This window comes from Tachysurus fulvidraco, chromosome 4 (assembly GCF_022655615.1).
Source record: "Tachysurus fulvidraco isolate hzauxx_2018 chromosome 4, HZAU_PFXX_2.0, whole genome shotgun sequence".
Taxonomy (NCBI): domain Eukaryota; kingdom Metazoa; phylum Chordata; class Actinopteri; order Siluriformes; family Bagridae; genus Tachysurus; species Tachysurus fulvidraco.
This window is the reverse complement of record NC_062521.1, coordinates 7703006-7847184: the sequence shown is the minus strand read 5'-3', so window position 1 is coordinate 7847184 and position 144179 is coordinate 7703006. Positions and strand designations below refer to the sequence as shown.

At 37.8% G+C, this 144179-nt stretch overlaps 6 protein-coding genes and 4 long non-coding RNA genes across 22 annotated transcripts in view; 7 read left to right on the top strand and 3 right to left on the bottom strand.

Moving 5' to 3' along the window:
• The window catches only part of dnajc12 (DnaJ (Hsp40) homolog, subfamily C, member 12), a 12590-nt gene extending 4035 nt beyond the window's left edge, over window positions 1–8555 (bottom strand). The window contains exons 1-2 of one of the 2 annotated variants that reach the window (XM_027165894.2): window positions 8409–8555; window positions 8151–8254 (exon numbers count right to left, since the gene is read on the bottom strand). In XM_027165894.2, coding sequence (XP_027021695.1) covers window positions 8151–8228 — 78 coding nt within the window. In that variant the 5' untranslated portion in view covers window positions 8229–8254; window positions 8409–8555. Of the gene's footprint in view, window positions 1–8150; window positions 8255–8408 lie in introns of those variants that run through there. The other variant, XM_027165895.2, reaches the window with a different exon arrangement.
• Window positions 8556–14418: 5863 nt separating this feature from the next.
• Window positions 14419–26150, top strand: sirt1 (sirtuin 1). 2 transcript variants are annotated; one of them, XM_027165852.2, is made up of 9 exons: window positions 14419–14769; window positions 15413–15532; window positions 15653–15891; window positions 17511–17663; window positions 17742–17889; window positions 19876–19955; window positions 22203–22386; window positions 24632–25309; window positions 25523–26150. In XM_027165852.2, exons 1-9 carry the CDS (start codon window positions 14478–14480, stop codon window positions 25807–25809), a joined length of 2181 nt encoding a protein of 726 aa, XP_027021653.2. In that variant the 5' UTR covers window positions 14419–14477; the 3' UTR covers window positions 25810–26150. The 2 variants fall into 2 exon arrangements, with proteins under 2 accessions (XP_027021653.2, XP_027021654.2); XM_027165853.2 differs by having other exon boundaries at window positions 14422–14769; window positions 15470–15532.
• Window positions 26151–40638: 14488 nt separating this feature from the next.
• Window positions 40639–47530, bottom strand: LOC113655265. The gene is made up of 3 exons (XR_003443663.2): window positions 46795–47530; window positions 46107–46256; window positions 40639–41342 (listed from the first exon to the last, which is right to left on the bottom strand). It is a non-coding gene; the product is annotated as an uncharacterized LOC113655265 (long non-coding RNA).
• Window positions 42286–44712, top strand: LOC113655266. The gene is made up of 2 exons (XR_003443664.2): window positions 42286–42632; window positions 43845–44712. It is a non-coding gene; the product is annotated as an uncharacterized LOC113655266 (long non-coding RNA).
• A 7980-nt stretch (window positions 47531–55510) lies between the features above and the next one.
• fbxo11a (F-box protein 11a) lies at window positions 55511–77297 on the top strand. 4 transcript variants are annotated; one of them, XR_003443679.2, is made up of 24 exons: window positions 55512–55887; window positions 58083–58153; window positions 63924–64045; window positions 64502–64583; window positions 64690–64834; window positions 65083–65212; window positions 65514–65597; window positions 65761–65893; window positions 65986–66092; window positions 66318–66429; window positions 66517–66623; window positions 66753–66890; window positions 67193–67410; window positions 68438–68618; window positions 69596–69718; window positions 73177–73262; window positions 73408–73484; window positions 73671–73814; window positions 75416–75526; window positions 75613–75720; window positions 75807–75915; window positions 76030–76128; window positions 76287–76545; window positions 76887–77297. XR_003443679.2 is itself a non-coding variant. In XM_027165801.2 (23 exons), the coding sequence occupies exons 3-23, from the start codon at window positions 63944–63946 to the stop codon at window positions 76414–76416; spliced, it is 2526 nt and encodes an 841-aa protein (XP_027021602.1). In that variant the 5' UTR covers window positions 55512–55887; window positions 58083–58153; window positions 63924–63943; the 3' UTR covers window positions 76417–77297. The 4 variants fall into 4 exon arrangements, 2 of the variants coding, with proteins under 2 accessions (XP_027021602.1, XP_047668218.1); XM_027165801.2 differs by having other exon boundaries at window positions 76287–77297; XM_047812262.1 differs by lacking the exon at window positions 58083–58153 and having other exon boundaries at window positions 76287–77297.
• Window positions 77298–77741: 444 nt separating this feature from the next.
• msh6 (mutS homolog 6 (E. coli)) lies at window positions 77742–88961 on the bottom strand. 2 transcript variants are annotated; one of them, XM_027165800.2, is made up of 10 exons: window positions 88631–88961; window positions 88067–88269; window positions 87797–87972; window positions 80491–83035; window positions 79573–79862; window positions 79078–79195; window positions 78873–78962; window positions 78610–78764; window positions 78025–78227; window positions 77742–77919 (listed from the first exon to the last, which is right to left on the bottom strand). In XM_027165800.2, the coding sequence occupies exons 1-10, from the start codon at window positions 88870–88872 to the stop codon at window positions 77835–77837; spliced, it is 4107 nt and encodes a 1368-aa protein (XP_027021601.2). In that variant the 5' UTR covers window positions 88873–88961; the 3' UTR covers window positions 77742–77834. The 2 variants fall into 2 exon arrangements, with proteins under 2 accessions (XP_027021601.2, XP_047668217.1); XM_047812261.1 differs by having other exon boundaries at window positions 88688–88961.
• An 8057-nt stretch (window positions 88962–97018) lies between these two features.
• kcnk12 (potassium channel, subfamily K, member 12) lies at window positions 97019–105456 on the top strand. Its single transcript, XM_027165896.2, has 2 exons — window positions 97019–97912; window positions 103306–105456. Exons 1-2 carry the CDS (start codon window positions 97564–97566, stop codon window positions 104196–104198), a joined length of 1242 nt encoding a protein of 413 aa, XP_027021697.1. The 5' UTR covers window positions 97019–97563; the 3' UTR covers window positions 104199–105456.
• Window positions 105457–112524: 7068 nt separating this feature from the next.
• On the top strand, window positions 112525–115234 carry LOC125141101. Its single transcript, XR_007140465.1, has 3 exons — window positions 112525–112583; window positions 113519–113693; window positions 115175–115234. It is a non-coding gene; the product is annotated as an uncharacterized LOC125141101 (long non-coding RNA).
• A 3000-nt stretch (window positions 115235–118234) lies between these two features.
• Window positions 118235–122053, top strand: LOC113655268. Of its 3 annotated transcripts, XR_003443666.2 has the most exons (5): window positions 118235–118357; window positions 119922–120060; window positions 120148–120309; window positions 121115–121303; window positions 121394–122053. It is a non-coding gene; the product is annotated as an uncharacterized LOC113655268 (long non-coding RNA). The 3 variants fall into 3 exon arrangements; XR_003443669.2 differs by having other exon boundaries at window positions 120151–120309; window positions 121115–122053; XR_003443665.2 differs by having other exon boundaries at window positions 121115–122053.
• A 725-nt stretch (window positions 122054–122778) lies between these two features.
• golga4 (golgin A4) overlaps window positions 122779–144179 on the top strand; it is a 28225-nt gene continuing 6824 nt past the window's right edge. Inside the window, exons 1-20 of one of the 5 annotated variants that reach the window (XM_047812141.1) lie at window positions 122779–123024; window positions 125006–125080; window positions 129201–129302; window positions 131802–131870; window positions 132080–132403; window positions 132617–132664; window positions 132851–132907; window positions 133121–133219; window positions 133317–133461; window positions 133771–133964; window positions 135448–135531; window positions 136251–136398; window positions 136495–136673; window positions 137792–137890; window positions 137994–138149; window positions 138299–142296; window positions 142374–142495; window positions 142696–142826; window positions 143204–143290; window positions 144018–144035. In XM_047812141.1, coding sequence (XP_047668097.1) covers window positions 122947–123024; window positions 125006–125080; window positions 129201–129302; window positions 131802–131870; window positions 132080–132403; window positions 132617–132664; window positions 132851–132907; window positions 133121–133219; window positions 133317–133461; window positions 133771–133964; window positions 135448–135531; window positions 136251–136398; window positions 136495–136673; window positions 137792–137890; window positions 137994–138149; window positions 138299–142296; window positions 142374–142495; window positions 142696–142826; window positions 143204–143290; window positions 144018–144035 — 6213 coding nt within the window. In that variant the 5' untranslated portion in view covers window positions 122779–122946. Of the gene's footprint in view, window positions 123025–125005; window positions 125081–129200; window positions 129303–131801; window positions 131871–132079; window positions 132404–132616; window positions 132665–132850; window positions 132908–133120; window positions 133220–133316; window positions 133462–133752; window positions 133965–135447; window positions 135532–136250; window positions 136399–136494; window positions 136674–137791; window positions 137891–137993; window positions 138150–138298; window positions 142297–142373; window positions 142496–142695; window positions 142827–143203; window positions 143291–144017; window positions 144036–144179 lie in introns of all 5 variants that reach the window. The other 4 variants (XM_047812139.1, XM_047812140.1, XM_027165691.2 and 1 more) reach the window with 4 other exon arrangements.

Genomic DNA, 144179 nt, shown 5'->3' with positions numbered 1-144179 from the left:
CTTGGCTTTCAGATGTGCTGCGCAACAATCGAGGAGAGCTAAGATCATCAGAGAGAAAGTGGAAGAAATCACAACTTGATGCAGATCTTGATTTTTACCGAACACTTCTTGTCAAGTTCTCCTCAGATGTGACTTCTGCCAAGACTTCCTTCTACAAGGAAAAGCTTGAAGCTTCCTCACATGATCCTCGGAAATTCCACAACATCATCTCTTCTCTGCTCAACCGCACGGCTCCACCTTCTTCATCCTCCCTGACTGCAGAAGACTTTGCTTCTTTCTACCAGGAGAAGATTGAGGAAATCTGCCGGACCTTCACTTCAGCCCCGACTGCACTTACATCTCAGAGTATGGATTCCCCTACACTTTCGTTGTCCCATTTCTCAACTGTGGCAGCAGAAGAGATTTTACAACTCATCCAGTCCTGCAATCCTACCACCTGCCCATTGGATCCGATCCCTACCATTATGCTCCAGACCATCTCGCAAGACATTTTGCCCTTCATTTCCACTATCGTCAATAGATCCATAGCATCTGGTCAGGTACCAACTACTTTCAAGAGAGCAAGGGTTATTCCCATCCTAAAGAAACCTGCTCTGGATCCATCAGACATCAGTAACTACAGACCGGTATCACTTCTCTCATTTCTTTCAAAAATTCTTGAATGTATTGTCTATAATCAACTGTCTGTCTATCTCTCACAGAACAACCTCCAAGACCCCAACCTGTCTGGCTTTAAAGCAGCACACTCTACAGAGACAGCCCTTTTGGATGTCTCTGAGAAGCTACATGCTGCTAGAACAGCCAAACTGTCATCCATCCTTATCCTCCTTGACCTTTCAGCAGCGTTTGATACGGTCAACTACAAGACTCTCTTATCCACCCTCAAGAGTCTTGGGATTTGCAGATCAGCTTGGAAATGGTTTGCCTCCTACCTGGAAGGACGCTCATATCAGGTAACATGGAGGGGAGTGACATCTGCTCCACGCAGACTCTCTACTGGTGTCCCACAGGACTCAGTACTTGGTCCTCTTCTTTTCTCCCTGTATACTCACTCTCTTGGTGAAGTTATTTCATCACATGGGTTCTCTTACCACTGCTATGCTGATGATACACAACTTACTTTCTCTTTCCCACCCTCAGATGCCACAGCTTCTGACCGGATCTCAGCATGTCTGGCAGAAATTTCATCATGGATGACTGCTCATCAGTTAAAGCTCAATCCTAGAAAAACTGAACTGCTGTTCATCCCAGGTGATTCATCCCCAGGTCATGATTTTGCTATATCCTTGCACAACGATCTGATCTTCCCTTCAGCCACAGCTCGCAACCTTGGGGTAAACATGGACAATCAACTATCCTTTTCCTCTCATGTTGCTAATGTGACTCGCTCATGTCGGTTTCTTCTCTACAACATTAGAAGGATTCGGCCATTTTTGTCCACACAGACTGCTCAGGTACTTGTTCAGTCTCTTGTCATTTCTAGACTGGATTACTGCAATGCACTGCTGGTAGGTCTACCTATGAACGCAATCCGTCCTCTGCAAATGAACCAAAATGCAGCTGCCCGGCTTGTTTCCAACCTGCCAAAGTTCTCTCATACCACCCCGCTGCTGCGATCCATCCGATCCAAAAAAAAACCTTTTGACACTTTTTCATTGTAACTTTGAACAAATGTTTTAAACTCATGGTATCTTAAGTATGTAACCTAGTGAACCAGCATTAATGTATTCAATGTTAGAGATTTAAGCACTTATGTACGTCGCTCTGGATAAGGGCGTCTGCCAAATGCTGTAAATGTAAATGTAAATGGAGGCAGTAATTAAAGCAAAAGGAGCCCCAACCAGGTATTGAGTACATATACAGTAAATTAACATACTTTCCAGAAGGCCAACAATTCTCTAAAAATGTTTTTTTATTGGTCTTATGAAGATTTTGAGATTGGTGGGTTTAATTGAATTGGTAGGTTTTTGTTAAATGTGAGTCAAAATCATCACAATTAAAAGTAACAAAGACTTAAACTACTTCAGTATGTGTGTAGTGAATTTATATAATACACAAGTTTCACTGAGTTGAAATTATGAAATAAATTAACTTTTCCACAACATTCTATTTTATTGAGATGCACCTGTATATTTTTATAACCATTTGGTCTCGTTGCTGGGCCTCATCGCCAACAACGATGAGGCAAATAACTGGAGCGAGGTGAGCTAACTGGTCCAGTGGTGTAATGACAATAATCTCTTCCTCAATGGTGCTACAGTGAAGAGGGTGAGCAGCACAAAGTTCCATATCTCCGAGGACCTCTCCTGAATGGCAAACACCACATCGCTGGCCAAGAAAGCTCAGTCACGCCTCTAATTCCTCCACAAACTGAGGAAAGCACAAGTCCCACCTTGCATCATGTGCTCCTTCTCCCGGGGCACCATTGAGAGCATCCTCACCAGCTGCATCTCTGTGTTGTACGGAGGCTGCACTGCCTACTTTTGAAAGACTCTGCAGCGCATAGTGAATGCAGCCAGCAAGCTCATCGGTATCGCTCTCCTTACCCACCTGTGAAACATCTTCTACAGCTAGCTGCCTTCAGGGAAAAGGTACCAGAGGCTCCAGGCTTGCTCCACAAGACTTTCAAACAGCTCACCCCACACTTCTTTATTGCACATAAGACACTTTATACTCTCTGCAAACATGGATTTAGTTACAAACCCCTATTTAAAAAAGTTACATGTACAAATTCTTCAAATCTGACACTGTTGCACTTTCACAAATTACATTCTTTTTGCACTACTGTCATATTGTTGCCACTCTATCTGTCTTGTACCTTACAAATGCCTTTATGCTCAGAACTAATTATGTAGTGATTTTGCAGACAAAATTAAAAAGGAATTGCAAATTATATATGATTTTTTTGCAATTGCATTTCCTACTTGTCATTGTAAAAACTGTGACATAAATCAAATGCAAATGCAAACCGTTTGCATTTCCATTTAAGTCAGGGGTCGGCAACCCGCGGCTCCGGAGCCGCAAGTGGCTCTTTCATCCCTCTGCTGCGGCTCCCTGTAGATTTGGAAAATAAATATTTAATTTAAATTTATTTTATTTTAGTTACTTTTTTAAAAAAAATCAAAACTCTAAGATTATGATGCTCTTGTAACATTAAAATAAGCCATGTTTAATTTTTTTGTTGCTCAAAATATGCATCATAACTGCCGACTTGCAAAATTGAAAATTTCATTCAATTCATTTTGATGTCATGAATACAAAGATTGTTCAAACTGTTCAAAATATTTTTGTTTGCCTGCAGAAATAAAATTTTGTTTACTCGGTAGCAGTTCACTGATTTCATAAATGCAACACACTACAGTTTTTTCTATACTTTCCATAAAGGTAAAAAATGATATATGCAGTGTTATCTTCATTTTAGATGTCAAAAGGGTTTTGTGTTTCCCTGTGTTTTTTTTTTCTGTGGGGAAACGGGTTCAAATGGCTCTTTGAGTGTTTAAGGTTGCCGACCTCTGGTTTAAGTGAAGGCACACAGTCTATGCCAAATATCAAATGGAAAAGCAAAGTACATTTGCAATTGAATTTTCTATCTTTTGAGTTACGACCCTGCCATAGTTTAATCTCAATAGCAATTCCCCATTTGCTACTTCAATACCTATTTTGCATACGGATCCTGCTACAACACAAATGCAATCACAAATACTTTTGCATTTGTGTTTCCAATGTCTGCACGTAAACGTGTCAATCATTGTTGGGAGTGGGATTATATTATGGGGTGTGTTTGTATCTTAAAGTGACGTCGTTCACAGTCGTCCTGAACATAATATGTGCAATCTATTCTGAATTTCAGTCTACATATAGTATTCAAGTGTCTCATAAAGACTATGCTGTGGTTATGGATGCTATTCCCTCTGGTCTAAAGATGCTTCTTAAAAATACCTGTCCTCAGCTTCCTGAGTACTCCTTGAATCCTGCTGATACTGAAATTTGTTGCATTTGTTTCTCCCATTCCCCTATAAAAATCAATAATCACTCTATTCTGGCTCTGTTTTAAAGGGATATTTTCTCCAGCCCTTCCATTATTTCATTTTGGAATGGTTTTATTGCTCACCTTTTGTGGAGAAAAATTTGGAAACTTCCCCATGAATACTTAATCACTAAAAAATTTTCCTATAAGTTCATCTATAAGTATTATCCTTGCAAGTATTATTTTGTAAACAGATTTGATCAGTTTAGACATTTTTGCTTTAGTTATTTGTTATATTTTGCCAAATAAAATTTATAAAATTTATATATTCTTGTTTCTGTATTTCACTTGTTTATTCAGTATACTTCTGACTGATGTTATGATTCTTTAAAATAAAAATAAAAAAAAACAGTGTAATGACAAACCAATCTCCCAGCTGCTGTGAGAGGCTGCTGCAACTCTGGAACAGACATCACAAAATACAGACAGAAAGGCTTTTATTCACTTTACTGAGTTTGGTGAAAACAACTTTTTTAATGTTGCTATTTGTTAAGGTCACAAACTCACTTATTTTCAGTATGAGTAGTCTTCAGTAGTCTTTGGCCTGTTGTGTGAGTATCATGAATGTCCTCAACAACTTCACCAATCACATCAATCGTAAAAGTCAGTTTTGCATTTGCATTTGAATTATGTCACGGTTTTTACGTAGGAAACAAATTATTAATTTTTCTTTACAAAATCACTCCATACAGAATATTTACATATATTTACAATATTTATGTATATTTGCACCTTACAAATTGTTGACATATATTTGGAGATATAATTGTATATTAACAAATTTACTGTTTACATTTAATCAGATGTATATTCATTCAGATTTAATTGATATATTTACTTGGTATATATATATATGTATATTTATTACAAGTACACTACTGTTATCTCTATACAAATCTGTTTCTATATTGTGCTAACTGCTGATATTCTTATACAAACATTCAATACTCAATAACTCATTTGGTTTTATCCACGTTTCTGTTAAACAGCAAACACTTAACTTCTGATCAGCAATCATAATCAATAAGTGCTTTAGGTGCAAAAGATCTTATATTTAACAGTCCTAGCTTTAGATCAAAGGTGCTGGCTGTGCATTCACCTCATATAAATGGTGAGTATTTATAGAATTTTGTTTAGCTCAGGAAACAGACACAGTCTCTATATTGTGAATTTATTGCCGCTAGCAGTCAGATTAGCCTTCTTGTCTGCTCCTATAGATTGTCACTGATTAACTAGGCCGGTTCTTAAGTTGCATGAGAGCAGCACCTTTTCAAATGGGATGGACACCTTCCAGAGTGGGATTGACACCTTCCTGTGCACCATCCTTTCCCTCAAAAGTGCTACAATTATCTATGAAGACCACATTGTTTTCAAAGCACTATTCTATCTCCACCTAAGACATCATGATTATACCCTACAGAAACTACACTACTCTCGCTATCGCTAACCCTAACTAGCGTTTGGACGCACACCTCAAAAGCTAAAATCTTCCCCATCAGAGAGCTAACTACCATACACTTATCAAAATAAAATGAATGCTAAGGACGAAGGAAGAAATGCTAAACATCTTGCAGCTTACACTGGACAAGCTGAATGTTTAATGATTACGTACCTTTGACTTGAATATGATTGGAATATTAAAAAGACCCTAAGAAGGTTCCCTCCACTAGCTATTTGAAGACCAGAAACAAAAAGTCTCTCCCAAATAATAATAATAAAAGTAACTGTGATAGGAAAGTAAAAACTTCAACAAATGAAAGCGACAGCACAAAATATTGAGGAAAATGAGAAAACTAAAACAGTATAATTTAAACGTGGAGATGTATAAATGACAAGATTCTTTGCAAAAGAAGGAGCATATTCATACACAGAGGGTGGAGGTAATTTCCGACAAAATAAAGTTTTTTAAAACTGTGGCATATCTCATGTTAATATACAAGTGGATTTGATGATGACCTAAAAAACATGGCCACCATCTCCCAATCAGAATTCAGCAGCCATTTGTAACAGTTTACATTGAGCTATCCTCATAAAACTCGAATCGAAGGTTCCGGTAGGGACCTACTAGTACCTAATAGAATCGAACATGAACTGGCCGACAGGGAGCACTGTTAGTTTTGTTTATTGCTTGCTTAATTCTGTTGCTTCTGTTATATTCACCACTTTTCAACAAGGTGGTATTGGAGATGGCTGTACAATAATTTTATACTGTTTCACTATCTCTACTTTATGAATTGCTGTTGAAGTTCATCATCTAAAACTTTGTTATATTTACATTTACATTTACAGCATTTGGCAGATGGTCCACACTGTGCACAATAAGCACTGCCAAGCAGGCTGTTTTTTTTAAAAGCATATACACTATTTTGTATTCCTTTATTCAAATGAGTGTGACCAAATGGGCATTATTATGTTCCTGTGGCCCGAAGCCTTGACCATCTGAAAATTTTTCATTTCCAGATTTTTTGTATTATAAAACTACTATAAAATGTACCTTTTATTTACCTTGTATTGACCTGTCAGTAACATATGTACAGTAATGAATTATTCCTTGCACTGACTTACCAGTATAAAATGTTGCATTGCTATAGGAAAATAACCCATGATATTTCTTGACATAAACAGTGTGCAGAAACAATGACTACTGTACACAAGCAGCATTGTTCACACCATACTAAGATCTCACATGCATGTACCTGATATCCAGTACATTCAATAGATGGCACACCAGAGCCAAAACATCCCTGTTCATCAGCTCTGCAAGTCGAAATATAGGTTCAACACACTTGTTAAAGTTGTGCTTGATTGTCTCATCCATGACAAGAGCTACACCTTCAATCAAAACCAGGGAAGAAGGGGAAATTTGTCCATTTTAATCACTGCACTAATTCATTCTGTGTGACTACAAATAAATTATCATTCCTCAACCATGCTTGATAGTTGGCAGGAGGTGAGTCTGCCTTACATGGTGCTGTGAATGATGATCATACATGTATTCCTTTTTCTTGAAATACGGTAAAATATTATAAAATCCTGACATAAAAAAAGAAAAAAATTTAACTTAAAGTTAGTAATATTTTGAAAATACCAATAATGCTATTGTAAAATTATTAACCAAACAAATCTTAAAAACAAATTTTAAAACAAGAATGTGTTAAAATAATCACATTTATTTTTAGATTTTTCAGATTTTCTTTAGTAATCTGAAAACAGAGAAAATTGAAATAATAATAATAGGTTTTAATGATATATATGAAGGAAGCATTAAAAAGCAGGCTGTGTGTCTGTTTAGTAGACATAAAATATGAACCAAATTTTGCTGGTGATGAAATTGCATAGATTTTATCAGTTCTTTATTTTAACATTTTTTTGTAATTGTAAATCAATTGGCATTTGTCACATGAGAACTTTCTGTTTTTGGGGGGGGGGGGGGTTTCATTATAATGTAATTTGGTATTATTTATAATGTCTTTAGAAAATTTAAAATGTACAATTATAATTATTTCCGATAAAACTAACAACTGCAGTTGAAGTACAATTATGAGCTGTGCTTCGTCTAGTTGAGAGTAAAGTTGAGAGCAAATTTCTCTTGATCACCAGAGCAGCAATTTAGGCCAAATTCATGGGTCGAGTGTTCGCTCATTCTACAACTAGTATGTTGGAGTACAATGGAGTTGTGCATAAAGTCATGAAATTTGGTCTGTTCACAATATGCAACGTGACCAACAGCTGTTTCTTGCACGCACGCACACACACACACACACACACACACACACACACACACACACACACACACACACACACACACACCCGTATATTATATTTATATAATTACAATTATATAGAATGTATCATTACAGCTTTGCTATAATAGTGTAAAACGAGAATAAATAATATGTTATTTTGTAATAGATGCCATGCAACGTGAAATTCTAGGTCTTAACCAGATGACGCAGATAACCGTAGCCTATTGTTATTTGGATACAACAATAATACCGATATTTAAGACACCGGTGTTTAGTTTTCCTCGATAATCAACCCTGCGTAATCAGTCGAGTGTAATGATAGGGCACAGATTATTATACTCAGGCTTTATCTATGTTGACAAAAACAGAAATCTTACCGTTGACAGCTCATCGCACCCAAGTAAGCCGTAATAATCTTCCAGATGTTCTGTTTTACAATTTATTATAGTTTCCATTTTTTGTGGAATCAGCCTCAGCGGTCCTTTCATAACACAAAAACAACATAGATTTATCTCCAGTAGGTTTGCAGCAGAGCATTATCATTATTTTTTTATATGTACGTAGTGGAAATATAAACGGGTCTGTATAAAGCAAGCTATCGTCAATTAGCTAATTAACTCGTTTATCTTGCTCACCTCACAACTGGTACTGGTCAAAGCTGTTACTGCGGTCTCGGGATCAGAACTCAGAACTTTCTGGGTTGTCGTTTGACTCTGAGGCGGAGCAGCGACTATGGAAAGACTAAAGGGTCATATACTGTAGCTGTACACTCAATTTTTTTGTTTTTTGTTTTGTTGTGCTTTTGTTTGGTTTTTGTTTCCTGTTTTTTTTTCTTTGATGAAATTAAGACAGAGAGAATATGGGGCTGATGGTGTAGTAGATTTATACATTGTGGCAGTCATTTATTTAATGTTTATTAAATAGTTTATTAACGTGAACATGAATGTGTGTAGGTGAACTAAACGAGGTCACCTAGTAATTAAATAAAATGACACAGGACATTATCATTTTAATCCATATTTCATGGCGAACAATGGAGTGACATCATAAATATCATAGGAAACAACATTTATATAGTTCTATATTGCCTGAACATTGACATACTGAGATAAGCTGGTGTGCATAAGAGACCTTTTGGATTACATACACAAACATACATATTTTGATTTATATACACAATCTTATTCATAAAATGTTCATAAATGTAACCCTTAAATATGCATTGATTAGAATTAGCATTTATCCATATATTATTGCAAATTATTATAAGATGATATCTTGACTACAGTTTTCAGTGTGATAAAGCTGCTGTCGTAATGTGTAGGGGCTGTTATGGCATAATTCTGTGTCGGTGGTCATTGTAACAAGCATTCACAGGTTGGTGGCCGTCTTGGGTTAGTACTTCTGGGTCAGATTCTATTTTATGTGCTTGAGCACTATTGAAGGACACTGCCGATGCATGCTCATATGTTCTTTTCTGTTTGCCTCAATCTCAGTAAGTCAGCCCACCATTTTCTGTTTGTTATTCTGCCCAATTTGACCCAGAAGCAAAAATCTGACTCTAAATGTGGAGAAAAAAAAGATTGTTGTTGACTTCACAAGAGCACAGAGCAACCATTCTCTGCTAAACATCTTTGGAGATCGCCAAGTGCACAAGTTCCTTCATGTTCACCTTGTGGAGAACCTCACCTGGTAACTCAACATCAGCTCCATCACCATGCCCAGAAACATCTTTAATTTCCACAAAGGCTGAAGTAAATTCATCTCCCACACAGACTCAGGGCTCTCAAGTTTTGAAGACAGGGAAGCGGGACATCTCCATCTCTCTCTCTCTCTCTCTCTCTCTCTCTCTCTCTCTCTCTCTCTCTCTCTCTCTCTCTCTCTCAGAAAGAGAAACAAAAGCCACAACATACCTTCGTACATTTCCCTGTTGTTGAACACTTGTGGGGCGGGAACAAGCTCTTTGGTCTGATAATGATGAAGCCTGACAACTTTTGCTCTCAGTTTGCCATTGGTAGTAAGCTTTGTATTGCAGTGTGCCCAATCAACATGTACTGTCTTTTAGAAATGCTGTTCTCCCAAAAGCTTTGGAAGCAGCCTTTTAACAAAACAATCTGGATATTTTGGAAATGAGATTAAGACCCAGATCAAACTTAACATACATTTGTGATCAGTCCTTAGTTAAGTTTGAACACATTTACTAGTTACTTCATTCAAAAAGTAACTAAATTACTTTGTTGATTACTTACAACAAAAAATAACGCAAAAAATGTAATTGTTTTTGTTCCCTAAAGCTATATGACTGCCTCAAAGGTGATCCTGCCTTCACTGAGTCTCCAAAAATAAGCACGATAACTGAGATCAGGGGGATTCAGAAAACCTATCATGGACATGCTTGAGAGAATTACCAAATACATGGCTAACAGGTGGAATTTCACCATCTCCTCTCAGAAGCATTTACACTGGCAAAAAAGGCATTTTGAGATAATTAAGGAGCAAATTAAGCCTTTCAGAGACTCAAAAATGCAGCTGAGAGAGTGAGATTGTCTTCCAGAGCATATCAAACAGAGCAGCAACAGCAGCACCACCACCACAAGAAACACAAGAAAGCTTAGTGTAAGGTGATTTTGATGATCAAGTTGTAGGTCTTGTAACAAAATGTAGTTCTTCATTAGAGGCTTGTAACAACTGCTCGGGCGGTTAAACACTGGCGATGGCGCAGTCCCAAATGTGCCATTCCACTGTGCTTGGATGCTCTTATTACAAAACTTTGATTATCTAACTACACGGATCATAACATACATGACACTGTGACTAACATGGCAATCTTGGCAAACACGGTAACCATAAAACACACATGACTAACATGACATAACTATAGCTATCCTGGTAACATGAATATGAAGGGCACATGACATACAAACATGCAAACAACAATGTCTCAACCAACTCTTCAGACCTGGACAGACATATATAACAAACCTAATCAAACAAACAAGACACACGAGGCAACACATGAAACAGGGAGACCTGTCAGCCTACCATCTATTGACTAACCCAAAAAAAAGGCTATTTTGGAAATTTGTTCATATTCAGCACCTACTAGCAAGGTTCTCCAACCCACTACTCTGTTGGCAAAACCAGCAAAACAAAGACTGTACCAATTTAAATTTCAGCAAGATGGGACAGATAATCTCTGGAAAAAAAAGCAGAATCAGGTGGTGTTGAATGGATGTATAGTTGAAGAGTGTGTATTTGGTGTAGGTCAGTGCAGTCCATACAGTTGATTGTGTGTGTGTATTGTGCTCGGCACAGTTCAGTTCAGTTATTGAGGAGTCTGTGAGGTTTTGTGAAAATAACCTGTTACACAGTCTGGTCGTGAGGGACCAAATGCTTCGGTACTTTTTCCAGGCTGCAGGAGGGTGAAGAGTGTGTGAGGGGTGTGTGGGGTCATCCACAATGCTGTTGGCTTTGTGGATGCAGCATATGGTGTAAATGTCTGTGATAGAGGGAAGAGAGGCTCCAACGATCTTCTCAGCTCTCCTTACTATCCGTTGCAGGGTATTGCGATCTGAGATGGTGCAGTTCCCAAACCAGACAGTGATGCAGCTGCTCAGAATGCTCTCAATGAATGGTCCCTCTGTAAAACGTAGTCAGGGTGGGGGAGGGAGATATGCTCTCCTGAAGTCAACAACCATCTATCTAGTTTTATCAACATTCAGAGACATTCAGGTTGTTGGCTCTACACCAGGCAGTTAGCTGTTGCATCTCCTCTCTGTATGCTGACTCGTCGTTCTTGCTGATGAGACCCACCACGGTCATATCATTGCTGAACATGATGATATGGTGCGATCTGTGCATTGCTACAAAGTCGTGGGTCAGCAAGGTGAACAGCAGTGGGCTGAGGGGCTCCAGAGATAAGTGTGGTGGTGCTGGAGATGCTGCTTCCGATCCTGACTGACTGGGGTCTCCCAGTCAGGAAGTCCAGGATTCAGTTGCAGAGGGAGGTGTTCAATCCCAGCAGGCTCAGCTTCTCAATCAGGTGCTGAGGGATGATTGTGTTGAATGCTGAACTAAAGTTTATAAACAGCATTCATACGTAAGCATCTTTATTGTCCAGGTGGGTGAGGGCTAAAATGAAGGGCCATGCCAATGGCATCGTCCGTGGAGCGGTTTAGATGATACGCGATATGTAGGGGGTCCAGTGAGGGTGGATACTGCGTCTTGATGTGCCTCATTACGAGCTTTACGAGATTACAATGGGTGTGAGTGTGACGGGACGATAGTCACTAATGCAGGATACTGTAGACCTATTTGGCACAAGGATGATGGTGGTTGTCTTGAGGTAGGAACAACAGCGCTGCTCAGGGAAATGTTGAAGATGTCAGTGAAGACATCCGCTTGCTGTTCTGCACATTTCCTGAGCACCCTGCAAGGAATGTAGTCTGGTCCAGCAGACTTCTGTGGGTTAACTCTGCATATAACACTGTTCTCTTCACACCAGCAGTGGATAGACAGAGTACATGATCATCGGGGTGGGGTGGGGGTGTTTCTTGACGCTACGTTATTCTGCACCTCAAACAAAGCGTAGAAGTTAATCAGCGCATTTGGAAAGGAGGAATTACTAGGTGAAGCTGTCTTGCAATTCATGATCACCTGTATACCCTGCCACATGTGCCCGGGTATCTGTAAAACAAACAAAAACTGTAAAACAAACAAAAATTGTTTTAAAAAAAAAAGAATTGGTTTGGACTTATTTACGTCAGCAACTAGCATTCCAGTTCAGCCTACTGAAAGGATACGCCCATCACTAACCGAGTCACTTTGACTTTGGCATTAAGAAATTAGTGTTGGGTCAATGGTGAACAGAGTTTGCGCTGACCCTTTAGTTCCTCATGAGCTTTTTAGAAATTACATTATTTTAATTTACATTATTTACTTCCCAGTGTCAATCAAATGAGGATGTGTTTCCTTCTGAGTCTGGTATCGGGTAGATTGGTCATTTATCATGTGAGTCAATCTCACTCAGCAATCAGCAGAAAGGGGACGCAAAGCGCAAATATAGGTACTGTGTACATATGCTTGTTTATACAGTATATTCATATTTAACATACAGAACATAAATCCACACTTAACATAATCCCAGATTTGAATGTATAAATATCTGACAGATCAATTAAAATGTTAATTATGCAAAATAAATACTTGTGATGAGTTTTTTGTAACAAGTAAAAACATTCCTTGACTTAAGACATAACACATAAGACACGCTTTTTCACCACATGCTGGCGTATTTATGTAATATGAAGAAATATTCAGCTTGGAGCAAAACAATCGGATTCTCTTTTTATTATCCCTGGAGACTTTAACAGTGCAATACTAACACTTGAATTTCCAAAATACAGACAGCATATTAACTGTCCCACAAGAGACAAAAATACACTGGATCATTGCTACACAATTCTTTAGGACACATATCTCTCTGTACCTGGGGCAAAACTCTGGGGGGAGCACTGCTTGGTTCATCTTATTCCAACATACAGGCAGAAACTAAAATCTGCTAAGCCTGTAGTAAAAACAGTGAAGAGATGGACCAGTGAGGCAAAGCGGGAACTACAAGACTGTTTTGACTGCACTGTTTTGACTGCAACAGCCCCCCAGAACCCGGGGAGGAAAAATCACTACTGACCCATCGCACCCTGGACACAACCTCTTTCAGCTCCTCCCTTCTGGCACAGGAACAGGAATGGTTTCTTTCCCCAGGCAATCACCCTCATTAACAACTCACCGTAATTATATTCCCTGCTTCATATCTATAAGTACTGCATTATCAGAACTGTCAGTCATCACACCATCCGTATACAATACATACTATTGCTGCTGTACATTGTATAAAAAGCATAATATTGCACAGTACTGTTATTTACTCTCACTCTTTATGTGCATAACTGATCAGTCATATTTTCTGTATTCATGTTTAATATTAGTACTGTCTATATTGTATAACATTGTCTTGTTTTGTATAGTCCAAACTAAATGTATGGTATAGTGATCTTTATGTATGTACTTTTGAGTCACCAACAGCTGGAACCAAATTCGTTGTGTCTGTGAACGCACTTGGCCATGATTCTGAAATGATCATTGAACGAATCAGTAAACGAATCTGAACGAATCATTTTGATATCAGAAGAGTCAAAATTTCCAACACAAGTGTTTAGCAGCTGTTAAGCAAGATGATGAATGAAATGTGAGGGGTGAGAGCCCCCTGTTGGAAGAGCCATATACAACATATACAACACTAACATATAACATGTGTTTAATAAACACATTTTTACATTTTTTTACGTTAAAAAAAAACTCTTATTATTCTATACCTATTAGCACTAGCTTGCAATTACTCATATTACATCAGTAATATTTTCTAATTTCAGTAAAAAAGTAAACATAAAATATACATATTATGACGCGTATTTTTTTTTCTTTTTCTATTTGACGTCCTGTGGCTAAAAAAAAACAAACAAACAAAGGATTTAAACTGTTTGTTTAAACCTTTCGATCTATAAAAAATGTCTTCTAAGGTATGAAATGTCTTTAAACAAAATTACGTCACTTCCTGTGCTTAGTTTCTGCGGGAGGATGAGGAAATCGGAGGCGCTATAGGGGACGTGGGGAGGGGCGACGCGGCCTAAACGCATATTTAAAAGATGGCGGACACGGAACATAAATCGGTCGACGTTATAGCTAACTGTGATCGGACAAGTGAGCCGGTCTCTAAGAAACCACGGAGTAGTTTTCTTCAGCACTGTGTAGCAGACGTAGTTCACGGAGAGCAAATAACAAGTGGAGACGCGACGGGCAGGAGTTCATCACGGGCAGGAGATGCGGAGCCGGGGACGGGGAAGGGGGTGGTGGGGACGGGGGGTGTTCAAGAAAACAACAATGAGCCCGTGATCGCAGATAACACTCTAATGTCTGGACCTGAACGTGAAGCGTTAGGTACAAGCGACAAACTTTGTTTTGTTTGGCGGTTTCTACATTCTGATGTGTTCCACTTTACCACAATGCTAACGTTAGCATTAGAATTAAGCCATGGGTCTAGCTAGTCTAGTTACCTAATAAAGCGTCAAGTATTTTATAAACAATATATTTACAGCAGACGCCCTTATCCAGAGAGACTTATATTTTTATACAGCTGAGCAATTGAGAGTTAAGGGGCCTTTACTCAGGGCCCAGAAATGGAAGATTGGTGGACTTGGGAATCGAACTCACAACCTTACAATTGGTAGCCCAGCACCTTAACCACTAGGCTAAAGGCTACCACATCCCTATATATACCAATATTATAAGACATAGGCACCTTTGTAGCTTTTATAAGTCGAAGAATATGCAACAACATTCCATAATTTCTTTTTTCTTCAGGAGAACAAAGCATAACCGGCAGCTAAACATTTTCTAAGATAAACATACATACTTTTTTTTTAAACCCCCCCCCCCCTTTATACAGGCCAGTTATCTGCAACAAGCTTCGATGAGTTTTTAATGTTATAATTGATATCATTAGCCATTGCAGCACTCCAGGCATTTTAATTAAATTGAATCAATGCTTTGCATCACATGCTTTTTTTTATTATTATTTCAGAAACGGGTTATTTGGATGATGATGTTGACCACAATGGATTTTATTCACCTGAATTAGGTGGTGATGACGACTGTTCCTCTCATGCCAGTTCTAGTGACTGGACTCCCCAGCCACGTTTTGGTATGTCTAGGTGGTGGTGGTGGTGTTTATATTTAACAGTAATCAGTTTATTTAGAGCTCTGAATGATACCAAATTGTGGTGTAAAGTTTTAATTCAACAGTTGAAAATGTTTTTGTTAGGGTCTTACCGCTTCATTCAACAACAGATAATGAGAGAGACAGATCCACGGACTATTCTAAATGACCTGCTTCCAGAAACTGTCATTCCACCTGATCTTGATGACATGACACTGTGGCAGATTGTCCTCAACATCTCAGAGCCTCCTAAAAGAAAGAAACGCAAAGATATTAACACCATAGAGGATGTCACCAGACTGCTTAATGATTGCAAAAAGATACTTGTCCTGACTGGTGCTGGGGTATGTTTCAGTTGGAATTCTTAAGACATTTTCTATGTTCTATACTGGCTGCAAAGAGTGATTAGAAATAATATTCTAAATAATCACACATTTGCTAAAATTACTGGGATGAGTTTAGACCGTTTTGTATATTATCCTGAGTGGTCACCATAATAGTTTTGCAAACTTTTCAAATGTCATGACCAATTTTTAGCTTAATTTGCAGACATTACCATTTTATCATATTATTTATCATTGCCATAAAATTGCAGAGATTATCATCAGTTTAGGAAATAATTGATTTGCCTCTTGAAAATGCACATTTTTCTTTCAGTAAGCAGTCATATTCAGATACTTGGCCAATAAAACTCAGATACTTGGCCAATAAACCCATTTCTGATTCTGTGATCCTTTACTGGTCAGATGGTCAGGAGCTCAGTTCCCAAGCAGAGCCAGATTGCCAATGTTGGTCTATTGAGCCACCCTGTCATGTGAAAACAATTTTACTATGCTTCAATGCATATGTGACAGGCCAATAATCAACTAAAGATGAAAACATTGCAGAGATCTATGTCAAAAACTTTGAGTAATTTAAAAACAAAACATCAGAATAAGGAAAAGTTTGATTGCTTTGACTTTAAATGTGGCATGAATATTGGTGCGAGGTGGGTTGATTATATTTCAGAAACTGTTGCTCTTCTAGAATGGGGCAAAAAAAAAAAATATATATATATATATATATATATATATATATATATATATATATATATATTATATTGAATGAGCAACAGTTCTGTGTGTGGAAACAGTAAAGCTTTTTATAAGAGTTTAGAGAATAATGGCTAGATTTGTTTGAATGCTCGAAAAGGATATATTAACTCACATAAGCACTATTTATAACCATGGTGTGCAGAAAGGTGCAGGCAAAAAATAATAACCTGCCCTTTCCCCACTCTTTAACTGTCCAGTTTTGGTGAGGGTATGTTGATATGGTCTTCTGCTGTTCCACCTCATGTGATGTGTTTTTTGATTGCTTATCATTTGGTCATTCCCTATGATCTGTTATCAACTACTTTCATCTTCCATTTTCTAAAGGTTTTTTGGTTTTCCACACCATAGAATACTAATAAAATACGGACTTCCTGTGATTTTCACAATCAACGGAAAACCGTACTTTATTAAACACTCAAAGCAGCCCATCCAGTATAGCACCGTTGGTCACAGAGATTCATGCAATTGTTGGTCCCAGAGATCACATCACATTTTTCTCAATTTTGATGGGGAGCTGAAGCTCTTGACCTTGTATCTGCATTGTGGTGATTGACTTTTTGGATAAGGTCTTCCTATTAAAGTGACCGAACATATGCATTAATGAATGTGTGTGTGTATAAAGTATGTGCTCATGTATAAGAGCTTTTTAATAATATTGTTACGAAAAGGAGTATTGCCATTTTGATTAGTTTTAAAAATATTTTTAATATTAAAAAAAAATGTCCTGACCTGTGTTTTTTAAAATTTAAAGTATACATGTGATTGTGTCTGGTCACTTGAAATTATTTGAACGTTAACACTCCTTCTCTCTCTCTCTCTCTCTCTCTCTCTCTCTCTCTCTCTCTCTCTCTCTCTCTCTCCCCCCCCAGGTTTCTGTTTCCTGTGGAATACCTGATTTTAGGTCAAGAGATGGGATTTATGCTCGACTTGCTGTAGATTTTCCAGACCTTCCAGATCCTCAAGCAATGTTTGATATTGAGTACTTCAAAAGGGATCCAAGACCATTTTTTAAATTTGCAAAGGTCTGTATACTGTTTTATTGTCTTGTATTATAGACTATTATGTTTTAAACCAACAGTGTTTTTCCCCCTTTATTGTAGGAAATCTATCCTGGACAGTTTCGTCCATCACTTTGTCATAGATTTATCGCTTTGCTGGATAAGAGAGAAAAAATTCTCAGGAACTACACTCAGAACATTGACACTCTGGAGCAGGTTGCAGGAGTCCAAAGGGTCATGCAGTGTCATGGTATGTTGATTTCAATACTAAAGTTGTAAATGTTACTTTAGAGCAGACACCAATGCATGGATTACGATTTACAGGTTAAACCTGCAAGCCTTATTTGTTTATTGTCTAACAATAATTTATTCAGGACAATCAGTTTGATGCTGTTGTGAAAAGTAAATCTTTGGTTTGGTTTATTGATAGGTGGCATGTTTATACGTGATGTGACGTATAGCTAAGTATGGTGACCCATACTTAGAATTCGTTCTCTGCATTTAACCCATCCAAAGTGCACACACACACAAAGCAGTGAACATACACACACCCGGAGCAGTGGGCAGCCATTTATGCTGGGTGCTCGGGGAGCAGTTGTGGGGGTTGGTGCACTGCTCAAGGGCACCTCAGTCGTGGTATTGCCGGCCCGAGACTCGAACCCACAACCTTAAGGTTAGCAGTCAAACTCTCTAACCATTAGGCCACAACTTCCCCCATTTATAAAAAGTGTTTTGGGTTGCTAATAAAATGGGCAACAATTTTTGATTAATTTTCGCACTAAACAAATCCATTAATACACATGCTTCAGTGTCATTTGACTTAGCTCCTACCTTGCTTAGAACAGAAAAGGCAGCTAGCTTGCTGGAAGCTCTCCTACAAGAAGCAAACTATAGCTTCAGAAACCATAGGAGCTGAAGGCTGCATTAAAGCTAAGCAGTCTTTGTTTAATTAGCTTGCTGCCAAAAACTGTGGTGAATGGCTACTGAAGCATCATCTCATGTCAGCCACTTCATTACTATTCATTTAAAGATTAAATTTATCTAGGAAGCAATAAGCTTGAATGCCAAGAGGATATCATAACTGCATTAAAAATATCAAACTATGTTAATTTGGTCTGGTAAGGCTTATTTTTTGAAGACCGGTTTAAGCAGGTTTTGATCTAGTTTGATCTAGATTTGTGAATAGTTCTCATTGCAGTTGGATGAATGATTGGACATCACAGACACTGCATAGCTAATGATCTTTTTTTTCTACCTCTACCCATAACGGGTGTGAGACTATATTTAACAAGTCAACACTTGCTTAAGAGAAAAAAGTTCACCTCAGGAATCTGGTTGCTGTTACAAGAGATGGGGTGCCAATCATGCGAGGTGCATAGACAAGCAAATTTCAATAATTATTATTTTACCATTGTTATTCACCAGCAAGCGCTAGCTGCAAAAGAATTGAATTTTTCTTGTCTTGGCTCATGATGTCAAAACTGTGAATACTTCACTGTCAGTTGTTTAAATTTTTTGCTTAATAAACTTGATTCTGCATGCTGACGTATGTCCCAGTTAAGACAGTAAAATTGTTGCAGGTTTATGGGCTGCTGCTGCAACCTGAAATCATATCATTCAAGCCTTGAAGCCTACTTACAAATAATTGTTTAAATTCAAGTTGAAGCACCACCATTTTATTAAAAAAAAAACAATAATAAAAGGTGCACTTTCAAATATTATACCTTGCTGAATACATACGGCTTTGTTTTTGAACCATTTTCTGGATAAGCAATAAACATTATTGACTAAACTATCTCCATTTAAGGATCAGGTGGAGGAATTAGAAGATGGATATGGAGAAGAACTGAAGATAGTGTTCTAGACTTTTGAATAATATTCTAATAGGTGTAAATATGTTTTTGTTATAAATCATCCATTTAGCAGCATGCAATAACTCATGATACAGTTGAAATGTGAAATCCTTTTGAACTCAAAACGAGATGCCATTTTGTGCCATATATTGAGTGTTCAAATATGATTGACACATTTTTGGAATTTTCTATAAGTTATTTGTGTATCAGAGTAATGTTTTATCATAAATGACTACATTAAAACACTACCAGTGTTGCCAGACTTTGCAATTATTCTTGAATTACTTTAAAAACCTTAATAGAAAACACTAATTTACTTGCAGTTAATTAATTGCAAATGTAATTGACTAATTTGTTTATGGCAATATATTTTTTTTTTCCAGGTTCCTTTGCAACTGCATCCTGCCTTGTGTGTAAACACAAAGTTGATTGTGAGGCCATAAGGGAAGATATATTCAGACAGGTATAACTATCATTATAAATAACAAAAAGTTACAATTTCAAATTTTAAAAAAATGCAAATTCCAATGCTAAGTGTATAATTTAATAAATAACTCTAGGCTCTAGACAAATATACACTGAACCGTGAGCCACAATTAAAGTAAGAACTTTTTCAGTTGTTATTGGATAGAAAACCAGGTCATGCACATCCCTCTACATACAAATTCTACATTGTATTTCAGAGACCGTCAATCGTCTGAGCTGATATAAAAACATTCCACCGCCTCTCATTTTCCCTCATTTTCTCTGTGATGCTTTTTGCTCTAAACAGCTGGAATCCCATTAGATGTAGAGCACAGTTTGGGATGGCTCCATCCAGCCAGGTTTCCATGAAGCAGAGAGCAGCAGAGTTTAAAAAAGTCCTTATTTGTGCGGGTGAAGATTTGTAGTTTGTCTGATTTATTTGAAAGGGAGTGGAGATTCACCAGATGAATGCATGGCAGCAAGGTCTTAAAACCGTGCTGTCAAAGTTTCATGAGCGCACCAGCACGCTTGTGTCACCTGGAGCGCTTGTATAGGATCACAGCTCCTACGACTTAAATGTCCAGTAAAACATCTGACTGCTCAAACATCTGCAAAAGTTAGTTTGTTGTACTATTTCTGATGTCTAAGAGTTTTTTTTTTTTTAGATAAACTGTTTATGCTAATAATTCTTTTAAAAAGGTTCTTAATATTAGAGTTTTTACTAGTGTTTGCTGCTGGTTTTAGCTTGTTGCTGATGCTATACATGTTGTCCCATTTTTGCTATACTACAAATTTAGTCCAAAATACTGCATGGATGTTTATAATAGTATAACCGTAGTCAATCAGTAACTGTGTACATGCAAAAAGTACAAAGGTGGGCATGCAGGTAAACCCAGAAGCAGAGCGGATCTTAGCAGAGCTCATGGCTCGTGTTTATTTTGTCCTTTCTAAAACAGAAACGGATCCACGCTGGACTCTGAGCCTTTACTCTGGGAATTTGTGTGTGTGTCAAGTTTTGCCAGAGTCCCATGCAAACATCGACAATCCAGGCCATCATTTCCTGCTGTTTACAAACAGCCACACAATACACTAATTTTACATCCAGATCTATGTCCAGAGCTTTGTGTTTTGTTAAATGTAAAATTGTAAATGTGATATACAAATAATATTGAGTGGAACATTTGAAATTTACCCTGTGCTAAATGTTACACGTTTCAGTGATCAGCAGCACAAATGTGTTCTTTGACAATCAGACCTTGTAAAGGTTTAGGGGCCAGATAGTTTTGGGATGTAGTCTAGAAATGAGAACTTTGGCTATTTAAAAAAAAAAAAAGATTACAAAATCAACCGATGCATTTTATTTATTAATATGTAGTTATTAAATTGTCCGGTTCTGGCTTTTTAGTGCATGCTGGCTAGCTTCAGAGAGCTTTAAATGATTAGAATGGCCCTGAAATCAAAATGGGTGTTAAGCGTTTTGTTCTGTTGAAAAGCTAATTCTTTTGTTTTCACTATACACAGAAATCACTTGGGTTTGAGGAAAAAACAAAAATGAGATGATTGGTCAGAGTTTCAGTTTTCATTTCATTTTTCAAACAACTTAGAACCTGTCTTATGTTTGTTTGAACCGGCCATTTTATTGGATGTTGGTATCTCCTGTTGCTTGTATTAATTTGAATAACATTTGAAATAATTGTAAACATTCTATTTAAATTGCAGTTAATTTTAGCCATTAGTCAGTGATGCCTGACACCTTTTGAACACCATTCTGAGTTTTGATTCATCACTGTTTATTGACCAAGACTATCTAAAATATTAAACAAAAAATAATGATCATTCTTTAGCCCAAAAGGCTACCATTCAGAGAATTCAAATGGCTGCTGGTGATGAACCTACAGCTGCCAGTCACCTTTAATGTTACAGAAACATATGGCTTAACTCCAGCGATCTTAGAGTCCAGGAAATTGTTCTCTTTTGTGAAGATTGTTGTTGATGTATAAAAAAATGTTCTCCGTATTAGTCTAGGTTGCTAGATTACTGTGAAGTTTGTTTTGATTTAGTGGGGGGTGGGGCATATTTTAAATAGCTGATGTGTAATCAGTTAAGCCATTTCATGGAGATTACCTACATGATGGAGGACTTGAAAACAAGTTCATTAAAAATAACACCCCTATTACTTTTCTTGCAAATACTGTGACAGAATAAAAACAGCTATTGTTGCTATAAAAAAATCTTTTCTTTACAGGTTGTTCCCCATTGTCCAAGGTGCCCTAATATCCCTTTTGCTATTATGAAACCAGACATTGTCTTTTTTGGAGAGAACCTTCCTGAAGCTTTTCATAGGGCCATGAAGAAGGACAAGGATGAGGTGGATCTCCTCATTGTTATTGGATCATCTTTGAAAGTGCGGCCAGTGGCTCTTATCCCAAGTATGCATTATACGTTTTGTTACTTGTTTGTAATTGAATAGTTTCTACATTTATGTGGCTATATAATTAAGCAGTCATGTGGCAGCAGTGAAAACATTTTATTCAGATACAGGTATAGAGCTTCAGTTAATGTTCACATCAGACATTTAGAATGAAGAAAGTGTGATCTGTGACTTTGATAATTAAAAAAAGTGACATGACATACGGCATATGTCATATGGTGACCATACTCAGAATTTGTTCTCTGCGTTTAACCCATTTAAAAGTGCACACACACACAGCAGTGAACACACACGCACACACCCGGAGCAGTGGACAGCCATTTATGCTGCGGCGCTCAGTTTGGGGGGTGGGTTGGTGGGTGGGGGTTTCAGTGCCTTGCTCAAGGGCACCTCAGTCGTGGCCGGCCCGAGACTCGAACCACAACCTTAGGGTTAGAAGTCAGACACTCTAACCATTAGGCCATGACTTCACATGAATATTGCTACCAGAAGGGTTAGATTGAATATTTCGTAAAGTGCTGAACTCTGGGCTCTACAAAGTTCATCAGAATCAGGTTTATTGGCCAAGTGTGTTGACACAAGGAATTTGGTTCCAGCAGTTGGTGACTCTCAAAAGTACAGACATAAATAACACTATACATTTAGCTTGGACTATACAAGACAAAAGCAGACAAGACAAAACAGACTATATGAGACAATGTGAGGCAATATAGACAGTATGAGTATTAAATAGGAATACAGAGTATGACAGATCAGTAATGGACATAAAGTGTGAGTGCACAGTAGTGCAAATAACAGTATTGTGCGTCAAGTATGATCGAGTTTACTTTTGTACAATGTACAGCAGCAATAGTGTATAGCATATACAGATGATATGACTGACAGTTTTGATAATGCAGTACTTATAGATATGAAGCAGGGAATATAATTATGTTGAGTTGAATCAGGGTGATTGAAATGGGTGACTCCCATTTCAGGTCTTGACAAATGGTAGCGCTCAGATACTTGATAGTCTCCACAGATGACACAGGGCTGTTGGATATTGTGAGGGGGAGTAATGTTGAGGGGTCTTTCCTAAAGTCCACTATCATCTCCATATTTTTGAGTGTTTAACTCTAGGCTATTCTGACTTCACCATGGCACCAGCCACTTCACCTCCTGCTTATATGCAGACTAGTCGCCATCTTGGATGACTCAGATGAGCGTAGTACTATCTGCACATTTCAGGATTTTAACAGTTGGGTCCCTTGATGTGCAGTCATTAGCATAGAGGGAGAGTAGCAATGGGGAGTGGACACATCCCAGAGGAGGACTGTCCAAATACTGGAGGTAATGTCTCCCAGTCTTACCTGTTGTTTCCTGCCTGTCAGGAAGCTAGTGATCTACTGACAGATGGCAGGGGGTATAGTGCTCTTTAGGAGTTTGGAGTGGAAAATTTCTATAATTATTGTAATTAAAAGGCGAACTGAAGTCGACAAACAGAATCTGGGCAGTTGTCCCTGGGAAGTCAAGGTGTTGCAGAATGTAGTGCACCCCAATGTTGACTGTGTCATTGACTGATCTGTTTGCTCGGTAGTCAAACTGTAGGGGATCCAGCAGCTGTTCTGTTACAGTCTTTAGGTGGGCCAATACCAGCTGCTCAGTCTTCACGACGACAGATGTCCGAGCGACAGGCTTGTAGTCATTCAGTCCAGAGTACTAATAATCTCTTAGTAATATTGAATCTTAAAATGTATGGGTTACAAGGTATTGTGGAAGCACTTTCATACTCAGTTCAGCTGAATCATAGATCAGACTTTGTAGTTCAATAAACAGCTTGAACTTTTTCATATTCCTCAAACCATTCACAATAGTGAAGGTGTAGAAAGTCCTTTTAACCCAATGAAACTGGACAGCTGATAACCAGAAAAAGAACAGCTGCAATTCTCTCTGTCTCTGTCTCTGTCTGTCTGTCTGTGTGAATTTCTGTGTTAACTCTAGAAACGATTGTGTGGAATTTCCAGTTCAGCATATTCTAAAATACTGTAATTGTGCTGCTGCCACATGTTTACATAACAGCATGAATTTGAATGAGGAATGTATGTACATAAAAATGGTGGGCATCAGTAATGTATTTAACACTGTATATGATTGTCAGAAGACAGATTGCATTTAAGCTATTTTTGTTGTTTATAATTACTGTTTATAATGTATCCGATAAGTGAATTATGGTCTGATTGTATTGTTTGTGTATTTGTATTAAGGCTCTGTTCCCCCTGAAGTGCCTCAAGTTTTGATCAACCGTGAGCCCCTGCTTCACATGAATTTTGACGTGGAATTGCTAGGAGACTGTGATGTCATCGTTAACGAATTATGTCATCGACTGGGTGGTGACTTTACGCAGCTTTGCTGCAACCTTTCTCAACTAAATGAGATCACAGACATACCTCCTCCTCTGCCATCTGCTCTATCTGAACAGGAATGTAACAAAGTTCAAACATCTGAAGTTCAAAATACAGGACACTTTTTCACAGAAAACAATGAGACAGTTGCAGAAACATCAGAGACAGTAACAGTTATAGACTCTTGTCCAAATGCCCAGTTCCTGAATGATGGGGGTTTAAACACCTCTCAATCAGCCAAGGAAACAAAACCCTTGTCAGAGTTGGAAAATAGATCAAGCTTACAAAAACGTTCAACCCAAGAAAATGAGGGGTGTCTTAATGCTCAGCCAGGCCCGTGCCGAGAGTGTCCAAATGTTCATCAAAATGCATCGTTGGATGCTGTTGAACATAGTCCAAGTACACAAAAAGAAAGAGAAAGGATAAGGGAGTTGCAGGACATTCAAAGCGAAGAAAAGCATGCAAATCAAAGAGATGATGTTCGCAAACAATCCTGGTTGAAACAAACCTGTCGCAGTCCAATCAGTAATCGCCTTGGAAGTAAGATTCCTTTTTTTGTAATACATTGGACACACATTAAGACATTTGATTGAATTTTATCATTATTTAATGTCAAGTTAAGTGTTAAATCGGTGCATAAAAGCTACTGTTGAGTAGTTATGTGCTTGATTAATAGGCTTGCTACTTTCAGGTTCTCTGATACTTAGTAATAACTGTTTTTTTTTTTTTTGTTTGTTTGTTTACATTTTCCAGGTTCTCAATTCTTATTTCAGGCTCCAAATCGTTACATTTTCCATGGGGCTGAAGTGTACTCCTGCTCAGATGATGAGACCTCTAGTTCCTCTGACAATGACGGTTCCTGCTGCAGTGGCAGTGGTTTGGAGGAACAAGAAAGCGATACAGATGAGGAATGCATACCTGAAAATGGTCCAGGACATGGGGAGGGTGGTGTTGGAGAGACAGAGAATGAAAATAAATGCATGTCAAATATTGACACAGACAGTATAATGAAGAATCGTGACACCATGACAGATGTTTAAAATATTAATATTGGTTTCTCAGCTTCTCTAGAAGTAATAATGTGTCTGTCTTGTGCTTTTTTTTTTTTCTTGTTTGAGAATATATTTTTATACTCTTCTCCCTCCAGGCCCACCCTTTTGCTGTTACTGCCTGCTCCAAATCTATTTGGACGGGGAAGTCATGATAGAGTTTTTTGTTTGTTCATTCTTGATTAGAGATGCAAGACTGATGGATTGAAAGTAATGGCTACTTTTATATTTGGGTATTTTACTATTTTATATGTGCTCCATAATTTTGTTCATATAGCTCTTGTGTCTTCATTTGATGAAAATATGTTTTGGATAAATTATATTAATCTTGATTTGTTGATTTTCTGTACATATCCAGTTTAACTATGCACAAGACTGTAGATAAAAAAAAATAATTAAATCACAAAGCAAATTACAAGAATTATCTTTGTAAAAGAAAAATATAGTATGGTGGGCAGTAAGATTCAAAAACATCTTGCAGGCATTTTCAACAAATTAAGAAGTACGTTGCAAAGCAAAAATTGATGCTGGTGGCTTAAGATTACTGAGTTAACTACCTCATGGGGGGGGGGGGGGGGTACGCTGTATGTCCTGTTGAAATTAGTTGCATATACATTTGTTTGTCTGGTTCAAATAATTCCAGGTATTATTCTGAATTGAAATTGAGCGATATGTAATTTTACTGCAGTTATTAACCTGAAAAGATAATAAGGCAACTTTGTAATTATTTGGGGTCATTATTTTTTCCTTCTCTAAGTAGTATAATTTATCCATTCATTAACAAAAATTTCACCTAAAGGTTCCTGTTGAGGCTTTAAGATTTCTGTTCAAAGTGGTTATTAAATTGGCACCTTGCTACCTTAAATTGACCATGCCACAGACAGTAGCCATATATATATATATATATATATGTATGAATATGTACTCCTGCTGCTGTGCATTTTGAACATCCTATTCCATATTTAGATTAAGGCCTTCTTGTTCCACTGAAAAGAAAGTGTAATGCTAAAGCGTACAAGGATACCCCATGCATTTGTGTGCTTATAGCTTTATGGCACCAGCCTGGGAAGGCCCATATAAGGGTATGATGGTCATGTGTACAACACTTTGCCGGTATACACTAACTGTCAAATTTATTAGAAACACCTGTCCAGCTGCAGTCCAATCATGTGGCAGTAGAACAATGTGTAAATCATGCAGATACAGGTCGAGCTTTGGTTAATGTTCTCATGAAACATCAGAAAATTGAAAAATAGTGATATCTGAGACTTTGTGGCATGTTTGTTAGTACCATATAGGCTAGATTGAGTATTACAGAAAGTGTTGACCTGTGAGTGTCATACACAACAGTCTTAGAATTTGCACAGAATAAAACACAAAAAACATCCTGAGAGTAGAAAGTCTACAGGTTGAAACATCTTGTTAATAGAGCAGAGGAGAAAGACCAGACTGAACTGATCTGACAGGAAGTCCTTGTTAGCAGAAAAGCAGCCAAGAACAACTATCTGAGGACATCATGTGGACAGATTCTATTTTTGTCAACCTCCTCATCTATTGTCTAGTGCCCTTGATTCAGATTTCTGTTCTTGACTGACAAAAGTGAATTCCAGTGTTTTCTGCTGTTGTACCACATCCACAATAATTGTTTTTGTGCATGCTGAGATGCTTTTCTGCCCCCACTGTTGTATAGAGTGACTGTTTTTATTATTACCTTTTTGACAGCTTGAAACCAAATTGGCGATTTTTTTTGTCTAACCTCTCTTATCATCAAGCATGTCCAGCCACAGAACTGTTGCTCAAAATATGTTTTTTTTTTTTTTGCACAGTTATCTGGACAGTGGTGTATTCTGATCCCACATGATGGGCTGATTCGATAACTGTATGAATGTACAGGTGTTCCAAATAAAGTGGACGGTGGGTGTTGTATTATTAAATATCTCAAACATGATCCTTCAGCAATCCGCAAAAAAATTTAAATCTTGCAAACAAATTATGATTAAATTGTGGTACTTTTCTCATTTTTGTGTCCACTTACCAGTATCAAACATTACCAGTTAGTGACAGCTATGCAATAGGACAAAGTTAGTGTTGCTGTTACCTAAGGTATGTCTAGTGGTCAGTATGATAACACTCTTCATATTGTGTGGTGTAACCAAAGTTTCTGTGCTGTTTCTTTTCAAGCTGTAAGTTTGCTCATATTTTACCACAGCTAAACTACTACAAAATTACCCTTTTAAAAATTAGCTAGCTACATTCCAGGCTACTAACACAATGTGAGGGTGATATGATCTAGTACTGAGTGGAACAGTCAATCCTGACTGAATATCTGAGATCGGGGTCATGGCTTCCAAATATCATAGTTTACCAGTACTCTCAATGACTGTGGACCCTCCATGTTTGGAAATCTTACTCAAAATAAAGCTGTTAACAAAGGCTTAACTGATCAATTGAGGGTTTTCCCCAAATATATGATTGAATTAGTGTCCAACACTTGATGGAAAGCTGTTCCATAACTGGCATTTTGCCCTCTGCTGTGTAGGTTTTGGTGTTTTAGTACCAAAGCCTGCAACTTTTGTTCAAAGCAGATCATAAATGTTTGCTAAGGTACTGCAGCAAAAGGCTATTTTTATTATGTATAATTTGTAGTATTTTGTAATCAGTTCAATATTTTACTGGGAGCCAATTCATTGTGCATAAGATGGGTATGATTATTTCTTCTTTTGGCTTTTCCCATTAGGGTTGCCACAGCAAATCATCTGTTTCCACCTAAACTATCCTCTGCATCCTCTACTCTCGTGCCAATTACCTCCATATCCTCTTTCAACACATCCATATATCTCCTCTTTGGCCTTCCTCTTTACTTCTTACCTGGCAGTTCCATCTCCAACATCCTTCTACCAATATAACCATCTCCCTCCTCTGCACATATCCAAACCATCTCAATCTAGCCTCAGTGACCTTGTCCCCAAAACATTCAACCTGAGCTGTCCCTCTGATGGGCTCATTCCTAATCCTGTACGTCTTCGTCACTCCTAAAGTGAACCTCAACATCCTTACCTCTGCTACCTCCATCTCTGCCTCACGGCTTTTCCTCACTGATACGGTCACTAACCCATGCAGCATAGTTGGATTCATTACTGTATTATACACCTTTCCTTTGATTTATGCTGACACTCTTCTCTCACACAACACTCCTGACACTTTTCTCCACTCACGCCAACCTGCCTGCACTTGCCTCTTCACCTCTTTTCCACACTCCCTGTCCCACTGGGGGGTTGACTCCAAATACTTGAACTTTTACACCCTCTTGACTTCAGCCCCCGGTAACGTTACTGTTCTACTATGTTCTCTCTTGTTCATACACGTGTTCTGTCTTACTATGACTGACTTTCATTCCTCTTCTTTCCAAAGCAGACTCCCTACTCTCATTACAGATCACAATGTCATTTGCAAACCTCATTGTCCATGGAGATTCCTGTCTGACTTCATCTGTGGACTCAAAGCTGATCCTTGATGTAGCCCCACCTCCACCTTTAACTCCTCTGTCTGACCAACAGCACATCTCACTGCTGTCATACTCCTCTCATAAATATATACAGTAAATATAGGGTGATGTGCACTTCTCCTTCAGTCCTCAGGCATCTTCTCACGCTATAAAATCCTGTTGAACAATCTAGATTGCCATATAGTTTGAAACTCCGCTGCTGTCTCTCCTAGACACTTCCACACCTCCACAGGTATGTCATCTGGACCAGCAGCCTTTCCAATCTTCTTTTCTCCTTCCAGATGACACACCTACCAACCACCTACCTGTCTCGCTGATCACTTATTCTCCAAAAAATAATCAGTACTTGTTTTAGTACTGTCTAAGTGCCTAAATCTTTTAATCAAGCAGTTAAAAAACCAACATTAACCCCTGTTATCTGTTCAACTGTCTGCCCTCTGATCAGGGTCTTCTGTTGGGTCTTCTTGCTGGTGTTTTCCAGCTGTTGTGAACATTGATCCTAATTTTCTTTTTTAAAATGTTGGAATAAATAAGTCTTCTCCTCTCCCAGGTCTTATTTGACTGATTGTTTTCAGTTTGTAGATGTAAATTGTGACTATGCATACTAAGGTAGAGGTGTTCTGCAAGATTCTGTTTAAGTCCCACCGACTTTTTTGTTGACTTTTGTCTTATATATGCTACCTCTGTAAATTTTTCAATATAATTTATTTGTATTCATATTGTCTCAAAGCAGCTTTACAGAAGTACGGAAGAGCAAGAGAAAAAAGAAATAAATATATAAGACGAAGAAGAAAAAATAAGAATAAAAATAAGTAAATGAATATATACAATTTAAGTTTGAAAATTAATGTTAAAAATATTAACTTAAAATTTAAAATACTATATATCTATCCCTATCTCTAATGAGCAAGCCGGAGGCGACGGCTGCAAGCAAAAACTCCCTGAGATGTTATGAGGAAGAAACTTTGAGAGGAACCAGGCTAAGAAGGGAACTCATCCTCATTTAAGTGACACTGGATGGTAAATAATGTAAATGTAAATAATGTCATTTCTACAACAGTTAATAATAATGCAACCAAGAGCTCCTGAGGAACTAATGGGTCATCGTAAACTCTGAGTTCAGCACAAATGCTGATTAAGACCAGACTATACAGCTGACTGACACAACATTGGTTCAAAGAAGGCATGACAGTCTCCGGGCGGCTCCATCCACAATAATCCCATGAGACACTAAATGAATCTCCTGTTTACATAATTGCACTTGTGCAATTATAGAAAGGAAATTCTTTTTTTTTATCATAGTGATATCCAGTGTTAAAATGTGAACGAGTTCCATTGCTTTCATAAATTAATTTATAGACTCATTTATTCATACACGTTAACAATTTCACCCGAAAAATTATTTTATTGCATTTATGGTCTTCAGAGTACAATTTGTATGTTTTCTTACATGAAACAATCAGGAACATCTCTGGAAAATTGTTTGTAGTGTGTGAGTGTTTGAGTGAATGAGAGTGTGTGTGCCCTGCGATGGGTTGGCACTCCGTCCAGAGTGTATCCTGCCTTGATGCCCAAAGACGCCTGAGATAGGCACAGACCCGAGAAGTTCGGATAAAGCGGTAGAAAATGAGTGAATGAATGAACAATCAGGAAATGGTTGCGAACACTGGTCCAAATACACCTATTCAACCTTTTTACCACAAGATGCCCCTGGTGTGCCCTTTGGTGAAAAGTGTGGGTGAAGTCTAGGCTTGAGAACAAAGGAGTGCTGGTGGCTGTTGGGAGTGTAATGTTTGGTGTCATCGAGCTATTGGGAGCAGCATAGATGTGCTCAGTGACACTATGCAAGTCACTGTTGTATTTGATACTTTGGCATTTTACTTGTTGAAGTGAGATTTTTTTAACATACTTGAAATGATACAATTAAAATCTCATCCTAAAAGTTTCTTTTTGATTTGGAAATAAACTATTGTTAAACTATTGTATTAGATGAGCATCAGCATGTTTTGCTGGAACATTATCAAAGACAGATTATTATCAACAATATCTTGTATCATGTTGTGGATAGAAGAAAAAAATCTTTATTGGCCTTTAGGTAACCTTATCAGTTAATATACAATGATAGCTCTACAGCTTTACAATTCAAATAGTACTTGCACTTCTCTGAAGGGTAGTTAAGAATGTTGGGCCACACATTGATTTCTTTGTTAGAGAAGAACAGGTGAAATATATTAATTAAAGATTGGCAAACAAATAACTAAATACAGGCAAGAGGAAATCATCTAAGACAGTGCTCTTTTCAAGCACAAGATCAAGGTCAAAGTGTAAGGTAATAATAGAATAATAATAGAAATTTAAAAAACATCAAGTGTAATGCCATTTTACTTTATCAACATTAAAGCAGTTCATCTAACAGTACAGAATTCGGTAATCACAGTGACAGTAATACAGCTGGATAGATATAAGTAGAAACAGAATCATGTTTAAACAATTCATACATTTTAACCCAGAGCTAGTTTAGGACACAACGCTTCTCGTGTAGCATGAGCGCTCTGAGAAACTTAGAGACTGCCTTGGGGAGGATAAAATTCGATGCTCAGGGATTCAACATAGAAATGTTCCACTTCTCAGTCCCCTTCCTATTCCTCACATTTCTGAGTTGCCTCCTCTACCTGTTTTTGTTTTTTTCCTCCTTGAAAACCTTTGTGATAAATAACTATAGAATTCTTCCTTGTTGAATAAAAATGCACGTCTTGACCACGGCAAGGGTGAAGGGGGTGGATGCATCCAGTTTCTGGTTAGAGAACAGTAGAGGCTTTTATCCCTAGGCAGCTTGGAAGGGAGAGAGACCTGTAGCAGATGAAGACTTCATTATCCAAGGCCTGGAAGACCGCCAGCACATTCATAATGTCCTATCAGGGTATTAAAAGCAGTTTTCCACTCATCTTCCTCTCGAATACATATAAGATCGTAGGCATTACATAGGTCCAGTTTTGAGAGGATAGTCTCCTTGAAGGTGTTCAAAGCAGAGGACAATAGAGGCAGGGGATACCGGTTCTTGATAGTGATAGCATTAAGTCCTTGGTAATTAATACCAATACATCCTTCATCCCCAAAAAGAAAAACCCTACCTCAGCTGTGGAGGAAGAGGGGCAAATGATATCCTGGAATCCTGAATGTACTGCGCCATGGCTTCTCTCTCGGGTCCAGTCAGGTGGTAGAAGTGTCCACGGGGAGTAGTCACTCCCAGCAGGAGGTCTAAGGTGAAGTTGTAAGGCTGATGAGGAGGAAGGGAGGAGGCTCTGGTCCTGCTACAGTGAACCCCAAGCCATGGTGGTCAGGGGCCCAAAACTGAGATCAGAGATTGAGATTATATTAAAAAGATCAGATTTGCATTCAACCTTTATGTACATCACCAATTATTGAAATTGCTAAAAGATCTACTCAACATCTCAGATGTATATGAAGATGAGTAAATAACCTAATGAGATGCCTTTAAGATTAAAATCTAGATCTTGAGAATGTGCATGTGCATATACTGTAGGGAGTGCCTATCTAATACAAATACAAATACAAATAACAAAAAATGAATTCACATATATTAGTTTGAAAATCCACATATATCTATTGTGAATTAAGTGCACTGAACTTTAGCTTTTTTCTCAATATTCATAGATTCACATTCTAAAATTCAGTTCTAAATTAAATTTTAAATATTCTAAAAAGAATTCAAAGCACTGTTTTATTTCTTCCAATAGCAACTTGTTGCAATTTGGATATGACACAAAATGATGCGATTGATTTAATTGTATGTATTAGTGGAGTTGACTGTACATTGTGTTAAGACTGATGTGGACATTTTTTATGCTTGTGCTTTGAGTTTCCATAAGTAAATTTATTATATTAAGTTATAATAATGATGTTGGTATTATATTAATGATGTTGGTTGAAAGTTGTTTTGAGAGTGGGGAATTTGACAGCTGTCTTGGTTGACAGGTGGAGCAAGCAAAGCACTGTAAAAACTTCTGTGTAAGGCAGGGTCAGCTTCAAGATCTGGTGCTGTGATTAGCTCATTTTAAAACAGCACTGCAGCTGGTGTCAGTAAGAGTGAGACAACTGTGAAACTGTCTTTTGGACATAGCAGTTGCCCCTGTATTTGTTTCTGCATGATCAACCCCATCATGCATGTTCATTACTGGCATCATTACTGCTGTCTTTCCTCTTATATTCGTATATAACACTTTTATACATGTTTAATTGCAGGTTTATACAAATGCAGAATGCCTTATAGTGTTTCCTCAAGTGATTGCAATTTTAATTTAATACTTTTAATTTAATTTCTTTTTTTTCTTTTTTTCTTTTTTTCTTTTTTTTAATTAAATCAGCTTTGAGCAAAATAAAATTGTTAAATTAAAATTTTTATTCATTTGAATGGTGGCATATGTAGTGGCATATCCAGTGGCAGCTGGTGATGATAAGCACTGGTCTGTTTAAGTCTCAGTCTCTCAGGACAAGTAAACATATTAGAAGACTTTTCCAAAATCAGCTTGACAGTCTAGCTAGTCCAGTTTCAATGAAGACAGCAGGCAAACTTACTTGTACTAGGACTACATGCAGCTAGAAGTAAGATTTCTTAATATGTAGTAACTTTGAATGGCCTTTCTGTCATGTTCTTTCATGTCATGTGTGATTATTGACTCCAGTCTTTCATCTGAAGCTCAAGTAGATAATATCTCTAGGATAGTCTACTTTAATCTCGGAAATATTGCTAAGAAATTTAATGTCACTACACAATGCAAAAAAAACTATTTTATGCTTTTAATACCTATAGGTTGAATTATTGCAATGCCTTTGGGTGTTCCTGAAGGTGCATAAGCAAACATTCCAGCAAACATTTGTTTAATTTGTGATCTGCAATAACTACTTCTGTCAGTAGTTGCAGACTAATTGTCGGTAAATTGATTAATGGAGAGTTTGTGATTAGCTTAGTCAAGCTTTTGTAAAAAGTTTTTTCTTAGGTTTATTGATGGTGAAGTGGTCACTTTATGGAATCCTTGCTTGCATTCTGTCCTTAACAATTTTCTGACAAGCAGCATACATAATAATTTCAATCTCTCTCTCTCTCTCTCTCTCTCTCTCTCTCTCTCTCTCTCTCTCTCTCTCTCTCTCATTCATTCATTCATTCATTCATTCAATTATGCTCTCTGGACCTACCAGATCCATCCTGGTTGCCTTCTTCTGATTGGAGTTCTCATCACTTGGAAACTACTCACTGCTACTAAGGATGGCCCCACATATACAGCCTAAAGATATATTAAATCATTATGGAGAGTACCTCTTAGAAACCATAAAGATGGAATTGGTCTGCAATTAATACAAAACAGTTTTGCAATTTTGGTTACAAGGACAGTTGCTATGATAGCTTTAGAACTGCAAATGCCACAAACAGTTGTGCAGTCAAGTGTTCATCAGTGAACAGCTGATAACTTCAACAAAATAGACTTCATGATGAAACTACTGTAGGCTGAGTTTAAAATAGCCTCATACCAACTGTGAAACATGGAGGTGAAAGAGTTATGGTTTGGGGATGTTTTTAGTTTGGGGTTTTTTTAATACTGTGGTGGCCTCCACAAATCTTTACTCCATAGTCTGCTGGGTGGGAGACAGTAAAGAGTGGGACAGGAAGAGACTAAACAAGCTGGTTAGGAGAACCACCTCTGTCCTAGGATGCCCATTGGACTCCTTGGAGGAGGTGGGTGAGACAAGTATGTTAGCCAAGCTGACATCTATTATGAACAACACCTCTCACCCCCTGTATGAGACTGTGGAAACCCTGTGTAGCACTTTCAGCAGCAGACTGCTACACCCCCAGTATAGGAAGGAGCACTACCACGAGTCTCTTATCTTATCTTATTTTATCTTATCTTATCTTATCTTATCTTATCTTATCTTATCCTTTGCTGCAAAAGGACCTTTGTATCAGAACCATTGTATCAGAAGGTCCTTGATGAACATGTATGACCATCAGTTTTGTAGCAGAGTGCAAGGGTGCAACATTGGGTAGGGAAGTGTTGCCTGGGCAATCTAGATCAGCCATGTGTCAGCAAGTTATAGAGGGTGAGGAGAGTCAATCAGAGTGGTGGAAAAAACTCCTCACCCTTACTGGGAATACCCTGGGTTTCTGTGTGTATGCGTTCAGCCTATAATAATCAATACTGAATATCCCTTTGTTAGCTATCAGCTGTTCATCTATAGGCTAATATCAAACCTCCCCTTTACCTCTACATGTCCCAAGCCAAAGTTTGGTATTCTATTTAAGGTACACTGAAAGTTTTTTCTCTTTATATGTGCTACGTCTTAGTAAACTTCACTTCACAAACATCATATTCATTTCCACTGCTATGCTGATGACAAAGAGTTGTTTCAAAAAGCCAGATGAGAGGCACCATCTTAATAAAAGGTGATGAATGTGTAAATGACATTATGCTTATTAACTTTCTCCAATTTAATTTCCAATAAAAATATACTAGGACCACATACAGCTAGAAGTAAGATTTCTGATTACATTGTAGCTCTAGACTTTATTTCACATTTCTTTCAAAAGACCTTTTGTAATGTTCTTCATTTTTTTATTTCATGTAACTTTTGTAAGCAACTTTAGAGGAAAAAGCAAAATATTGATTCCCTTGAGTTGTCTTAAGACTGTGTCACATCTCCTCATCTCTGGTCAAATTGGACTAATGAATTAAAATTTGCATGATTTGCTAATCCTGCACTGTATATGCTTCTGTCATTTTTCTGTGACTACCAAGACTAACACAAAAATTTTTCATATTTCTCAGTTTGTGTCAAAGTCTAAGTCTTTCTCATTTTAGATGAAGTATAAGATTAAAGTTATTTTTTATTCATTTCAGACTAATAATTGCATTTTGTATTAAAATGGTAGCAGTACTAACTGTTGCAAGATGCATCATCCCCACAAGTTTATTAAAAAGTTATACACCGGTGTTTACTGAGATATTCAACATCTCATTGGGACAGTCTGTTGTCCCCTCACGCTTCAAACAGTCCACCATTGTTCCTGTCCCAAAGAAACCCCAGCCCGCCTGCCTCAAATTTTACCACACTGTAGCCCTGACCTCAGTAGTGATGAAGTGCTTCGAAAGACTGGTCAGAGACTTCATTACTGCATCACTACCAGACACACTGGATCCACTACAGTTCGTGTACCGCTAGAACTGATGAGGACGCCATTGCTCATCTTCTCCACACTATGATGAGCCACCTGGACTGCAGAAAAGGGAATTATGCAAAAATGCTGTTTGTGGACTGCAGTTCAGCATTTAACACCATAATTCCCTCTATGCTTGCCTCTAAGTTGGAGTTCCTGGGACTCAGTGTGCCACTGTGTCAATGGATCTCCAACTTCCTGACAGACAGAGCACAAGCCGTACGGGTGGGTAAACAAACCTTATCCATCCTCACCCTCGGCACTGGAGCTCAATAGGGTTGTGTTCTGAGCCCCCTGCTGTACTCACTGTACACATACAGTATGACTGTGTAACCACTTCCAAATCCACCACCATCATCAAGTTTGCTAACGATACTGTTGTGGTGGGCCTGATCTCCAATAACGACGAGACAGCCTACCAACAGGGGACTAAAAACCTGGAGAGATAGTGCCAGGAGAACAATCTTGTCCTGAACGTCAGCAAGACTAAGGAGTTGATAGTGGACTTCAGCACAAAGCAGAAGTGGTCATACCAACCATTAAACATCAATGGGACTCCAGTAGAGAGAGTGGACAGTTTCTGGTACCTATGTGTTAACATCACACAGGACCTGTCTTGGTCCTGTCACATCAACACCCTGGTGAAGAAGGTCTGGCAGCATCTGTACCATCTGAGACATTTAAAAGACATCAAACTACCCTCTCAGGTGCTAAAGACTTTCTACACCTGCACCACTGAGAGCATTCTAATGGGTAGCATCACTTCCTAGTTCGGGAACAGCACCATGCATGACAGGCGAGCCCTCCAGAGGCTGGTGCTGTCAGCTGAATGTACCATCCACACCGAGCTCCCTGACCTGCAGGACATCTACAGCACGCAGTGCCGGACCAGGGCCAGGAAGATTGTAAAGGATCTCAGCCATCCCAACAATGGACTCTTTTCTTTGTTGCATTCAAGGAAAACAAACACAGAAAGAATGAGAAGAAGTTTCTTCCAAGCTGAGTTTAAACCAGGAAACTAGCCAGGATCTGGATCTAGTATTGGACCTCTCCATCCATCTTCACTGTTTTTCTGCACACCTTTTTTGCACTATGACACTTTAACTCTGGATTGTCACTTTAACTCTAGACTTGCACAGCACAGTGCCACCTTATACACACTTTAAGGACAATAATTAACCCTATACGCATTTATGAATATTTATGTATATGTATATGTATAAATATTTCACTTATATTTTCATATTATATATAGTTGTTTTTATTTATCTACCTGGGGGGCACTGTGCCACTGTGGCTTAGTGGTTAGCACGTTCACCTCACACCTCATGGGTTGAGAGTTCGATTCCCGCCTCCACCTTGTGTGTGTGGAGTTTGCATGTTCTCCCCGTGTACTCCGGTTTCCTCCTCCGGTCCAAAGACATGCATGGTAGGTTGATTGGCATCTCTGGAAAATTGTCCGTAGTGTGTGAGTGTGTGAGTGAATGAGTGTGTGTGCCCTGCGATGGGTTGGCACTCCGTCCAGTGTGTATCCTGCCTTGATGCCCGATGACGCCTGAGATAGGCACAGGCTCCACATGACCTGAGAAGTTCGGATAAGTGGTAGAAAATGAATGAATGAATGAATTTATCTACCTCCTTTTGGTTATATTTTTTATCCCTAATTGCATTCCTTATGTTTGAATACCAGACAGATGTAAAAAGCATTTCACTGCATGTCGTATTCTGTATGTATGTGTGTGACAAATTAAATAAAATTTGATTTGAAAATTTAAATTTGATTTGATATACATTTACAACTGTAATGGAAAAGAATGTTCTTGGTTTTTTTTAGATTTTTAAATAAATGCTGTTACACAATTCATTTTTATATTTTCATATATTGGAATGTACAGTAGTCTAGTTGTGAGTGTTTTGTCCTACTGACCAGGAGGTTGCAAGTTTGAATATTAGGTCCACCAAGCTGACACTGCTAGGCCCCTGAATAAGGTTTCATGTTGGTAATATGTTTGTAGTTGTCACACGGTGACACGGTGTGACAAAAGGCGAGTGAGGATCCAAATGCAGTTTGATGATTTAATGACAAAAACAGGAATCAGACAAGCAGGCGAAACAGGAACAGGCAACATAACATACCAAACACCAACAACGACCAACACCAGGGAAGTGAACAGACAGAGTAAATGTAATAGACAGGAGCCAATCACAAAGCAGAGACAATCAGAGACAAAGGCAAGACACCTGGGGAAGAGATGGAATGTAATTAGTGTCCATGGTGAGCAATGAGTGGGCGGAGCAAACAATTAACATCAGGGAGAGACGGCAGACCGAAACAAGGGGAAAACACAGACAGACACGTTACAGTAGTTCTGTTGTTTTAAATAAATTTGCCAGTTTGTGTTGCTATCCGTGCACTTGGGTCTGTTTTTTTCTGTTTGATTTGTTCTCTTTGTATGCCATTTGGTGTATGACCCTTGTTCTGTACACACTTTATGCCTTGCCCTTGTATGATTATTTGCTCTTTCTTCTACTTCTGCTTGCTACTTCTGGTTACCAAACTCTCTGCCTGTTTACTGATGTTCTATCTTGTTTGTCTGTCATTTTGGAATTGTCTGCCTGTGGAGTTATTATTAAAGCTGTTGACTGCATATGGATTCCACTGATTCTTTGTTACGCAATAAAAGTCTATACATTGTATATCTGCTGTATTTTATGTTTTGTATTCATGACTAAAACTCAACTGATGACTTTTTTACAAATAAACCGTGTGGCGTCAACTCCAGAATTCTGTACAACAGTAAGTAGTAATTGGTAATTAGTTCTCTCTATTGGAAGTTTTATGTGGTTGTACACAATCCCAGAAATATAAATAATGATATAGAATGTACAAGTAATATTGGTGCATATTTTGCAAGTAATTACATGTATGTACATTATTTGTACCACTGGAATTTTTATTCAAATTTCATACTAGATCTGCCCTGTTCAACTGAATGCTATTATTGTGAAATGGAAGCAACCACAGCTCACCCAAGCGTTGTAGTCCATGCAAACTAACAGAGCATGTAATGTAGTATGTAAAATCAACCATCCTCTGTTGCAACAATCATGAATTCCAAACTGCCCCTGTGGGGAACATCAAGACAAGACCTGTATTTTGGGAACTTTATAAAACAGGTTTCCAAAGCTTTGAAGCTTCACATACAGTATGCATCAGTTCACTTAATCCAAGTGTCAACTTGTTACATAGTTTTATTTTTGCACTTGTCTACTTGCCATTCAGTATTAATTCATAGAGCTGTTCTCTGTAAAGGTCAAACAGCAGAATATTTGTTTCAGCATTTGTTCCTCATAAGTCAGCTGGCCACATAACATGTGTTGTACACTGAAAGCTCATATTTCTGATGAGCAAAAGATGTGTGTGCCTGACTTGTAGCAATGGGCCACTGATAGTGTTTCATGTGTTTTCACTCACGCACAAAGTACCTGTGCAAAAAAGTAACTTTTTTACCCATCATATCAATAATGCAGGTATCCTATAAAGGTGTATGCATCTTGCAATGTCAGTGCTGCAGAAATGGAGATGGAGATAATTAAGCTCCAAAATCATACCCTGCTGAAATTTCAGCAACATTCACAATTATAGAGTTTGACAGACCCAGGAACTATTCACTTACCAGACATCAAAGCATTTGACATCAAGAAACAGCATTTTCTGATATGAATGTGATCAAGTCTATTTGTAAGACTGTTAGTCTTACAAATAGAATTGATCACATTCATATCAGAAATGTGGTTGCTTCCACTATTCCTATTATGTTGGCCCATCAGGCAAAATTACTTCAAAATGTAGGCCAACATAATAGGAATATTGGAAGAGCCTGGTGGGTGGGTGCATTTAGTAACTCTACAACAATATTTGTGAGACCCATGAAAGAAACAGTTTAACATATGAAAATATATGCTTTCAACAGTAAATCACAGTCAAACACAGAATATGTTGATCCTATTTAGGCTACTGTACATGCACATTTTGTTCTATTGCATGTTTTTAAAAATGGCTCATTATGACTGTGCATAGATCCATTAAGACTCTTGTATTCTCAAGATCCATTGTGACTCATGGTGAAATGAACTTCCCCTAGATGGCCAAATAGCTGAGTCACTGAGTGTCTTCAAACAGGGGGACCTACCTCTTCCTAAAAAACTAAAAGTAGCACTTTTTTTCCTGTTTGTATAAAAGATTTACTATTTTCTTTCCAACAGAGTGTTGGACTCATGATATCCTTATTCTGTGACCTAGCAAACCAGTATTGATGTATACACTGATAGAGACTTCAAAGCACTTTTGTACGTGACTCTGGATAAGGGCATCTGCCAAATGCCATAAATCTAAATGTAAATCCAAAAGAACTAAACAAATATTTTAAATTGGGACATGAGCATTTGCCAACAAAGTGTCAGGGTTACATGGCATACTCTTTAAAGGCACATGAACACATCACTTCAAATTTATCCACACTATATTAGTTCAAATTTCAGTCAGATTTTGCATTGAATATAATTTTTTTATGATCTACCATGCCCACTTAGATCACAAGTTGGAAGTTGTGCCTCTCCTTCCTCCTGGCACTCCTTTTTGTAGACTTTTAGTTATGCTGGAGTCCTGTCATAGTTGTTCTTGACTGTTTCTGCACACTGGACTACATCATGAACCCCTACTTCTGGATGCACTCTCATCACTTGGAGGCCACTTTCTGCTGATGAGAATGATCCCATATAGTAAGCCTGAAAATACACATGATTATGGACTGCAGTCAGTTTTGCACTCGGATCTGTCATTGAGCATTCAATGGCTTCTGCAAAAAGTAATTTATGTTAAAACTATAATTTAGAAATCTTGCTGCCGTTCATACTCATAAGTTGTTCAAAAGCTGCTGGTTACACAATTGCATTTGAAAATACAGAAAATTCTGAAAGTTTGCATCTACTAAATATTTTTTCACTGTGCTTTAAATTTTTTCGATACACTTGTGACTATTTTCTTTGACTAAAAATTCCACTGTCACATGTGCTCAGTTGTTTGCTCCAATAAGGCCTTCATACTCTCCCCTACCCCCCACACCCAAAGCAGCTGTTACACACACATAAGCCCTGCGTACATTTAAGAACTACAATAGGGAGACGACAGAGAGGTTTCAGACAGCACAGCGAAAAGTCATAGTCAAGTCGTTACTGTCATTGTATACATGACAATTTGATTTAAAGACTGCAAGCAATATATCACTACCACAATTTTTGTCTGTACGGGACCTGTAAGGGAAACGGAAAGTACCTTATATTTATTTTTTCTTTTCATTCTCAGCATAATTAGTGGACAGTTAAGTGAAGCAGCGTATGTCTGAAAGCCGTATTCGAAGGTATCGAGAGGATTGTGCGTCAGTGCTTATCTCCAACACTTTCTTGCTTCACTGTTTCTTTCTCCTACTCTCCCCAGAATGCCAGCCGTTTTCCTCTTGATCCGCTCGGTGCTCCTTCGGTTACTTGGCAGCAGGTTAGCCAGCACAGCAGCACGGTTTTTCAGCAGAAGTGTTTCAACTGCTGCTGCCCATCTGTCCGCCGCGCTGCGCCTTGTCTGGCAGCGTCTTAGCTCGCAGGAGTCCAAAGAAGCCATTCTCGGTTGTGTTCTCTGCATTCTCAATATGCACAAAAAAGTTGACAACTGACTGCACAGGTCATATCGATCAGTACACAGAAAAAGAATAGCCTGAACTTTTAAAAACACGTGCTTCTGTACTTCGGACTTGCCTGTTAAAAAGACTAATCTGAACTTGTACATGTGGATAAAAGGACATGGCGGATGAGATGAATGTAAACCCAGTCTCACGAACCACCGTCTACAAATTGATCCGCAAACTCACCATAAACTTTGCCCCAGAGAACAGCCAAGCCACCTTGAAAAGGTTGAGACCGGATTCAGAACACAAACAATAACAACGACCACAACACAGTAGACACCACACATCCCTCCAGAGCAGCCGTGGATGGCCGTGAAATAAGGCAAGTTACAATTCCAAGGTATTTTCAGGTTCTTGTGTTTTTAACTAATCAGTAATGAACATGTTGACTACAGACTTTCCTTCACTCTTTAATTTATGCAGTTATCCAATCATGTGCAGCATCAAAAATATCTAATCATGCTTATAAAGTCCAAGAGCTTAATCAAACCTAAAAATTGGGAAAAGTGTGATTTTGGTAACTGTGATAAGTGCTAAGTACTTTAACTGTGCAAGGTAGTTTGAGTATTTCAGAAACTGCTGCTCTCTCTCAGAACTTTTTTTCATGATATTTGATGAGTGATTAACTTAAGCCTACTTGGCCTGTATCTATAATTTTTTTTGCATTGCCCTTCTACATGATTGACTGATTAGATAATTGCACAAATGTGCATGTGTACAAATATTCCTAATAAATGAAGGGTACCTACATGGGGTGATTAAGATATATTTGATGCACCCCCATTAAAAACATTATTTTATTATAGTACATATATTAACAATATCAAAACATGATAAAAAAATTATTTTATCGTAAATTGTATTTATAAAAAAAAGACTTGAAAAAACTTTACATTACATTTACATCTAAAGCATTTGGCAGATGAGTACATTAACACTGATTCAGTAGGTCCCAGACTAAGGATACCATTAGACTAAAACTCTGTTGGGAGGAAATATACAAAAAATATACAGTATATAAATATACAATATACAATAACAATTTATATACTTTATACATTATATGATGCATTATTACATATTATTACATCTTATGCATTATGCATAATGCATAATATATGCATAATAAAACTATATGCATCATATATAGTGTAAGATACACTATATATCCAAACATACACCTTATGACATGTAGTGAAATGTGTTTTATGATTGTTCCTTGTAGTGGGAAGAAATACAATAGAAATTAAAATGTAAAATATAAAATGTAGGTGCAATGAAAAGGAATCTGGAGAATAAGAATAAATGCATAAAGTAAGAAGAAACAATAAGGATCTGTACAATATGCAATGAATGGGATGGAATGTGGATAGGTATGTTAAATATAATTTAGATATGTTATATACATGATAATGGCAAAGTATATAAAGTGACTATTGCAACAACAGTTCAAAAAGAGTTCCAAAGTGATGTGTGCATTGTGTAATGTATGCTGTGCAAAAGGGTCCCTTATGGATGTCTCTTAATTGTTTGTATACCTGTCTCTTCACAGGCTTCATGAAGCGAAAGCTGCTCGAGCACTCACGTTATTTGACTGCTATGATGACTCTGACATACAAAAACATACAAGAAGTTGGACTTCGAGACACTAATCACAGATGATGGAACTTGTACTAGGGAAAAGTTCCCAGGACTCAAAGTTTATTTAATATTTGCAAAACTGATTCTAAAATTCAACAAACCTAACTTGATTAATCTATTAGGCTAATGCTAATAACCCGTTAATGTTAATCCATGTTAATACACTAAATGGTCATTGACCTTTTATGACTGACCTTTTGTATCATCTAAGCAAAGAGTATTGTGTGTGAAGAGTTTTAAAATGCAAGATAAAAAGGGGATTCACTTTTTTGACTGTCCCAACACCATAACTATGTTTTAAGTTAAGATATAAAATTTTATATGTAGGTTATGTAAATTTGAATAGACATTTTGTGTAAGATTTAGTAATTTAGAACACTGGGAGCAAAATACAAGTAGTTACTCATTTATTCCTGATATGATGAATTAAAAAAAATCATAAAAAACTAAAAGCAGCTTTACTGAAAATAGAACAAATAAAGTGTTCTGGCACATACTGTAGGAACAGTAACACTCCTCTGGGACATGTTTGGGATTAGATGTCATGACTTTGTTTGGACATTCTCTGCCAGAACGGTCCGGTCGTTGTCACATGTCTCATCTCTACTCACCTGCCCCTAACTGATTTATCATCATGTCTATTTATTTCCCCCACATTGCGTTTAACTTAGTAGAGTCCTCGCCCTTTTTTGTGTGTATTTTACTGGTTCTTGGTTCCAGTGCTCGTGATTTTATCATCTCTGTTTATTTTTGTGGTTAATAAATCGTGTTTTTAGTTATCCCGGGTTTGTTTTTATCTTCGCCGTTTATGACATTGGATGCGTATGAGACGTGTCTGATAATTACTTTTATGAATGGGAGTTTAAAAGTGAAAAATGTAATTAGAATAGAAATATGTAATAGAAAAAGTTGCTTTGTTTATTTATGAACTTGCTGATGCTCATTGCTTTCAGGTACTATAATACCTATGGATAGATTACATGCAGCTAGATTAATTGTAGTTTTAGGAGCAGTTGTTTAACTCACAGTGAAGCTTGGAATATCTTAAAATCTTTTAACATAGAAGGGCAAACTTGTGAAAAAGCTAAAAAATTTTGGTCATTATATGTTTTTGTCGTTCAATTTTCATTTAAAAAAAGGCATTATTCTGTTAATAATCAAAAATAAAATTTCACATTCATGGTATATTGTTTCTTAAATATGGTAATATGAACTTGATGTAAATGAACAGTTACCTCTGCGCTGTTGTCTGTTACTATTATTTATCTCCTACGGGAAAACTGGCATATATAAACAATATACTTGCAAACGATCTCAATTAATTATATTACAATAATATTTGTAATATAATTTTGTCAGTTGATATTTTGTCAGTTGTCAGTTGATATTTTGTCAGTTGATATTTGTCAGTTGATATTTTAAATATAATTTGTCATAAGTGGTCTTAATTATTTTATTTGAGATTTTATTTGTGGGGATGTGGTAACCTAGTGGTTAAGGTATTGGACTACTGATCAGAAGGTCATGAGTTTGAATACCAGGTCCACCAAGCTGCCACTGCTGGGCCCCTAAGCAAAGCCCTTAACCCTCAATTGCTCAGTTGTATAAATTGAAACAGAAATGTAAGTCACTCTGGATAAGGGTGTCTACTAACTGTTAACGTTTAATTCATTGAAGTAGAATCCAGGTAGGTGGCTTGAAATGACTATCCAGTTAATACCTCTCTGAATTCAAGTCGATTCAGTTAACATTGGACATTGTATAAAAGCAGCTTCACAGAAATAAACAAACATTCATAATTAAAATTAAATTTATATTTGTTCGTAAGGAGCAAGCCTGAGCAATCGCAGCAAGGAAAAACTCCCTGAGACAAAATGAGGAAGAATCCCTGAGAGGAAACAGACTCAAAAGGGAACACATCCTCATTTGGATGACACCAGAGAGTATAAATACCGTCCTTTCCACAAGTGGATCTGTGTAACCAGGAGCTTTTAAGCATCTTATAAATCAACATAATGTCTTAAATCATTATAGATTTAACGCTAGTTTGTTCCTGGAGATGCAATTAAACGTTCAATGATAGAAGCCTGAGTATAAAACCGATTACTGCAACAGCAGTTCAAAGCAAGCACCATAGTCTCCAAGTATTTCTATCCACATCAATCCTATATACCTCCTCAGCAGTGGGGGAACCTCCAGGTGATGAGACTCCAACCAGAAGAAGGGCATCAAAATGGATCAAGCAGGTCCGGAGACAAGAAGCAGTTAGGAACACTGGGAGCTCAGGAGTAGCATGTGAGAGGGGGTTCGGGGAACGCACACACTGGACAATAAGACATTATAATAATCCAACTTAAATGCATGAACTAGTATTTCTGCATCATGTGGTGACATTAATTTTTAATTATCTTAGCAATATTGGTTAAATAAAAGAAGGCTACTCTACTGACATTCTCTACATGAGCTTCGAATGAAAGACTGGTGTCAATAATTACATTGTTTTTTTTATTGCTGCACATAATGAAACTGAAATTACATCCAAAGTTACTCTAATCAGAGAGCTCTGCCTTATTAAATCAATGTCAGAATTAAGAAGAAGGAACTTGTCTGATGTCCTTTACACATTCTTCTAAATCATTAAGCTGGTGTTTCTTATCTGGCTTTGCTGTTACATACAGTATACAGTAGCTGTGCGTTATAAGCAAACAGTAGAAGCTAATACCAGATTTACAAATAATAAAGTGACTGTACCATGAGGTAGCAGATATAAGGAGAAAAGCAGTGGGCCTAAAAATAAACCTTAAAAAATAAACCTTAATATAATACAACATTTGAATGCATAGAGAATATTCAACACTTACAGTACATTAACAAGGTGATAGTCAAAAAGTCCTCAGCCAGGAGAGTGCTGTTCTTTTAAAAATGGCAACATTTTCTAGCCTATCAAGAAGAACAGTATAAATGGTATGCCAAAAGCTGCACTAAGGTCAAGCAACACCAGCAATAAGGCACAACCCTGATCGGAGGCCAGAAGCGGACAAATCATCAAAGTCCAAGCTATTCCTGGCACGTCCCACACAGGAGCATGAAAAAGTCCAATACAAACAGAAAAAAGTCCTGCAAAATCCTCCATGGGAAAGCAGGAAGTGAAGTGGCATCCCCCACAGGAACAGGAGTGGAGCGATGTCACAGGGCACAGAGGAAATAATACATCAGAAACCGAACAACCGCAGAAACCGAACTTCCACTGCAGGCAAGAAGTGAAGCAGTGTCACCCACAGGAACAGGTGCAGAGCAAAGTCTACCGAAGAACACTAGATATCTAGGGGAAAGAAAAAAAAATCCCAAAAGGCTAGAAAGAGTAATCCAGAAAAGATTCTCCAAAAATAGTAGGTGCCAGGCATAGTCTGGCTGAGTCCTTGTGTCAGAGAAAGTGGGTGTTTTCATAGGGAGGAATTAGACCAAAATGCAGGAATAACCTAAAAATGGGCCTTATTAAGAAAAATATAAACATATGGAAAAACAAAGGAACTGAGATAACAAAAACAGGAGACATAACAACAAACCAAAAACACAAACACACCACAAACATTGAAACACAAAATCTCAAACTGGTATAAATAAGGAAGGCAATTATTGAAAACACAATGGACAGGTGTGCAGAGGCTGGGCGGATAAGCATAGGGTGGGGCTAACACATGAGAAAAAAAACAAAAGCACATGGAACAAGACAAAACATCTCCCTAGTGTTCCAGCAGAGAAAAAGTCCCAGCTGTTCCTGACAGAAATAACAATCATGAAATTTGTCGGTCAGGATTTAAGTTTCAAGATAGAGCAGAGACAGCACTGATTAAGTATATGTCACAGGATTTATCATTGGTGAAACTTATTGCTGCACGTCTTAAATCTCCAGAGCTAGTGGAAGAAAGTAAAGACAACACTCCCTGATCCTACTGTGCACATTCATGCTCCTGGGCCCTGTCTTGTTTCAATCCTGCCTGGAACTGAATAGCCACACAACACCAAAGACACTTTGCACGCACCTCTGCAACAAATTGTGTAGCGCCTTGCACACATTTGTGCAAGAGCACATTTTCACCACTTCCTGTCTCTGGTGTGTCTGTGGTTCTGTTGTGCGTGAACACAAACTCAAGCACCTGACAGAAATGAGCCTCCAGCAACAGGTGGTGACCCATGAGCTAGAGGAGAGCCTGCACATCACCAACACTGTGCCACACCTCTCCCTGACCCCAGCTGAGATGTCCAGCATCTCTTATCAAACTAAGCTGTCCTACTATGCCCTTGCACCGAAGGGGGCCACCAACTGTCAGGCCTTATAAAATAAAATTGTTATGTGCTAAGGGTGGTGTCCTGCAAATGCAGCGACAGAGTACTACATTTGGATGAGCCTCAAAGGGAGAGGAAGTGCCACATCAGCTGTCCTGCCATGATTGATGGCAAAGATTAAGCCCATGTTTGGGATGCAGCAGGGATGCTAGTGGTTTTGTGTGTTTGAATTGTATCCACAAGCCTCCACTGTATTCACAACATTCAATCTGTGTGTGACATCAGTCAACTACTAGTGCTAACTGGTGTTACCCCCACAGATCCCATTTGAGAGAACCTTGGGACAGCAAAAGGATGATCCCAGTCTGGCACAACATCAAGACTTCACAGAGTTGGTGAACCAGTTTGCAGATGTCTTCTTCTTCACCCCATTAACACATGATATCAAAACCTCTCTGGGAATTATGGTAAGAAAGTGGAGCAAGTGGCCCTAGCAATAAAGTGGGCCCTATAGGAACTCCATCATTACCTGGCTAATTTGAAGTTTGCTACACAACCTTTAGAAAATCCTGTAAATTAATGGAGAATAGAGCCTTCCAGGGTTTGTATAGACAGGACAAATATCCTTGGAAAAGTCTTGAAAAATGCACATTATTAAGAGACAAAGCATAAAAAAGGCAAACAGGCAGTTAAGTGTGAGGATTCTCTTTGTCAAATTATGTCCAGTTTGCATACATGAGTTTCACTGTTCATTTACTGTAGAAAGCCTGTAACAGAAGGAAGAGAGAAACAGAACTAATAAGCACAGAGCCAACTATGTGTGTCTGCCTGTAGCAAAATATTGTCACTGAAAAGCAAATATCATACTGAATATCATCAGAATAGGCAGATACATAAGCTGCATTTAGGCAGAAGATTTTGAACCATGAACCACCGGAATGTTGCTGGGACCCTCAAAAAACAAAAGGGAGAGTTATGAATTGATGAAGTGGAAAATGAAATACAGCGTTCATGGAATAAAGCGTTGAGTAAAAGTGAGCCAAACCTAACTTATTGAGCAGTTTGTCAGTGTGAGGCATTGGGTATGCATAATTAATAACTTTGACACAGAGCTGACATTTTTAGTGTTGACTAGAACCGGACCGACACATCAGATTTGGGACCCAATACCACAGGGCTGGACCCGTGACTGTGCGATTCCAGGATTAACCCAATGGCCATTAGCTCAATGCAGTGTTGCATGTAGCAAAATGAGCAAATTCTACAGTGCTAACAAATAATGGGGTGCATTATCAAATAATGGACTTACAAATAAAAGTGTTTGGTTTAATCGCTTAACAAGGCCATTTGTTTGTTTGAATCGATTTATCACCCAGAAATTCATAAGGCTTGCTTGGTGTTTGTGACATAAACGCTGTGCAGACTGTGTCTGCTCCTGAATACACTGCCGAATGGCCCTTTGTCAATTTGTCAATTTCATCCAGCAACACTGGATAGTGACACTAGACAAACTCCACCATCCCTGCTGGTAGTTGAGTGACGAATGGCTACTTTTAGAATGCACATACACACACACATTCACACACATGGCTCTGTGTGCACAGCTCTCTCTCTCTCTTTCTCTCTCTCTCTCTCTCTGGCTCTTGTCTTGTTATCTCTCACAACTCACTACAACTGTAGACAAATCATTAGAATAATTAGGCACAGGTGTGTGATTATAATAATACATACTACTTGTTAAGCAACCTGATAATCTTTTGCAAAGCCTGCTTGGAAAATTCTGTTAACTGGTATGATGCCTTTTGCAAGGTGAAAGTTTTTCTCATCACTGATGAGAAAAACTTTGTACAACACAACTAATTTGTTTGTTTTCATATGGTGTAACACGGGCAAAGGTAGTTATACTTTAATATTATTTTTAACTCTGTATGCCTTTCGGGTTCGGTTTCGCACTTGTCAGTGCTCTGTGGCACTGTTTAAATGACGCCAGAGTTAAGGAGCTGCTCAAACAAATTAGTTGTGTTGTACATAAAGATAAAAAAACAAACACACAGTGAATCCATCAGACAAATATAATGAGAACCATGCCATTTTTCCTTTTATTAAGTGTGTTGTCTTCTCTCTGACAGAGAGGATTTTAGCTTTAGAGGATTTTAGCTTTAGGACAAAAACCAAATGAGTTAAATGCAGTTTGTCCACCTGGTTATAGTTATATACATCAGTCATGCCTAATAGGCAGGGGAGGAAGTGTCGGAGATATTTATGATGATAAGCTAGGCACCACGGAAAGATCTAGACATCTACACAACTTATCTGAAGTTTTTCATACTAACTTAAAATATGTAGCCAAAAAAAAATTCTATTGAGTAAATTCCACTCATTGTTATTTACAGACATGCGGGGCCATATTCTGAATTTCTCTGCAAATTTGCAGCTTTAATTTCAAACCTAGTTGTTTCTTTGGCCAAACCATTAATTGTGGTAGACTTTAATATTTATTTTGAAATGTTGATTCTCTGAGAACAGCAGCTTTGTCCATTTTAGACCATAATCTCATTGGCCTAAGATTATCCTAATCCAAAAACAGATCACCACTTACCCAAATAAGAAGCCATGGATGAATAAGGATGTATGGCTCTTGTTGCAGACCCATAACACTGCCTACAGATCAAGTGATGCACGGGCCTATAGCACATCCTCTTCTTCCTGAGACGGCTGAGGAAATTTGGAATGAGCCCCAGCATCCTCAGAACATTCTACACCTGCACTATAGAGAGCATCCTGACAGGCTGCATCACTGCTTGGTTTGGAAACAGCACCGCTGGCAACCGTAATGCCCTGAAAAGGGTCGTGCGAACCGCCAGCCACATTGTTGGAGGTGAGCTTCCCTCCCTCCAGGACATCTACACCAGGCGGTGTATAAGAAAAGCTTGGAGGATCACTAATGACTCCAGCCACCCATCCCACAGACTGCTCTCTCTGCTCCCCTCAGGAAGACATCTCCGCAGGATCCGATCCTGCACTAGTCTACTGAGGGATAGCTTTTTCCCTCAGGCCATCAGACTAATTAACAGCCATAACTAACACAGCATACAGCATACTTCCACAACATGGAATGCTACACACTGCACTTCAACAGTTCAACACTCGACTACACACACACACACTGCATTCATACTATATATGTATATATGTGAGCCGCGTTGCTGATGGCAGCACGGATTCATTAATATAGTTATGTGTAGTAATTAGTTATGTTAGTTCCCCGTGTAGTGTGGATTATGTTTGTTTTCCTCATGTATTAAACCCCATTCATTTGAAGCTATCCTGCTAACGGGTCTGTCTCAATCCTTCCGTATCCGGGGTCTGACGGAATGAATCTGCCTTGCATCTTTTCCACATTTTCCACATTTGCACATTTCAACTGGTACTAAGCATTTTGCGCATTTTTTTAACCTGTTTGTAAATTGTTCTAATTTCTGTTTCTTAACCACTGTATGTAAATGGCTCTGCAATTTCTGGAGCTCGCTCCCAAGATTTTCACTCACCATGACACATGTGCTGTGGTGATGTGACAATAAAGGTGACTTGACTTGACTTGACATCCAGAGCAAACCTGAGCAGGGGCATCAAAAAGGCCAAGCACTGCTACATGCCAGACGCATGTGGCAGGGCATCCAGGCCCTGAACGAGCAAAATGACTTAGAGCAAAGGCTGTGTGCATGGACAACACCACAGTGATTGGCTTTATCAATAACAAAGATAAGACAGCCTACAGGGAAAAGGTACAGCATCCCGCCGCATTGTGTAACACCTACAAAACAAAGGAGCTACAGTAACGATCTGCCAGTTGAACATGTCTGGTTCAAGTTCATTGGGGATCCAGATCTCTGAGGACCTGTCCTGGACCAAATGGTCAAGAAAGCACACCAGTGCCTATTCTTCCTTTAAAGAACATTGAAGAGACATCACCTGTCTTCACCATCTTGGTGAAATTTTATTGCTGTGTGATTGAGAGCATCCTGACTAAATGTCACAGTCTGGTATGGGAACTGCACAGCAACAGACCACTGCACTGGCACGCCTCCCAGTGACCACCCACCTCTGTATATTATTTCAATATCACCTGAATATTTGTATATATAGTATATAACGGGCATCACCAAATGGCGGACCGCAGTCCGGATCCGGACCGAGTGACGGGTCTGCCCGGACCCGTTAAAATTCTAATACTATCATATTAAGCATCTCCTTATTATAATCTAATATTATAAGATTATATAAGCTAAAAAGATAAATATTTCATTTATGCGCAGTTAATCTAGTTATTACGACAGGAGCGTTATCAAAAGCCAAGCCAAAAACAGATTGTTTCTGTTCCATACTCCAGAGCAGAAGGTGGCAGTAATGCACCTAATTACACTGGCAGGACAATTAAGATTCAAACTGCTGACAGGACAGTTACATGCCCATTTCTCTCACTAGGAACGGAAGATGGAAAGGGAGTAAGGAGAGGTGGAAAGGAGAGAGGAAAAAGGGAGCTGCTCAAAGCTCTGCACTTTTCTTTTATTCAGTAAATTCTGCCCTGTTCTATTTGACTTGAAATGTTCCTTTGCCTAAGGTTCCTGTGTTATTAATGTAGTTAATGTTTAAAACAGTCTTTTGTTTAATTTTTTTCTTAAAGATTAAAAACACTTTTATTTTATTCAAAAGATTCTGAATGTTTTACATTATTTGAAATATAAGCCCTAAGTTCAGGCTGCTCAAAGCTGTGTTTGCACTTTTTATTTATTTTATTCAGAAGAAATTCAGTGTCTGTTGTCTGTTACTTGACATGTAGTAAAGACAACTACAGGATTGTTTTCCATTCAAGTGCCATACAAGTTCAGACTTTGAAAACACTTGAAATTTAACAATAAATTATATAGAAATGTATGTGCATTATTAATTGTATTAGCATGAGGGTACACTATTTTAAGTGACAATATAAGATTCGGACCTTTGGTGGGAGGAAATTTTAGTAACTGGACCTCTTTGAATTTTAATTGAATACCCCTGGTATATAATATATAACACCTTGTATATTTCATGTCCATACTGTAGCACCCAACCTGTATATCTTGTATATCCATACCTGTACATCCATAGCATATTCCTCTGTATATTATCCTGTTTATACTGTAAATACTGTACTCATATTGTAAATACTGTACATCTTGCACTTGCTGCTTATTGCACTTCAGGTTAGATGCCAAACTGAATTTTGTTGCCTTGTACTTGTACATATGTAATGACAATAAAGTTGAATCTAATCTAGTTTAAAAACGTGCCATGGATATTCATTCATTCATTTTCTACCGCTTACCCAAACTTCTGGAGTCACGGGAAGCCTGTGCCTATCTCAGGCGTCATCAGGCATCAAGGCAGGATACACCCTGGACAGAATGCCAACCCATCGTAGGGCGCATACACACACACACTCATTCATTCATTCACACAACCTGGACAATTTTTCCAGAGATACCAATCAATCTACCATGCATGTCTTTGGACCCGGGGAGGAAACCGGAGTACCCAAAACCCCCGAGGCACGGGGAGAACATGCAAACTCCACACACACAAGGTGGAGGTGGGAATCGAACCCACAACCCTGGAGGTGTGAGGCAAACATACTAACCACTAAGCCTATGATATGATATTAAGATGTGATATTTGCAATTTGCCACGTTTCCGTTTTAAATGAACGTTTACATCTGCTACTGCAAAGAGATTTACCAATAGTCTCCCAGAAATTATCCTCCATGATTGGATCACATCTGACCCCACAGAAGTCGATAAGGTAACTGATTACTTAGAGTCAGTGTTTAACTACACCATAGATATTGTAGCTCCACTTAAAATGAAAAAGAATTAAAGATAAAAAACATGCAGCCTGGTGCAATGACCACACATTAACCTTAAAACAATCAACTAGGAAATTGCTGCTAAATCAGCGTCTCTCTCAACACTAATTGAAGGCAACAAAAATAATCGTAATTCTTTTTATTTAATACTAAATTCTTTATTTAATAAAACTAGGAATAAAAACACTGTAGAAAAGCACACACCATCTATTTGCAGCAGTAACGGCTTTATTAATTATTTCAATGGAAAAATTGTTATCAGGCAGAAAATCCAGACATTTAATTTTATAACAAACAGTTTGATAAATAAAGCTGTAGATAATATTACTGTTTCTGATCAGCACTCAGACTGTTTCATTCCCGTTTGGGAGACCTTATATATATTTATATATATAAAAAAAATTATTCCCCTTAATTTCTTATTCAAAATTATCAAACTGCAGACTGGATCCCTACCCACATGTTTCTTTACTCAGATATTACCAGTGGCTACCGAACCCCTTCTAAAAATAATTAATTCTTCCCTTTTATTCTTTTAAACAAGCTGTTATCAAACCTCTGATTAAAACCCACCCTTGACCCCTGTCAGCCTTTATCTCCAAGATCCTAGAAAAGGTTGTAGCACAGCAGTTATGCTCATACATACATAGGAATATAATTCATATAAAATCTGTCATATGAACCAGAACCAGAAGATTATAAACACACCTATCTTAGCCAAGCCGCATTGGCTCCCAGTCAAATTTCGCATTGATTATAAAATACTATTACTAACCTATAAAACACTGAATTGTCTCGCTCCACCTGAGCGATCTTTTGTTTTGTTTTTTATGATTCGTCATGCCAACTTCATTAAAAGGTGCAGGCTTTTTCTTACAAAGCCCACAGTTATGGAACAACCTTACAATTAGTGTTAGGTACACAGACATGGTCTAGTGTTTGCGGGCTGAAAATACATTTGTTCATGAATAGTTTCTTCTAAGGTCAATAAGCTGATCTGAATGGTTTTTCAACAGGCTGGCTATAGACATCGTTTCCAAATGAAGTAGAAAATGTAAAATAGAAGAAAAAAATAATAATGTGGCTGACAACTTACATTATCTAGTTTTTTAATACAACTGAGGGTTAAGGGCCTTCTTCAAGGGCCCAGCAGATGCAGCTTAGTAGACCTGGGATCGAACCTACAACCTTCCGTTTGGAAACCCAACACCTTAACCACTAGGCTAGACCAGATTAACCACGATTTCGGGTAAATTCAAGATTTATACCCCAAGCAAACGAAGGCGAAACCCGTACACGAGAACAAAAGCCTTCCCATTTGCAGGTTCAGGAAAAGATTTGTGACGTTGGGCAAAATCCTGTCCACGTGATGCCGCTTGTGGTCGTTTGCTCCTGTAAGTCAGTGGCTCCTCCTGCTAAAGAGGGTCAAAAAAGGAACCAGACTAGTCGCAGATTTGTGAAAACAAATTATATCTTGTTAGGATGGAAAGGGGGCACTGGCTGCTTAATAGAGCAATACTGTAGGTTTTTTTGGGTTTCCGATTCTTTTTTTGTTTTGTTTGAGCGCTGTGTTAAATAAGGACGGGTTCTAGTGACATTTGAATAGTAAACACCCCCAGAACTCGGTGAGAGCTGCGAACCCCAGACCAGACCAGACCCAGACCCAGAACAGACCAGACCCAGACCCAGACCCAGAACAGACCAGACCCAGACCAGAGGCGAGGCCGCGCCCGGTGCCGCCGGAAAGAAAAAACGGAGAAAGAGGTAGCTGTATATTTACCTTTAAAGTTAAGCTCAAGCGATCAAGAGTTCTGCAATTCACTTTAATTATTGGTTGCGTTTTTCAGACGTGATTAGGCTTTAAATGAAGACGAAGGTTTTGGCGTATTCTGTAATTCTCAACCATGAAGAAAAACCGTGGCTCTGAAGGCTAAGCTTTGTTTGGTCCCCTTTAATTCTATGATTACACCCTTATTTAAACATACAGTAGCATCTACTACTACTTCTTTTTTGGTGTAACTGAAGTGCGAAAGTAAAGTGTTCATTGTAACAACAGTTGCGTTCCTGAGTTAGTTTGTCGCTAATTTTTAGCTAAGTATAGCGTCCGAAGCCAGAGGGGATTTGGCACCTATTTGGTTACCTGAGATAATGCCGTTATTGCTCTCATATATATATATATATATATATATATATATATATATATATATATATATATATATATATATATATATATATATATAGTTTTCTATAATTAACGGATGGTTAAGACGTTTCGATTTTGTTATTGCTGAGCAGCTAACAAGCAGCTTGACATCTACTTATCTTCATTAAGCTCTGTTTACCCTGAGACTCTGGTTTAGTTTGCAGTGCTTTCTTACAGACACTAAAGGGTTTTATTTTTACACCCAGTGCTACACGGTTTTTATTATATGCACCTTATGGACAGAAAGACACAACCAGAAAGAAAGCATTTTTCTCTTCGAGAGTAATGGTATTGTGGCATGAAGTCAGCCTTAATTCAAATAGAACAGATTTCATGCCTTGAATACATGATGTAGTCACAACACAGATCACACCCATGAAAGGTGGACACAAATTTCTGTAAAACAGACCACAGACTGATGCTTCACATATTTGGCCTAGCTACTGTTAATAGCAGTATCCTAGGTTTGGTTTTAATATTAGTATCCTATGGAACGTGTGATAGCCTAGTGTTTAAGGTGTTGGGCTACCAATCGGAAGGTTGTGGGTTTGATCCTAGGTCCACCAAATTACTATTTTTGGGCCCCAGAGCAAGGCCCTTAACCCTCAATTGATAATGTAAGTTGCTCTGAATAAGGGCTGGAAATGTAAATGTAGAACAGTGGGATTTGGTAAAGTTCAGTCACCCACCTGCACACTAATGTTTAAGGCATAAACATATTAATGCTTCTAATTAATAACAGTAATATTGATCACTGTTATTAATTTAGCTTTTGCATGCATTATTGTTACTGTTTTATTAGATTAGAGTAGAGTAGAGTAGATTCAACTTGAGTGTCGTTACACATGTACAAGTACAAGGCAACAAAATGCAGTTTGGCATCTAACCAGAAGTGCAATTGTGGTGGATCCAGAGACTTCGACTTGAGAAAGAGCTGGGAATACATGCTAAACTGAATCTTAGTGCTTTGCAAGGCCTTACAGTGAACATGCATTCATACACTCATTAAAACTTAAGGTCACATGCAGACATAATGCCATGGTATTAGAAGGTGGAAGGAAACTAGGGAACCTGGAGAAAGACCCAGAATCTCAGTTTCTGAGCCTGCATTTAATTTGGAAAATATACCTAGTAGCAAACTTTTGCTAATTTATGTCCTAGAAAGCACATACAGTCAAGGACAGCAAGTGCCATTTGAAGGGTCATTGTTGAAACTGAAAAAAACTAGCAACCAAAATGGTGAATAATATAAGTAAATAGTAAAGATTTGAAAGGATCATAAATAAATCCATATAAGAGTTTTGCGGGCATCAACAAAAATTTCCATTGTGATGGTCTTATGTTTTGAATGAATGTTGCACCTAGTTGTACATAGGTGCTCTGCTGATGCTTTGCATCAGTATCCTTGTTTATAAAATGTGCTGGATATGTTGTGGGCATTGGAGGAATGGATCTGAACAATCTTCTCTCTAGTATTGCATGTTGCTGTTTTATGATTTATAAGGATCCACTGATCCAATTTTTCCAATTAAAATACAACACTGCTATCAGAACATTTATGTTACCTGATACTGAACTTCACATGGAAAGACCAAATGGAATTTAGCAAGCTACTTGTACATTTAATGAAAAAATATTAGTTCTTATTATGCATTAATGCTGACTCACTTTTCTTTATTGATCATTGCTCCATGCAGCTACAAGGCAGATGGATCAGAACAAGTTCACTTATCTTGTTTGTGTATTTTATTCTCAGGTCTGGCTAAACTAGAGTAAATACACTGCCTTGCCAAAAAAGTCACCACCTGGATTTAACTAAGCAAATAGGTAAGAGCCTTCCATTACTGCAGTGTTTTATTATGTTTCAACTGGGAAATTTTAAAAGGTTTTAACTGATACAGTGGGTAGCTTCTTTCTTTTTTAAGCAACCCTGCTGTAAGATGTGTCCTGTGGTTGTGGAAAAGATCTTCCTGTTTCAGAAGGGTAAATTTATTGGCATTCTTTTAAGCAAAGAAAACAGTAGAACTCTCAGCAATGTTTTATAGTGAATGTAAGAGCATTTCCACTTGCAGAATGTAGAACTGTGTAGCCTTACGAAAACCACTTATTAGTGAGATTGCAATCAGTAATCAGAAAAAAACAGCTTTAGTTTGCAAGGGAACATAAAAGATTGGACTCTATATTGGAGCAATTTTAAAATGTCATGTGAGTCCCTGTGCGAGGGTAAGAAGAGAGCCGTATGAAGTGATACACCCATCAATGCGTGCTGAAAGCAAATCAAAAGTTGGTTTAAAAAAGATTAGCCAATCAAGTTGACTCATGGTACCATTTATTATATAACTATTGCATATCGCAATATTGACCTCAATAATTGCAATATGAAATTTTTTGTGCAGCCCTACACTAATAGTATAATATCTGATTATTCCCTACTTTTTCTGACATTAGCTTTGTTTATTTTTATAGGTGCCCCATGCTCTTTTTCACATTTTGTCTGTCTCCTGATTGACTAGTTGTTCTTGCCTATAACAGTGTAAATGAGTAAATTTAAAGTGTGATGATGCTTGATGTCTAAACTGGTATAGGATGTACGCATACAAATTTCAGCTGATTCCAACTGAGTTACTATAACAAGATTATAATGAAAGCACACAGCAAATTTACTTAAGCAGCTATTTTGACACTTAAAGTTTTGCAAAGACACTTAATTTACATGTAGTTCCTGAATCATTAGGATCAAGTACTTTCAAAAACTAAACCACTGTAAAAACATTGGATTTCTCTATATCTGTTCTCCATATATTGTCTGTTAGGGTTATCATCATGATCAGGTGATTAACTCGCCCCCGAAACAGGTGAAGAAAGCAACAAATTGTGCTGTTGAGCTGAGGGTGTGTGCACTGTTGTTTTTTTAGCTTTGATTTTCCAGTTCAGTTTTAGTTTTATACTGGATCCTTGGTGTATCTGGAGGGAAAGAAAATTAAAATATACTTCATTTCAGCATTTTCATAAAATAATAATGTATAATAAATAGTAAATAATATTTTTACGGGCTACTGAGAGAGACAACAGTTGGTCATTCCATTCCTATGTAGGTCTAACTTTCTATCATTCCATCCGTCTTTCAGTCTGTTAACAACTCCATCACACTGATCCATATACAGTGTAGGCCCAGTGTTTAGAAGTAGTTCATTAAACATTATTAGTTGCTCAAATATAAAAACGTTTGAGTGCCATTACCTGCACAAGAACCAGAATGAGTGATAAAGGTAATGGAGATGGAAAAATCAACAAAAATCTCCTAAAGCCACATTGTTACAAATCCGCTATATAGACCTATAAAAACCTAATAGCTGACATCATGGTGACATTATAGTGACATTTGTGTGACCCATAGGATGTCCCTCTTGCATTTTAACAAATCATTGAGCTTTCTTTTTGAACCACATTAATGCCAAAATGTTAACTGTGCACACATTCCAGTGCCATTTTAGCCTTTATTGTGTTGCAGTGTTACATAACTTGTTAGTCGAAGGTTACACTTCTGTCCACAGCAGCACTAATTTGCCAACAATGCCATAATTCCATACAAGACATTTATTAGAGTGTAGATTGAAATAGTTAAACTGCATCAGTGTTTAATGTATTCTAGTTATTAATGTAAGTAAAGACAATATGTGTACAGACTTGCCCTAAGCCAAAGCTGAACTTTAGTTGGCCTTAAATGCTGTCTGACCAACAATTGTGCAGTATATATGCATTATTATACAGCAGGAATGCATTTCAACACTGTAGTTTGCTACTGAAATAGCACTTGTATTAGTGCTTGAAGTGGCATTCTGGCTCAAAGAGCTTTCACCTCACAGCAAGAAGTACATGGATTCAACTCTAGCCCTGCTATTTTCTGTCTTTCTCTTCCTGGTGTGTGTCTGTGTGTGTGTTCAGTGATGGATTATATTTAGATTTAGATTTATATTTATATTTGCAAATACAAATTAAGGAAAATGGTTGCACAAAGTTTGAATGTAAATGTATACAGTACATAAATATAAAATTAATGACTAAGATGTTTAAATGCAGATATTTATTTTCATTTTACATATATTTGTATTTAATTAAGCAAAAAAATGTACAATTGAAACAAAAAAAAAATATATATATTTTTTTTTAGTGTGCGTAATATAATGTTTTTGTAAGTCCATTACAGGTACCAACTTGAACAAGACACTTGATCTCAGCTATATGGATTTATAATTTTTTCTTTTGTGTTTTCATTATATCAAAATGCTCATTCTATTCTTTTTTTTGTTGTTTTGTTTTGGCCATCCTAAATAATTCAGTTCTGTTTGTGTATAATTCATTTAACAATGGATATTGTCACAAAACAGCTTTTCAGAAATGTATAAATTTTTACATTTATTCTTAATCAAAAGTAGTTATAAAGCTTCCTGATTAGCTTACATTTTTGACTGATAAGCATGCTTTGGGGATATGGGTTCACAAACATTGTGCTCTCAGTATGTTATTACCTTTGTTGCTACTGCTTTGACTTCATTAAAAGAGAGATAATAGCGAATAATAAGTGGAAATATAGCTGCAAGCAGCAATGGCGGGCCCTCGCACGTTTTTTTATCGCTATACGGTGCCTCCCAGAAAACAATGCACGGTGGGCAAGTGCATCATGTGGATAAATATCAGTGGACTATTTTACGTTGTTACTGAACCATTTGGGGACTATGGGTAAATGAAACCCCACATTTTAGACAAACGGGGGCGCTAGTGAGCCACTTAAGAGACACCTTTGTGTCCACACTTAACAGCCGACAAATGTGATGTATGTGTCAAATTTCAAGTTAATCTACGCAGGCCAAAAGCTTTAAATATGCCTGAAATAAAAGTAAACTTTGACACGATTCGAATTAGATTCAGTCGCATGAATCCTCTAGGAGGACTATTTAAAAGTTCATTGCATGCAACTGTTGTGTGACTGAAACACTTCCTGGTGCCTGTTGGTGGCGCTATGTCTGAGATTCACAATAGTCACATCGATGCAATCGGAATCCTTGGCCGAACATACACACCGCGTGTCATCCCAATAAGACATTTTTTGCTTTAGATATTAGACATTTTATGTTTCTCTGAATTCGCCATAAATTAGTCGCCTCGCCATAGCAGCACCGTTCGAGATAGCAAAAATCCCTTTGGAATTTAGCAAGTGCAATGTCTCGGCATCATGTTCACCACGTTTGATGTCAATCGCATGAATTCCCTAGGAGGAGTATTTAAAAGTTCATTGCATTCAACTGTGAAAAAAATCCACCTTTGTGACTGACACACTTCCTGGGGCCTGTTGGTGGCGCTATACCCGGGACTCACAATAAGCACATCGATGCAATCGGAATCCTTGGCCGAACATACACACCGTGTGTCATCACAATAAGACATTTATTGGCTTAGATAGAAGACCATAACTTAGTCGCCTTGCCATGGCAGCACCGTTTGAGATATCAAAAATCCCTTCGCAATTTAGCAAGTGCAATGTCTCGGCATCATGTTCACAACTTTTGGTGTCAATTGCATGAATTCCCTAGGAGGAGTATTTAAAAGTTCACACATGCAACTGTTGTGACTGACACACTTCCTGGCGCTTGTTGGTGGCGCTATGTCCGAGATTCACAATAGGCACATCGATGTGATAGGAATCCTTGGCCGAACATACACACCGCATGTCATCACAATAAGACATTTTTTGCTTTAGATATTAGACATTTCCTGTTTCTCTGAATTCGCCATAACTTCGTCGCCTCGCCATGGCAGCACCGTTTGAGATATCAATAACCCCTTCGGAATTTAGCAAGTGCAATGTCTCGGCATCATGTTGACCACGTTTGATGTCAATCGCATGAATTCCCTAGGAGGACTATTTAAAAGTTCACCGCATGAAATTATGAAATAATCCAAAATGGCCAACTTCCTGTTGGGCGGAGCTCATACTTTAGAGTGCGAAAGTTGTTTGGGTCGATGAGATCTATATGCGTACCAACTCTCGTACATGTGCGTACATAATTGCCCGATCTGTGCACAAATGTTTGTTTTTTTCACTACAGAGCCCCCCTGCCACGCCCGTATTCCAGCCTTTGCCCGAGCCTAGCGTCGTACGACTCTGACATGTGTACCAAATTTCAAGAGTTTTTGAGCATGTTAAGGAACCGCAATTGGCCAATGTGTGCAAAAAAAATAAAAAATAAATAAATAAATAAATAAACCCGAGCAAAAACAATAGGGCTTCGCACCATCGGTGCTCGGGCCATAATTATAAACCCGAGCAAAAACAATAGGGCTTCACACCATCGGTGCTCGGGCCCTAATTATAAACCCGAGCAAAAACAATAGGGCTTCGCACCAGTCAGTGCTCGGGCACTTAATATCTTGTAAATGTCAAGATACCTTCTTGAGGGTGTATTTTAGTATTGCAACATTCTGCAACACAAATAAAGAAATGCTGCTATTTCCTACTTTGCAAACTGAAACCAAACATCATCATTGGACTGGACAGAGAGATACCACTGTAAATAAACCTGGTCTATAAAGTCTTAAATTTAGAGGGAGGTTTCAGATATGCATATAACATCATGCTGAACCTTGGAAATTTAACTTGGAGATTTTGTTCTGAACATTTAGCTATGTAGAGGGAACCAAGTCCTTTCTCCTCAAAATTTTTTTTTTTTTTTCTAGCTAGCTAATGTTAATCTGTTTTAATCGGCTTTTTCTCTAGGCCCTGGACCTTGCATGCGATTAGAACAGCAAGTAAACCTTAAGGTTGTCGAGGCCCAAACAATATCGGGGTGGATCTCTGCTCTTTTCACCTAGTACTCCCAGTCACTAAAACGTACAGTAACACTTTATAGATGACTGAAAGCTCCAGATTATTACATTGTCATGAACATTTTTGTACACATTCCAAACTGCATATGCATTACATATGATGCATGGTGCATGTCAATATAACAGTTGCCATTGGGTACATTGTTAAGTGCATAGCATGTGGTTTGGGATGCAGCCATAAATATGTCTTGAGTATATCTTGACATTTATAGATCAAATTGATCTCACTATTAATTTATGTAAATAGGTGGCCCTTAATATATAGTTAGAAACCCGTAAATGCTGGCATGTCAAAATGTGTAATAATAAATAAATAAATCTCCTTGTTATAGATAATTGATTCATTATAAAAATGTGTGCATTATAAGGAAAGAAATTTAAAATTGCAGCCCATGGTTTTAGAGTTGTTAACTTTAATGTATACTTTATGATGCACTAGATCATTTTCATTTCTGATCTTTTTAAATGTACATCAGCTTGGTGCCTATACTTATAAATCAGCTTGGTGCTTATGCTTATACTTATAAATCAGCTTGGTGCTTATGCTTATACTTATAAATCAGCTTGGTGCTTCCTCAATTGCTCAGTATAAACTGAAGTTAAACAATTTTTAATTCACTCTGTATAAGGGTGTCTGCTAAATTCTATAAATGTAAAAAATAAAATAAAATACTTATTTGGAATTGATATGCTTTTTTTTGTTTTCTCATAGATGAGGAAGTTGCAGGAGAAATGGTTGCTGAACAATCTGGTCCAGAAACTCGTCCTTATCAACTTCGAACAAAGTCTCTTTTACCAAAAAGAGCTATATATCCAGTCAAGACTAACATGGAGGCAAGTAATTCTGTGGTTATATCAGCACAAGGCTGGGAGTTCTTGAAGATGTCTTGAGTTTTACAACCAAGCTCCAAACAGAGAGCAGCCGATGGATAAGAACAACCACAAGCCTATGATTTAAGTAATATACTTTGCTAGATAAAGCTGTGCTAATCGACTGGCCATTTGGAATGATGACATTTGCATAATTGATCATTTAAATTGCTAACTGTAAAACACATGTCTGTCTCTTGTTTTAGCTCAAAGTTTTAAATACAGTGCACTTAGAAAGTATTCAGACCTCCTTCACTATCAATTTTATGTTGATGCCTGATATTACAATCGTTCAAATAATTTTTTTTCTTATTAGTCTAAACACAGTACCCCATAATGATAAACAGAATTCTTGAAATGTTTGCAATATGTTAGTTTTTTTCTCTCTCTTTTTTCTTTCTTCTTCTTCTTTCCTGGTAGTGTGACTTCACATCAACAACAGAAAACTTTGGTCATCGAGCCAAGCGTGCCAGGGTTTCAGGCAAATTACAAGACGTAACCGGTAAAGAAAATTCGTATTATTTCAGTGGTCTAAAAAAAACCTGTATTCTCTTTGTGTCTAATGTTTATGTGATCTGTGGATGTTTAATAATTTATCTTTATCCCAGTTGCTCCAGCAGAACAGTACCTGCAAGTGAGGCTTCCAGATGAGGTGGTACTGAAGATCTTCTCCTATCTGCTGGAGCAAGATGTGTGTCGGGCTGCTTGTGTGTGCAAACGCTTTAATGAACTTGCCAATGACTCCATTCTGTGGTGAGATTGCATTGAGGTTTGGAAACAGATTAACAGTTGTGTTTGTTAATTGAACTGAGGGGATTTAACTAGATTATTATTCAGAGATTAACTTGTAATAATACTTATAATTATTATTATAATTTATTGTTGATTATTAACAATCGAATTTAACATAATTCACACTAAAAAACACGCTACATTTTTTGCCAAACTTATTAAATTGTAATCAAACTAAAATGGTGCTCTTTAAAATGGTTTGATGACAGGAAGAGGCTCTATGCAGAGGTTTTTGAGTATGCCCGTCCAATGATGCACCCAGACTCTGCAAAGTTTTACCAAATTAACCCAGAGGACTGTGAGCGGCCTAATCCATGGAAGGAGAGCTTTCAGCAGCTGGTAATGACTTTCTTTTGTGTAAATTAAGAATTTTATTTTTTGTCCCTAAACCATTTCTGCAAATTCAGTTAATTTAGATGCCACTCAGGAAAGCTCCATAGTTAAGTTTCCAGGTTGTTTGTCATGTGCATTTAACGTCTGTGTCAAATATATATTGAAATACATGTTGTGTGGCTCAGTTAATTTGCAGCTTTGAAATACTTAGAATATGCATTGCAATACACTACCTATCTATCAGTTCATAGTTCTCACATAAATGAGACCATGAATGAAACCTGTGGTATTTGTATGTTTTTTTTAGTATAAGGGAGCACATGTGAAGCCAGGGTATGCAGAGCACTTTTACAGTAACCCTGCCAGATATAAAGGGAGAGAGAATATGCTGGTAAGTATTTTTAATAGCGATGATATGTACTCTGAGTTCTGTTTATATTTTCACGCCTCTGCTTAAATCTCTCTCGTTTTTTTCCTTTCTCTTTGTGGGTTTCCCTATTACATATTCTGCATGTCTTTCTGTTTCTCTTTGTCTCTCTTCTTTCTTTGCCTAGTATTACGACACCATTGAGGATGCTTTAGGTGGGGTGCAGGAGGCTCATTTTGATGGGCTTATATTGGTCCATTCAGGGATTTACACAGATGAGTGGATCTATATTGAGTCACCAATCACAATGATCGGGGCAGGTATATATACTGTATGTACTGATATGTATGCCTCTGGGAAATTCATGCCAACCTATATTAGATAAAGATCTATTTTCTTCTTTCTACCACAGCACCAGGGAAAGTTGCAGATAAAGTTGTCATTGAGAACACTAGAGATTCAACATTTGTTTTCATGGAGGGGTCAGAAGATGCATATGTTGGTTTTATGACAATAAAGGTAAGAATTCAATTGTAATGTCTATAATAACTACTTAGCTACTGTGGTGCTTTCTATATCAAGGAAATAAAATAAAACAAACAAAAAATTCATAAAACTGTCTTGTGCTGTTTTTCAAAAATAAACACTTACTGACCAGTCAAATTTGAGAATTCAGCTGTGCTGTGGTGTAAGTCAGGTACATTACAAGGGCTTAACATTAGACTTGGTTTCTTTTTCTTGCAGTTTAACCCTGATGACAAGTCAGCCCAGCAACACAATGCACATCACTGTTTAGAGATCACAGTTAACTGCAGCCCCATCGTTGACTACTGCATCATACGTAGCACATGCACAGGTGAACCCAGATCTTTAATTAGTTTCTTGGCCCAGCCTCCTGTTTGTGGTATATTATGCGGCACTAAAACTGCCCTCTCCTCTGCAGTGGGTTCGGCGGTATGCGTGAGTGGCCAGGGGTCTTGTCCTTCAATCAAACATTGTAACATCAGTGATTGTGAGAATGTAGGCCTCTATATCACAGACCATGCACAGGTTAATAGCCTATGGATTTTAAAACTTTCTCTAATGACTCAACGTGTAGCTTTATCAGATTTATGGGTGATGCATGAGATAAGCCATTAACAGTAACCATTAACATGTTACCTTTTACTCCTTTTCCAGGGCATTTTTGAAGATAATGAGATATCCAATAATGCTCTAGCTGGGATCTGGGTTAAGAATCATGGAAATCCCATAATTAGACGGAATCACATCCACCATGGAAGAGATGTGGGGATCTTCACTTTTGACCATGGCATGGTAACTGCCACTTCTACCGGTCTGACACTACTGAACTAAAATATTCTCTCAGCTTTGGATTTAAGCAAGATATAATGGCATAAACCCACTCTTTATTCTCTATAGGATACTTAACAAAAACAATCAATAAGACTTACTAGTTAAAATCACATTTGAATTTTATAAAGTTTTGAATACTTTATAGAAAGGAAATTTATTATGATTGACAACTCTTCTATTTTAAAACACACTAATATCTTTAGTTTTAGGATAAATAAGGAATTGTTTGCATTTCTTTTCTGACTTTATGACCTTTCCTTCAGGGCTACTTTGAAAGCTGCAATATCCATAGAAACCGGATAGCAGGATTTGAGGTGAAGGCATATGCCAACCCCACAGTAGTGCGCTGTGAAATTCACCATGGACAGACTGGGGGCATATATGTACATGAAAAGGGCAGAGGGCAGTTCATTGAGAACAAGATCTATGCAAACAATTTTGCTGGTGTATGGATTACCTCAAATAGTGACCCTACAATTAGGTAAGTCTGACAGTTGTGACAGCAACCACAATAGATACTGCATGTCAACATGTTGTGTCTGTGCCTCTCATCTGCCTATATCGGTCTTGGACATGCCCCTGCTTCAAATCATAAAATTTAAGCAACTATATTAATTTTACTGTTGTCAGAAAATGATTTCAAACTTTTGTCATCCTTGAGCTACTATTTGCGAGATTGGCTAATTCATCCTGTTAATAAAATAAAAGTAATATTAATGTAAGTAGCTAATGCAATACCAAGTGAAAATATACTGGTGAACAGCAGTCAGCATTCACACTAAACACAACCTTTTTTCTTTTTTTCTTTCAAAAAAAAGGAGAAAATTGACACTTTGTCTTAATGGCTAATCGTACCAAGCTACTTGACCAAGGTTGTTGACGACTGTCATACAGTCCAAATTACATTATGAAATTAAACAAGTGTTAGATGGTGTTAATGGTTCAGACCTATATATGCAACCTTTTTTTCCAGTATGTTGCTCATTTGATGTCTAAGCTAGCTTAACAAAGGCAGCTAAGACTTTCAAGGTGATTTTGCTATAAAACGATTGAGAGCTTTAGGTACATGTTGAAAAGTATGTGACAGTCAAATTTCATGAAAGACTAATCACCTCATCAACCACAACCCATCAACTGTACTTGGAGAATTTTCAGAAATTTTGGCTTCACTTTTTTCTACCATTTTTAATAGCATGAACCCATGTATTACAGCTATAGCTTCAGATCCACAACAACATTTACCAAGATAAAGTGGTTTACAAAGACAAAGTGGTTACTGACAAACAGATCTAACTTACTAGTGTGTACTTAAACGCATCATATGCTTCCAGTAAATGTCTAATTAACCATGCTGCACTCGGCATTCTGCACTACAGTGTTTTTAGGCCTTTTGGACTGGCCTGAGGGAGCCTTTGATAACAGACTATTCACTAGGTTGTGATTTTCAGGTATTTATTGTACCATGATATAATTTTTTTTATGTTTAATTCCCCCATGTTAAATTGCAGGGGTAACACGATCTTTAATGGCAACCAAGGTGGTGTTTATGTATTTGGAGATGGCCGGGGTCTTATTGAAGGAAACGACATATATGGGAATGCATTGGCTGGGATTCAGATCCGTACCAATAGTTGTCCTATTGTCCGTCACAACAAGATCCATGACGGCCAACATGGGGGCATCTATGTGGTGAGAGAATGGGATTAACAGCATTGCAAATTCTGTGTGTGAGTGTGAGTGTGAGTGTGAGTGTGAGTGTGAGTGTGAGTGTGAGTGTGAGTGTGAGTGAGTGTGTGAGTGAGTGTGTGAGTGAGTGTGTGAGTGAGTGTGTGAGTGAGTGTGTGAGTGAGTGTGTGAGTGAGTGTGTGAGTGAGTGTGTGAGTGAGTGAGTGTGTGAGTGAGTGTGTGAGTGAGTGTGTGAGTGTGTGTGTGAGTGAGTGTGTGAGTGTGTGAGTGAGTGTGTGAGAGAGTGTGAGAGTGTGAGTGAGAGTGTGAGTGAGAGTGTGAGAGTGTGAGTGTGAGTGTGAGTGTGTGTGTGAGTGTGTGTGTGAGAGTGTGAGTGTGAGAGTGTGAGTGAGTGTGAGTGTGAGTGTGAGAGTGTGAGTGAGTGTGAGAGTGTGAGTGTGTGTGAGAGTGTGTGTGTGTGTGAGTGTGTGTGTGAGTGTGTGTGTGAGTGTGTGTGTGAGTGTGTGTGTGAGAGTGTGTGTGAGAGTGTGTGTGAGAGTGTGTGTGAGAGTGAGTGTGAGAGTGTGAGTGTGTGTGAGAGTGTGAGTGTGTGTGTGAGTGTGTGTGTGTGTGAGTGTGTGAGTGAGTGTGTGTGTGAGTGTGTGTGTGAGTGTGTGTGTGAGAGTGTGTGTGAGAGTGTGTGAGAGTGTGTGTGTGAGAGTGTGTGTGTGAGAGTGTGTGTGTGCGCGTGTGTGTGTGTGTGTGTGTGTGAGAGTGTGTGTGTGAGTGTGTGTGTGAGAGTGTGTGTGTGAGAGTGTGTGTGTGAGAGTGTGTGTGTGTGAGAGTGTGTGTGTGAGAGTGTGTGTGTGTGAGAGTGTGTGTGAGCGAGTGTGTGTGAGCGAGTGTGTGTGAGCGAGTGTGTGAGAGTGTGTGTGAGCGAGCAAGTGTGAGAGCGAGTGTGTGTGTGTGTGTGTTGATTAAATGCATTATGTTTTTTGCAGCATGAGAAAGGCCAAGGTGTGATTGAAGAGAATGAGGTCTACAGCAACACGTTAGCTGGAGTGTGGGTAACCACAGGAAGCATGCCTGTACTGCGCAGGAATAGAATACACAGTGGAAAACAGGTACAATATACTCCTCTTGCCACAATTAGGATTATTCTGATGTTCTTTTTACAGTAGAAACAGCCATGCATTATTCATGCATTAGAGAAAATGATTTACAATTAGTAATGTCCCTCTGATTATACTCTGTATATGCAATTGATCTTTAAATATACCAAACATGCCACATGCATACATGTGAGGATGGTAGTTAAAACAAATCCCGTAACCCTGAGTTTAAGTTGACAAATCCAAACCAATTCAATCAGGCAATTCAATCAACTATCCGTAAGCTGTGATTAGTCCACAAAACATGTGCACATAAAAGCATTATGCTGCCACCAAACAACCAGTTGTGCTCTACATGGATAGAGGAGCAGGAAATAATCATGCACAAATTCAATAAATAGCATGAATATGAGGATGATAACCCAAATCAGGATGGGTTCCCATCTGAGACTGGTTCCTCTTCAAGGTTTCATCCTCATATCATCTCAGGGAGTTTTCCCTTGTCACAATCACCTCTAGCTTGCTCATTAGGGATAGGGATAGATGTTAGACATATATAGTTTCTATTCTAAAATATATCTATTAATATTTTTAAAAAGATTTTAAACTATAAATTTATATTTAAATTATACTAATTAATTTATATGTGTTTGTGTGTTTATATATATATATGAAATAATTAGAAAAATAAGAATAAAAATCAATAAATGAATATAAATATGTATTTTTCTCTTGTTTCTTTACCTCTATAAAGCTGTGTTGAGTCATTGTGAATTGTTAAAAGCGCTATACAAATAATTATGTTGGCTTTGTAGAAGCCAACATTCTGATTTCCGTTATAAGCTTATTATTATTATTATTATTATTATTATTATTATTATTATTATTATTATTATTATTATTATTATTATTAATCATTATGTTGGCTTTGTAGAAGCCAACATTCTGTTTTCCTATTTAAGCTTAGACAAAAATTTATAAAAATGTAATGCGGTCTAGGGCGTTCGAGCCACATGCACCAAATTCGGATACGTCGTAGACCCTGGTCTGAAGTTTGTTGCTTCTATTTTTCTAAGCGATCGGAATTCCGGCATTCCCGGTACGGAAGCTCAAAATGGCCTTTTTTCCCATAGACTTCCATTATAAACTTTGGAGGTTTATAACACGGCAAGTTTTCGAGCGATTTACACCGAACTCGGACAGGTTCTTTAGGACCTTACTCCGGAAGAAATTTTTATTTCGGAGTGCTGACGGAATTTTCGGTTTTCCCGTAGTCGATGATCGTACATCCCATAGACTTAAATGGGGAATTCCAAAAAGTCCTCTAAGCTCTCACACACAATACATCCAACATTAAGAATTGCATGTACTGTTCTATGCAGTATAATAAGTAGAATCCCATAATGACTGCAGTATTGACATGAAATGTCCAAACCCTCAGTAGCCACTTTTTGCCAAAAGTATTGGCACCCCACCGGGTATTCTGGTGACATCACGTGTAGCCCCGCCCCCAAAACAAGCGAAATCAAAAATTTGCACAATGAGGGGAACTGCCCCACGGGTATTCTGGTCACGTCACGTGACGTCACGTGAGGTCACGTGAAAATTTAAAATTTGCACAACAGGGACATGTGACATATCAAAACACTCAGCACAATGAGGGGAACTGCCCCATGGGTATTCTGGCCATTTTCACGTGACGTCACGTGAAAATTTAAAATTTGCACAACATGGACATGTGACATATCAAAAAACCCAGCACAATGAGGGGAACTGCCCCACGGGTATTATGGTCACGTCACGTCACGTGAAAATTTAACATTTGCACAACATGGACATGTGACGTATCAAAACACTCAGCACAATGAGGGGAACTGCCCCATGGGTATTCTGGTCACGTCACGTGAAAATTAAAAATTTGCACAACATGGACATATGACATATCAAAACACTCAGCACAATGAGGGGAACTGCCCCATGGGTATTCTGGCCATTTTCACGTGACGTCACGTGAAAATTTAAAATTTGCACAACATGGACATGTGACATATCAAAACACCCAGCACAATGAGGGGAACTGCCCCACGGGTATTATGGTCACGTCACGTCACGTGAAAATTTAACATTTGCACAACATGGACATGTGACCTATCAAAACACTCAGCACAATGAGGGGAACTGCCCCATGGGTATTCTGGTCACATCACTTGAAAATTCAAAATTTGCACAACATGGACATGTGACATATCAAAACACCCAGCACAATGAGGGGAACTGCCCCATGGGTATTATGGTCACGTCACGTGAAAATTAAAAATTTGCACAACATGGACATGTGACATATCAAAACACCCAGCACAATGAGGGGAACTGCCCCACGGGTATTATGGTCATGTCACGTCACGTGAAAATTTAACATTTGCACAACATGGACATGTGACGTATCAAAACACTCAGCACAATGAGGGGAACTGCCCCATGGGTATTCTGGTCACATCACTTGAAAATTCAAAATTTGCACAACATGGACATGTGACATATCAAAACACCCAGCACAATGAGGGGAACTGCCCCATGGGTATTATGGTCACGTCACGTGAAAATTAAAAATTTGCACAACATGGACATGTGACATATCAAAACACCCAGCACAATGAGGGGAACTGCCCCATGGGTATTATGGTCACGTCACGTGAAAATTAAAAATTTGCACAACATGGACATGTGACATATCAAAACACTCAGCACAATGAGGGGAGTTTTGATACGTGAGGTAGTTACCTCACGGGTATTCGGATCACGTCACATGCTCATGTCTGCTCACCTCCAAAAGTATTGGCACCCTAGCGGTCCAGTAGCTTTCACAATCTTTCTGCCCACTCACCTCCAAAATGCACCGGCCTTTGCAAATACTTGCACCGTCAAAGCCAACATCAAAGTTTGTCGTGACAAACTTTACAAACTTTAGTTTGAATTGAAACTGAATTGAACAGCAAACACACAATTTGCAGTAATACAGTTTGTGGCTCAGCAAGTTGACACAATTTAATCCATCAAAAATGCAAGCTTTTGTCTGTCCCTAAAAACTCTATTCCTGTTGTACATCTCAGGACAAATTGTAACACAATTACTTAAAGAAATTGCAACAGACTTAGATGAGTTATTTACGTCACTTTTTCTCATAGCTGATTGGTCTACGTTTGTAGTTATTTGAATTGTTTCTTCTGGTAATTTAGAGGGGAAAAGCCCATGTTCAGAATTCCTTTTTAAATTCCTCCTCATTCTACATATTATAAATCAGTAACACCAGTTATGAATGCAAATAAATGCAACTATGAATTTCAAAGTCTTTATAAAATATTTAAAAAAAAATTTAATGTTGCCACAAATCCTGAACTACATTTTCAATTGTACTAAATGGCTTATTAGAGCCTTTAACTCAGATGTTTTTTACCTCATTATGTTCACAGGTTGGTGTTTATTTCTATGATAATGGACATGGTGTGCTGGAAGACAATGATATCTACAACCACATGTATTCAGGAGTTCAGATCAGGTCAGCTTTCATGCACATTGTAGGAATGATTTGTAATGACTATTATACAGAACCGCTCTGTTTGCAATTTTGTTACTGACTTTAGTATCACTTTATATGCAATTGATTAATTTATTTTTATTTATTGTCTTATTTTACTGTATAGGACCGGGAGCAACCCAAAGATAAGAAGAAACAAGATCTGGGGTGGGCAAAATGGTGGAATCCTTGTTTACAACTCAGGTAATGTTTCTATTCCCATTAGACTTGTACTTTGGCCTGATGCTGAAAAAAAGCCATGTTTCTCCAGCAAGTTACAGATATCTCTTTGTTAATCATTGTAGCACTGGTCATTATAGTGAGATATATAGATAGTGAGAAGTTATTTATGATCACTTCTGTTAATGGTGCATTTTGATGTATTTTCAGGTTTGGGCATAATAGAAGACAACGAGATCTTTGACAATGCCATGGCAGGGGTTTGGATCAAGACCGACAGCAACCCAACACTTCGTAGGAATAAGATACATGATGGGAGAGATGGAGGAATTTGCATTTTCAATGGAGGACGAGGTTAGTTCTCACTCTCTTTTGTGTGTGTGTGTGTGTGTGCGTGTGTGTGTGTGTGCGTGTGTGTGTGTGTGTGTGTGTGTGTGTGTGTGTCGCTTGGAAGTTTGTGAACCCTTTAGATATTTCTGCATAATTATAAACCAAAACATAATCAAATTTTTACACAAATCCAAAAAACAGACAGTGAACCCAATCAAACAGATCAGACAAATATATTATACTTTTATTGTAACTGTTATTGTTTTTATTATTATTATTATTATTATTATTATTATTATTATTATTATTATTATTATTATTATGTTTTAATAAGGTACTATAAAAATAAATGTTTGATTTAGATTTTTTTTTTACTCCAATATCACATAAAAGTATGTGAACCTCTAAGTTTAGTACTTAATTTCAAGGTCAAATTAGTGTCCATCTGATTTCAGTAGAGGAGATGACACTCACGTCTCCATAAGTTTCCTGTTTTATTTAAAGATCAGAGATATATTAAAGTGTGATGTTCATGAGGTGTTTGTGTAAGGGGATCATAACTCTTTTTCTGAAGACCTCAGAAATGTCTGTTGTTGCTTATCAGGCTGGAAAAGGTTACAAAATCATCTCTAAAGAGACTCGGTCATATAGATTCTGTAGAAATGGAGGAAATTTAAGACCATTGCTACCCTCCCCAGATGTGTTCAACCAACAAGGATCACTCCAAAAGCAAGACATGTAATAGTCTGTTGGGTCAGAAAGGAATACAGGGCAACATAGAACAATGAATTCAGAATTATGCCAGTGAACTCTAAATGAAAATGGCAAGACATCTGTCTATAGACATACTGAATGTCTATGTCATGGCTTTGCAAACCTACATTGTCATCCAAACGTGGCAAATCCAACGTGTACCTGCAGCTCCAGGTAATTTGTATAAACGGAGGTTGCAATCGAGAATAACGGAAAGTACATAACATTATTTTATCATTAACACAGAAAAAAGTTCGCCTTAGCATGTAGCTACCTACTATCAGGTGTGCTGATAATTGATCATATTGCGGTAAAGTAAAAGTGTATTAATCATTGGTATACTTAAGGTACATTATCAAAGAGGCTAAGTCTAGACCAGCAACGTTTTGGTGCTACTTAAGAACTTTTCCTGGTTCAGAGCCGGTTCTTTGGGTGTCGAAAAAGGTCAAAATAAATTAGGCTCTGGCTCTGAACCAGCACTCAAACTGCTTCGTTGGAAAAGGGGAAAAAGAGCAACAAAGATAATGTTTTAGAATGGCCAAGTCATTGTGCTGACTTTAATCCAAAAGAAACTGTGGAAGGACCTGAAGCAAGCAGTTCATGTGAGGACACCCACTAAAATATGAGTGTTGAAGCTCTTCTGTACTGAGAAATGGAATCAAATTCTAAGCCTTTGCGCAGGACTAGTCAGAAATTAGTGTTTCTGCACAAGGGCTCACAACAGACACTGAAAGCAAAGGGTCACATACTTTTTGAGTAAATGCACCTGCCATGAGCATAGCATAAACCAGGCTCCTTTGTATCATGTTTTTCATAGGTGTTTTTTTATTTTTTAAATTAATAAAATATTTTTTTTAATGTTTTTGTTTCAGGGTTGCTGGAGGAGAATGACATATTTAGGAATGCCCAGGCAGGGGTCCTCATCAGTACCAACAGTCACCCTGTACTGAGAAAAAACAGGATATTTGATGGCTTTGCTGCAGGTCTGTGGTGAAAATGTACTTACACTCTTTATAGGGTAATGTGAAAAAATGTGCCTTTTGTCTAATCATTTGAATGTGTAAAACAGGTATAGAGATCACAAACCATGCAACTGCAACTTTAGAAGGAAATCAGATTTTTAACAACCGCTTTGGTGGGTTGTTTCTTGCATCTGGTATCAATGTGACAATGAAAGGTGAGGAACTGTTGAGGATAGACAAGACTGTAGCTCCTTGTTGGTTATGAAAGAATTTTAAAATAAATAATCATCCTTAAACACAGATAATAAGATAATGAACAATCAAGACGCCATTGAAAAAGCGGTGAGCCGTGGACAGTGCCTGTATAAGATTTCCAGTTACACCAGCTATCCAATGCATGATTTTTACAGGTAACACCATTGCTCAGGCTCAGATTGTTTTGGAAAACATTGGTAATAAGTTGTTAAGAATTTTAGATGGTGTATAATTAAGCAAACTGATTTAATTGCTTTTTCTTCATGCAGATGTCACACCTGTAACACAACGGACCGCAATGCAATCTGTGTGAATTGCATTAAAAAGTGTCATCAAGGACATGATGTAGAGTTTATTAGACATGATAGGTCAGTCCCATCATTCATACAGTGCACTATTGTTTAGGTTGCTCTAATTCAGTCTGGATTTGGGTTTTAAATCCTCTATTAATAAATCATTTTGAGAGTGAGTGTGAGACTGGTTCTCCTGTTTTCTGTGTAACCTGTGTAATGTCTTTACTCCACAGGTTTTTCTGTGACTGTGGTGCAGGGACGTTATCAAACCTGTGCATGTTGGCTGGAGAGCCAACACATGATACGGACACACTGTATGACTCTGCTCGTCCTATGGAGTCCAGCACACTGCAGCACATCTGAGTCTATGTACTCATGAGACTCCATACCACTTCTTAAAGGATCTACTGCTGCCCTGTTCTCCAATTTTAAAATAATACAGACATTGGTGCTTTGAGGATCGGACGATCCAGACGTAAAGAAGCAGATTCTGTAAGCTGCTATTACCAAATTATATGTTTAAATACAATGGCATTTTTTTAAAAGATGTTCACATGCAAGATCTGTTATTGTTCAGTGTAAATTCTCATTGGATCAGAAGAGAATTGGCTTTATAGTGGATCAGATTCAACAGATCAGACTGGTAGATTTCTAACACTCCTCAATCAAGTGCTTATATTATTTTGGAAATAATTCTATTTGTCATGATTTCACCAATTATAGATTCAGAAAACAATTAGGACAGAAAACAGCTATTATTGCAAGCTGTAAATATACTTATATTTGTTTAAAAAATATATATATATATTAATTCACCTGCTTTCTTTTCCAAGAGAGGTGGTAGGTGATGGAAGGAAAGTGGACTTCAGACACTAATTTTGGGCAGTGCTAGAAGGAACATGGTAAACAATTGCTGGTTCATTTCCGGAAAGAGCAGTCTCACCAGTTTCTTTGTGCCTGTATCCAAGAATGTATTGCCACACTATGGAGTAGTGACAATAGTGACAAATATGACCAGCAGCATTTTTAGACAAATTAAATGGTATTGTTTTTAAGCTTACTTGTAGTTTTGTATTTTGAAATCTTAAATGTATGTGCACCTTTTTTATTTTATTAAATATTAATTTTGGGAGTTGTACCTTTTTAGACATGACTATAATTGTACTAATGGTGCAAAATGCATTGTTCTTTCTGTGAAAGATTTATCAGGAAAAGTGAATATGAAAAACAGTAACTATTTTCCAGCATGGTTTTCTTTTTGTCGTTGCCTGTTTTATAATTAAAGGGAAAATCTGTTTAAATTGCAGAAATTAGTGTTTTCAGCCTGATGGAGTAAAGACTGAATCATTTGTATGTTTGAAAACACCTCTGTTTAACTGAAAGAATATTCTGAAAGGCTTAAACCAAACGAAAAACCTACCCTGCTACAGAAAATTCCCCACCCCAGCTTTTTCCTACAACGTCATGTGGTGATCGGGTTCTTACAGCCTGAATTGATTGCATGTTCCATGACGGCTAGACATAACATTTTGTGATGTTTTCATTCTAACTTTGAACAATGTAATGTAACCTAGTGAGCCAGCATTACTGTATCCAATGTTATTAAGCACTTATGTACGTCACTCTGGATAAGGGCATCTGCCAAATGTTGGAAACAATGAAAGATCTAGTTTCCTAGTGACAAAGTGTGCATTTTGAGAGTAAACTTTATTAGCATGGCAGAATTAGTGAAAATACTTTCCAGTTGAAGACAGCCATTTTATACAGAGCACAACAGTCTTCTAGAACAGGTTTCCAGTCAGCTGAACAAGTCTGGCAAGCTGTTCATGGCTGGCTGAGGGATCTTCTGCAAATGAACACACTTTCCTAAAGAGAGAATATAAATAAGTGTAAATCTCACATTTCATACTAAAAAGCCTGTTTTAATACTAAGTGTTAAAATAATATTAATTAAAAAAAAGTGTTTCTCACTTGAAGATCCTCAGAGCCAAGGTGCTCCTCTCAAACTCACGGGCTTTACAATGTCCAGACTGAATCACCTCTTCCGGGATGGCAGCAAGGCGGGCAGCATTAAATCCGTAGCTCTTGGGACAAGCACCACCGATGAACTTGTACAGGAAAGTGATGGTCTCTTGGCTAGGATCCTCGTCACATTCGTTCTCCACCATGCAGGCCTGAGTGCAAATGTGGTAGATGTATTACAAGTTTAAAAACCACCACCAAAGTCAGTATATCCAAGATATACTATGGGTAGCTTTACATTTCCCTTCCTTGACAAATGTACCTGGTGTACAGCTGCATTTTTTTTTTACCCTCTGTAACAAGACAATAGTTAATGAAAGCTACAAATCTTATCAACTAGCATGATGTGGCGTGGTTCACCTGTAAGTTAAAAAAATTACAAATACAATGTACTTTCATTAAAAAAACAACAGAAAAATAGTGGTTGAGCAGTTTTCATTATGTAGTATGATCAATGTAAAATTGTTCAACTAAACAGATGAATCATGTGATCACTCATTCTGTGCTAAAAATAAAATAAAAAATAAGACTCACCATGTGACCAAGTTTAACAGCAGAGTCCTGAGCATAGTCTTCTACCAGTGAGTGGTAGTGGGTGGAGAACAGAGTTCGGCAGCAGATCCTCTGTGAAAGTTCCTTCACCACTGCACTTGCTATGGCTGTGCCATCATAGGTGGCTGTACCCCTGCCTATAGTTAGTCACAGTAAATGTGGAATAAAGGTGGTGTTAGGTGTATTTCAGGCTTTGAAGACAAAAACACACTAAGGATATGTTAAAAACAGCATAAGTGTGTTACCCAGTTCATCAAGAAGAACAAGTGAATGAGTGGTCCCATGTAAGAGGATACTGGCTGTTTCACTAAGCTCCACAAAAAAAGTACTCTCACCTAATTAGAGACAAAAGGTAAACATGAACATCCAGACTATGTCAGGTGATCTCGTCTTCGTATTGAGCCTTACAGAGTCTAAGTAGCACTGCATAAGAAACATCATGCGACTCACCAGACATGATCCGATCTGAGGCACCGAGGCGAGTGAATACTCGGTCCACGGGGGTTAGACACAGGCTTTCAGCAGGCACATAGCAACCCAACTGTGCCAAGATCACAATCAGGCCACACTACAGAAAAAATGCATAGGACTACATTTCTGTTGTCAAAAAGGCAAACAACATTAAGCTATACAGCCACTCTTTTCCCTATACTAATAGAAACTCTGTCCAATTTAAGGTTTAAAACGTTACTGGGGAAAAAGTGGGATCCTGCTTCACCTATAGGCCTGCTTCACCTTTAGGCCTCTCCTTTTATTTTTCCCCCCATGTGAACTTCAGCTGGTCTGAATTAAAAGGAGCTTAAGTAGCATTTACTTAAACCAATATCCTTCCCACAGCCCCCAAACTAGTACTCTGCAATAAAACAAATCTATCAGTGCAAAGTTGACACTAAAATATTTACCAATTAGAATTGTGCCCCAAACAGTCCACAAGAATAAACTCACCTGCCTCATAAGGGTTGACTTGCCTCCCATGTTTGGCCCTGTAACAAGTACACATGGGGCTAGTGCCTTCTTGTTTTCGCTCCCCTCTTCCTCACTGCTAGGACAACCAATACAGATGTCATTCGGAATAAAGTCATCACCAAAATAGGTTTTGGTTACACAGGGGTGCCGGGAACCTCTTAGGTCCAGGAAAGGGGAACAATGTGGGCTACTTCCTGGCAGAACAATCTTTGGTTTTGCCATCGTCCCATTCCCACTCTGGCTGTAGCGGGACAAACTCAACAGCACATCTGCAAAAGCAGAGACACTATAAATCACTACTGCACTTAGATTGTGAAAAGCTTTTTAACAAAAAAAAAGTAATAGCCCTATTTAATATAAACAGACCTGACAAAGACACAGAAAACAGTGGTTGCAATGGTTTGGGTTTTATTGTCCAAAAAAGAGAATTAAAAGAATAAAGTAAATAATTAAAGATTTAAATATTTAAAGAACTAGATTTTAATAATAAATTACTTACTAAATGACTCCTAACCATGACTTAAACCAGAAGATGGTAAAACGTGAATTTAACTCAAGCATGTTTAAGTTTGATGTTAATACCTTTTCTACATTCAGTTTTATGAACAATTTTCTTAGAAAAGTGTGAATTTACAGGAAATCCAGGTAACCACGTTCATTAAAATTCATAATGCACACATTACATACATATTAGACTTTAGTTAATGAGCTTACATCACTAACTCATTCACTGTTAAAACTGCTACATCACACTGCTTTGTAAACAATAAAGCCTTCCTTCTCATATTTTGAAATATATCACAGCAATACCTCCTATTTTTACAGTCAGCATTTTAAGAGCCATTATGTAATGCTAAAATGGGGGAAAAGTTTTAAACAAATAACTTTTCTCCTTACCAAGAACTGACATGCACTCCACCGCAGTCTGCCAGTCTCTGTAGTTTTTATCAAAGTTGTAAAACAGTTTTCTCATGCAATCTTTCAGTGACGCATCCCTTTTGTCCTCCCAGCCCTGCAACTCTGAGAACATATGCTCAATCTCTTTTGTTGAGTATCTTTTCCAGCCTTTCTTTGTGGACCGCACCTCAAATTCTTCTGGTATGCTCCTCTCAGAAACACTGTCTGGAACCTCCATTTGATAACGGTTCCGTCCCGTACCCCAGTAAGATAGATTCTTGCAGCCAAGTCTCTTCTTCTGTCGAACCAAGTAGTCTTGCAGATTTCCCTCACATTCCTTGATCCCATTCAGAGCCTGATCATACTCTGGGTCAAAGCCAGCCTTGGGTGTGATCACACCAGTTGTACGTGCTTTTTGATGGTCAAAAGCTGTGTCCCAGCGCTTCAGCTCAGGTCTAAGATCAGGAAACAATCCCTCATCATTTATTGTTTTTAGAATCACTATTTGCCGGAGCAATTTAGATTTGAATCCTAGAGAGATGGACTCCATAACTGACACTATTTCCTGCATAGATTTGAACCCTTCCAGCGTTGAAAGGAAGTCAGCAATCTTGCGTTTGCTATAGACAGTCTCCTCATAAAGAACCGCTCTGCTGTCTGGGTGGTCTTTTCCCTTCAGAGGAGTACCCATACTATGGATTTTGCTGAGCAACCTCTCAAGGTCTGGAAGTTTCTTCAGGAGTTCTGTAACCTCAGTAGCTTGAGCTGGAACAGCCATTAGGTCTTCCAGAGCATTTAACCGATCATTAATTGAGGCTGGGTTACAGAGGGGACCACAGAGCCACTGTTTTAATAGCCTCTTACCAAAAGGAGTACAGCAGGTGTCCAACTGTTCGAGCAGAGTACCTTCTGTACCTCCAGTAGAACTATTCTGGAGAATCTCAAGGTTGGCCAGTGTCACTCCATCCAGAACCATGCGCTGGTGCGTTTGGGCAAAGAAATTTGATTCATTCTCTGACTGTTGTATCTCTACATCTACCGGAACATATTCCTGGAAGTTAGCCATGGAAAGAAGCTCATGATCCACCAGACATTTTTTAAGGTAGAATATGCATCCCCCAAGTGCAGAGAGAGCAAGTTCATATCCTTCTTTAGGAGTAAGACCTAGAGAGTCACTTTCAGAAGTCATTGCTTTTAAAACCTTGGGGAGATCTGATCCTGAAGAACCACCCTCTTCTCTACTTTCTTTAAAGTAGTCTTCATCTGCCAAGGTTTTTAGGGTTTTCTGGGCATCCCAGAATTGTGAGCCAGCATTAAGACTCTCATGCATTGCAGAGGAAAGAGAGGTCTTAAAGATCTTCTGTGTCTCAGCTGACAAGTTACCTTTCTCAATTAGCACTTGTGCTGGCACGTAATGAGCCAGTAAGGTACGCAGACGGGAACAGTGGCGGTCATCTTGGAACTGGCCTACATAAAAACGACCCACAGAGCTGTCAATGAAGCTGACCCCATATATATGGCATTGGCCTAAATTTTCCTCCTGATTTTTTTCTTTCACACTCAACAGGTACTTGCTCTCTGCCTCAGATGGGGCACCATCAAGCACACTATACGTCTGAGTGCCACGGGTGATTACTCTGCATACCTCTCTCCGAACTACACGATCGAATTTAGTGGGACGCGCCATAGCCTTGCATCGTGCTTCCATCATTTCAGGGGTCTCAGTCTGTTCTACACGTGCCACCTTGTAACCTTTTTGTACAAGCACATCAGAGAAGCGGCCAAAACCTATCTCAGGGAAACCAGAATGTGCCCAGTTGCCTTTCATGAAAGTAAGCCCCAACTCATTGACACCAATCACAGCATCCATGTGGTAGAGCTCATAAAATTTGCCAACTTTATAGAAAAGAACAGTATCAAACATCTCTGACTTGAGCTGCCACCACCGACGCATACCAGGTGTAACCTTGTTAAGAAAGTCTTCGGGCACATATAAAGTGGTTGGATCATAGTTTTTATCTGACTGACGCTTTCTCTGAGTATCTTTTCGCTTGCCATCCTGCAGCCAGTCCAATTTCTCATGGTCCCACACACCAGTCGCATCCAGGTTTCCTACAGCATTGCCCTGACTCTCAAAGCTGTCGGGGGCAGAAAAAGCAGACAGACGTGACTTTGTGTCAGCTGCAAGAATCACCGGATTGCTCTTGTGAATCTCTGAGTGCATAGGCGTATTTTTTGTTTTAGCACTTTTCTCTGATGCACGCTTCCGTTTTACAGGTTTCACAGGACTGTCCGGTTCAGATTCAGGTGTATTTTGCTCCACATCACTGACAACCCCATCTTCCTCCTCATCCTCGCTGCTGGTTTCTGCCTGATCTGGCTTGAACTCTTCACCAGAGCCCTCACTATCAGAGGCCACCACAATACGTCGCCGTTTGGGTTTCTGAGCATGCTCTGCTGCAGGACGTGATGAGCGCCTGCTAGGCTTCGCCATCTGAACCTCTTCTTCTGACAGTTCATCTTCTGATAGTATTGATTTTTCAGCCTACAAAAAATGTGATTTCACATAAAAATATAAAATCCAGAGTCTCCCCATACATTAATAATGTCAAGTGGGCAAGAATTTCAGTAAAATAAAAGCAAAACCATATAAAAGAAATATAAATTCTAGGTCAAGACATACAGTAAACCCAAGGCATTACTAATACCCTTCAAATGTATGAGGAAATGTTTAATAATAATAAAATATAAAATAATAAAATCAGAATATGCCAAAGCTTATAGTCACAGCATATAGTCACGTTAAAAAAAATTGAACACCCCTTTAAATATACAGTTGTTTATTAAGAAATGGCAACATGTCAATTTCTGATCTAGTTATAATTTGTACCTGTAGATGAAAGTGATGTAATCGCTTTTTAAACTCTTTTTAAAAGAATCAGTTTGTTGTCACTTATTAAACAAAAAAAAAAATCAACAAAAATTTCAACTGAGGAAAAAGTATTTAAACTGAGGAAAAAATTAGGATGCCCTACACTGTAAAAATTGATTTTGGTAAGTGGTAAATACTATTACCTATTAAGCTAGTCAACAGGTTATATTATATAATAATGAGTACAATTCCCTGTTCTTAGTACAAACTAAAAACTCTTCGTTGGGTGAGCTTGACTGTGGAAGTGGACTACATTTGTAAAGCTTCTGTGCTGAAGGTAAGATACCTTTATAACATGCTGTCTATCATATCATGAAAGCAAACGATAATTTATTTAATCTTGTCTATCATCGTCATCGTTCTATGTTAGACAAGGAGTTCACGTTTGTAGCTTCCTTAAAACAGATACCTCTCAAAACAAACCAGCTAATGTTATTCTACAGGAGTAAATGCATTTTGTTAGAGGTACGGGAAAAACGCAATTTCGACCATTTTACCCGTGCTATTATATATAACTCGTATCTTATTCCTGTGAAGTAATAAAGCACAATCTGTGCTAAAGCTGTATTAAGCTACCAAAACATTAGATAGTAATGTAGCTAGCTCACATAGCTAACCGTTTATGACTGCCTTAGCCAATGTCTGTTTAAAGTTAACGAAAAAGATACAATAATAATGTTAATTACAGAAAGCTAACGTTGAAATGTGTTTTTTCCAGTAAGACATGAAGGTTGATGTTGAGCTTTAGCTACTGCATTTACAATGTAATTTTGCCTGATATTAAAGCTGTGTTTAATAAATTTGTCACTCAAATGTTATTTTAGTGTTAGAAAAAAGTTGGATATTTGTTATTTAACCGAATTGGAGTTTAGTTTTAAATTCAGCAAGTGTGCAAAAATGTAAAATTACAATTGTCCACCATATGATACTAACAGTGCTGTTGATACGGAGTTAAACATAGTGTTGAAATTTAGAACACACAATTTCTAAATTATGTCCTTAATCCCTTTCCTTATTGAAATTTAATTCATATTGTTAAAAACTGACTGAAATTAGGACAGTCACACAACTGTTTTCCTTTTGTGACATGAATATAACTGACTTTAAGTGTAAGTGTAGCTGTGAATTATGATTAGGTCAATGCCATGTGCGTGTCTAGAATAAAGAATTGTTATAATGTTTTGCTGAACTCTTAAATGAAGTGTTACAACTTTAAATGTTATATCAGTGTGCACATGTCTGTCCATAGGAAATGGACTTTCCTGCCTGTTCATTTATGGCATTTAGCAGACACCCTTATCCAGAGTGACTTACAACTGAGCCACTGAGGATTAAGGGCCTTGCTCAGGGACCATGCAGTGGCAGCTTAGTGGACCTGGGGTTCGAACCCATGACTTTCTGATCAGTAGCCCAACACCTTAACCACTGAGCTACCACATCCCACAAGTTGGTCTCAATGAATTTGCCTGCTTTTGACTGCCTTCATAAAATTCTTAAATAAGGGTTGTCATATTATTTTGTCTCTTAACTATTAAGAGATCAAAGAGGAGTTCCGTTGGATAACAATAATTTCCCTGGAATAAAAATTCATGCTTAAGCTTGACAGTTACACACCTCGTCTCCAAAAGGGGGTGCTGTTGGTACCAGGATGCATCCTCTCCTTAACACTGTAAATGAGGCATGTTTTTTGTTTAACTTTTGTCTCTAAAGTGCAAACACTAATTTGTAGAAAGAAGGCTGCCACATCGAGTACCTAGGGGAACCTAACTAGCTTTTCCAAGACTCCCAGGTAAGTTACAAAATAATTGATCTACACAAGGTGTTTACACACAGGATCTTTAACTAACAATTTTCTCATTTACAGCATTCAATTTGCTCTTAACTTATTGCTTGCATTGTTGTTTGTTTCTGCCATTAAATAATGATCAAGAAGGCCACACAGAACAAGCCACAAAGGTACGCTTGTGATCCATAATCCCATGACCGAGGACAATTCGGTAGACATGACTACTGTGATAGAGAGCATCCAAATGATCAGTGGTTGTGATACAAAACCGATGCACGCATGTTGTTGATGGGTTTGGTCTTTTGCCCTCAACTATTGCCATCAAGCTCAAGAATACTTTTGAAGTACTTCAAAAGCTTCTTTTAAAGCTTGATGGAGGGAAGTGTCTCAAGAAGGTTCACAGTAGCAATGTGGGAGTGGATCGGGTATCGTGGTGCGTGACCGATCCAAATCTGATACCCATGATCATGGGAGTCGGAACCATAAGTGGGTGGTACAGGACCCACCCAGTTTTTAAGACCAATAATATTGGACCCACACACTTTTACCGTCTCTATTCAGCGCATGTCTTTTTTATTACTATTATTTTTATTATTTAGCACCGCCAGTCGAATCCATTCTGCTGGAGGAATGCCCTAATAAATTAAACTCCATTCCACGTTTTACCTACAGCATTGACCACACTGCTGTTTCCTGAAATCCATCTGGCTTCAGAACCATTGTGTGTGTGGGACAGGACACGCCCACTTTTTATCGACTTCCTACGACCATACCCATGGTGGCTGATTAATGAACAGCAAACATAATAGACTATGCTTAAACTTAAGAAAAATACACTTATACAGTACAGACCAAAAGTTTGGACACACCTTCTCATTCAAAGAGAACATTTAGTTCATAACAAAAACGTGTGAAACAACTGAAAATATTTCATATTCTAGGTTCTTTAAAGTAGCCGCCTTTTGCTTTGATTACTGCTTTGCACACTCTTGGCATTCTCTTGATGAGCTTCAAGAGGTCGTCACCTGAAATGGTCTTCCAACAGTCTTGAATGAGTTCCCAGAGATGCTTAGCACTTGTTGGCCCTTTTGCCTTCACTCTGAGGTCCAGCTCACCCCAAACAATCTCGATTGGGTTCGGGTCCGGTGACTGTGGAGGCCAGGTCATATGGCGCAGCACCCCATCTCTCTCCTTCATGGTCAAATAGCCCTTACACACCCTGGAGGTGTGTTTAGGGTCATTTTTTTCATACTTTTTTGTTATGTATATAATTCCACATGTGTTAATTCATAGTTTTGATGCCTTCAGTGTGAATCTAACATTTTCATAGTCATGAAAATAAAGAAAACTCTTTGACTGAGAAGGTGTGTGCAAACTTTTGGTCTGTACTGTATATTAAATTACATTAATGTAAATAAATATAATACATTTTATAAGTTTAAGTTTTTTAAGTTTAGAAGGCTCCCTTTCCATTTACTTCAGCGTGTTAAACATGTCACTCATTTGGGTGCAAGGTTTACTGTTTAATACATTTTGCATTGTGTTTCAAGAGTTCTACTTTAAGATTCACTTTAAAATATTGCCTAATTTGATGTAATAGTTGCAGTATATATGGTTTAGATTGTTATACCACTAACTGTTAAAAGTACTGTTTGCTACTGCATTAATACTTTAAGGTTTCTTGTGTTTTCATTTTTGTATTTCTTTGCCAGAAACAAGTAAATCTTAATAACTAAGCGAGTTGTATACATTCTTTAGTTTTAAAGGTAAATAAGAACACAGATATCGAATCGATTCGCAAACGCCGGTTCGGAATCGGATCGGAAGAGAAAAAGTGGTATCGGTATATCCTTAGTTCACAGCCTCGAAATTAAGCTCATGGAATAGAGTCTTTCCTTGCCTTGTGTTGGGGACAGTTACCAAAGTACCCAAGACGAAGTATACTGTTTTTTTTTTTTTTTATGTTGATGTCAAAATGTATCTCACTGTATACATACAAATACATGTATTGAAGCATTAGTTTCTCATGTTAGCCTAATCTCTATTTTCTCTATTAATGGTTTTATTTGTTTAGTAATATTACTTGAATCTACAATAAGTGAGTAGGGGTGCAATATTACCTAGTGCAATTTGTTTGAAAGTGTATCTACTGTATTGTTTGCTTCTTTTCTTTTGTATTTATACATTGTACTGTATATATTTGTACTATGTTTCTACTTTATATCTGCACATTTTTCTTTGCTGCTGTAACAGAAATTTCTTCCATGGGGGACGAATAAAGGTATATCTTATCCTCCAATACTGTTATAACAAAATATCAAATGCCCGTATATTTAAGTATTAATTTTTTTTTTTTTAAAAAGACATGCTTTCATTGGGGTGTCCTAATCTTTTCCCCATGACTGTATATGTATGTTTGACTTTGGCAGATCTGATGGCATTAACATTACAAACCCAAATTACACTCCAACAATTACCATATTAAATGAATACAAAATTCATAACAACAATTCATGTATTAATTCAAGAACACAAAAAACAAATCATTTTTAAAAATTATGCTAGAAATATTAACATTGCTTTTTTACCTCCATCATTTCTTCATCCTCCGCTTCCTCATCAGAGGCATCCATACAGACAGGTATCTTAAGTCTCTGGTCAGGACTGTCCTGCAGCACACGGTCTGCCAACTCCAGAGCCTTGCGAATCACAGGCTTGCCACTGTAGAACAAACCGCCCGCTTTGGCGTCAGCACTGTTGGATCCTGTTAGGCACAACCAAAATGCATTCAGTCCTGAATCGCAAAATTAATGCCAATATAGCTCCAGATCTCCAGATGCCATGCAACCTCAGCTCACCTTTATATTCTCGCACATATTTTGTTCTGACCCAGCCTCTGGTTGCCGGCTCATCAAAAAAATGGACATGAACTCTCTGATCCTGGCCCCTGCCCCTCATCTGCTGGCCTGTCAATGGCTGGGGCACCATCATGCAAGGCCACCATGGATGTCCTTCTAATTTCGCCCATACCAGATCACCAGCATGAAAAGAGAATGATGAGCTGAAAAAGTTAACAAAAAAGGATAAATTTTCCTTAAAAGATTTGTAAACTGTCCCATGACTTACATTACAAAACACTGGAAGGTTTCACATAAGTTTTGTGTCAGTCATCATTAATCCAGCATCCTAAAAAAATTCTCATTTTATGGAAATGGAACATTAATAAGTGCAAAATGACCCAAGAAGACCAAATGACAAAAGCCATTTAATATCAAAGCACTAACAAAACCCAATGTTTTTTGGCACTTTTTTACTTATGATAGCTGAGCTAGCTAGGCATGTTTAAGCTATTAGCCTGGACGTGTAACCCAGTTTCATGCATTTTCTACACTGAACTTTAAGTCAGTTTATTTTCTCCACACCTCAGTTTTGTGTCTGTTTGTCCCACAGTGTTGACATGGCCGACTTTAGGCACAGACCTGCTGGAGTTTCCCACAGACTTCTTACTGCTCTGAGCTGCTTGTTTAGCTTCTTCCTTTGGGAAACTGCTGGATTTGGAAACTGAAGGCAAATCTGCTTCGACTGGAGACGGATTCGATTTTGTTTTCGCGACAGCTGGCGGCGACTTTGTAAAGAAATTAAAAATGGAGCTTTGCTTTGCCATTATTGTTTTGCAGGTGAGCTAAGCTATGCTAAGCTGCTTCACGCGCACACAAACTGTGCAGAGCATTCGCGGGAAAGTGCAAGGAGGAAGTGGGCGGGGCCTGTGCTGTTCATAAGACTGTTGAAATCCAGGCACGGATTTCAGGAATGGATGTCATTATCAGATTAGAAATCAGAGTAACTTGAACCTGCATGGATTTTCCAGCACGGATCTGAGGTTCTTGACAGTTCTGAAGCTATTTTCTTCTGCTGTAAAATGGTTAACATGGTTAGACTCATGGCTGAGATACTAAAGAGGAGATGCCAACTCCATGTGGTGAGTGGGATGTGGTAGCTCAGTGGTGTTCGACTACTGATCGGAGGATCAAGGGTTTGAATTCCAGGTCCATCAAGTTGCCACTGCTGGGCCCCTGAGCAGGGCCCTTAACCCTCAATTGCTCAGGTGTATAAACAGAGATAAAAATGTATGTCACTCTGGATAAAAGTGTCTGCCAAATGCTGTAAATGTAAATGTCTTTTGCATCAATACAACATTTATCAGACTGTATATTTATAATCACACCTTCTTGTGTCACCCATATGAGGATGAGGTTCCCCTTTGAGTCTGGTTCCTCTCAAGGTTTCTTCCTTTACTATCTGAGGGTTTTTTCCTCCTCACTACAGTCACCTGAGTCACCTCAGACTTGTTCATTGGGGATAAATACATACACATTTAAATATATCTAATATTGATCTTGAATTCTTGAATATTCTATTAATCTTTATATTATTCTTTATAATAACCTTCAATTCAATTCAATTCAAGTTTATTTGTATAGCGCTTTTTACAATAGACATTGTCATAAACACAGAGCAGAAGGTAAACATAATTAATGATAAAGGAATTAACGAATAATAAAATAAATAAGAATTAACAGAATAAAAATTCTAGATTATTATTAGTTGTATATAGTTCACAGTGTGTATGTATTTATTCCCCTATGAGCAAGTCTGAGGTGACTCAGGCAGCAGTGGCAAGGAAAAACTCCCTTAAATTGGTAAAGGAAGAAACCTTGAGAGGAACCGGACTCAAGGGGGAACCCATCCTCATATGGGTGACACTGGGGTGTGATTGTAATATACAGTCAGTTAAATGTTGTATTGGTGTAAGGTTCGACTTCTGATCTCCTGAGTACCACAGAGTCTAACTGGAGATGTCTCAGGATTCTTAGAGTCGGCCTCGGCTCAGTGGACTCCAAAGGCTTCGTCCCACAGAGGACGTTGGGAGCTGGTACAGTGTCTGGATGCCTTGGGATAGGTACAAAGAGAGAAGCAGTGGAAAGGGATTAACACATCTGCTGTTCATAAAAATGTGCTGGTCTGATGTACTGGTGCATGATATTATGGGATGTATTATGTGTAAGCCTGACTAAAGAGATGAGTTTTTAATGTACGTTTAAACTGGGAAAGTGTGTCTGCGCCCCGAACACTATCAGGAAGACTATTCCAAAGTTTGGGAGCTAAATAAGAAAACGCTCTACCACCTTTAGTAGACTTAGATATTCTGGGAACTACCAGAAGTCCTGAGTTTTGTGATCTCAGAGAGCGTGAAGGATTGTAACGTGTTAGAAGACTAGTTAGATACATGGGAGCTAAACCATTAAGAGCCTTGTACGTAAGTACCAGCAGTTTGTAATCAATTCTAAACTTAACAGGTAGCCAGTGTAGAGATGATAAAATTGGAGTTATATGGTCATACTTTCTTGTCCTAGTGAGAACTCTGGCAGCTGCATTTTGGACTAACTGTAACCTATTTATTAAAGATGCAGGACAACCACCTAGTAATGCATTACAATAGTCCAGTCTAGAGGTCATTTTAAAAGACAAGTTACTGTCTAATATAACACCGAGGTCTTTCACTGTCGAGCTACTAGTAACAGTACATCCCTCTAAATGGGAGTTAAGTTGTGAGAGTTTCTGTGCACTGGTTTTTGGACCTATGAGTAGTATTTCTGTCTTACCGGAGTTTAACAATAGAAAGTCACCTTGTGTTTGTGTGTTTATGTTCTGTAAAGCTGCTTTGAGACAATTGTAAAAAGCGTTACACAAATAAATTGGAATTGAATTGAACTGAATTGTAATAAGGCCCTTAGCAGGGAATTGCAAATTGACACAATGAACATAAGAACTTTATCATTCAGGTGTAGTGAGCAGTGATTTTTTTCCCCAAAAACTAGATTCTGTTGAGTATAAATGTTGACTGCTGTATAACAGTATATTTTCTTTACATCAGCTTACATTTTCTTCAAGATTATGCACAGTCACCTACACGTTACATTTTTTTCACATTACTTAATAATAGTGCACTCGCCACTTTGAGCCATTTTTCATTTTTATTCTTTCATTCAACCAATAAATTCCATCTTAGATTTCAATTTAGGTTTTAACATTCACACTCACATAGGAGTGTTCAACACTAGCGTGGGAAGATGAGAAGCAAACCCACTTCCTGTACAGCTGTCCGTACTCTGCCGTCTCTGGCTCCAACTTGATCAAGATGTCATTTCAACCAAAAAAAGTCTTCAAAAATGTACAATGGGAGTGATTGCTCACTACATTCAGTCACTGGAGTGAACATAGTGATGGCATAAGCCAAGGTTGCTTATAGTAGCAAAATGTCAAATACTTTACAATTAACTGTGTGATCTTGCTAAGGTTAGTCAATTACTAGACTGCCAAAAGATGGATCATGCTGATTGCATATAATTAAAGGGCCATACACAGAAATAAGTGAAGCAATCAAAACACCATTTTGACCATGTTACACATAGTCTCTCCATCTTGAAAAATCTGCTACATATGTCTGTAGTTTTGTGTGTTGCAGAAGATAAAATCTGTTCCTACTACTTGACTGCTAGGACTTTCTGTAGATCTTTCATGTGAACAAAAGTCAAAAGTAGTCCAAAGTAGCTGACCTTTGTTACATACATACTGTATGTAGCACTTGTCTCTGTTTACTACTCTCTCACATGTGTTCAGCATTGCTCTGATTTGCTTTTTTGTTTTCCTGTTTCATTTTCCTAACCAGGATCATGGCCAGAATGACTTGGCAATGACATATCCTCCAAGTCTATTTATTTGCCTTTGGAACTTGTCTTATGCTGAGATGATTCCGTTTGTCAGGCTGAGGAACCTGCATCTGCTGAAAACTGTGTTGAACTTGACTAGACAAGCTTCAGTCTTAGAAGCAATTGATGTTCTCAATAAAGATGAGGAGCAAATTACCTTCTCTTTGCTATTTGATTATCCAAAGTCCTTCACACACAGTACAATACTGTCAAAAGCTTAAACAACTCTCTGTCTCCCTTCATTTTTGCATAGAATTTGTACCTAGCATATGTGGTTAGCTTTGAGGTGAGATAATTTTGTTCTTATTGTAGTACAATTTCATTATATCCAGACATCCCAAGTGTCCCGGAAGTATGCGGGAGTCTCCCGCATATGGCTCCCTGATGCCCGCAAATTAGTTAGAGTAAGAGCGCGCATGCGCGACAGAGACTGCGCTCCAAACCTTGTAGCGCGCGCACGGCAGAGAGGGAGGGGGAGCGAGAGACCTTGCGTGTGTGTGCTAGTGTGCGTGTGTGCCTCATTAAGCGCATGTATTACAGAGAGCATCCCGATTGGCCTGTTTCAGTAAGTCAACCAATCAATTGTCAGTGTGGGCGGGCTTTTATCACGAAAGCGTCCCCCTGTCATATAAGCGTTAAACATAATGACAATGTTGTACACTGTAAAGTTTGTAACAGTGACTTCAGCATTGCCCATGGCGGGGTGAATGATTGTAAAAATGACTTTTTGCAGGTTGGGATGTCTGTATATCTCCCTGATCATAAAAAGAAAATAACTGTACTTTTCTTGTTTATTCTGTATACAGTATGCAGGGGATTGGACAGCTCTAAATATTGTCTGAATCACCACCATGCTTTAGGAAAAGTCAGGGACAGCTGTATCTTCTGATTAGTTTTGTATTTTTGGAGTTCTTCTACATAACTGTTTGCTGAATTCTGAATCCTACTTTGGCATTTTTGAAATTCTGAAACTCCTGAAATAACAGAAAGTTAAGCTTTCACATTTTTAGTTTACATATATTACAATTACAATACATTTTGTACATTATTGACTAAATGAACACAATAGTAACTGTTCAAGAGCATTCAAAAAGATAAAAGTAAATGCTCAAATCAAAGTGTCAACCTATAAATATACTGTCGGCAGAGTGAGAAGATCCACCATCATGGAGTCCTTTCCACTGTCTCAGATTGTAAAGACCCTTGCCAACATCTACCAGATAAAAGCATAAAGGCCCCCTAGAGTGAGCATGGCCAGAGCAGGAGCAGCAGTTCCAAGCCTGTCTCCACACCAGACCCACAGGTGCTCCAGAGCATGATCATGGACTTCAGGACACACAGCGGTCATTCATCAAGTTCTTCGAATATACTGCGAAAGCAGGATAGGTTGCAGGCCATTGGGAGTCTGGGGGGTAGCTGGGGTCGTGCCTCCAGCCCCCTTCGAACTTTTTACATAGCTTTACATAACTTTCTAAAATCTTATGAGGCCTGTGCCCCAGTGATCAAACTCTAGAAATGCCACTGGTTTTGGAAATGTAATGTATTACAGTGTTAAAGAATAAAGAATAAATGGTTCATTATTAAACATTATCAATATTTGTTAGTGAAATTTCGGTACCCTCTCCACTTCATATTGAGGATGTGGGAACGTAATCACCTTAAGCTCCATCAGGTTGGATGGGGAGCATCAGTACACAGCCACTTTCAGATCTCTCCAGAGATGTTCAATCGGGTTCAAGTCTGGGCTCTGGCTGGGACATGCTCAAGGTTGTCCCGTTGCCACTGATTTGTTATCTTGGCTGTGTGCTTAGTGTTTCTGTCCTGTCGGACAAACCTTCACCCCAGTCTGAGGTCCAGAGTGCTCTGGAGCACGTTTTCATTAAGGATGTCTCTGTACATTGCTAGGGGGCACGGTGGCTTAGTGGTTAGCACGTTCGCCTCACACCTCCAGGGTTGGGCGTTCGATTCCAGCCTCCGCCTTGTGTGTGTGGAGTTTGCATGTTCTTCCCGTGCCTCGGGGGTTTCCTCCAGGTACTCCAGTTTCCTCCCCCGGTCCAAAGACATGCATGGTAGGTTGACTGGCATCTCTGGAAAATTGTCCGTAGTGTGTGATTGCGTGAGTGAATGAAACTGTGTATCCTGCCTTTAATGGCCTATTTCTATATTTAGTACTACTGCAGTGATCCCTTGATCAAATACACATGAATAGAATTTAAATGTGTAAAGCCAATTCCAACACTGTAGTCATCACTGTATTGTCATGCCTAACCAAACATTTCTCATGTCTTAGGAACCATCTTCACACAAATTACTAAGAAGGAACTAAAACTGCACAAAAACAGAAAAACACAATTTATTGCAAGAAAAAAAATAGAAGAAATTGTAACTGTCAGCCAAGCCCACATGTTCCTTTTCCTACTCACATTTCCACATGTTGTCTTCTAACTCAAACCCTTTAATCCTTGCTTTTTCTTTTAGTTTCTCAATTTTTCTGCTCCAATATGCACTTTCTCTGCATATCAGTTTTTAAACCACAAGCAGTAAAAATCCTATGCCTTATATACACTTATATAACGCTGAATCATGCATAATGTTTATTTCAGTAATTCAGTAATACGAATGCAGTAATCACTCTTAATTATGCTGATTCGATAGACAGTTCTGCAGTTTTTATTACCTGTGATTACACTTTTCTACCACTAGATGGTAGTGTAGGTGCATTGTCACGACTGTGCAGTCTTTTGAATCTCACATCTCAAATCTTTGTGAAATGTATTAATTACGTTTATCACATAGCTATCTATTGTTCTTCAAACACTTGTCGATCATCGAGAAGTTATGTCATGTTACAGGCTGTAGCAGTTGAGCTCTGAGCTCCATAAGTATACACTAAAACACACACTTATGAAGTCCCTCATATACAGAGGCACAGAGACAATCAGGGCCATCTGAGTTCTCTAACTGGACGACTGCATCCAGGCTTGTCACATGACAAATGTACGGACAGGAATAAAAATAAGAAAAGGTCAGGTAAAGGAAGAATATTTAACCCAAATGATACCAATGAGGATGCAGAGACATGTAACTATAGAGCACAAAGCGTATAATCAATTTCCAAGCAGCCCATATTTCCTCCATAGTGTTTACTTAGTATTTATCTTTGCATTTTTTAATCACACAAATATTAAAAAGGCCTCTGTTCAGAAATCATGTACTACCTACATGATGTTACCTACATTTTTCTATTTTCACATTCATTAGCCTAGTTCACTTATTGTTCACTATTTAGACAGCATATATGGTATAGTCTAGACTATCAGTTTATTTTAAAAGTTTATTTTCATCTATTTTAGTATTGTTTGTTATAATTGTTTGCAATATCCATGTAATGTTTGCCTACTGTATATGAAAATAATTATTGTCAAATAAATCCCAATACAAAGTCAAATAAAGTAAGACTTGAGCCTTATGAGATGTCTACTGCAAATCTTGCACTAATATTTTAATTGTGTAAAAAAGTGTATAGACATAATCAAATGTTCTTTACAGAAGAAGAAATCTTTTTTAGGGGAAGAAAATACGTACTGTTCACTTTAATAGGAATGCCTGTGTAGCTGGAATGTAGACTGTGATCTGCTGATCTCCTGGAATTTCCACATATAGCAGTGTCTAGAGTTTGAGGGACAAAACTATTGAGTGAGACAAAGTTCTATGAACAGTAATATTCTATGGACAGTGATGCCTTGATGATGAGAAAGGTTCGAGGAAAATAGCCAGACAGATTCTGGCTGTCAGGAAGGATAAAATAAGCTATGGTGAGCAGAAAAGCAACTCAGCATGCAAAACATCAAACCTTGAGGTACACCCAAGAACAGGAATCTAAGGCTTTCATGGACAAAAGCTCACTAAAACTGGAAAGCTTAAAGATAGAGATTATCTGGACCCTACTTGTATATCTGTTATCTGTTATACAGTTAAAGCACCAATTATTACAATAAAAAAGCGAATTCTTTTAAATCGCCTTAAGATGACGCTTCAGTGAGCAATGGTATTTCGTACATAGGACATATGTTATATTTCTGCTTCGTTGCCTTCGCGAGAAAGGGAAGTAGGAAAAGGAAACGCGATGCGTATTTGAAGAAATTGGAATTACGCGGAATTTTGAGATGCACCCACTGAGATTCCGCAGTGTATAATCGCTTTATGTTAACATCGCGCATGCGTATCATTTATTTTGCGCGTTTCGGCGAAGCCCCTCCTTCCAGTTCCAAGGCTTGAGCTTCCCTGTTTCACTTAACACCAGTGAAGACAGTTTCACCTTGATGACAGTTTCATCATTTTGCTCAGCAATGAGGACTCATACTAATGTCTCTGTAGAAATAACTACGAGGAAACAAGCAGAGAATGCATGAAACTGAGATCAGTTTCATGCGCCGTTGGATCAAACATGTACATAGATTATGTCTAAACCAGCACTGAGCCGTATTGCAAGGTCCTGCGTTTTCCTGTTCAAGCGGCAGAAAAGAAGTAATCAGAAAGGGAATAACGCAGAATAATTCAGCCGAGCCGACATTAAAAATGATACACATTTACTAGTGTGTGATAATAATAATAATAATAATAATAATAATAATAATAATAATAATAATAATAATAATAATAATATACAACTTCATGTTAATGTCGCGTAATAAGAAGCTTCATTTATTTTAGGAAAGCGTGCGCAAAATTGTTCCGATGCTTTACCGCATGCTGGCATCCAATCTTGTCTTTAAATTTTGATTGCTCATTGTTCGAAGGTGAAACTGACGAAAAGGCTAAACGTGCGTCCCTTTCTGTGAAATCACGGATCATGTAATATTCTTTTGCAATGATTTATGCGTTTTCTTGGGACGGCCAGTTTGGTGCAGCGACCCAAACGCACGCTGTGTCCAGTGCTTCATACTGCAATCCGCATAAATCGGCAAGAAGAAGGTCGCATCAGTGAACACTGCTGCAACTGGACAGTTTCCCAAACTGGACACTGATGCTATATTTTCGTTCACTAATTAATGAATCCATTAACAATTTTAGCGCCCCAGGACGCATTGACATGCCTTTTCCCACCCAGAGGATGACTTTGATGATTTCATAAAGCCACACGTGATTGCTGAATTGAATTATTTTGTCATGACGATATCAAGAATAACACTGTCTTAGGGAGGGATTTCTGGAAAGAAGCGAGCGCTTGTGCTGCCTGGCGTGTGACTGCTTGCTGTCCCGCGGGCTGCTGGAGCTGAAAGGAGTTCAATAATATATTCCCCAAATATTTTAGCCTGAAATAGCCATGGCAGTTAGGATACCCTTACTGTATCTCGACGCGTGAGAGTGAAGTGGAGCGTTTTAGTCGTCCTTTTATGACGAACAAATTTAGAATCTCGCTGAACTTAATTTCGTTTCACATTTTAATCTAAATTAATAAATAACCTTTCGCGGTGTGGTTAGGATTTTTAGAAGGATGGAGAGCAGGAGCACCGGTGCTGCCCAGTGTGGTTGTGCGCCCTGGGGTGGAGCTGTTCGCTGTCCCGCGTGCTCGTGGTGCTGAAATGTGCACGATGTCCGCACGGCAGAGACTCCCGGGCTGCCGTTCGCTGCACATCAACGAGGATAACGGGCGTTTCGTGCTGCTGGCGCTGCTCATCCTCACATACCTTCTGTGCGGCGCTGCGGTCTTCTCAGCTATCGAGCGGCCGTCGGAGGTGCGAGCCCGAGCGCGCTGGAATCGCACACTGCACAACTTCAGCGACGCTTTCAACATCAGCGTTCACGAACTAAGCTCCTTCCTGCGCGAGTACGAAACCGCTGCGGCTGCCGGAATCCGGGCCGATGCCCTACGACCGCGATGGGATTTTACGGGGGCGTTTTACTTTGTGGCAACGGTTGTGTCAACTATCGGTGAGTTGGTAAATGTTGCTGGATGAGTTTTTGCGGCAATGAAAAACAGCTTAACTGTACATTGTGTTCACAATTTCCTTTATTTCCCATTCCTTTGTTAGCCTATAAATGGATTATATAGACAAAGGGCACGATATTTACAGTATATACACACTAATTAATCTTTTGATTATTTACCTTGTCCATTATTGTTGGTTTAGAACAAGATTGTATCAAATAACTCTGAATAGTATACTGAGTTTTTATTAACTAGTTTTAATGCCCCATAAGAATGTATGCGTAAGTATTTAACGTGCATTAATTTGAACTGCATCAATAATACAGACATAGCCTAGTAGTTTATATACTGTATCAGTACAGTAGCTACAGGCAACATGGCTGCTCTTGTGACCCTACATGTCCACCCTGATAGTGCCTGATACTCTTCATTTTCTACATTTTCTGTTTGTCACTGCAATATATAAGCTACTCGACAGACTTTCAATCATGCCAGTGACATGGTATTAGGCTATTATCTTTGCTGTTAAAGTTCAGGACACAGCCTCAGGCTACCAGTCTGCTGCACTGCTGATGCCAGAAAACAAGTGAGAAAAAACATGTACATGTTTGGCAAGTCACTTAGGAGCATGAATGCCTTGGTCATTATATGTGTGCATGCAAAATATTATGTATGGGTAGTGAAATCTTTTTGGTAAGAAGTTGTCTTGGTCATAATGAATATAATTAAGACGTTTAGTATGTAGGCCGAAACAAAAGTTTTCCAGATGCAGAAACAAGAAAAAAGGTAAAATGAGGACAACATGAAAAATGCAATTGAAATACAGAAAATAAAAAACCAACACAGAGGAACTGTCTTAGCAGAACCTTTTTTTTATCTTCACTTCCCACTTTATCCTGGTCAATATGCTGACACATTTTCCTTATGTTTAGGATGTTTTAACACAGTGAACCAAACAATGACTGCATTTCTCTGAGCACTGATACACAAAACCACCAAGCACTGTGTTTTGCTTTCCTTCTCATACATTTTTAAGCAATACAGGAAGGCTGCATACTCTGGTCAGAAGGAACATGGACGTGTTTGTCTACATTTCTGTGACCGTGTGCAGGAATCATGCAGATGCACTACTGCTACTGTATTCAAAAGTCTTGCTGTAGCAAGCTCTCCAAGTGTAGTTGGAATAATTGTATGTATAAAGAACTACACACATAAATCAAAATACAGTATATCTACTGTAAGTAATATCAGAAAGTATTTCTCTTTCTACTCATAGGACGTCCCGTTATCTTTTGTGAGTCATGTGCACCAGGACAATTCCTCTCTAGATAAACAGAGCACAACCTTGCACATAGGTTGAATTTCTTCTGTGGTTGATACACTTAATTAGTCCAACATTAATAATCTTGTGTTTCTCCATTAGTTACTTGGCAGTTGTTATTGTGTTATCTTAGTTCAATTTTTGGTTTGTATCCATTTAAATTTTGTAGTTTTTATTTTGTTATTTTGAAATTATTTTGTAACTCTCACTTAACTGATAGCTTACAACAGTGAGATCCTGTACATGGTTTTTAATCTTTTTGCAGACCATTACTTCAGCAGTCATATGAAACAGTAATGTAAGTCAATATCAAGACAAAAACTTACAAAAACAGCTGGTTATTATTTTTAACATGAGTTTGAATTTGACCTATTAATTTTGTCAGTTTTAATAGGGTTCAGTAGACTTATTTCCAATGCATACTCACACTGATGCAACATTAAGTCCTAGCTTCATTTTCATGAGATGTAGAAAGTAAAATGAATCCAGATTTGTTTTTCTTCTTCCCCTAATCAGAGTTATGGTTTTAAGTAAATCTCTGAGATCAAATTGTCAAAAAACTCTGACAGCATTTGTACAGAATATATTACTAGATATAGCTCTTTATTCACAGTGTTTCACAGCAAATACCTTCTGCATCCACTAGCATTCATGGAGTGTATGGCATTGCTGATACTGTGGTATTTTTGCTTCACCAGCTTCACAGACTCTTGTATCACTAACTCTAAACATGTTTTTATGTATCTTGTCTTCTTCTTTACCACTGCTCATATATAATTGAGAGAGCATTACAACACAGATTGAGACTTGTTAACCAGCCTTTGATGACAGGCGTTGTGACAAAATGATCATGAGAACTCTGTTTATTATGGAGAGGTGTGCACCCATTGCAGTACTGGGGCATGAGGTCTCGCCGGACTTTTAGTCCAGCAGAAGCTAAGATGCATTACTTGTTAACACAGATTTTTTGCAATAATTTTTAAAAATAATTTTAATATTATTAAAAAATTATTTAACAGATCCTGAAAAGGATAAAATATGAATACAAGTACAGAAAAAGTGAATTAGTGTTTACTTAGGAGCGAACACCAAGCAGTGTAATTGCTATTTTTAATTATTTTAAGTATGTCTGCAACTTTCAGCCAGAAGATCATGGCACTGACATGCTTTTTGGTCTCTCGCACACTTGCCTATTGTTCATGGCACCTTCCCTGATCCTATATGGAAAGCTTTTATGAGATTCTGGAATGCAGTAAACTAGGTCCCTGTTGTACAGTATATGCTACACATTACATATTTATACTTACCACTTCGGTCACTTGTAGGTCAGGCAAAAAGAACTGACTAATATAACAAATATAATATGAAATGACAGGGTTCTACAAAATGTTTTTACATTTCTGAATAATTAATCTTTCCAGGGTTGCTGAAACAACAGTATAGGAAAACAGAAATCTTGAATGTTCTCATCTGTCAAATTTCTCTTTCTTCCTTTTATTTTTCTGTGACTGTAGCATGTCCTTTTCTCTCTCTGTGAATGAACACCCTCTCAAACATGGGATATTTTAACTGTCACATTTCTAAGCCATTTGATTTTAACAAATAAGAATTGTTCTGGATCATTTATTTAATGTTTAATGTGGTAGTGATCATCAATTCTGAAATCTAGTGTGTTAGCTTCTTTTAAAAATTGTTGCCATGGTAACATTCCAAGACAGTTCAATTTAGTTAATTGCATCAGCTAAAAGTAGTAAAACATGCACTGATCTTGTAGCAGCCATTCATCATGTGATCGTCTGGAGAAAGCTTTGTTAAAAAGCTTTTTCTTTCACTTCGCTTTTTTCTCTCCCACTAGTCATGTGTACACCTGGTTCTAAATTGGCTCACTGTCCCCAGTGTAGTGGGTGTTATCTGTGGCTTCATAAAATAAATTGCACTATGTAATAAATAGATAGTCCTTTTGGATTAATCACTGCAGGCAATTCTGAATTTTTTTAACTGATGACATGCCGCCCCCCAAAACCTGCACTGTTTCATGTATGGTAATGACTGGTTCCTAGACCAGTGTCATATCAAACCATAGTCTGCAAAGATGCTTACAAAAATGCACTTGATCTCATCACCTAAAGAAAAGATATTCATAACATTTTCTCCACTTTTTTTTGAGAACTCATACTGCCCAGTACAGTGTTAATTTGCATTGAGTTGCAGTAGTCCAGTCTTGAAATGACAAGAGACTGAACAAGTACCTGAGCAGCCTGTGTGGATAAAAATGGCCAAATCCTTCTGCTGTTATAAAGAAGAAACAGACATGAGCACATCACATTAGCAACATGCAGGGAAAAGAATAGTAGAAAGCTGTGACTGAAGGGAGATCAGATTGTTATGTAGGGATATTGCAAGATCCTGAAATGGGGATAAATCACTTGGAATGTTCAGCAGTTCAGTTTTGCTAGGATTGAGCTTCAATTGATGAGCTGCCATCCATGAGGACATGATGTGATAACATCAGAAATAATATGTCATTTACATCTCCTAAAAAAAACATCAAATTGGGTCATCATTTAAATAAAAAATAAAAATAGCTTTGAGCTAACAAACAAGTTGTACATCTTTAATAATATACTGATTTGTTACACTAGAGCAGGGGTATTCAATTAAAATTCAAAGAGGTCCAGTTACTAAAATTTCCTCCCAGCAAAGGTCCGAATCTTATATTGTCACTTAATATAGTGTACCCTCATGTTAATAAAATCAATAACACACATACATTTCTATATAATTTATTGTTAAATTTCAAGTGTTTTCAAAGTCTGAACTTGTATGGCACTTGAATGGAAAACAATCCTGTAGTTGTCTTTACTACATGTCAAGTAACAGACAACAGACACTGAATTTCTTCTGAATAAAATAAATAAAAAGTGCAAACACAGCTTTGAGCAGCCTGAACTTAGGGCTTATATTTCAAGTAATGTAAAACATTCACAATCTTTTGAATAAAATAAAAGTGCTTTTAATCTTTAAGAAAAAATTAAACTCCCCCTTTTTTAAACATTAACTACATTAATAACACAGGAACCTTAGGCAAAGGAACAGGGCAGAATTTACTGAATAAAAGAAAAGTGCAGAGCTTTGAGCAGCTCCCTTTTTCCTCTCTCCATTCCACCTCTCCTTACTCCCTTTCCATCTTCTGCTCCTAGTGAGAGAAATGGGCATGTAACTGTCCTGTCAGCAGTTTGAATCTTAATTGTCCTGCCAGTGTAATTAGGTGCATTACTGCCATCTTCTGCTCTGGAGTATGGAACAGAAACAATCTGTTTTTGGCTTGGCTTTTGATGACGCTCCTGTCGTAATAACTAGATTAACTGCGCATGAACAAAAGATGTATCTTTTTATTAATATCAAATAAATTTGTAAATAAATAAATAATATCATATTATATAATCTTATAATATTAGATTATAATAAGGAGATGCTTAATATGATAATATTAGAATTTTAACGGGTCCGGGCAGACCCGTCACTCGGTACGGATCCGGACCGCGGTCCGCCATTTGGTGATGCCCGCCCTAGAGCAATGTATACCTTTTCATAATGGAGATTTCCCAAGAATTGTCTAAATTTGTTTTTCGTTCATAGGATAATACTGTACACTGAAAAACATTTGCAGTGAAATTGACTTAAAAAATGTAGCAACACCATACACCTTGACTGTGTAAAGAAAAGTAAGAAAATTTACCCAAACAATTTATCTTGATTTTGTAAAACAACAGCCCTCTGCCTTAAAACTAAATTAGTTTAATTTTTTTTTGATAAATATACAATAGGGTCAATAAAACATTACTTATTTTTTTCTAGTTTTGTGAACACTTAATAACAAAATAATAGCAAACTTAATCCATTATAGTAAAATATGCACTTTGGGGGTCTTTTATTTTCAATTTCACCAATTTTACAACAGTTAGTGTCAGTACACAACCTTTAAAAACGTTTGAGCTAGAGCTAGACAAATAAATTTGAATTGAATTGAATATTGTTTTTGCTGAAGCTCTCTTTGCTGTCTTTGTCCCCTAGGTTTTGGGATGACAACACCAGTGACGGTTGCTGGGAAAGTGTTTCTGATCTTCTATGGTCTCCTTGGGTGTGCGGCCACTATACTATTCTTTAACCTTTTCTTAGAACGTATCATCACCGTTTTAGCTGTGGTGATGAAAGCTTTTAGGCTTCATCGTTTGCGCACTAGTGGCCTTCTCCCACCAGGAATCTGCCAGGACTTTGCAGCCAGCACTCTTCCAGGTTGGAAACCCTCTGTCTATCATGTGATGCTGATCCTGGGTCTGTCAGCTATCATCATCTCCTGCTGCGCCTCAGCCATGTATACCCCAATAGAAGGCTGGGCCTACCTTGACTCCCTCTATTTCTGCTTTGTCACATTCAGCACTATAGGTTTTGGAGACCTAGTGAGCAGCCAGAACAAAGCTTACAGCTACCAAGGCCTATACCGGTTGGCCAACTTTCTTTTAATCCTTACCGGTGTCTGCTGCATCTACTCACTCTTCAATGTGATTTCCATTGTAATCAAGCAGGTGCTCAACTGGATGCTGAGCAAAATGAGTTGCCTTTGCTGCCAGCGCTGCAACAAGGCTAGTGCTTTCTTAGGGCGCCGCAATGCCATCCGTCCTGGAACACGGCTCAAACAGGGCCATTTTGGGTACACATATGACTCTGAAGGGCCTTGTGACAATGACCGGGCGAGCAGAAGGCTATCTGGTGAGATGATCTCCATGCGGGATTTGGCAGGCTCAAACAAAATATCACTGGCCATTATGCAGAAACAGCTCTCAGAGTCTGCAAATGGGTACCCCAGGACAGTTTGTGGAAGCTCAAGACTCAATGGTTTCTCTGGGGGAGTTGGTGCTTTGGGCATCATGAACAACAGACTGGCAGAAACAAGTGACTCTAGGTAAAGCTATCTTATGCATCAAGAGTAGCACTGTAGTTTATAGGAAAGCTTTTGTAAGTACAGGACCTCTGATGTTCTGAAGGATTTTGTTTTGACTATAGTCTGACTTTGTCATGGCCACAAGTTCCAGTGAAACAGCATGATTTGCATGATGTATTTGAGATATCCATTTGAGCCAGGATTTATTGTGGTATCCCACTGGTTGGGATTTTCTAGCTTGAACCTAGTAAAAAAAATATTTGGAATGCATAGTATATCATAGCCTTAATGACAAATAATGAAACCAAACATTTTGGGATTTCAGAACTAAACATAGAACACTGTCTATGATTGATATATATCTTCTCAATTGCCCAGGATCACCTCCTGGAATTGTAGGTTAAAGTTACATTATTTTCAATTATCAACATACAATAACATATTGCACATGCCTATATTTCAGCTATGCATCTCTTTCATAAAATATCATTTAAATAATCTTGATTAAAAAGTCAAATGTATAACATGCATATCAGAATGGTGTTGACAGGGTTGTGAGGAAAAAGTCTTTGACCCCTTGATAAATGTATATAATAATAAATAAGAATAGTGGATCATACATTTAAAAAATTCTATTTAATTATTTAACAGATAAAAACAAGATTACTGTTTGAATTCCTGTCCAGGGTATATCCTGCCTTTGCTGGGTAAAGCCTGGACAGTAGACTACTGTCCCAAAGACTACTGGGAAACGCTCAAAGTTCCCTTAACCCAATAGGATAAGGGGTGTAGAGAATGGATGGATGCATATGTGTACTAGATATTCATAACAGAAAAGCATATTGTAGTTTGTGATTGGAATTGAGTAGATATTCTGGTCAATTTGTGTTAAAGAAATGGTCAACTCGCATATTTTGCAAAATTTGTTTTTCTTGGGATCATTTAGCAACATATTACTAGGAACTAAAACATATTTTTTTAGTTGGTTTATTCTCATGTTTTAGGTCATTTTAATGCTGAGTAAGCTAATCTTATTTTAACACTTAGAACATCTTATTTTGAACACTTAGATCCTTCTCAATGTGATTCAAAGTCATTGCTTCCTCAATGGGCACTGTGATCAAAACATGCAAAATAATGTATGGTTGAGGCCAAAGGTTTACTCAAGGTGACAGATATTCAAACTCAATTTTTCACAACTCCATACAATACAATACATTTCCTGTTTAAGTAATAGACATGAGTCAAATTTATTTAAGTATTTGCTACATCAGATTTTTAGTTGGTCAAATGATTACATATTTCTTATTCGTTTTTGTTGAAATGCTGTGGTTAATTAGTAATTCTGGTCAAGATTTGTCATGTATACTTAGTATATTTAGTTAGTTTTTTATATAAAATTAATAATTGTTATACAAAAAGTATATTATTTTTAATTACTTAAAATTAAAAATTGTTATACAGAAATTTTGGTACATGCATGGAAGTCAGTTGCTGTGTTTGTAATTGGTAATTTATTCATGTAATTGGGCATTTTTTCCCCTGGCAAGTTTAACCGATGAAGTTGAAAAATTGAGCCACAATGTTTCTCTTTTGTTAGCAACAAGTTAGCCAGCTAAGTGCGATGAATAATATATTCCTCCTCAAACAGCAGAATGTACACCCACTGTTCACTTTATTTTATGAGTTAATCTGCACATTAATGTAGTTCTGTATTCAGTCAATCATTAGGCACACCTGCCTAAAACCATTCAGATACAAGAGCGTCTGGTAATAGTCACATAAAACATCAGAGTGGGTTAAAATGTGAAACCTCAGAGCCAACGAAAAGTCTGTGGTAATGCAAATAAACACTCTTTAATACCATGGTGAGCAGAAAAACATCTCAGAAAGCACAACACATCAAACCTTGAGATGTATGAGCTACAAGAGCAGAAGATCATATTAGATTCTACTCTTGTAGGCCAAGAACAACAATCTGACGCTAACATGGGCACAGACTCACCCAACTTATACAGCAGAAGACTGGTAAAAAAAACAAAACATGTGATTTTATTTTTCAGTCTCTATCACCTGGATTACAGAAGAACCTGTCACGGTTTTCTGCCTTTGTAGCCTATTCAGCTCAATGCATGTGCAGTGTATAGTCCATATGTGCATGGGAATTTATTTGTTTGATGATTTATCTAAAGCAAAATTTGTAATTTTTTTATTTTTCTTTTTACTATTATTAGTTTTACTTTTACATGCACAGAAGTGTTTTGTTTCTGATGTTGTGCGCAATCATGTTGAGTTGATGTCAGTCTGTAACTGGTGAATTATTTGAAAAGACCAGCCAAGTGTGCAAATAGGAAAAAGTAAATGTACAAAAATAGAAACTGAAACATCTATAGCATTTAGCACAAAAAATATTTATTTTCAATATCCTTTATTTATTTAAGCAAGCAAGAATGGTTAAATTAACAAATGGAAAGTAAATGAACAGAACAGAAATCCAAATAAAATCATTATTTGTTGTGACCACCCTTTTTTGAAGGAACCCACAGTTTTTGAAGGAACTCGGAAGGTAGGTTGTCCAAGCATCTTGGAGAACTAACCACGGATTTTCTGTGGGTGAAGGCTGCCTTGAGAACACCATTAATCTTGACCAAATCTCCAACTCCATTTCCAGAAATGCAGCTTCAAACTTGTAAGGAACCTCCCCCATGCTTCACTGTTGGCTGCAGACACTAATTATTGTACCAACCTGAAGCCCTTCAACAAACAAACTGCCTCTTCCTTATCTTTTTCGTTATGGCTTTTTGATAATAATTCTTCAATGAAGACAACTTCTGACCAGACTTCCCTGGACAGTAGATGGGTGTAGCTGGGTCCCACAGGTTTTCACCAGTTCTTTGCTTATGGCAATGCTGGACATCATCTGATGTCAGAGGGAAGTAAGCTCCATTAAGTTTCCTTGGCTGACTACTGCGTCTACGGTCCTCAACATTGTCCATATCTTTGTGTTTCTTCAAAATAGCTTAAACAGCACCTCTTGAAACCCCAGTCTTCTTTGAAATCTTTGCCTGGGAGACAAATCTTTGCCTTGATATATATTATTATATTAATTACATAGTACAACATCACTCGGCCCCAATTTGGTGTCATTGCCTTTTACATTTTTTTTTTCTGCCTTTAAACGTTAATCAAAAGCTTCTCACAAGCTGGAATTGTTGCTCATTCCTTCTGTCACAACTAACATGCTTTTGCAGTTCACTCCACAAATGTTCTGTGGGATTCAGGTCAGGGTCTTTGTGATGTCTGGTCTTTTTTCAGGTCTTTGTGATGGCTGCTCCATATAATTCTATTTTGTTGCCATTTGGAGATTATATTTAGGATCAGTGTCCTGTTGTACCCAGTGGTGAGCAAGTTTTAACTTTCTACGTGATGTCTTGAAATGTTGCTTCAGTATTTCTTCCTTTCTCTGATCTACTATTTGAAGCAGGCCATTCATATTTACACCAAAAAAGCCTCAAAACATGATGATGCCACTCACACGCTTCACAGCTGTAATGGTATTATTTGCATAAAATATTTACCCTTTATTCTCCATACATACATTTGATCATTATGGCCAAACAACTTAACTTTTGTCTTTTAAAATGCTAGGCCTTCATCCTTTATCACCTTTGAACCTCAGACTGAGTTGATACTTGTCCACATAAAAGTGCCTAATTATAACAAATGGCCAACTATAAGCTTTATTATACTGTATATAATTTACTGGTATGTTCCTGACTATTTAATGAGTCAGTCAACATGGTGTATTTAATCCTTTGACCCACTAGAATTCTGACATAGTAAATTAAAATTGAAATCTACTTCTAAGTGATTGTTTTAATAATTACTTCTGATGTAAACATAATAGATGCCCTAACTGGCTTGTTAAAAGAGATATGAAATGTGAAATATGTGGAGGTGTGAAAAAATGAGATTGAATATCTTTAGCCTAGGTCTAACCTTAAACTTTTGATCCTAACTGTACAGTTTTTTAGTAGACTAAACTGTGGCCTTTCCGATTTCTGTATAATGCCATGAAAATAACAATGGATTCTGAGCATACAAACAGCATAAGATGGAAGGGTTAAGTACATTGACTAGTCCACACTCTTCCACTAATCCATACTCAGAATCAGAATCAGCTTTATTGCAGGCATGTTTTCACATGCAAGGAATTTGCTTCTGGCACTAAAACAAATTCCTCGCATGTGAAAACATGATTCTGATTCTGATTCTGAGTGTGGATTAGTGGAAGAGTGTGGACTAGTCAATGTACTTAACCCTTCCATCTTATGCTGTTTGAAAGTAACAATAACTAAAATAGTCTTCAATGGGTTGGGATCCTAAATCCTGATGTCTTGTGCTAGAGGTTTCCCGAACATTTTTTCATCATTGAACATGATTGTTAAAATTATTTGTCTAATAATATAACACTGTAATACGAGATGTAAGTTCAGAATAGAATCCAGGATAGTTTATATTTTAAGGAGAAACTAGTTAGAAATCAAAGATACTAAAACCTTCTCCATGCTTGCATTAACAAGATGTGATTTAAAAAATAAAATAAAATAAACAAAATAAACTGAGAAGTAATGATTGTGTATCAGTTTGGGAATTTTTTTGTAAACCATATGCAGTTGAACTGTGTAAATGTTTTGAAGGTGTATTGCTTTTTTATACAGTGACTTCCAACTTTCACACTTACCACCCATTTATGATGTGGCCATCTATGAGACAAGCAATATACAAATTAATATATTAAACAGATTTTAGAGAAGTGACACCTTTTAGTCCAAGAATCACACCTATGCATCTATATATCCAAATCTGAATTTATTTATCTAAAAATGATCATGGATTACTCAATATAATCTGCGGTTCTTCCTTTTAACTGACAGACACTGACAATCTTTTAAATACTATTCCATTTACAGTAAATTAGTTGTGGATTAGTGAAAAAAAAACAGAGCTTTCTTAGAGCTTTCTATAGAATACAGAGCCTTGGGAAATATGGAATTTTTGACAAATAATGGTAAAATGTTTAAATAAAAAGTGAAAGAACAGGTCCAGAAATTTAGTGTTGCATGCATGCGGGTTAATTATTCAGATTAAGTAAGTGGTGGGTGATGCATGGCATGCATCATGGGAGCAGATCTTCTCTGTTTCCAAAGGGGCATTAAGCACAAGTATTGAGATCCCTATTTGTCTTATAAAAGATCTAATGATACCCCACATTTTCTGTCCATTGTTTTAACTATTCATCTGCTCTCTCCCTTTCTCTATGGCTAAATCTGTATGTAACACGGTCTGTACATGTAACACCGTCCCTTCAGCTGCAAGCTCAGTGCAACAGTTCAAGCTATTTCACTTAAAGTATCATATCAATCATGCATCTTCTCAATGCTGTAAATAGCTTTGGGGTGTCTTGAAAATGTGCAGCATGGCATGGTAGGAATTGGAACCATTTTTTCTTACACCTGAGTAGAAAAAGGTACTTTATTAGTGTGTGCTGCATATTACAAGAAAGGAAAAAATATAGAGAAAAACCCTCAGGTAGTTTAAACTTCAGGCTTGATATAAAGTAGTATCATGCATGTTATTATGCTAAAGCCATATGAGATACACTTGTATAAACTCCTATAGGTATATTTTTCTAATGTATTAAAAATGTGTAAGGATTTAATGGTACAGCAGCAGAATTGGAAAGTCATATGTCACTGTGCATAAAAATGATTTGTATTACCTGTGGTATTTACTGAAGCCTGATGATGCATAAGGCATTTGGAATGTATATGGAAAATGCATTTAGGTAGCAAAATAAGGTGTATGTAGATAAAGAAATAATATTGCATGTATGGCTTGAAGTTATGTCTTATTTTTCCTCTGTAATCCTCTGTAATGTGATCAGATATTTTATATTTTTTTCCTGTAAGTGTTTTTGCATTTTGCAAAATTTATCTCCATTGATTGCAATGGGTTGAAAATATTATGGTGTCTGAGTTGCAGAAACAAGGTTTAGAATATTAGCTTATAGGCTTTTTGTGGATATGTAAAGAGCAGAATTAAACACTGCGTTTTTAATGTGATTGACACTGTGAGGTTAAACAATTTGACATTTAACAATGATGACCTGAGGGAAGAGACAGTATGACATTTACAGCATATGAGACCTGCTGATGTCAATACTGTTATACTATTCTGCTGGGAAAGGATCAAATCCAACAGCAAAATCCAATTCTGTTCACATTTGGTAAGTCGTGCTATGCCAAATGCATAGCATTATTATGTGTTTGTCTTTTTTGTTTATTTGATATTATCTACTTTAATTTGATTATATTTCAATTATATGGCTTAAAGTAAAAATAGACACAGATTCAGTTTAGCCCTATCTGTCTTTCCATCTCTTCTACCCCTGTATATGATTGTGATGAATTGGAATCTAAATTCAGATATAGCACAAATACCATCCTAAAGTTTACTGTCTAGTTACATCTAATACATCAAATTGATATGATGTGTGAAATGTTTTTCCAGTCATGTTTTTTCACAACTATCCATACTCCATGTTGCCTGTATTGTGCTTTAACATGGATTTACTGTCTCCTTGTGGGTGCCATTTGCAAATTTCTAAATGTTTATTGTACTTTTCTATTTATGCACATAATGGCAACAAAAAGGTACCCATATACAATAAAACATATTGAGAAAGTCATGCTTTCTTTTTCATCTTTAAGCCGTATATAGTAGGTAATGGAATAGGCCGATAGAATATGTTGGAAAACAATAATGTTGGTTTTGCTGAAGTGAGACCTACTTTCTTCTCATCAGAATTTTCTCATTCTAAATTGAACTTCTTATTATAATGATTACAAAATAGAAGACACATGGCCTTGTATATAGCTATGGTTTCCATCTGAATTTCTGAAAAAGAGTTCTATCCCTGAAAAAAGTTTTGATCCCTGTACTGGAAAAAAAATACAATTACATTCTTCCTTCACATATCCTAGTTTGTTAGAAAATGAGTTCAGAGTGTAAGGTCAGGTATAGTACAGCATCCCATCAACCTTGCAATCTGAAGACAAAAGCCTGAAACACTGCCACAATAGAAGCCTAAAGCATAATAACACGACTGGATGAGTACAGCTGACCTACATTTAGTACAATATCTATATGTTGACAGATATTGAACCAAACCTACACAAATAAGCTAGGAACCATTTTAACCAAGATCTGTTCTGACGATAATCAGAGCCATTCATTCTAAATTGTTCTGCAAACATCCGCATTTAGCTGGTACATGATGATGTTATCTCAAGTTTGTTTTGGTGGTAACAAAAACAGAACTGCTGTGAATATATTAATGAATTATATTGGCTGTAATATTTATCATTAGATGTATTAAACAGTGTGCAGCTGGTGTAATGTTCATCACAACTATGTTTTACTATTTTTAGACCCTAGCGGTGTCCTTCATACCGAACACCAGCTTGCTAGCAGGAACAACCACATCTGTGTGGAGAGGACTGCATATTTTTTAGACAATTATAAGGGACGCACTAGTGCTATAAATGTACACGCTCCTTCGATATATTGTCAATATGATGGATGACCTGTAATACTGATGGCATTGGGCATAAAAACTGTGTTATTGATCATTCCTGATTGAGATGAGACATCAAAGCAAAACAGCAGAATAGAGAGGCAACATGTCACCCCACTAATACGCCAATAACTTTTTGATGATGGACATTAAAGCAGTTGAAATGTCATTTGTCTTCACATGGTAGTGCCAGGCAATTCAGTAGCTACAAACTGCATATATGTTTACTATGAAATATAGCAACACAAACTTTAACTGGTACTGAATATTCAGTTACATAAAATACGTATATACTGGGATTTCCAACAACCTGAATTATTTAAATATCAAATTTATATAAATATCAAATTTAACATTTAAGGGTGGCATGGTGGCATAGTGGGAAGTGTTGCACCTCACAGTGCCAGTTCCTAGATTAGATCCTGAGCTCAGGTGACTATCTATACGTTGTTTCTGTGTATGTGCGTTTCTGTGCATTCTGTGCCAAACTCTGGAATAGTATTCGTGATAGTGTTCGGGGCTCAGACACACTTTCCCAGTTCAGAAGCAGATTAAAAACTCATCTCTTTAGTCAGGCGTACACATAATACATCCCATAATATTGTGCACTATTACATTAGACTTGCACATTTTTATGAACAGCAGATATTTTAATCCCTCTACACTCCTTCTCTCTTTCTACCCATCCCGAGGCATCCAGACATTGTACCAGCTCCGATCGTCTTCCGTGCAATGAAGATTTTGGACCTCCACTGAGATGAGGCCGACTCTGTGAGTATCCTGAGACATCTACAAATCTACCAGCTCCAGTTGGACTCTGTGATACTAAGAGGAGATCTGAACTCCATGTGATCCTTACACCAATACAACATTTCTTTGACTGTATATTTGTAATCACACCCTCTAGTGTCACCCATATGAGGATGGGTTCCCCTTTGAGTCTGGGTCCTCTCAAGGTTTCTTCCTTTACCAATTTAAATGAGTTTTTCCTTGCCACTGCTGCCTTAGCCACCTCAGACTTGCTCATTGGGGACAAATACACATACATAAATACATACATACTTACATACATACTTACATACATACTTACATACATACATACATACATACATACATACAGTACATGTTCTACCAATCTGCAAATCATACCAGTGCCTGCTACATAATTTGTTTCCTTACATCTCCCAAGAATATGCCAGTCAGTGGATTGGTTAAGAAAGATTAGCCCTAGATGTGATTGTTTGTTCATGTATGGTGACCTGCGATGGACTGGCATGCCATCCATAATTCCTTCCTCATACTCAGTGTTCCTGGGATAGACTTTGTATCCACTGCAACCCTGATCAGGATTAAGAAGTTATTGAAATGGATGCATAAACATTTTAGGTTAAACTCTAGATACTCATTCTAGAATAATCAAATTGAATTATGCAATAGATATAAGTGACAAATCCAGATCTAAATGAAAAAAGGCCTAGATTACTATATTTATTATTAGCATTTAACACTTTTTTGGTTTTGTTTTTGTCAAAATTTATAATAATTTGACACGCTGAGCAAAACTGTTACCTATTGGACTATTGTAACATCTGATCATTTTCTTGGTAATGGCTAGTTAACAAGACACACTGTACTGTATGTCTCTCAGCAATTCTTTAGGCAAGACCTTTCAGGAGATTCTCATCAGATATTCCATCTCTCCACAGGTTAGCCATAATGTCAGCCGCTCTCTGTCCACATTGAGGACATTTGGCATGTAGCCCCTGGAGTACACTGCTCAGCACACAATTCCCACAACTGCACAAATTCATATGAGTCAACAGCAGTGTCGCCTCCAATGCTAGTTGGCAGAATGCGCAATTGAAAAGTCACTGTTGGGATGTAAGTATGCAAATATGCAAGGCTAAGTGGCGTGACTGATGAGGTATGATAGATAGTACGATTGGGCAGAAGCATATCAAAAGCTGTTAATTCGGAAAGAGCTATAAATCTTATTATAATAATTATAATAATTTACCTAAAATATGAGCAAATATCATATGTAAAAAAATTAACTATAAATGATTTCTTGTTATAACCGTTGAACAAAAATGTAAAAAAAACATGTTTTTGGAGAGCCAATTATTTTTTAAAGTGTTTTAAAATTGCATTGAATTTATATTATTTTTGTTTTATTTAAATTATTTTACAAATTGCAAGTGGATTCGGTGTGTTACTATTGGGAGTAACATGCAAACAAACCACAATTATATTTTGTTTTATCACTGTCCTAACAATCAGCAATAATGTAGGTATTCCACAATAAAATTTCCCTGCTCATCTACGTCAGCTAACCATTATCGAGTACAAACACCTAACACATTTTCTTATTACTCTTACAAAATAAAAAAGTTTTAGATTTAGGTTTGCAGTTAACATCATTCATGGTGGCAGTGAAAAGTTAAAAAAAAATAGATATTGCTCATCAGTGTGTTTAATGCAGCTGTTCAAAGAGAACAGCTGTTTCACTCGACTTTGATGTGTAATCTATTGACTATCATATTCAATCCTAGATGTTTATAAGATGAGCAGGTGAGTATGTAAACAATGCCACACACCTTGCAGCTGCATCTTTAATTGCAAGCAAAGTCAGGTAATAAACTAGGCCACTTGCCACCTGTTTCAGACCGTAAACATAAATGAACAAAAATCTGTAGCATCTGGGACAGGTCATTTAGATTTCAGGTCCCAGGCACCCTAAACTTCAGCATCTACTTTTCAATCAACCGATGAGCAACCCAGTTTTACACACACACAACTGGCTCCAGAATGACTGGAGCCTACACAAAGACCAGATAACCCCATGCCGCTTCTCTGATTGAACTCATAGGGGCCCTCAACCACACACACACACACACACACACACACACACACACACACACACACACACACACACACACACACACACACACACAAAACACAATGAGACATTCCTTTTACTAATAAAACAAGTAGATAAGATACTCTAAGATTCTTATTCTTATAACCCTGTTGTAATGTGTTTCTTCTGTTAAGGCTTGCCTGACTTAAAATTATTTACTCCTTACTTTCCTGACAAGGGTGTATTTTATTCATGTGTCAGAACACAACACTGTATTAATATCAGTTACACTTTGATTACTGATCTGTGTATTTAATGTACAGCTGCCTTTATACCATCATTACCCTTCATGTTTAGTATCCAAATGACCACAAAATTTTTTTACTGGATAAAACTTTATATAAGTTATATAAAATTTTAGATAAGTCATCTAAAAGTTTGATAGCTAAACCATGCCCACAGACACCTGAAACAAAGGACGTTTTTCCCCCCGAAATCTCAGGCCGTAGTATTGGCCATCTCCCCAAAGATGGGTGGAGTTCGCGACCTTTAAATTGTCACAAACCACCAATCCATGGTCAGACTTTCGGAACAGCTTGGAGACGACTCCATCTTCCTTCAAAGAAGTTCCAGCAAGCTTCACTTCCAAGAACGACAACTATTCTGATCTTCAGGAGAACTTGGAAGAACGTCTGACCTCACCTTAACTGACTCTTCAGAGATTTCTCTGTTGCATCCGGACTCTTGTGCAGTAAGCCAAAGCAAGTAACCGTTTCCTTTACCAACCAGATGCGTATTTTAAGTATGAACCTTGTATTGTGTCTTAAGGTGAATTTAAGTTTCCGGTTAGGGTGTGATTAATTTTGAAGTTTAAGCTTGCCATTCCTTTCCTTCCTTTCTCTAATTTCTTCTTTCCATTCTCTTCCTCCCTTCCACCCCAATTTTAATTTCTTTTGTTTTATTTTATTTTCATCTTCGTTTTCCCTATTTATTTTGTTTGTTTGTGTAGTTAGTTTTATGTTGTGTTTGTCTCATTCATTAAACGCCATATTGTTGTGCCACAAGTGATAGTCTCTGAGTATCGCTCACAAACTTAAGGTACCTGCAACATCTGCTCTCAACTACATGCTCTATTAAGTTAATTTAATTTAAATTATGGAATAAAGTAAAAGGGGGAGTGAACCTTCCTTGGCCAGGAAGATACCTCCTTCATAGAATTAATAAAGGTTACATGGCCCGATCGCCGGAGGAACAGACCAAATAAGTGTAACGTTAATTCCATTATCGTTAATTTCAACTTAGGTTAAAATATTTAGGAGTCACTATAACACGTTATAATTACTTATAAATATTTACCTTGCTTTGTGAGATAAATGCTCTAATAATAGAAGCTTATGTTTTCTGCTTTATTGAATCAGTACATTTTATATTTAAAAACAGTACCTTGTCAACAAAAAAATTAATTGTTACAATAATTTTATCCCTTTCACTGCACTAACAATGAAAGCTGTGCATAAAATCACTAAATAATCCTCCAGATTTACCTAAGGTGTACATGAACATATGAATATATAAATAGCAAGGATAGTGTGTGTGTTTCGAGATTGAAAAATGGTGCAAAATATCACCAAGCCACTGCACACCGTTTCTCATTGCTATTGTCTGCCTGTTATTTTAAACCCAAGATTTAACCTGACTTTGCAAGCAGAAATGGCGTATAAAGATAAGACCATGACTCCCATAACATCAATCTGGTCATATAATTCAATAATCATTTCTATAACCAACCTCCCTCCAGCTGGCTGCAGCCCTTCCTGTGTTATGGAAAGACCTCCAGCTATGTTTCTATTGAAGACAACAAAGACATCGCTGTGCTGTCTGCCTTAACAAGACCGAACCAAGGACCACTAAGGTCTGATCTCTTGTCCTGAAAGTCTCCTTTTACCAGTTTGTCTATGTCTAATGAAGTACACCCTATCTCAACCCTCACAGATTCCAAATCAGCTATCAAACTCCAATCCACCATCAGTTAGTTAAGAACCACTCCTTTGCAAATAACAGCAGTGGATATCAACCCAAGTGCTGGCTACATTACTCAACCATTTTGGCCCTCCAGGTTGTACTATTACACACTGAGGAGTTGATTTCATTTGTCATTTCCTCTTCATTAAACAGCATCATCTTGGCATACCCATGGCTAAACACTTACGATCCCCAAATTCATGGCAACAGAAGAAACTCGCATGCTGGGCTTCATATTGTCTTGAACTGAAATTAGCATTTAAAGGCCCAGACCCAGGAAACCCACAGATATTCCTCCAGAATACCACAATAGTAGGAAAAGGCCTGTCCCTCACAGACCATGGGCTCATCTCTTACCCAGCATCTCCTAAGAGCAGGGACTAGCCAACAGCAAAGATTCCATCCTGCCACATAAGGAACAGGTGTGCACACAGAGGAAGGACTTAAAGCTAGGGCAAGGAAGACATTTTAACACAAAATGTAAACAAAAGCACATGACACAAGTCACACTGCCGAAAAACACCCCCGAACGTTCCAGCAGGAAAATCTTCATGCATGACCATGAAAATGTTTTTAAACAGCAAAGGGGTTTAACAAATAAACCAAATAAACTCCAGAATTTTGGGGTACATCTTTGGTTTACAGCCTTTATTTACATTTCTTTGCAGACTTTTACACATAAAATGTACAAATTTTACAGTGGTCCTGAATTATGAATCTGGAATTTAAAGAAATATAGGGTGCTCAAAGCTTCCGGACATAGGGAATTCATAATATCCATTTGGGTCAGAACATTTATGAACTGTTTCTCTATGTTCCCATGTAGCGTTTGAAAAAGAAATGACCATCTGGTTGCAAAAAGACCTGAATCTGACACAATGTGGTTAAAATCTGACTGAAGAATGAATGTATGAAGACTTATTTAGGAATTGGATTGATATTAGCTACTGTATAACAATAGCTGATTATTATTCCAGATAAAAATTATGCCATTAAAAGGCACTATTTGCTTTACCTACGTCACGGCAGGACAAAGGCGAGTGAGGATCCAAATGCAGTTTTTAGAGTTTTAATCGGCCAACACACAAAACAGAAAAACAGTCAGGCAACACAAGGCAGAACGAACAGGCAATGGGCAGAACGAACAGGCAATGGGCAGAACGAACAGGCAATGGGCAGAACGAACAGGCAATGGGCAGAACGAACAGGCAATGGGCAGAACGAACAGGCAATGGGCAGAACGAACAGGCAATGGGCAGAACGAACAGGCAATGGGCAGAACGAACAGGCAATGGGCAGAACGAACAGGCAATGGGCAGAACGAACAGGCAATGGGCAGAACGAACAGGCAATGGGCAGAACGAACAGAAACACACAACATACCAACACCAACAACAACTAACACCAAAGAAGTGAACAAACAGAGTAGATATAGCAAACAGGAACCAATCACAAAGCGGAGACAATCAGAGACTAAGACAACACAACCGGGGAAAGGATTGAGAGCAATTAGTGTCCATGGTGACAAATGAGAGGGCGGAGCAAACAATTAACAGCAGGGCAAAACAGCAGACAGAAACAGGGCAAAAACACAGACAGACTCATTACAACCTAACACTTTGAAATGCTGTAGTTCTAGAAGAACTTTAAGGCTTGGGACACTGTAAGTGATTAACTGACCCTGAGTGCTTTTCTGCAATGGGCAGATTTGTTTGTGTTTTATAGACCTGTTTTCACAGCTACAGGTTTAGCCTACATTTTTATAATATCCCACAAACTTTGTGCGTGTGTGCGTGCGTGTGTTAGGGTTAACATCTCAGAGCATTGTCTGGTCTTAATCTGGGATTGTTTTTCAATGAGGAGGTGTGGCACACTTCAGAATGACATACTGTATGTTACTTGGGTGGAAAAATTCAGATTTTTATAGACTAATATAACATACTAATAAAATACCTTTTTCATTTTCCACCCATCCCCTGAGATCCTGTATGTGAACTTAAGGAGCCACCATCTGAACTCTGAACACCATCTGAAAAGTGTGGTTCAAACATGATTAATATAGAAGCTATTTATCCTGTTATACACAAGGTTGCACAATCTCTCTCTCTCTCTCACTATTTCTCTCTCACTATTTCTCTCTCTCTCTCTCTCTCTCTCTCTCTCTCTCTCTCACTATTTCTCTCTCTCACTCACAAACGCGCACACACACTGACTAGTTAAAGTACTTTCTGTTTTGAACTGAGATGAGAAGTTGCCAGATGCAGACAAAGTTCACCCGCTTGTGTTAGACTGAATTATATGGACTGTACAAGTGCTGGTAACTGAATTGGATGGTGATGTGCTTGGCATTGGAATTGCTTGGCATTAGGGGCTCAGAATGCAGTTTTGTTTAAAAATTATGTGAAACATAACCAGTAAAATATATGCTGCACTTAAGCTTTTAATACCTCAGGGGTATTTGAAGGATTGTTCTCTTAGTTTCCTGTAAAAATGATTTACATATCAGCTAGAAATGATGTAAACTGGCATAAAAACAAATGGAATACAGCTTCCTGATGGCTATCAGAAGGTCTGGTGAATGTTAGAAGAAACCAGATTTTACAGGTAATGTGGCTGCATTATTATAATTACAAAAAATGAGTCATTATTCAACCTTTTATCAACCATTCCTAGAAGTGCTCTCACTAGCAGAATCCAAACACAAGAGTTAAATGTTTTCTGTCATAACATTTGATAAGATAAACTGTTCCAATATGCAAATGTAGGTCATACGAAACAAATTTACATGGGAAGACACATCTAGGGTTGGGGAATTTCTAATTTGTATATTCATAGGATCTATTTTGGTAAAAGTAGACATATGGTCTCGTTGTTGCAGCTCGCTATATTGTTAAATATATGTCACAAAACAGTTGCAGTAGTGGTATTTTGCACTTTGACCAGTTTACACACTTATTAAATCTCGTGAAAGTATGCAATCATGAAACATTTCCGGAATATTAATAGTGGTTTTAAAGGACACAATGATTTTTAAGTAGTAAAACTAGAATTGGGTCAGCAATGACACCAGGAATCTGACAATGTATAAATCTGATTATCTGATTATGTACAGTATACTTGCAAAGTATTGTGTTTCTGCATGGTTAATGGTTAATCTTAAGGCTGCTGCTTTTTTGTTCAGACACAACAATGTTTCCTCTGTGCTCACTTTCCTACCCTTTGGACAGAGAGTAAATGAAGTGAACAGTGAACAAATTCAACAGAAGAGGATGGATAAGCAAACTACAGGCTTGCTCCTCTATAGATGGGAACCAGAATCAGAATGTGTCCAGAATCATATTTATCCATTTGGACTGATATGGCCAGGTAAATGTGCCAATGTATCTTTGAAAGTTTTTGAATTTTTTTAAAAATTGTATTTGACAAAGCCTTTTTGTATCTGGTCTTAATTAGCAGAATAATTGGACAAATCTGATTGGATGAACTGAGAGCATTCCTGTTCTGGGTCAATATTGACCGGAGACATGACAGGATACATTGCAGATAATGATGATAGATTGCATGGATCTGATCCTCAGGACTGGCCCAGGCAACCCGATCACAGACATTACACACGTGGGTGGTACACAATTTTAGAACGATAGTGTTCGGTTTAATAGTTTAAAGCCAAACAAAGAGTTATCTAATCGATTTAAAAGGCTATATTGAAAACAGTTTCTTTTTACTATGCATATAGATAGAGTATATATAGTATAGTAAAAATAGTCTGGACAAAGTACTAGTACTAGTCTTGTTGTAAAGTGTGCTTAACTAAGGAAGTAATGTACACTATGAACACTATCAACAAGCAGGGATTTTTGTAGCAATTTTTCTGTCTACTTTATTGGCAGAAATGATTTATTGTTTTGCTTTGTTGCTGTTTCCAATTGATCTCACAAGCACGATCTGTTTCAAACCCTTGAGCAGATTCAAATCGGGGATTCAATGAGGAAAAAATGGTAATTTTCTCCATAAGACTGTCTCATGCCAAGACTGAGAATACTGTGTGGGTGGATAAGGATATTTTGGAACAAAGGCCATTTAGAGGCCATTTTTAAACCTTAATGGGAGATTCTTTTTCATGAAGGTTGTTGTCATATTTACAGAGAATGATATTTACAGTCAATGATTGACACCCTTTGTGAGAAATTATTTAAACAATGCACTCAGTGTTACAGATTTTCCATTTGAAATGGAGAAACCAATGTTCCTTTTCTCTATCAGAAAAATTTTCACCTGAAGAACAGTATTTTGGCTCAGATTCTAAACAAATCTGGCCCTACCCTGGGTGGAAGGGATGTTGTTACCGTCAATCACAACCATTGCCATTCATTGGTTACTGTATGCTCATATATGTGTATATGTGTATGTTTCTTTCAAGTGATGCAACAAAAAAATCTATACAGCAGACACTACTCTCCAACCTGACAGATGTGTGATGTCTATAAAACCAGTGGTGAGTCAGCCAAAGGTTTTTATTAATGTCAGCATCAGTTGCATCAATAGGATCAATAGGAATCGGTTGGACAAATAGAAACAACTCTTTCCTGCCCCAGGAGCCTTCATTTAAGTAAGACTCTGATCAAATTTATATGATGGCTGATACAACTCCTTAATACAGAAATAGTGTTCTGAAACATGCTACTGACTTAATTTTCAGATAAATTTGTACCTGATTAGAGGCCAAAAGAAACTGTTTGTTGCCCAGGATTGCACAGATAGATCATAGTGACATCTAGAGTAACAGAAAAGCACATACAGCACCAATCCAGCTGAGCACGCAGGAATCAGTGTTCCTCAATAGTGAGCACCAACACAGGATTTTTTTTTTTTTTTTTACAGATTGCTTCTTAGAATTTTCTTATGCTTTAACAAAATTGTATCGTTGTCAGTATATTAATGCTATATGTATTAGAAGAAGAAAATATCAGTAAAAAAATGTATGTATTATGTTGTTGGCTTAACACTTGATATTTGATCAGTCTATCTTATTCCCCTGCTTTTCAATGCTCATACATTCTATCTATACATAATTTACTAATACTTAGTTGTTTCACATATCAGTACATGGATCTGTTATATCTCTTCTCTTCACTAATTCTGCTTACTCACTTTTTATGTTTTGAGAATGTCAAATTAATTGAACCATGCTGTCCCAAAATAAAAATCCTGTTAAACATCATGAAAATTATGAAATTATAAACATATGTACATTATTTGGTCTAAAATATTTTGACACTAATAATGTGAAATATATTACTTTGACAATTTTATAGCTATGATGAAACAATATATTAAAAATGTCAATGCATGTATAAGATTTTGGGGTGTCGTCTTTTTTTATGCTGTCCACAACCTTCAATTAATTAAGTCATGTTATTTCTTTCCAGCACTCCTATTGCAAGTATTGACTTTTCATCATTCCAGAAAATTAAGTGAAACTGTTCAAATTTATCTTATGTCTCAATATATCAAAATTCATCCAGCAACAATGATGATTATGAAGATTTTATGTAGTTTATGTTCAAGTTTGTCATGGTGTCATATGAAGATGTGGTAGCTCAGTGATTAAGGTGTTGGACTACTGATCAGAAGGTCATGGGTTTGAATCCCAGGTCCACCAAATCTGCCACTGATGGGCTCCCTAAGCAAGGAACTTGTTGCTCAGTTGTTTGGGGTAAATAAACAGTCAAGTGACAAACGACAAAGTTTGTAATAACACTGTGTCCCCACTCTCTGTTGTTAATAGGACTGAGAAATTTCTTGTTTATTAAGAAATGTTAAGAATTTTTGTCCACCACATAGACAGAAGATCTCTGTGAATCATCTACGTGCATGTGCATGTAGCTATATATAGATAAATATTTGTATGATTCATTTCATTTATTAAGAAGCTTATGTTCTCGATAAGCGTAATAAAGTCTTCCTTAAACATTTTTGTACAGAAACCTAATATCAAGACACTCGATACCAGCACACTTCATTCCTTCCACCACTAACCCTTTCCATTTCGCCATTTTAATGTTTGAGCCTCGCGAAGTGCCGTAGCTGCTTGCCTTGCTCCACGTCGGCATCTGCGCAGTTTATTCATCTTACCTGCGAAATGAGAAGCGACGTAACAGAGCCACTGGTACTGTAAGCTGGATGCAGACCAAGACAAAACTATAATAACAAATAAAAAACTCGGCTTAGTTACACCTTCTGTTGGCAGTTATGTTCAAGAAACTGAAGCAGAAAATTAATGAAGAACAGTCACCACAGAGGAACGTCCTGTCACCACAACAGGCCCAGGTCAGTAGTGAGCTAAGCTAGTAGTGTGTGAGTAGTGAGCTAAGCTAGAAGTTAGTTAGATAGTTAGTCAGCTAAGCTAGGAGTGAGTTAGTAGTGAGCTAGGCTAGTAGTTAGTTAGTAGTGAGCTAAGCTAGTAGTTAGTTAGTAGTGAGCTAAGCTAAGCTAGTAGTTAGTTAGTAGTGAGCTAAGCTAGTAGTTAGTTAGTCAGCTAAGCTAGAGTGAGTTAGTAGTCAGCTAAGTTAGAGTAAGTTAGTAGTGAGCTAAGCTAGGAGTGAGTTAGTAGTGAGCTAAGCTAGAAGTTAGTTAGATAGTTAGTCAGCTAAGCTAGGAGTGAGTTAGTAGTGAGCTAGGCTAGTAGTTAGTTAGTAGTGAGCTAAGCTAGTAGTTAGTTAGTCAGCTAAGCTAGAGTGAGTTAGTAGTCAGCTAAGTTAGAGTAAGTTAGTAGTCAGCTAAGCTAGGAGTGAGTTAGTAGTGAGCTAAGCTAGAAGTTAGTTAGATAGTTAGTCAGCTAAGCTAGGAGTGAGTTAGTAGTGAGCTAGGCTAGTAGTTAGTTAGTAGTGAGCTAAGCTAGTAGTTAGTTAGTAGTGAGCTAAGCTAGTAAGTTAGTCAGCTAAGCTAGAGTGAGTTAGTAGTCAGCTAAGTTAGAGTAAGTTAGTAGTCAGCTAAGCTAGGAGTGAGTTAGTAGTGAGCTAAGCTATGTTTATACTGTTAGCTGGTATAAAAGTAACTATCCTGTCATGTGTCACAACACAGCACTTTTTTAAGATTATATTTAGCAATGCTGAGTCTTGTCAGTTACAGAAACACGTTTGTTTGTTTGTCATATGTATTATATTAGCAGTGTCAGGTTTACTAGCGACGCTGTGTTTTGAACTGAAGCTTGTTATATGACATTTAAAGGAACTAATCGTGCTTTGTTGAGTCTATCGTGTGTATCTGCACTTTTTAAAGGTGTTTTAAAGTGTGTTGTCACAGCAGAGCTATTATTCAGACAGGTTCCGGATTTTAACGCTAGGCTGCTTGACTATGAACTTATCCAGTTCGAGAGCAGGACTGTGTTAAAACAGCCAATCAATCCTCTGTACACACATTTCTACTTCCTTATAACACACCTATTTTAATGTCAGTTCGGTTTGTGTTCACGTTAAAAGAAAACCAGGCTAACAACCTAATGACAGACTGATGAAGGCTAGATAAACTGCTTCTAATGACAGCTGTTATGGTGCAACATGATCTAATTTGGACATATTATATATACATATGTATAATAATAAAATATATAATGTAACTATAATAATATATACAGATTTCCTAAATTGTAATCTATATACAGTGTGTAATGGCTGTTTTGATACTGATGTGACATATTTTGACAAATGCTATCTGACATTGACAATCTGTGCACATAGTTATTCAGAAATTTGAATCAGTCCTGACATTCACTGGGAGAGAAAAGCACATGTATGGTGTTTGTAGACCTACTGATAAGTTCACCTGGTCTGAATCAACGTGACATACTTTTGGTTTTGTTTGCTATTTAAGTTTTGTTTTTTTAAATACTGAAAACACAGTTGCTCTTGCAAGGCGAGGTTAGAGATTAGCCTAAATATAAACATTTACAGTTTTGGTAAAGTACATGCATGTTTTCTTAAAAGATTTTTATGTACATCTTATACAGTTAGTGCAACGTCCTAGAGATTATAGCAGATCGACGCACATGCGGTGTCATTATGATACAGTCATTATGAATCCTGTTCTTCAAGTTATTTGATGTTTACTCAATATGAAAACCCTTGGAGTTTACTTTAAAAAGCAAGGTCCAAAGACTCATTTGAATGACTCCTTATATCCATTTTTATAATGAGTATAAATCTAATTCACTGTTTCAGGTTGCTTTCAGTCCCAGTACCGATACACTCTCATTTGTATATACGTCATGTTTGGCATTATATATTCAGATTGTATGATTGTCCCTACCTAGGTGAGTTCAAGTGAGAAGCATGGTAAAACACCATTAATGCACCAGGATGCTCCTTCCTCCTCACGTGACCGAGAGGTAACGAATTGCAGATCTGTTTGACTTATTTTCTTTAAAAATCATTCAAGATTTAATAATAATTGCACTTGAAATTTCAGAGACAATTTTCTCATTCCACATTATAAACACCTGCGAAAAGTTTGCTTAAATGTTCATGCAGGTTTACCCTCCTCCAGGCTGTAGTACTAGCCCAATCTTGTCACTCCTGTGACTCTTTGCTCTCAAAACCTAGTACGTTTTGCTCTGTTTTATTCAAACCTACAGCCTGATCTATAAAATGTTTTTTGTTTTTCTGTAAAATGTTTAAAATCTATAAAATGTTTTTTTTTTTTTGCTATGAATTTTCCGTTGCACACAGTGTGTGCACTTCTCTCTGTGGCCTTAACTATTTTGCTATTTGTTCAAGACTCTTTATCAAGAATATCGGTAACAACAGTGATGTGCCTGTGTTCAACAGATATTAGAATTTTATTTTTTTTATCTTGGTCATAACATGCTAGCCTATAGACTAAAAAATTTTAAATTGTATGATGCTGAAGACAAGTTCTGATATTATTGTGTAATTTTTTTGTTTTTGTCATGTGGTGAGAGTGATGATGAGGTGGAACCTAATGCTCTGTTAGGTGGGGTCATATTCCAGCAGACATCTAAAAGAAATCACATCTAATATCAAAATGCTGAAAAGTCTGAAATCTTACCTCAGCCAACAGCATTTGCCATAAAAATATAAACACTCTATTTGTGTAACTGTATATAAAGGGTGTATTGGTATCCTGAGTTCTCAGTTATACTGCATTTTCTTAGCTTTCTGGGGTTTTTTCTTCTGAAGGTTCCCATAAAAATTCATTATCATGTCAAATCGGCATTTTTTTATCGTCTCAGCAGGTTTACTTTTTTGATGTCTCTCTGATTTCTTAGACTGAATATGCATACAGATTTTTAACATTGAGCTTGTGCAGTATTGATTTTTGCCTGATTACAGTTTAGCATTTAAAATAACTACAATAAACAATTTAATCATCAAGTCAGTAATCTAAAAAAAAGACCAACATATTTAAGGAGAATTCACCAGGAAAAAGGTCAGAAATACACAGTGATAAAAGAGAATAAAAGATAAATGATGTGCATTTATTCATTCACAAATTCATTAGCACACTATTTGCATGTAGAGTTGCCTTTTAAATATGGGAAAGGCTAGGCCAATTATTTTCTATGCTGAATTAAGTTTTGTTTGAGAAAAGAAAATACACACACACACATTTATATGATCAGCTTTTATTTACATATATTGATATTTAGATTTATATGTGTTAAACAATATAGAACATGTCACATTGTGTTGCAGACCACTCAATTGTTTTGTAATTAAGAGTATTTGGACAGAACATTTTAAAGCAAATACCACTTAATATTTGTTTGCATTTCCCTTGCGGTAACCGCATTAAGCCAGGGACCCAATGGCATCACCAAACTGTTGAATTATTCGTTTGAGTTGTTTTTCCAGGCTTCTGGTTCAGCTGTTGTTTGTTTTGGAACGGTTTCTTTCTTCAGTCTCTTCATCAAGAGGCCATTCTAAAACCTTCCACTTTTTTTCCCTGAAGAAGTGATCATCGTCTTGCTGAATGATAAAATTCTTTCCAGTTAGATTGGATGCATTTTCTTTAACTTGGCAAACAAAATCTTTCTGTAGACTTCTGAATAAATTCTGCTGCTAGCATCATGAGTTGATACAGTACTAGCATTGTTAATATGTAAGCCCAAGCCTTGGCACTACCTGAACCGTGCTTGGCCAGTGAGATTATATGTTTTAGAACATGGTCCGATACTTTCATTCTCCACATATTTTCCATCACTTTTGTAATATGGCTCATTTGTGTATTTCCACACAATACTGTTGAGTGGTTTCCATCTTGTGATATACCATAATTATTTCTGCTCTAAGTCTCCGCTGTCCTGTAGAGGTTGTTATTGAGTTGAGTTTTTCTTCACAGGTCACACGATGTTTTGTCAACAGCTATTCTTGTTTTCATTGGCCGACCTGTTGGTTGTTCTTGTTGTTTAACACATCAAAATGTAAATATCAGGAATTAAAAGCTGAAATTCTGATCTTTCATCACACATTCAATGTATAGCAAAAACAAACAAGACAAAACTGGTCCAATACTTTCACGACCTGTACAAAGGTTTTAGGCCCATGAGAAAAATACTGTGACGTGAGGTTGCTTGTAAATATATGAATTTTAATTGTTTCTCTGTCAAATATGTACATACAAACTGTGTAAAAAGAAAATAAATATATTTATATAAACCTAAGCAATATTTAGTGTGATCACCTTTTGCTTAATTATTTTTAAGGAACTTACTGTAAGCAAGTATTTTGCTCCAAACATTGGAGAACTAACCACATTTTTCCTAAGAATTTAGGCAGTTGTTCCTGTTTTTTCATGGCTCTTTCATGGCTGTTGTAAGGGCACTGTGGGAGCCATACTATCGCTTTCTGGAATCTTTGTTGTACATACACATACACACAAGAGACAGACTGAGAGAGGGAGAGAAAGAGACAAACCACTCAGCCATAACATTAAAAATGTCTATGACCAAGGCATGGACTCCACAAGACCTCTGTATGTGGTGGCAAGATGTTAGCAGGAGATCCTTTAAGTCCTTTAAGTTGAGAGGTGAGGCCTCCATGAAACAGACTTGTTTTTCCAGAACATCCCACAAAGGCTTAATCAGATTGTCATCTGCAGAATTTGGAGACCATGCCTTTGCCTTACTATGCATGTTCCTGAGCAATTTCTGCAGTGTGGGCACATTATTCTGCTGAAAGAACCACTACCATTAGGGAATACCATTGCAACGAAGAGGAGTATTTTTTCAAATTAACAAAAGAATGTCGGGACCCAAAAATTTCAAGCAGAACTTTGTCCATCACACAGTTTTTCCTGAGATAAGAGATACACACACACCACTGGGTCTCGCACATGATGTAAAAGAAAATGTCTTTTATCAGACCAGGCCTTCTTCTTTCATTGCTTTGTGGTCTTTTCTGATGCAGCCTATTGTTGGAGCTTACAGTAATGGACTGAGGTCAGCATGGGTACTCTGACTGATCTACAGCTATGCAGACCCTTAAACATCAGGCTTTGATGCACGGTGTGTTCTGGCAACTTTCTGGATTAGCCAGCAATTTTTTCAGGGATTTGAGCTACAGTAGCTCTTTTCCGGGTGTGTACCACATGGGCAAGCCTTGGGTACCTGTGACCGTCTCATTGGTTCACCAGTTGTCCTTACCACTTTGGCTAGGTACTAATAAATGCATAATGTCAACACCCCACAAGACTCGCTGTTTTGTTGAAGCTTAGCCATCTATCCATCACAATTTGTCCCTTTTTGAAGTCACTCAGATCCTAATTGTCCCGCTGCCAACCTTTCTCCTTCAACAACTGAATGTTCTCTTGCTGCCTATTATATATCCCACCCTTTGATTGTTGCCACAATGACAAGAAAATCTATGTTATTAAATTCTATGTCTATGTTTTTTTTAATGTTATGGCTATTGGGTGTATAGAGGAATGAGCGAGTTTAATAGAGGTAACAGTGCAGCAGGATTTCAGAAGAGATGACATTTTGATGAATTTATGGAAAAACAAGGCAGCGGTCCAAACACTTGCAGATTCAAATATTGCTTGGCTTATCTGAGCTTTTTACTGGTAAGAAAGATTTCACTTTTAGTGCAATTCTAATTGATGATTTGTACTAATGTATTCTGAGGTTATCTGAAGTTATCTGGTAATATAATCAGAGTAAATGTGATGTTATTCTTGTTTAATATGTAGGTACTATAAAATCATTATATTGCACAAGGATTGATCATAATACAAGCTAAACAGAAAAACATTTTCCAGTTGGATTATGTGAATGAGACATCAAACATTGTAAACATTGAGAAGATGTGGGTTTCACCGTTTCGTTTTTTCTCTCTCTTATTTCTTCTGTCCTTATTTCTCATCTTCATGCTTTTACTCACGGTGATGTTTTGTCATGGCTCTGTGTCTCCCATGCCCCACTTCACTGCCTGCCCCAATCATTAATTCACTGTCTGATTTATTTATCTTTTGTGTGTGGGGGTGGTCAGCTGCTGGCTGGGATGATAGCAGAGCCTGCTTTTCTCTCTGAATATACTATCTTTGCTCTGGACCATTCAAATCGACCCAAAGCAGCCCAGGTACCTAGTGCGGTGAGTTCATCCTCACACATCGCCTCCTCTTGCCCACCCAACAACCCCAACTAAACCCCAGTAAACCTGCTGCTTCTACCTGCCTCACCCTCTCAATGCAATGTCTTTGAAGCCTTGACCTAAAGTTACTTCGTCATCAACTGCTTGCAGCCTTCTGTCATTTTCCTCCCATTTCCTTTTCTCTTGCATAACTCAGGCATTTCACCCTTAATTCTTGCATCTAAATCCTTGTAGTGGTGTTTTTATGAACTGACAGTTGCTTGTGTTCTCTTTCCACTTATATTATCCTTCCTAAATTGTTTGTGTTCGATATCTCGGGGAACGGCAGATCCTTTTATGCTGTTTTTTTTTTCACCCCCAAGTATAGTGCCTACACATATTTTCTATAGTAATGAGGAACTGAATATTTGTAACTGGCCGTTCTCCCATAAGAAACTTTTTGTCTGAGAGCTTCTTCAGTTGCCAGTCAATGTCCTAGAGGAACTTGAAATAAATAATACATTTGTTATTGTCCTACTTAAGGAGACTCTTTTGACTGATCAGCAGTTTTACTTGTTCATGCCAGAACAAATGCTAGGTATAGAAGTAGCTATAAAAATAAATCCACCTTAATTAGGCTGCATATAACTATTGTTTCCAGAGTTTTGAAATGTTTTCAAAGCTTTATTAATATATGCACCACGGTATGATCTGCACAACATTAACATCCAAGCAATACTGAACTTCTGTGTGAAGTCTTTTGCTCCTTATTTTATATTCATTCTCAAATATAATTGTCATCCATGACTGTGTAAAAATACAGCACCATTTTAGGAACTAATTAAATGCTCTATTTAGGCAAACTGTTGATTTGGTCAAGCAAATCTGGCAACCCTGGTCATCAACACATGTCAGTTTTACATCTAACAATTTTACTAATTTGGCCAAATATCAGCTCGGCATTGCTTTTTTCTGCCACATCAATGCCATCCATGCAGTATACTAGTACTGACATAAGAGTCTTTCTTATTAAACCATACTGCTGTGTCATTTCCTGTTTAGTCCTGGGGTATTTGAGTGCTTTGTGGATGACTTTTCCACCATTTTATAGCTGTTAGTTATCAGTCCCAGGCATATTATTCCTGACAGTTGTACATTTGGGTTCTGACCATTAAACTGAAGCCATGGCACATAGAAAACACATGTGGTGTCGATTAAACAGATGGTTTGGTGTGAATTTGGGGTCAGATGTGATTACACTTCCATAACACACCTGGAATATCGCATCTGGGCAATGGACAGTCCATTTAATTTTAGTCTTATTTATATTCCTATGATGGCCATCAGTCGAAGACCTTGGTGAGAATACACGGTTTAATCCTGTTTTCATTGCATATTTAAAGAAATGGATTTGTGCATTTTTCCGTAACACAAAATGGATCAAAATGTCAAATTTAATAGCGTCCCTCTAAATATCAGCAATCATCATCCTCTGGCTTTAGTTTTTACTGAATTCTTGATCAGGCGCCCTTTTATAGTACACAAACAGTTATTTGTCTTTGGATTTATGCAGTTTGTAAATTTAGTCTGTGACATCGCTGTAATGCATCTCAGGTTGTTTTAGGGACCGCTTTCGGGAGCTTCAGGTACATGCCTGCTTTGGATCTGTTTGAGGGACATAATATGAAATTATCATTCTAATGATATTTGGAAGCTTTTTTTAACTTCTATGAAAGAATGTTGGTGTAATATGTACTTTGAACAACATTTAAGCCAGACATGTACTGTAAATGTCAGCCTTTGCTGTGGGAACAGGGGAGTCTCAAGAGTGAATATACTTTCTCATTAAATATGTGCTGAGAGTTGTGTTCTTGTCCATGCCTACTTCAAATCTGAGATCTCTCATGAGTACTGTTTTAAAATGTTCTTATTTATTTACACAAAACCTTTGGGGATAACATGTTTTACACAGTATGTATTAAATGTGCGGGAGGAACAGTGTCCTGTCCTCACAGAGGGTTTTTTCCCCCAGGCTTGAGATTGCTTTGTGAAATAACTTGTCTAGGTTAAATATACTGTTATAGAGTGGAATGAGGTGAAGGATTTCACACACTAGCGAGCACTGATTTGCATAATAAATCTGACTCGACCCCTTCAAGGGTCATTTGCAATGAAGAGAGGAGTGTGAGGGGGGTTTTTTTGTTTGTTTTCTCTCCCCCCACCCTCCCCCAGCTCAACCTTTGCAAGTCTTCTGACTCAGTCTAATTGGGGCAGCTTTGTGACACTGTTGTTACCCCATGACATCTAACTGGTGTATTGTCTTTAATGCAGTGCTCACTTTCTTGGCACTCAGACTGCATGTGGGAGTAGCCAGAGGCCCTTGCATTGCTCATTGCAATACTAATATTGCATCTCGAGTAATCAGGGTGCATCAAGCTGGATTAAAAGTATACTAACCGAACCTAGTCGTAAAACCTTCGTTTCCACTGATTTCGATTTCTTCATTTGCGTCCTGTTCAGAACATCACTAAAGGAGCAGTTAATACTCCCAGTGGAAGTGTGAATGGAGATGGAGCCGTCTCTCCCTTGGTAAGTAGCACAACTATTTCTTCAACATAGAAGCCATATAAAGTGTTTAAAGCAGTAATAGATACCATAGAAAAAAAAGATACAATAATACGTATTTTACATCTATGTTATGAAGTAATAGCGATTTCCTTTATTTGTTGAAGACCTTTTAATTGTTTGATTATATACAAATGTACAAGCTCTCTCACTGCCTCCTCTATCTCATTCAGAGAGAGGAGTCACAGTCTCTGGCACAGAAGCTGCAGCAGAGGGTGTCCTCAGTTGAATCTCTCTTCCGGGTTTCGGGACGAGCCGAGGGGCTTTTCCGCTCTGGCTCCAGGGACAGCCTGGTCCGTAGCGCTTCACGGGAATCTCTCACGCCTCTGGGGGAGAATGAGACCCCAGGAGTCCCCGCCTTCGACCCTCCATCTGACATTGAGAGCGAAGCTGAAGATGCTCCTGGAAACGAAGAGGTTCTGTCCAAAGAACAGCTCATATATCGACTGCATAAGGTGGAAAAGAGCCTTGCAAATTATAGAGGGAAATACTCTGAGGTACTGTGATTGTAAAATAGCTGAGGTGTTAATTATTAAGCGTTATATCAAGGCCGTTTGTTGCCGTTGTATTTATATGCGTGGTGTTCAATTGTTCTTATTACAAATGCTATAGATGCCACAGCTGCCACTATCATTTTAACTGACTATCCTTTTTATTGTACCAGAAAGTATTACAGTGAGATTTCTTATTGTGTCTCTTCTGTCCACCAGCTGGTAACAGCCTACAGAACCGTACAGAGGGATAAAGAGAAAACACATGTAATTCTTACAAATTTTGTCTGCCTTGTGAAATATAATGAACTTTAAACATGCACATCTCACATTAAGAACACAAAATGATTACAAAATATATTAAACTCTAGAATCTGACTTTGATTACCATTTGGTCTATACAATTTTGTGTCTTGTTAATCTTAAAAGCTGTTTATCTTCTTTCTGACACAGGCTATTCTCACTCAGAGTCAAGACAAAGCCCTACGAAGAATAGGGGAACTCAGAGAAGTATGATCACGCACTAACTCGCTGTCATTTTCCTCCTACAATTCTTTTATCTTTAGCTGAATAGAAGCACAAGGCTGGATTTTGTTCTTGCTAATCTTTATGTCTTTCATGACTCCGTGATGAAGGTCATGTGTCTTTGTGGTTATTATAAAGTTAGTTGCAGCAAATCTGCCGATGCCACTTAAACGTTGATTGTGTGTGTGTGTGTCTCAGGAGCTGCAAATGGATCAGCAGGCCAAAAAGCACCTTCAGGAAGAGTTTGATGCAGCTCTAGAGGAAAAAGACCAGATGATTACCGTCTTGCAGACTCAAGTATGTGTTTGTGCATATGTCCGTGCTAGCGTGAGAATGCTATACTGGCACACACTGACACTGAACTCCTTTTTTTTTTTTTTTTTTTTGGAACTAGGTTGCACTTATGAAGAAACGGCTGCATGGTTGCCCTGAGGCTTTGGTTTCATCTGAGGCAGGTGACACTCCGACAGATGAGTCTATAGAGATGACATCTGACCCTCAAAGCACAACCCAAGTGGAGGGTATGCAAGTAAACCAATGTAGGTGCAATACACAGTGCTACCGCTGTAATTTATGCTGAGTTGTACTACCTTGTTTAAGCTGATCTTGTTATTTAGTGCACTCTGTGGCTACCAATACTGTGCTTTATATTTATTTTATTCTCAAACAGTATGGTACTTTGTGCATGCCTTATGCTTGTATGAATTTTATGCTGTTCTGTGCATCATCCCCATATATACAGGGCATGCATATGATGTATGTGATTGAGAATACAACAAACATTTACTTGTACATACTTAAAGCCCAGACAGACTAAACGACTAAAGAAGTGTGTGGATGTGCAGCAGGGGGCAGTAGTGAACCAGGGAACACTGCTGACTTGGAGGTTTTGCAGAAGCGAGTGCGGAGGCAGGAGACACTGCTGCAGCGCTGCAAGGAGCTGATTAACACCAACAAAGAGCGCAGTGCTCAGCTCAGCAGTGAGAATGATGCCCTGCAGCAGCAGCTGCAGGAGAGACTGCAAGAACTGGAAAAGATAAAGGTCTGTATTTATTTATCCGGTGTTCTAATGGAACTGTACAGCAGCAAAAGTTATGAAATTAAGAGCTTAAACAGAGTGCAAAAAAAAGCACTTGACTACAAAAATCCATCCTGAATCACTTGCACTCCAATAATTAATAAACGGTGGGTAACAACATTCTGTGGCTGCCAGAATATTTTTGTTCAAGCCTCTTAGTCTAGTTTTACCCTGGGTCCATAAAGCATAGCCAGAGGGACCATTATTTGAACAATTATTGTTAATAATAATAATAATAATAAAAAAAGAAATAATAATAATATATAAAATTATTATTATGATTATTATTATTATGTCTGTAAATAATGTCATCTTGAGTCCAATGACCATCATTATAAAAATATATTTGATAATTTAGAGATAAATTATAAAAAAATTTAAATCCGTAATATTACTTTATTGGTATTACTCTACTAATAATATATATATTTTATTGATTAAGGTGGTCTATGATTAAAGCGTACTTAATGGGGCCGCAGCCGTCACAGAAAAAAAAAGTTAATTAAGGGCTTAAACGTAACCTCTGCTATAATTTAAAAAGTCAGCATTTCTCTATAAAGCGTCGAAAGTGCATTACATCAGCATTACATCATGCCGTATAAATGCCATTCTGTATTGTTTGGAACATTGAATTTGAGAAACATCACCTCATTCTCTCTGCCACATTGTTAGCAGTGCCAGTTTTGTATCAGTGCCTATATTTCCTGCATTGCTTCATAATTGGCACCCTAGCAGATGTCATAACTATAAACTTGAAGCACCACATACGTCAGAAATCGAAAGACTGGGAAATGTTCGAGGGGGAGTGTAGGGGTGTTAGTGTGGCTAGTGTTTTTAGGTACTGTATCTGACTAAATACTCCAATTGGTTTGAATATATCAAAATATATTGATATTTCTGTTTATATTACATATAATATAATTATACTATAAATATATATACTGTGAATTTGTGACGTAAAAGTCATGCTTGTAACATATAAATTATGGTATAGCTCATTGCCACATGCTGGGTACATAAATGAAAGATGCCAAGCTTATCTCCAGTGCATTCAAATAAACTCCTCTATGTTGAATTCTTTTTAATATTAATTACCCTTCTCGCACTTGCCTTCTGTTTTAACTGAGCTCAATAGCATTTTTTGGTCATCACATCTGGTAGGTGTTTTGTTTGGATTCCTGGGTCACTGAGAACATTTGAGAATGTGCTGCTCATTAAAAAGATGTGAATATTTGCCAAAATGGGATGTTAATACCACTTATTTTTATATGTAGGTGAACTAGATCATTAATACAGGCGATAGTTTTATTTATTTGACACTCACATTCTTTCTCACTGAAGTTGAAATTTTAACTAAATTCAGGCATTAAAAAAATGTACTTTAACTTGAATTCAGGCATTAAAAAAACAGTCCTCGGAGTACTTAGTTATCATTTCATTTTCTCAGGACCTTCACACCAGTGAGAAGACCAAGCTGATAACACAGCTGAGGGATGCCAAGAATCTCATCGAGCAGCTGGAGCAAGACAAGGTAAGAGTAACAGTCGGGTGTTTTCAGACAGATTGAGGCCTCGTGTAGGCTCATCAGTGCATCTGTCAGACAGCTGTTCACATGAGCAATGTGACTGGGAAAACACGCCACACACACCAGGCCTTATATACAGTACATGGAACTTTAAAATGATTTTCTTTTTGATTATGAAGTTAGGAAAGGAAAATCTTTTCTGCTCTCAGTACTTCTCCGTGTGATCTGAAGTAATGTGAAATTTTTTCACATTGCTTTAAAGGTTGCCACTCAGTCCTTGGCTGAGCATTAGACCTCTTTTCTGAAGGACAGCGATAATTGTGTGGGATTGGCATGCTTGTTTTCAGATCAACATGTCAGAAAGGATACGAGTTTCAGATTGTGATGAATGGAATACCACAGAGTCATTCTTGTTGTGCATATCTGTGGTCAGCACATTGTTTTCACTGCAATGATCTGTCTTATATGCTGTCAGGAGTATTTTACTTTGCTCTACACACTGTGATCATTACCTTCACATTAAAAAGGATTTTAAACAGTGTAGAAATTCTGAAGTGAATCACTTTTTCTAAAAAAATAAATAAATAAAAAAAATCACACCCCTCTCACTTGATGAGAACGCTGTTTAATATCGATTCAGAGTAAAAATGGATAAAAGCACATGCAAATGCTCATTGAAGCCTGACCAAAGCCATTGTTGCTGTTGTTTCTTTTGAATTTTCTAGGGCATGGTTATTGCAGAGACCAAGCGGCAGATGCATGAGACTCTGGAGATGAAGGAGGAGGAGATTGCACAGTTGCGTACCAGGATCCAGCAGGTAGTGGCTCAGAAAGAGGAACAACAGGAGCAGCGAGAGAAAGCAGAGAAAGCAGGTGTGAGAGCTTGAAACGCTTTTTCTCTCCCGCTCTCTCTTGCCATCTTTTTAGTGAGAGTATTGTAATTGCTTACAATATATGGTCTTCACATAGCATTCGAGGAGTTGGAACGTGCCCTGGCCATGGCTCAGAGAGCAGAAGAAGCTCGGCTTCAGCTGCAGGCGAGCATGGAGGAGCAGGTGAAACAGGTGGAGCAGGCTAGTGAGGAGGAGAGGCGAAATCTACAACAGGAGCTCACCAGGGTCAAACAGGAGGTCATAACCATCATGAAGGTGCTAAAAATATGCTCCTGTTTCTAGACCACTATTTACCTCTCTGATGCTTGAAAAATGCTGGTGTAATGATGGTAAACTTGTACAAATGTGTGTGTGTGTATATGTGTATATATATATATATATGTGTGTGTGTGTGTGTGTGTGTTTTATCAATTTACAAAATGCGATGCAAGAGAAAAGAATTAATATCTAAATCAAATCAATATTTGGTGTGCCTACAAACACACTTGCACAAACAGGGATTTTAGGACCAGAATCAGGTGTATGATTAACCATTTATACCAAGCACGTGCTAATGATTCTACATAGAAGTTGAAACGCCGTCATTAACTGAAACATAAACAGCTGTGCAGGAGGCTTAAATCTACTAACGGTGCATGCAGGCAAAGGGTGGGCACACCAAAATTCTCTTGTGTCCTTTCCATTTTGTTAATTGATAAAAAGAAATTATTAACATTTATCGAAAGCATTCTTACTTTACAATTTTTACACCTGCATAAAACTTCGCTTGCTATGATATATAGCGTTATGATATAGCGTTATTCTTTGAAAATAACGAGGTGAAAAGGTGTTGCATTTGTCAGAAGTTGCTGGAAATAAAAAAAAATAAAAATACAGCTATGGAAATATTTTTTATATGTTTATATTATATAAAGGGCTATTGGCTATTTTCACCCAGATTTAGTTAGATGAACTTAGAGAATTAACTGAAATGAAAGCTTAAACTGAATATTTCATTGATCAGAGAATTTCTTACATTATGAATAAACAAATCCATATTTTGTATAAATAACATGCTCAGATAAATGAAATCTGACTTCCCAAATGGATGGAAGATTATACTCACAATCCACTTTTTTCCCTTTGGAACACCTGTACACATGCACGTTCATGAGGTTAGCTGATCTTTAGATTCCTCTGGGATCAATGAAGTATCAATCCATTCATCCATCCATGTCGATGCAGTAGCATATATGCATTACATATAATGTTCAATGTTTACATCAAACATCGAAATGTGAAAAAACTGAACTCAAGATTTAGAGAATATTGGGAAAACATCATCTGGACCTTTTCCAGTTTTTAACTTTTTTTTTTTCCTTTTTTTTTTTTAGAAGTCTACAGAAGACAGGATTGCGGAAATGGAGCAGAAGCACTTGGAAGATCTGGCTAACAAGGACAAGCAAATGAGTATTCAGATAAACGAGGCAGTGGTATGTCCAGTGTATTATTTGTACTCACTTTAAATACTTTATTCCATTTATAATATAATAGTATAGACATGAAGTGTGTGATGAATTGTTGTTTGTTGTTCAGGAACATTGTCGTAAGGAGCTGTTGAAAGCAGCACAGGAGAAGGAGCAGCAGGCCTCTTTGGCTGTAGAGGAAGCAGAGCTACAGAAGTCAGCTGTGCAGGCTGAAGGAGAAGCCAAATCTAGGGAGCTGCAACTAGAGCTGGAAAGTACAAGAACTGTGAGTTTATCTAATCATGAACCATTTGGATTCTACTAAATATATTGTGAAATATATTATATTAAAGATATATGAATATATTAAATATAATCATGAGTCAGTGGATTCTACTAAATATATTGTTCTTTTAAAATGTTTCTTTCTTTTAGAAAATTCTTGAACTGGAGAGTTCCCTGGCCAAGTCACAGGGAGAAGCTACCCAGGCAGATCAGTTTTCAGCAGAGATAGAAGAACAGAGGAAAAAATATGAAGGTGAAATAGATGCCATAAAAGCAAGGCATCAGCAGGAGCTGGAGAAATTGTTGGCAGAACAGACATGTGCTTTGAACAAGCAGCACTCCGTTGTTGAAGAGCTAGGGCAGAAACACAAGTCTGAGATTGACACAATGATGAAAGGCAAAGAAATAGAGTTTCAAGAGCATATTAGGGAAATGAACCAAAAAATGCTGGAGAAACTGGATATCAAACAGACTGAACTGGAGGCTCTGTCCTCAGAGATAAGTGAGATGCGGAAGTGTAAAGAGCAGCTAGAGGAGAAACTCGCATCCGATGCAGCTAATGTGGAGTTTGAAGTGAGACTAAAGGAAGAGCAGTTGAAATTTCAGATGGAGGTTGACGACATAAAGCGTCAACATGAGAAGATACTAGAAGAACTAGAGAAGACTCAGAAAGAAGAGCTGAATCAGCTAAGAATGGTGCTAGAGAAGAAGGATAAAGAGTTTGAGCAGTATGTTGAAAGGGAAAGAATCTTACAGGAAAATGCTGCAAAGGCTAAACAGGATGTGGAGTTAATGTTAAAGGAAATAGAAGACCTACGGTGTGTTGCACAGTCTGAGAAAGAGGCACTTGCTGAGTCTGTTACTCAGTGTAATTTATTGAAAGAGGAAATAAAACAGTCAAAGAGTCAAGTGCAAAACCTGGAAAGACTTCAAGAAGAAGGTCGTATGGACTATCAGCAAAAAGAAGAGTGTCTTCAGCAAAAGACTAATGAAAATTATGAATTACAGCAGAAGATACAGCAAGCCTTGAATGACCTGGCTGAAAAAGAGACTGCACATGCTCAATCACACCAAGAAATGCAAGAGGAGCAAAATCGGCTAAAAAAGCAGTTAGATGAGGAGAGAGGTTCTTATGAGAAAAAGGTAGAGAGCCTAAGAAAAGAAATGGATGTCAAGTTGAAATCCCAGGAGACCAAAATGGAGAAATTCAAGCAGAAAGCCAAAGAAATTCAGGAAAAGTTTAAGAAAAAGCTTCACGAACAAGCGGAAAGTGCTAAAGCAGAGATAGCCAAGAAGGACAAAGAACTGCAAGAGAAAGACCAACAGGTTAAAGATAAGATTCTTGAGATGGCACAGGCAAACTCAGAGGGCCTCAGCAGCACATTATCTGACTTACAGGCAAATCACAATGAGCAGTTAGAAAAGATTCGTGAGGTACATAGACTTGAGCAAGAAGAGCTTCTGCGTGTTTGGCAGGAGAAGCTAAGCCAGCAGGAGGAGGAGCTGCAGGAGAAGCATGCCCTGTCTTTGCAAGAAAAAGTGCAGGAATTGGAAGATATCTCTCAACAGCTTGCAACCAACAGAGAGGAGCAGGAACAAATGGTTCAAGAAGCTAAGAACCTTAGGGAAGAGCTTTCAATGAGGGAAACCACAGTGCAGAAACTACATACAGAGCTCCGAGAAGCTGCAGTCAAAATAGAAAGCTTGTCTGAAGTAGAGGATGTCCTCAAAAATCAAGTAGAGACTGTAGAGAAACACTTAAACCAGGCTTTAAATGAAAGGAACCTATTTCAGGACCAGTTCACTAAGGCTGAGGAGTCTAGTAGAGAGAGACTTCAGGCATTGTCTGAAGAGCTAGAAGATGCATGCAAGAAGCTTACTATACTTGAAGCTTCCAGAAGTAAGGAGGATGAAAACCTACAGAGGAGTCTTGAAGAGAAAACTACTGAGCTTCAAAATAAGGAAACAGAGTTTTTGACACAAATCGGTGGCGTTAGTAGGGAGCTGGAGCAGCACTGTCAAGGTGCACAGGCAATGTTAAACGATTTCTCAGAGCATCTGTGCAAAAGAGTCGAGATGAAGGTGAATGAGCTGCAAAATAGGGTTACATGTAATCAGAGGAAATTGTGCCATTTAAAAAATGTCATTTTGACAAAGAATGACACAATCTGTTCTTTAAAGAAAGAGCTTAGGCAAGCCATAGAGGAGAGCCAGAGCCTTAAGAACTCGCTTGAACAAATGGCTCTACAGTTAAATGCAAATTCAGAGAATCTTAAAGCCTTAACAATTGAGAAAGAGTCTTTGCAAAATGATGCTAACAATCATTCCCAGGTACTTTCTGAGAAAGTTCTATATATAGAAAAACGTGATGAAGAAAATAAAAACCTATCTGAAAACCTTAAAGAAAATATTTTGCGTATAAGTAATTTGGAGCGCATCATAGACGACCTAAAGAACCAGTTATCGCATAGCATAACTGAGAAGGAGGAAGCCATATCTCTGCTGAATCAGCAGCACAGTGAAGAAAAACAAAGCCTCAAAAGTCAGATGGAAGAGGCTGTGGAACGCATGGAAAACGAAAAGGGCTTAGCTGTCGAACAAGTCGATACGCTCAGGAATAAACTGTCTGAACTCAAAAAGAAAACAGACAACAAGCTTGCTCAGAACCACAGCACTGTCAGATCTCTTCAATGCAAGATAGAGGACATGGAGAAGCAGATAGCAGAGAAGGATGAGCAGCTACAAAGTCTCACTGCCAGTATTGACAATCAGACTATCAGTAAGTCAGAAATGGACCAGGTTCTGAGTGAGAAAGAGCAGAAGGTAAGTGCCTTGACTTTAAAGTTAGACAACTGCACAAAGAAGATAAGTGAACTAGAGGAACAACTCAAATTGCAGGCCACAGAACAGAAGCAGCTAGAGGCAGAGATGCAGCACCATCGTAACTTAAGTGAAAGTGAAAAGATGGAACTGGTTCAGCAGCTCCAGCAAACCAAGGAGCAGTGTTCTCATAAAAGTGATCTTGTCTGTGAAACAGAAGAAAAACTCCAGGCTTTAAAGAAAGAGTTTCAAAATGTCAACCAAGAACTGGAAAGCCAGCAAGGAGTCTTTGAGAGGGAGAAAGCAGAAATCTTAAAGTCAAAGGAGGAGGCTTTGAAAGCAGCAGAAGAGAGTACCAGCAAAGTAGCTGAACTGAAAAAGAGAGCTGAGCAAAAAATTAGCTTGATTCGTAAGCAGCTGACTTTACAGATTGAGCAGAAGGAGCATACCATCAAAGATCTGCAAGTACAGCTGGAGGATATTAAGCAGAGCCAGAATGATAAGGAACAACAGGTGAAGAGTTTAGAGGAGAATGGGAGGAAAATGGAGGAGGCCATTAATAATCTAATGGAAGAGCACAAAAAGCACCTGGAGCAAGTACTATCTGATGGACAATTAGAAAAAGAGAACCCTTTGCAAACATTAAAGGAAATGAACAAGGATGAATTAGAAGTAGCAACTGCCGCTACAGTAAATGAAAGCGAGGAAGAGGCCTTTTCAAGGATCAGAGAGCTGGAAGCCAAACTTACTGAATCTGAAGAACAGAACACTACCTATCATGCTGAAATCAGCCAACTTAAAGCAGAACTATGTGAAAAAATAGTACTGGTTCAGGAACTTCAGAAGACTTGCTTGAGTCTTGAGGTCCAGATTAAAGAGAAAGAGGTTAATGTCATGCAAATGGATGAGTGCTCTTTGGAGAAAACCAGCAATCTCTTAGACTTGGTGCCTATACAGTATGCAGGAGAAGAGGACTCTAAAATTAAACACCAAGCCTGGGAGACTGAAAAGGTTCTCTTGGTGAAAGACTATGAAATGAAGCTCCAAGACCTCTGTAAGAGACTGGAGGAAAAGGAGGATCAGCTTAAAGTCCAACAGAACTCGCAGCTGGGACTAGGACAAACAAATGAAGAATGTCTTACTGATGGCTCTAAAAGCTCAGAGAACAATCTACAGCAAAAAGTGGTGGAACTTGAAAATGAGAAACAGAAGATCCAAAAAGATTATAACCGGTTACAGAAAGACCTTCGCTCACTAAGGAAGGAACATGAAAAGGACCTGGAATATATGAAAAAAGAAACGACAGAAGAGACTGAGAAGAGGCTGAAGTAAGAAACAAACATACAGAAAATAGTTCATTTGATATTGTTAATTGTTTATGAAACCTCTGTTGATATTTTTTCAGGCTTGAATTGGAAGATTTGGAAATGAAGCACAACTCTGCACTTAAACAGATGATGAGAGAGTTTAACACCCAGGTAGCGCTAAAGGATAAAGAGCTTGAAGCATCAGTGAAAGAAGCAGTTGGTAAGAGGACAATGTTATTTAGTTTTTTTTTCGTACCTGGAACCTTTTTGGGGAAACAAACCAGCAGTAACAATGGCCTGTGTTTTATACCGTATGTTTTTACTTTGTCTGTTTTGGAAAGAGGATTTAAGAATGCAGATAGAATGACTGGGGGAAGATTGTACAAGCTTAATTATCTCATCTCTGTCAACTCCATACAGAAAAGGCGCAAAGGGTTGAAGCAGAACTTATGGGACTCCATCGAGAGGAAGTTAATGAACTACAAAAGACAATTTCTCAGAAAGAAGATGACCTAAAAAGAAGTATCCAACGTTATGAGCAAATTCTCCAGGTGCAATGAAATGCATTTCAGTATCAGCTGACAACGAGGAACACAAATTTGCCATGTGATTATTTAGTATCATAGGGATGTTGGTTCATCAGTAACCAGTGGTGGTCAATCCTTTTAAAATCTCTGCCGTATACTTCAGCATGTAATCAGAAGCATGAGGAAACTATAAACCCCTACAAGAATCTCCACTGGCTCCCCACAGAGTTCCTTATATGATTTATGCCTAGAGGATTTTTATATCCACACTTGCATATGCTGAGTGTTTCATTCATGACCAGTGTAGTTTGCTGTATATTTAATGTAGCATGTAAACATACTTTATCTTAAATGACCGAAAACTACAGATATACATGTAGAATCCTATGTTGTCTATGTAGAGTCGAGAAGAAGAAATGGGCACTCGAGTGTGGGAGGTGCAGAAGGAGCTAGAGGATCTGCAGCAAAGGAGTCTCAGTGGTCCTCAGGTATGTGTAAGATTTTCCCACGACCACTACCAGATGGTGCTGTTTACCCCCTCATAAAATGTACCATTTGGTTCCCTCATCTTTGGACAGATCCCTAAGAATTGTTGTTATGGCAGAATTCTTACTGAAAGAAAATGGCTGCTTGCCAAAGAAACCTTTTTGGATAGAGTTTCTACAACAGTTTGGACTATCCAGGAATGATGTTTCCCTAAGTCCATTTTCAATTAACCCCTCCCAGAGAGGGGCTTGGAGGTAGATTTATGTAGAGCCTTATTCTCTTGTGAGCACATTTTGAGGTCCAGAGTCAGGCAGGATAAAACGTGTACATGCTCGTATGTGTTTTTGAAGGTTTTTTTTTTTTTCCATTTCAAAGACAAGAATCAATCAGTGAATCTATTTCTTTTTATATAAGATTTGTATTTTAGGAGGTACAATTGTAGCCAGTTTTAATGCTTTCCTTTTTTATCAATTTTTTTTTATAGACCAACTGTTTTCAACATCTTGTAGTCATCATTGTTACTGGGTTTAATGGTTATAAATAGATTTTTAACAGAAACATGTCTCAAAAAATTTACATGCTGTATTTACAAAATAGATTTGCTTTCATACAATACATTGTTCTAACGATATAAAGTTTCCATGTTTCCATATCATATTTGTTAGTGCTATTGCTGTATTGTTTGTGTATTGGATCTCACTTTCTGTTTGCTTCCTTCTTCTCTTTTAGGGTGTTGAGGAACTTCAGGTTAGTTATTTTCCCCCCATTTTAAATGTTATTTAAAAATCATATTTAAAATCAAGTTTAAATCATATAAAAATGTATTCATTCACTCTTTAATAACTGCCATCCTCTGAGTAGTGTATTAGTCAACTCGGCAGAAATGTACTT

What these genes read in the sequence shown, in the direction of transcription:
- sirt1 (XM_027165852.2), top strand. Translation starts at nt 14,478, where the DNA reads ATGGCGGACACGGAACATAAATCGGTCGACGTTATAGCTAACTGTGAT. An exon ending in GACTCCCCAGCCACGTTTTG is followed by an intron (nt 15,533 to 15,652) that starts GTATGTCTAGGT and finishes TGTTTTTGTTAG; the next exon opens with GGTCTTACCGCTTCATTCAA. An exon ending in AATCAGTAATCGCCTTGGAA is followed by an intron (nt 25,310 to 25,522) that starts GTAAGATTCCTT and finishes TACATTTTCCAG; the next exon opens with GTTCTCAATTCTTATTTCAG.
- fbxo11a (XM_047812262.1), top strand. Translation starts at nt 63,944, where the DNA reads ATGGTTGCTGAACAATCTGGTCCAGAAACTCGTCCTTATCAACTTCGA. An exon ending in CAAATTACAAGACGTAACCG is followed by an intron (nt 64,584 to 64,689) that starts GTAAAGAAAATT and finishes TCTTTATCCCAG; the next exon opens with TTGCTCCAGCAGAACAGTAC. An exon ending in CATACGTAGCACATGCACAG is followed by an intron (nt 66,430 to 66,516) that starts GTGAACCCAGAT and finishes TCTCCTCTGCAG; the next exon opens with TGGGTTCGGCGGTATGCGTG.
- msh6 (XM_027165800.2), bottom strand. Translation starts at nt 88,872, where the DNA reads ATGGCAAAGCAAAGCTCCATTTTTAATTTCTTTACAAAGTCGCCGCCA. An exon ending in AGGATGAAGAAATGATGGAG is followed by an intron (nt 83,036 to 87,796) that starts GTAAAAAAGCAA and finishes CATTTTTTGTAG; the next exon opens with GCTGAAAAATCAATACTATC. An exon ending in CTCAGATCGGATCATGTCTG is followed by an intron (nt 78,963 to 79,077) that starts GTGAGTCGCATG and finishes GTCTCTAATTAG; the next exon opens with GTGAGAGTACTTTTTTTGTG.
- kcnk12 (XM_027165896.2), top strand. Translation starts at nt 97,564, where the DNA reads ATGTGCACGATGTCCGCACGGCAGAGACTCCCGGGCTGCCGTTCGCTG. An exon ending in AACGGTTGTGTCAACTATCG is followed by an intron (nt 97,913 to 103,305) that starts GTGAGTTGGTAA and finishes TTTGTCCCCTAG; the next exon opens with GTTTTGGGATGACAACACCA.